The 134,130-nt window shown below is 55.0% G+C and overlaps 8 protein-coding genes across 24 annotated transcripts; 6 read left to right on the forward strand and 2 right to left on the reverse strand.

Annotated features, from left to right (window-relative positions):
• The first annotated feature begins 8,183 nt into the window (after positions 1-8,183).
• Positions 8,184-17,379, forward strand: SLC20A1 (solute carrier family 20 member 1). 2 transcript variants are annotated; one of them, XM_052806241.1, is made up of 11 exons: positions 8,184-8,298; positions 8,487-8,981; positions 9,090-9,230; positions 9,317-9,402; positions 11,003-11,099; positions 12,847-12,966; positions 14,572-14,820; positions 14,914-15,463; positions 15,565-15,750; positions 16,083-16,167; positions 16,672-17,379. In XM_052806241.1, exons 2-11 carry the CDS (start codon positions 8,666-8,668, stop codon positions 16,831-16,833), a joined length of 1,992 nt encoding a protein of 663 aa, XP_052662201.1. In that variant the 5' UTR covers positions 8,184-8,298; positions 8,487-8,665; the 3' UTR covers positions 16,834-17,379. The 2 variants fall into 2 exon arrangements, with proteins under 2 accessions (XP_052662201.1, XP_052662202.1); XM_052806242.1 differs by having other exon boundaries at positions 8,189-8,270.
• Positions 17,380-18,822: 1,443 nt separating this feature from the next.
• On the forward strand, positions 18,823-23,798 carry LOC128150222 (cytosolic purine 5'-nucleotidase-like). Of its 7 annotated transcripts, none has more exons than XM_052806247.1 (18): positions 18,823-18,951; positions 19,508-19,581; positions 19,679-19,796; positions 19,885-19,980; positions 20,060-20,151; positions 20,247-20,319; positions 20,442-20,535; positions 20,662-20,715; positions 20,825-20,908; positions 21,061-21,102; positions 21,189-21,299; positions 21,453-21,519; positions 21,597-21,767; positions 21,953-22,004; positions 22,108-22,168; positions 22,300-22,476; positions 22,640-22,741; positions 22,847-23,798. In XM_052806247.1, the coding sequence occupies exons 1-18, from the start codon at positions 18,869-18,871 to the stop codon at positions 22,901-22,903; spliced, it is 1,608 nt and encodes a 535-aa protein (XP_052662207.1). In that variant the 5' UTR covers positions 18,823-18,868; the 3' UTR covers positions 22,904-23,798. The 7 variants fall into 7 exon arrangements, with proteins under 7 accessions (XP_052662207.1, XP_052662203.1, XP_052662204.1 ...); XM_052806248.1 differs by having other exon boundaries at positions 18,824-18,951; positions 20,262-20,319; XM_052806249.1 differs by having other exon boundaries at positions 18,824-18,951; positions 20,262-20,319; positions 21,192-21,299.
• A 1,272-nt stretch (positions 23,799-25,070) lies between these two features.
• On the reverse strand, positions 25,071-32,700 carry CKAP2L (cytoskeleton associated protein 2 like). Its single transcript, XM_052806240.1, has 9 exons — positions 32,607-32,700; positions 31,286-31,352; positions 29,552-29,618; positions 28,062-29,194; positions 27,428-27,620; positions 26,620-26,775; positions 26,036-26,099; positions 25,570-25,717; positions 25,071-25,477 (listed from the first exon to the last, which is right to left on the reverse strand). Exons 1-9 carry the CDS (start codon positions 32,632-32,634, stop codon positions 25,234-25,236), a joined length of 2,100 nt encoding a protein of 699 aa, XP_052662200.1. The 5' UTR covers positions 32,635-32,700; the 3' UTR covers positions 25,071-25,233.
• Positions 32,701-34,432: 1,732 nt separating this feature from the next.
• On the reverse strand, positions 34,433-36,154 carry LOC128150223 (interleukin-1 receptor antagonist protein-like). Of its 4 annotated transcripts, XM_052806253.1 has the most exons (6): positions 35,961-36,154; positions 35,819-35,867; positions 35,548-35,737; positions 35,269-35,439; positions 35,014-35,159; positions 34,433-34,926 (listed from the first exon to the last, which is right to left on the reverse strand). In XM_052806253.1, exons 1-6 carry the CDS (start codon positions 35,999-36,001, stop codon positions 34,714-34,716), a joined length of 810 nt encoding a protein of 269 aa, XP_052662213.1. In that variant the 5' UTR covers positions 36,002-36,154; the 3' UTR covers positions 34,433-34,713. The 4 variants fall into 4 exon arrangements, with proteins under 4 accessions (XP_052662213.1, XP_052662212.1, XP_052662211.1 ...); XM_052806252.1 differs by having other exon boundaries at positions 35,548-35,867; positions 35,961-36,139; XM_052806251.1 differs by having other exon boundaries at positions 35,269-35,737; positions 35,961-36,138.
• Positions 36,155-37,700: 1,546 nt separating this feature from the next.
• Positions 37,701-73,426, forward strand: OGDH (oxoglutarate dehydrogenase). 6 transcript variants are annotated; one of them, XM_052806235.1, is made up of 24 exons: positions 37,701-37,787; positions 41,104-41,352; positions 48,349-48,537; positions 53,744-53,834; positions 59,172-59,216; positions 61,625-61,740; positions 62,928-63,082; positions 63,524-63,670; positions 64,152-64,242; positions 65,221-65,400; positions 66,518-66,646; positions 67,161-67,340; positions 67,704-67,856; positions 68,560-68,662; positions 68,881-69,009; positions 69,943-70,093; positions 70,189-70,316; positions 70,400-70,578; positions 70,755-70,826; positions 71,312-71,434; positions 72,009-72,081; positions 72,711-72,874; positions 72,956-73,110; positions 73,198-73,426. In XM_052806235.1, exons 2-24 carry the CDS (start codon positions 41,131-41,133, stop codon positions 73,316-73,318), a joined length of 3,096 nt encoding a protein of 1,031 aa, XP_052662195.1. In that variant the 5' UTR covers positions 37,701-37,787; positions 41,104-41,130; the 3' UTR covers positions 73,319-73,426. The 6 variants fall into 6 exon arrangements, with proteins under 6 accessions (XP_052662195.1, XP_052662194.1, XP_052662197.1 ...); XM_052806234.1 differs by lacking the exon at positions 53,744-53,834 and adding an exon at positions 53,964-54,066; XM_052806237.1 differs by lacking the exon at positions 59,172-59,216.
• Positions 73,427-74,557: 1,131 nt separating this feature from the next.
• Positions 74,558-81,445, forward strand: ZMIZ2 (zinc finger MIZ-type containing 2). Its single transcript, XM_052806436.1, is given in 20 exon segments — positions 74,558-74,671; positions 75,592-75,716; positions 75,804-75,918; positions 76,009-76,211; positions 76,292-76,484; positions 76,565-76,819; positions 76,901-77,074; positions 77,168-77,233; positions 77,310-77,481; positions 78,145-78,289; positions 78,791-79,001; positions 79,091-79,196; positions 79,372-79,529; positions 79,631-79,698; positions 79,816-79,884; positions 79,982-80,174; positions 80,176-80,227; positions 80,317-80,492; positions 80,605-80,823; positions 80,942-81,445. Coding segments are annotated over 19 exon segments (2,733 nt in total). The 5' UTR covers positions 74,558-74,671; positions 75,592-75,666; the 3' UTR covers positions 81,050-81,445.
• Positions 81,446-82,267: 822 nt separating this feature from the next.
• On the forward strand, positions 82,268-84,728 carry PPIA (peptidylprolyl isomerase A). The gene is made up of 5 exons (XM_052806596.1): positions 82,268-82,424; positions 83,674-83,704; positions 83,813-83,901; positions 84,100-84,272; positions 84,411-84,728. The coding sequence occupies exons 1-5, from the start codon at positions 82,356-82,358 to the stop codon at positions 84,544-84,546; spliced, it is 498 nt and encodes a 165-aa protein (XP_052662556.1). The 5' UTR covers positions 82,268-82,355; the 3' UTR covers positions 84,547-84,728.
• Positions 84,729-89,030: 4,302 nt separating this feature from the next.
• LOC128150369 (uncharacterized) lies at positions 89,031-94,613 on the forward strand. 2 transcript variants are annotated; one of them, XM_052806501.1, is made up of 2 exons: positions 89,031-92,980; positions 94,289-94,613. In XM_052806501.1, exon 1 carries the CDS (start codon positions 89,667-89,669, stop codon positions 91,125-91,127), a length of 1,461 nt encoding a protein of 486 aa, XP_052662461.1. In that variant the 5' UTR covers positions 89,031-89,666; the 3' UTR covers positions 91,128-92,980; positions 94,289-94,613. The 2 variants fall into 2 exon arrangements, with proteins under 2 accessions (XP_052662461.1, XP_052662462.1); XM_052806502.1 differs by having other exon boundaries at positions 89,031-92,593; positions 92,853-94,613.
• The last annotated feature ends 39,517 nt before the right edge of the window (positions 94,614-134,130 follow it).

Raw genomic sequence — 134,130 nt, forward strand, 5'->3', positions numbered from 1 at the left:
CCCAATGGAATTCTCTTGCTCCCACGAGCACAAGACCATTCCATTGCCCTCATCCGCTTCCCCAAGAGCCTCACTTGTGCACAGGCCTCTTTGTACTATCTTGTTCCCCTTTTGCCTTCTTGGCCCCTGTCAAGTTGCCTGGTGAACGCGTCTTTCAATGGTGGAGGTGCTTGTCAGGAGGGCTCCCTGCAACTGTGAAGGAAGACAGCTCTTCAGAAGAGCGTTTTGTGACCGCCCAGGCAAGAGGAGGTACAGGCCTCCTCAGTCCCGGCTTAGGAGTCGGACAGTCTTCACCTTCTTTCTCCCTGGATCCCTCTGCGGGGGAGGAGTCTTTGGCTGTTCTTCCAGGGGGTAGCTTAATCTCAAACCTGGAAAGAAGCAGACACAGGCTGGAAGAAAGGGTTTCACCTTCCCTTGGCTTCCAGTGACAGCGGTGGCCAGCAGTCACTGCAAGGTCTCTAGTTTTCTAAAGCAGCAAATCCAGGCTGTTCACCACCTTGGAGGACTCCGTCAGGTAAGTGCGTGACTCAGTCAAGAGGCCCCCAGCTCCCTGGCAGTCCCTCCCTGATGCACGCTCTAGATTTGTACAGAGCCAGCTCTGTCCCATGCCTCGTGAGTGGATCTATCTGCTCAGCAGGGCTTGTCCCAGCGTGGGGCTCTGCAGAGCCCCACAGTCTCCCTGCTTTGGGCCAGCAAGTCCCTCCTCTTCTGCCCCTTGCTCCAAGGAGAAGTCGGTCCAGAGACTTTCCATGTAGCAGAGTCTCAGGAAAGCCAGGGAAATGTCCCAACAGGTCAGGTCTTTGACCAGCCTTAAAGAGAGGCTGCTTCAGTCCAAGTCAACACACAGGAAAACTGAGAAGCTGTCTTTTGAAATTCTTTTGGCCGTCACCCCATCTGGGTCTATAACCGTGTTGGGAGGCTAAAGCACAATCCCTATTCCACATTAATCCAGGTGAGAACAGTCAGAGTCGGGAAGGAGAAAGAGTATGCGTGGAGGTAGCTGGGAGTCCTTCCTTTAAGGAGGGATTCTTCAATAACCTCAGGAGCAGGCAAGGTCTGGAGACACAGCCCTACTAAGCAGGAGCTGAGAAGCTAAGCAAATGTACTCACGTAGGCAGCATGCAGATCCCCCCAGGACGCATGTGGAAAGCAGCAGGTTCGTTGTCTGATACTACATTAATCCTTGTCTGTGGGTTCTGTTCTGCAGAAAGCACAGAGATGTGGCAGATGAGGCCAAGGAAAGGAGCTCCTCCTTCACAAAGGCAGCAAGCCTGTGATTCTGTGACTGCCCAGAGTTGGGAATCTGACTTCAGGAGGTGCCTTCTTTGCCTTTCTCTACAGATGGGCTCCTGTGGGCCCAGTCAGCCCAAAGATGCTCTTTCTAATGAGTCTGTGAGCAATTCCCAAAGAAGGGGTCAAGTAACCACTTCCCAAGCTGCCACGGTGTTTTAGCACATGCTAGGAGAATTTTGACTGTCTTCCTGACACAACCTTCCTCAACAAAGGGAAACAAGTTGAATCCCTAAGCACAGCACAGAGCAGGAAAACTGTTCTGCGGATCACTGACTCTTCAATGTACAATGGTCCTCCCATCAGTGTCGCTACAGGCGCGTAACGTCACCTGCCTTCTTCCTGTCCAGCTGCACATGGAGTCACAGAATCATGGGGTGGCTGAGGTTGGAAGGGACCTCTGGAGGTCATCTGGCCCAACCCCTCTGCTCAAGGAGAGCCGGTGGCCAAGAACTTTTGAATACCTCCAAGGATGGAAACTCCACAATCTCTTCGGACAACCAGTTCCAGGGAAACCACCAGAAATGCATGTGGTGGAAACCCATGGCTTTCCTTTCAACCAGCTCCTGGGCATTTTTGCTTGACTTCCTGTTCATTGGATGAGAAAAGAGCATCAGATGAGAGGAGAAACAGTATGTATTACAGATTGACATACTGATGGTGTCAAGTGTAGAAGAACAGCTCTTTGGATATGGAGTCTTGAAAGAGCCCTTCAGATGTGCTCATTCAATTACTTCTGTGGGCTCTTCCTTTCTGTCTTGCGAATGACTCCTTCCTTTTTTACACTGCGCTTGTGTCTCACGCTCACCTGCCCATGTGACTGTGAGGGAGGAGTTGACAAGGAAAACCAAAGGACAGAAGAAGTGATGGCCTGTGGGGAGGGCATAGATTGATCACCCCATGCAACTTAGACAGCCGTTGCCTGCAGTGCTCGCCCTGGAGTTTGACTCGGGCTCTTCGAGTCTGGTGGCTGGAGCAAGTCACAGCCACGCTGTCGCAGGGAGCTCCTAGTGGCCTTTTTATTTACTGTACTTCTATTGGCATGACCGATAACTTTCGTTTATGAATAGGACATGGATTTGAAAGTCGGGGGGGTTGTGGGTTTGTTTTCTTTTAAATCTGAAGCATTAGGATTGTCTCCCAAGCACGCTGGCATAAAAAGCATGAAAAGAGGAAATGAAAATGTCCGTTGGCTTCAGTAGGCAAGGGATGGAGCCTCCAATTTTGACTTGGTTGGGAAAAAGGCCTTGGGGCTGAATGTTGTGAAAACGGCTGTACCATCACTAGAGGGCTCCTGGACTCTTCGGTGGCATTGCCTGTGTTGACACCTCTGACTTGCCCTCCTTGTTCCTGCTCTGCAAATAGCCATTCCCTGCCTTCTTTTGTAGTGCCGCAAGGGACACCCAAGTGATGCCTTGCAGGGCTGTTGAGGTGACTCTCCTGGTTCCTGGGCAGGGGCTGGGTCTCAGCCAGGGTCAAGAGGGAGTTTTTCCCTGCCATTGAAGCACCTTGCTACCATAAGCAAGAGAGGTTCTGGCAAGGCTGGAGACACATAAAGCCCACCAGGAAAGGTGGAGGAGGAACATGGAGTCTGGCTCTGCCCTTCCACCCCAGAGAGCCCGTCCTTCCTCCGGCAGAGCAGCCACACACAGACACCTTGCCCTTAGGGCCAGTGGTTCCTCCTCCAGGAACTGGACCCTGCAGAAGGCAGGCAGGATGTCTTGTCCTCCTCTCTACGCACACATGGACGCCTTTTGGATTGCCCCTTAGGCTTGCGGGGAAGATGGGCTCCAAGAGCATTGGGAAAAGTACAAGGCTTTCCTGGCAGGGCAGCAGAGGCACGAGCAGTTGAATCGCACGGACGTGCATGACTGCAGAGGCGTGAGCAGTCGCACTGCACGGACCTGCATGACTGCAGACATGTGATGCTTGGGAGGACCTAGGGAAACCCCAGGGTTGGGAAACTCCAAGGTCAGCAGTGCTGAGGCCGAGCAGAGGTGTGGTGGTGCAGAATCTCCTGCTCTCGCTGCCTTCAGCCCCCTCAGAAATGCCGAATAAAGCCCCCTGGGGCCAGCTCCCAGCTGGAGTCACCAGGCCGTGCCTGGCAGGGCGTTGATCTGCAGGGCGTTGATCTGCAGGGATTCGGGCAGGAGGGTGTGCTGCAGATCCGGGGGGGTGGTGGACGGCAGCGCATGAGCACAGCAGCCTCCCCCCGGGGTGGCCATGCACAGGCAGCTCACCCCTGTCTTGCCCCATGGGGGGACTTGAGCAGGCATGGGGAGGGGAAGGGAGCACCCAGAAAGGAAAATGGTGGACACCTGGGGGCACAGGGCTCTCTAAGGGTAGGATCAGCACGTGATCAACCCCAAGGGCTGCAGATGAGGTGCCCGGAGGGCAGCGGAGGAGAGGTGAGTGCTGGGCAATGGAAGCAGAGGAGGTGTGAGCCCACAGGAGAGGAAGGGAGGAGACCTGAGCCATTGTCCTGGGAGGGGAAGGGATCCAACACGGGGGCAAGCAGAGAGCATCTCGTCTCAGGCAGGGGTCGGTGGAGGAGATGTCAGCACGCATGGAGGGAAGGAAGGGACTTTGAGCATCCCAAGAGGGGAAGGAAAGAGACGTGAGTGATGCAGACTGGAGAATAAAAGGGATGTGAGCATGAATAAAGGAGAAATGGAGCATCAGAGCAGACACGGAGGGCGGTGGGAAGAGGTGTGAACAGGCACTGCGGGGAACGGAGGGGAGCTGTGAGCTCATGTGGGAGGCTGGAGGAGCCTTGGAGGGGAAGTGATGTGCTCTGGGTGTGCAGAGCGGGGAAGGCTAGGGACATGAGTGCTTGTGGGGGGCATGGAGGGGGTCCAGGAGCTTGCAGAGGGGAAGGGAGGGGATGAGGGTGCTCACAGAGGGGAAAGGATGTGAGCAAGCAGGGTGGTGTGGTGGGTTGACCTTGGCTGGATGCCGGGTGCCCACCCAGCTGCTTGGTCACTCCCCCTCCTCAACAGTACGGGGGGTAATACACAACAAAAGGCTTGTGGGTTGTGAGATAAGGGCAGGGAGATCACTCAGCAATTACCGTCACGGGCAAAACACTCGAGTTGGAGAAATTAATTTTAATTTATTGCCACTTAACAACAGAGTAGGATAATGAGAAATAAGAGCAAACCTAAAACCACCTTGCCCCCACCCCTCCCTTCTTCCCAGGCTCAACTTCAGTCCCAATTTCTGCTCCACCGTGGACCTCCATGGGCTGCAGGGGGACAGCCTGCCTCACCATGGTCTTCCCCACGGGCTGCAGGGGAACCTCTGCTCCGGTGCCTGCAGCACCTCCTCCCCCTCCTTCTTCACTGACCTGGGGGTCTGCAGTTCTTTCTCTCACATATTCTTACTCCTCTCTCTGGCTGCAGTTGTTGTTGGGCAGCAGTTTTTCCCCCTTCTTAAATACGGTATCCCAGAGGTGCTACCACCGCTGCTGACAGGCTCGGCTTTGGCCAGCGGCGGGTCCGTCTTGGAGCCGGCTGGCATTGGCTCTGCTGGACATGGGGACAGCTTCTGGCATCTTCTCTGGCACCTTCTCCCTGGCTACCAAAACCTTGCACATAAACCCAATACAGCTCAGCACCGGGGGATCCGACGTGCCGGCGGCCGGAGGGGATGTGAGCTTACCTGGAGGGCAAGGCAAGGGCTGCAAGGGCAGGGGAGGAACGGAGGGCTCTGGGAGTGCCGGGGGTGGTGTCCCCTCATGTGGGTCTGAGCAATGGTGGGGGGCTGGCAGGAGATTACATGGGCCAGGGGGACGCTGGAGGAGACCTGAGCGAGGAGAGGGGTCTGCGAGGATCGGTCAGGAGTGGAGCCAGGATGGGCAGGGGTGGTGACCGCTGGGGTGCTGGAGTGTTCTGGGAGGTGCTGGTGACACTTGGGGGTGTCTGGTGGGCCAGTGAGCATTGGAGTGCCCAGTGATGCTGTTGACCGTTGGGGCACCTTCAGGAACCTCCAGATCAAAGCCAGTGCCGGGGCTGGGAGCACTGAAGCAAAGCAACTCGGCTCGGCAGCACCGAGAACCCTGTTCCCCTTCTGCTGTGCCATCCCATGGGCATTTTGGGCACCTGTGCTCCAGGAATCATACAGCTTCTCCCCCTGGAGCCTGCTGCAAAGGGGGAACACCCCGTGCCCAGGAGGATTTCGGGGGAAGGCTTAGCACCCAGCAGAGAAACCACAGCCTTGGAAACCTTCGGTGCATCAAACGCAGGATTTACAGACTTGCTCGTGTTATTGGGGCCCGTGGTTTTGTTGGTGAAATGGGCATGGGCTGGAGCAGTTCCGAGGTTGTTTCCCAGCAGCTCCCTCTGCGCCGGTGCCGTAAATGCCTTAAGTCTCATAGTCCTCACTGCTCAGGGAGGGCAGCTGCAAGAGCAGAGCTGCTGCAGGTCCAGGGTTCCCTCCTCCCAGTGTTGGCTGGACCTGCAGGGATTGCCCTTCTCTTTCTTGCTTAGGTATCCTGGTGGTGCTGCTGAGCTGTGCTTCAGCTCTGTGTTTGCATGGTAGCCCCTCTCCCCGTGTCATTCACATCTCTGTCACAGCAAAGCCATGTCCCCGTGCAAGCCACTCGACAGGACAAATGGTGCAGTGAAGCGCTGGTGGCTGCTGGGCTGTCATCCAACCCAGGTTGCTTGATCTCAGCATAGGGCTCCTGCCCTTCAGATGGGAATCCCACATCTCCCATTGCATCACCCAGTCCCAGCACACAACTGTCCCACAGCCCTTGGCCCACAGCCTGTAGATACAGCTATAGATACAGCTACAGATAGGAATGTTGATATATAAATGAGCTTTCTTGTTTCCCCAGAAACAGCAGCATTTCTACAGGTGACACCAGTCAAAGTCTTGGGGTCACTGGGGTTCGGAGATGCCATCTCAAGCCACAGCCAGCTCCTCCAAGCACTGCAGTGCCGCTGACTCCTCCTGTTGGGTCCCCACGCTGCGTGCATTCGCCTGGAGGCATCTCAGAGAGGCACCCACGCCTGCTCATTCCCCAGCACATCCTTAGCCCTGCAACCCTGTGTGCTCAGTGCTGCACCCCGCGTGCTTGATGCTGCTCCCCATGTGCTTGGCCCTGCACCCCCTTTTGCTCAGTGCTGCACCCCATGTGCTCACTGCTGCACCCCCCCATGCTCAGCGCTGCACTTCTCTGTGCTCGGCGCCGCACCCCACATCCTTTGTGCGCTGCCTGCATGTTGGGAGCTGCACCCCACTGTGCCCGATGCTCCACCCCCTGGGCAGCCTTTGCCCCTGCAGGGCTGCAGGCACACCTGGGTCCCTTCCCAGCTTTTGGGGTGCAGGGGGATGGGACCCGGGGGCCTGGGCCATGGGTCCTCCCAGCTTCATCCTTAGGAGCTCCTGCCTTAGTTTCCCCAGCAGACTCACCTGTCTAGGGCAGACGGGACCACCCAGGGGTGACAGGACTGCGGGACGCGGATGGTGTAAGGGCACGGGGTCATCCCCTGCTACGGCCGCTGAGAGGGGCGAGGGGATCCCAGGCTCGACACATGCCCCCCCCCTCGCCCCCAGGCACGCCCTGGGCCTCGCTGCGGCTCTGCGCACCCAGCGCCGCACATGGCCGGGGACACAGAGCCCGCGGGGACACGGGACGGACTCTGGCCCGGTGACGCAGGGGCAGCAGGACAGCAGAGCCAGGGCACCCCGGCTGCTTCCCCCCCGCTGGGTGCCATCCGCGGCCCCACGTCACCAGCAGCCCCGCGATGCGACAGCCCACGATGAGCAAGGCCTGGCCGGCACCGAACCGCTGACCCGTGCCCTGGCACAACCTCCCCCAGCTGGACACCCCAGCTTCCCGTGCCGGGCTGACCCAGTGCCCCGGGGCCGAGATGCTGCGGCTCTGCCTGCTGAGCCGCGGTTCCTGCCGGGCAACGGTCACCCCACGGTGGGAACGGGGACCAGCACCCAACCCCCCCGGGGCCACACGTGTGTGCGCACGTGGCGGCCCTGCATGCGCACGTGCCCACGCATGAGGGATGCGTGCACCAGCAGCATGCGGGGGTGCCCCCCCTGGCTGTGCCACCCAGGCTGGGGGGACCCACGAACCTCCTGGGACCTCATGGGATCCCCCAGGCTGTGGTCACCCGGCTGCGGGTGCTGGAGCCCTGGTGGGTCCTGGTGGGAACCGTTTTCGGTCCCTGCGGGGGGCCTTCGCCAGGGGCGAACCTGGGCTGTGCCAGTGCTGGAGCGCGGTGGGTGCCCCGGTGCAGTGGGTGCCCCGGTGCAGTGGGTGCCCCGGCGGGGTGGGTGCCCCGGTGCGGTGGGTGCCCCCCGGGCCACGTGCTGCCGCTGGGTGCTGGCCCCCAGCCGGTGCCAGCACAAGGCCTGCGTGTGACGCCATACAGAGCCCGGAGCAGCCCCGAGCCGCACCGTAGTCCCACCCCGGTGGTCTAGCGGCTCGGTGCCCCCTGACCCGGCGCAGTACCGGTGCCGTGCCTGGTCCAGCGCCACCGGGCCCAGAGCTGTACCGGGGCCGTGCCGGCGCCGAGCTCGGGGCCGTGCCGTCCGTGAGCCAGACCCACACGGACCCAAAGCAGACGGTGCTGGAGCCGAGCCCGCACCCGTGCCGGACGGGGCCGCTCCGCTCCGCTCCGCCGCTGAGCGCGCACGTGGTGCCGGGGCGCGCTGCCCGCGCGGGGGACGCAGCGGCCGGTGGGGCGGGGCCGGGGTTCTGTGCCGGGCGCCGGCCCAATGGCGGAGCGGCCTCGCCCCTCTCCGGCGAGGAGCGGGCCAATGGGCGCCGCGGGCGGTGCCGCGCGTCAGGCGGGAGGAGGGGGAGCGGGGGGGCGGGCGGTGCGGCGGTCACGTGGGGCGGAGGGAGGCAGTTAAAGCGCGGCGGGCGGCGGGCGGCGGCGCCAGTCGGAGGCGGTGGGGGCGGCGGCGGCGGGAGCGGAGCGGGAACGGCAGCGGAACGGAGCGGGCCCTTCCCAGTGAGCGCGGCCCGGCTCGGCCCTGCCGGTGAGCGGCGGCCTACGGGCGGTGGCGTGGGCCGGGGGCGGGGCGGGCACATGGCGGCGGCGGCGGCGGCGGAGGAGAGGAGGAGAGGGCGGCGGCGCGCGCGGGACCGGCCGTTACCGGCGCGCGGGAAGGGCCGGTATCCGGTACCCGCCTCCCGTCCGCCCCGCTGAGCCCCGTCTCTCCCGCAGGATGAAGAACGGCGCAGGCCATGGTGCGGCAGCAGGGCCCCAGCCCCCGCGGGCGGCGGGGCCGTAGGATGGCGAAGCTCCCCTGTGCCCTATAGCCACCCCCCTCCCCTATTTAATTTTATACCTAATTTATTAATACCTTGCCCTGCTCCTCACACCCCCCTCCCTCCCCCCCAACCATGGACCCAACCCCCGCCGTGCCCACCGTCCCCATGGCGGGCTTCCTCTGGATGCTGGTCCTGGGCTTCATCATCGCCTTCGTCCTGGCCTTCTCTGTCGGCGCCAACGACGTGGCCAACTCCTTCGGCACAGCGGTGGGCTCGGGAGTGGTGACCCTCCGGCAAGCCTGCATCTTGGCCAGTGTCTTTGAGACGGTGGGCTCCGTCCTCCTGGGAGCCAAAGTCAGCGAGACCATCCGGAAGGGGCTGATCGACGTGGAGATGTACAACTCCACGCAGCAGCTGCTGATGGCAGGTTCGATCAGCGCCATGTTCGGTGAGGAACGGGGGGCTCAAAATGGGGGGGGGGGGGGGGAGGGCAGCATGCCCCAAGGTGCCCCCGTGACAGCTTTCTTACCAGGCTTTTCTTTTCCTTCTCCTCCAGGATCCGCTGTGTGGCAGCTCGTGGCTTCATTCTTGAAGCTCCCCATTTCTGGTACCCACTGCATCGTTGGAGCGACCATTGGCTTTTCATTGGTGGCCCAAGGGCAAGAAGGCGTCAAGTGGTCCGAGCTGCTAAAGATTGGTAAGTCTGGCTCATGTGAGGCCTCCATGTGCCCCTGGGCTTCCCGTTCCAGCAGCGGGATGCTGATCCTGCCTCTTCTCTCCTAGTGTTGTCCTGGTTCATCTCACCCCTCCTTTCGGGCATCATGTCTGCTATCCTGTTCTTCCTCGTCCGGAGGTTCATCCTCCGTAAGGTAAGGGCTGTCCATCCCATTTTCTGACACCTAGGGGCTCCCGGCTGCTCCTTTATCTGCCCGTTGGGCTGCTTGGTTGGCTTACATGCACCACAGCTTCTCCAGCCATGTCCATCGTTGTGTTGACACTTGGGCGAGCCCTGCAGGAGGAGCTGAAGGGATGGGAGAACGAGACCTGTAGCCGCTCCCCAAAGCGGATCCTGGGAGGTGCGGAGGCATCGCTTCACCTCCTCCAAAACATCTGTGCCAGGAGTGTCCTGCCTGGCCTCTGTGGAAACAGCTGCAGTTTCCAAGTAGTGAAGTAGCCCAGAATTGATAAGATCAGAGCTGCTTGTCAGGCTTTTCCTAAGTCCTTGTGCAAGGCTGGACCTCCTCCTGTGTCAGGCTGCAGATGAAGGCAATGACCAGCAGCGATGGCTTTTTTTTTTTTTTTAAGCCAGGAGGGCCAGAGTTGTCCCTGGCACTGTGGAAACTGTGCTTTCCTCCCATCTGGGGCCGCAGGTAGGGGTGAGGGGTGCTCAGGCTGGCTCCAGGGACACGTTGGGTGTGTCTGAAAGCCCAGAAAGAGGGATTGGGCACCCAAAGGTGCTTGAAATGGAGGCAGCAGCTTTAGACCTCATCTTTCTGAGGTGATCATGACCCTGGAGCGCAGGATGCTGCCAGCCCTGAGCAGGGGTATCCAGCCAGCTGTACAGAGGAACTCCAACATTTTCTTCTGCGTATTTGAGGTTACCTTAAATTATTTCAGGTTTTAGCTCTAACTATTTCTGGTTCAAGAGGTGTTAAGATCTTATCGCTGCTGGTCTCTACCTGGCAGCCCCTTAAAACAATTCAGCGTCACCGCTGTCAGAGTAACCTTGCGTAACTGGCCTTTCAAAGCTGGGCTGGCCCTGTCACGCTTCATTCTGGCGCTGAACAGTCCAGTTGCTCTGTCCTGCTCGGCATTTGGTAAGGCTCGGTGTGTTTGTACCGACACTAGACCCCAATTGCTGGGCAGCAGCGGAGATTAAGTGCTCCTGCTGCTCGGGTGAGGGCCTCTCTGTGCAGGTATGTGGTCAAATAAGCTGCTTTGTGGGTAATGGACTTTTTTATTTCATCCAAGTCAGCTGGAAAGAGGTGAAAGCTTTGTCTGACAAATGGTTTTGTCTGAAAGTGCCTGGGGAGTTGAAAGAAAACATACGTGCAGCTGGAGGCTGTGGAGGTCCACAGGCTGGGGAGCCTCGGGAGGAGTTCAAGAGCCAGGCAGCCCCTTGCCGCAGGCGCAGATGAGATGCTTCAGCCTTGGGAGTGGTGGGATGCTCATCTGGTCCTGCCCTGGCTTCCCGGGGAGCCTCGTGGGACCCACAGTGTTCTCCCACTGTCTCTGCCCCCAGGCTGCTGGAGGGGGCCTGACAGTGGCAGGCCTGTGGGTTATTCTCTAAAGCTGTTGGGAGCACTGGCTTTTGGCAGGGCTTGCGGGAACGTGGTGTTTGAGTTGCTGTCGGCAGTTGACTGAAGGCACAAGCCACCTTTTGGGGAAGGGGCTGTTGCTTGGCTGCTCCTCGGCTGCTGTGCAGCCCTCAAGGTCTGGCTTCCTGCAGCACTGATCCTTGTTTTGCAGGCAGATCCTGTTCCCAATGGCTTGCGGGCTTTGCCCATCTTCTATGCCTGTACCGTGGGGATCAATCTCTTCTCCATCATGTATACCGGTGCCCCTTGTAAGTATGCGTCAGAATACTTGAACCTTAATTTTTAAATTCTTTATAAAACCTCCATTAAATGCACGATTTACCCCTTTTTTGCTTTACAGGGCTGAAATCTCCTAGAAGGCGGCTGGCCTGTGCCGGTTACAGAAGGCTGCAGGCTAGCGTGCGCTGAGTTCTGGGCTAGATAGTTGCCCAACCAAAGAGACCTGCTCAAACTAAACCCCTCCAGACCTTTCTCCTTAGACTTCACAGGACTGGCAGATAACATGACTTCCCCTTACCTTCTCTTACCTGTGCTAAAACTCAGGTACCCGGCTGCCACTGAAGAGATTCCTTGGGCTGCCGGTAGCGAGGTTAGGAGCAGGGATGGAGGCTGTGCCTCCTGATTCACCTTGTCCCTAAGAATGAAGTAATTATCCCTGGCAAGAAGAGCTGGCACCTGTACTGAGAAGAGGAGTTTGTACTTCAGTTTGAGAAGCCAAATTGAAATGCTTGTTTGGCTGTTGTGTAGGGGGACAGGTTGTGGGCAGGACGAGGAGAGGACTTGGCAGGGGAGGGTGGTTTTGCCTGCGGAGCTGGAGCCTCTGTAACCTCTGTTTGCTGGGGTGACTTGGTGTGAGCTGTTTTTGGTCTGAGCATGGGTTTCCTGTTGTGGAGGAGTTGCTGGAGGTGGGGTGAAGGCAGTCAGTACTGGCTGTGCAGGGTTTTCTCTGTAAACAGTGGCTGGAAAAATTTTTGAAGGGATGTCAGCTTCCCCTTCCTTTGGCTTTCCAGCCTAGGGAGAAGGCAGGGTTGCTGCAGTGCTGCTGGGGGCACTGGGGCTGCAAAGCAGCAGCGGTGCTGCTCCAAGATCACTTTGTACCTTGGCACCCCCAAGGTGGATTTGTGTTTATCCCAAGTCCTGAGCTGCAGGAGGGCTGGGTGAGCTCTGTGCCACTTGAGTGCAGGGTTTGTAGCCTTCGGTGAGCTGGGCTTGGTGTAAGCAAATAGCCACATGCATGGGTAAAATAGCTGTGATGTTGCTGGTGGTGCATTAGGAGCAGTAAACTACTTGCCTGCAGTGGAAGATGCAGGAGCTGAGCGGTCACAAGCACCTGATACCCCAACTGGGGGCTGCAGCAGGCTGTAAAATGCAAACCTTTGCTAGAAGTCACGCTGCATGTGAGAATGCTTGTAACTAGGTCACATAACACCTCGGATGCCTTGAAGCTTGAGCTTAAGTTCCTAGGGACTTGTTGGGCAGGAGAACCATCTTCCCCCGGCAGCTGGAGGAGTTAATGGAGATATGGGGCTCTTGGGTGGGAGCAGCCCAGGTCCTGTGTATCCTCTCCCTGACGGGGGAAAGCGGCGCTGTCGCTGCAGCAGCTGTTGGGTGTTTTGTGTTTTCTTTTTTTTTTTTTTTTCTTTGACATTGCAGCAAGTGAGAAGACAAGGGCTGTGAGGAGCCTCCTGTCCCTGCTCAGGGCACACACTGGTCCCTGATGGGGTTTGGCTGTGGGAGGGAGGGGAAAGAGTCTGCATGTGTGAAAGATTAGCTTGTGATGGGGAAGATGTAACTGCGGGGGGGGGGGGGGGGCTTCTGTGTGGGTTAAGCTCTCAGTGTGGTCAGTGATGGCTTTCCACTGGTGTTTCTCCCTGGCAGGTGAATTAGCTCAGGGATGTTGCAGGTGATGGAGTCCCTGTGCTGGGAAGGGCAAAGTCATATGTCGAGGAGGCTTTTGCCCAGAGGTTTTCAAAGATCCGTTGTTTTATTTCCTAGTGCTGGGCTTTGACAAACTTCCTCTGTGGGGTATCCTCCTAATTTCGGCGGGGAGTGCTGTTGTCTGTGCTCTCGTCGTCTGGTTCTTTGTATGTCCAAGAATGAAGAAGAAAATCGAACGTAAGTAATGCCTCTCTCTTTGCAATCCTTTGGGGAAGGGCACTCTCAGACTAACCAGCTTCTTTTCCCAGCGGGAGATCTCATTAGCCGCAGGGCTGTTATTAGCAGGGATCCTCAGCTTCAGTTATCGCTTAAGCTGCTCTGCAAACCCTGAGTCACTGGGGCTTGTCTCATCAAGCTGGACCCTGTGTGCTCTTAACCTGCAGCAGCAGAAAGCTGTTCCCTGGGTCCCCAAAATACCCCTTGAAGTAGCTGTTGTGCTGCTGAGTGGTGTCTGGCAGCTGATTTCTGAGCAGGGTGATCTTTCCTTGAACTGCACCGGACAGCAGGCAATACAAATGAGCCTGATTTCTCTGTTTAATAGAGAAGAAGAAAAGGCAGGAGACAACCTGCCTGTTAACCGGTGTAACCTTTAATCCTCTGCATACCTGCTGATCAATCTTTGGCCTGGCAGATGCAGATCACAAGTTTAAAGCTGTGTAAGCTGATGAAATCCTTTCCCTGTAGCACAAAAAAAAAAAAAAAATCTCTATTGAAAGGCATCCAAAAGAGCAGTCCCGAGTTCTGCCTCCTGAAAAGTACAGGCAGCTCTCCTGGAGCTGTGTGTGGTCTTGCATATAAATTTTGTGTGCAGTCTGGGGCACTTAAGGAACTGGAGATGAGGGGATAACCAGTGTCCTTGTCAGACTGGTGTAATTGGGGTGTGACTAACAGCTTTATAGCTGCCCTTGACATTCTTCCAGCTGTTCAAGCTTTGGCTTAACTCCTGCCTGCCAGACAGGCTCCCCTGCCTGCTAAGGCAGCCTGCCTGCTGGAGAGCATCGCTGGAAGGAGGTGGTGATGCAGGGGGAGATGAGCTCTGCAGGGGCTTGATGCCAGGGTGAGGGGCCGGATGTGACAGCCCGGCCCTTGCAGGGAGCAAACCAGCTTGGAAATGGTCATGTTTGCGACAAGGAGGTGGTTTTTGTTGTTGTCTGAAGGAGCTGACCTCATGTTTTCACCTGGAGAAAACATGCTTTTCCCGGTAGAGGGGGTGTAACAGCCTCAGCTTCCAGGGCTTGGTGCCGCTGGCTTGGCTCTTCTAGTGGGACAGGAAACCAGGCTGCCCTCAGGAGGTGTTTGTCACCCACCAGTGGGAGCTGGAGAGGAGCCCAGGCAGGCGAGTCCTCCTGGCAGGCTGGAGCTGATGGGCTGGCAGAGGAGCTGGCCTCTTCTGGGCACCTTCCCATCAGCTTCAGGGGTCACGGCCACCCCAGAAGCGGGTCCAGAGCATCCCACGGCAGGCTGGAATGGGACAAACATGGCTCAAAGAGGAACCTTTGCTGTAGGAAGAATGGGCATAAAAGCCCCATAATGGTGCTCACCACACCCCGTGTGGGTGGGGGGGTCTAAAAATAGGAGATGAGCTGGCTTGTGACGGTTTGGCTGTTGTGTCCAGGACAAGGTGCGACTGCCCAGCAGTTTCCAAAGTTCAGGATGGGGGGGGAAGCTGTAAATTTTTTATTTGGCTGCCATAAATCTGAGTGGTGAGGGGTGTGTGGGCTTGCTCCTGGTGTTGGGTGTGGTGGTGGGAAGGGGTTTGATGGCAGCTGCCTCCCTTCACAGGAGAGATCAAATCCAGTCCTTCCGAAAGCCCCTTGATGGAGAAGAACATCAGCCCGAAGGAGGACCATGAGGAGCCCAAGGTGCCCCTGGGTGATGCCAAGAGCCCCGTTGCTGATGTGGGGTCGGCTGCACCCCACCGGGCAGCGGTGGAGGAGAGGACAGTCTCCTTCAACCTGGGGGACCTGGAGGAGGCCCCGGAGCAGGAGAGGCTCCCCAGCCTTGACCTGAAGGAAACCAGCATCGACAGCGGTGAGTGGTGGGGGATGATATGGGGGTGCCAGGGTGGTCTCCCCCCGCCCCAGGTACCCCTGGGTGCTAAACCCCCACCATCTCCCTTGGCAGGAGCCGTTCGGCTGCCCAACGGCAACCTCGTCCAGTTCAACCAGGCCATGGGCCACCAGATGAGCTCCAGCGGACAGTACCAGTACCACACTGTGCACAAGGACTCTGGTCTCTACAAGGAGCTGCTGCATAAACTGCACCTGGCCAAGATGGGGGACTGCATGGGGGACTCGGGGGACAAGCCCCTGCGGCGCAACAACAGCTACACTTCCTACACCATGGCCATCTGCGGCATGCCCCTGGACTCGCTCCGCACCAAGGAGGGAGAGGAGATGGAGAAGCTGACCTGGCCTGTGGCGGACACCAAGAAGAGGGTCCGCATGGACAGCTACACCAGCTACTGCAACGCGGTGGCAGATGCCCACACGGTGGCTGATGTGGATCTGAACACAGCCCAGGTGGAGATGGGCGTCAGCGACTGCAAGGGCAGCAGTAGCTCCCTGGAAGAATGGCATGACCAGGACAAACCTGAGGTGTCCCTCCTCTTCCAGTTCCTGCAGATCCTCACAGCCTGCTTTGGCTCCTTTGCTCATGGTGGCAATGATGTCAGGTCAGTTGGGTCAACAGGAGTGGCAGGGTTGCTTGCTGGGGCTGGTGCCCACCTTGCCCAGAGCCTCTGGCCCTCTAGACCAGCTCTCCTTTCTCTTCCAGCAATGCCATAGGGCCCCTGGTCGCACTCTACCTGGTCTATCAGACAGGTGATGTGGCTACCAAGGTGGCAACTCCCATCTGGCTGCTGCTCTATGGAGGTGCAGGGATTTGCATCGGCTTGTGGGTCTGGGGAAGGAGAGTCATCCAGACGATGGGGAAGGACTTGACTCCCATCACACCATCAAGGTAAGGTCTGCCTTGGGGCAGGGGGAGGCTTCAGGCAGTCCTAGAGCTGCATCCTGCCCTTGGAGCCCCTCTCCATGCTCTCTTTGGGGGTTCCATTGCTCAGGTGGTGGAGCTGGGGCATGTGTGGCCCCATAATGCTTCCCTGCATCCCTTGGGGGTGTCAGTCTGGGGCTGCTGCGGGTCTGGAGAGCCAAGAGAGAAGCTGACCCTGCTGCACAGGGTCTGCCTGGGGAGAGCGGGTCCCAGGTTTGGCTTGGGCTGAGCCAGCCTGATGTGCTGGGTAGTGCAGGGGGTCCGGTGCCTGGGTTCTCATGTGCTTTCTGTCTCTGCAGCGGCTTCAGCATCGAGCTGGCATCTGCCCTGACAGTGGTGATCGCCTCCAATGTTGGCCTCCCCATCAGCACAACCCACTGCAAGGTAGGTGGAGGTGGCAGGAGGGGGATGGTGCTGGCTCGGTACAAGCTCAGCTTCCCCCAAATCCTGGTGCTCTTAAGGCCAAGCTGTGCGGGAGGTTCCAAACTAGGCTGCTGGCCAGCCTTCAGGTCCCAGTTCTGCCATTTGCATCTCAATGTGGGGTGGCAGCGGCTGCCCAGGGCTGGGGGGAGTCCCCGGGTGAGGGGGCACTCGAGGAGGTGATGGGAGAACAAAAACCCTTTGATGGACTCCAGGGCTCTGCCAAGCAGCCATGGGAACCCAAGTGCTGCAGCGCCCTGTCCTCATCACTGCTCTGGGACGGCAGCTCCTCGCCCTTCTCTCCCAGCATGGTGTCTGCTGGGTCCCCAAGGGCTGAAGCAAGACCCTTGGCCCCATGGCTGAGGCTTTCCCTGGGCACCCCTGGGCAAGGCTGTTGTGGGGTGGTGGGCACCCGGTGGGTGCCCTGTCCTGCTGCGATGCTGAGCTGTGCCCCGGCTCCTCGGGCAGGTGGGCTCCGTGGTCTCGGTGGGCTGGCTGCGTTCCAGGAAGGCGGTGGACTGGCGCCTCTTCCGCAACATCTTCATGGCCTGGTTTGTCACCGTCCCCATCTCGGGTCTCATCAGTGCCGCCATCATGGCTGTCTTCAAGTACGCTGTCCTGAAGGTGTAAGGGCACCGGGGCTCGCGCTGCTCCTGCTTCCCTGCTGCCACCCTCCCCTCCAGGAGCCGGGGAGGCTTGTCCCACCGCGGGATGGGGGCTACCATCATCTCTGGGGCTTCCTCAGTTCTGCGTAGTGTTGTCACTGAAGTATTTTTTTTTTAATATAAATGTCTTGGCGCTAAGTTTCTAGAGGGGGGTGCAGTGCTGAGGCTGTGCCTGCCCTTGGTGTGACTCCCCTGCTGCGCTGTAGCTTTAGATTAGCAGTTATGGGAGGCCACTTTTTTTTATTTTTAATGACTTAATTAAAATCCTCTGGCAGTGATTCCTCTTTGAGTAAGGACTAGGGCTGGTCCTTGCCCCTGCTGGGAGGGCTCGGGGGCTGTGGGGCATCCCCCCGTGGCGGGCTGTGTGTGCTGTGTTCAGCTTTGCCTCCATCGCTGTAGTGGTGCGGACATCAGGCGCTGCCCAACCATCCCGCTCGGGGGTCCCTGGGGGCAGCCCCTGGCCCCCCCCCTCACTGCTGCTACCTCAGACTCAATAAAGATTTCCTTCGTACACCAGTGCTGGTGCTGATGCTGGGGCTGGGGGGGGGTGCTGGGGTGGCCCTGGGCACTGTCCCCTGTCACATGCTGCCCCACGGCCTCTGCCCTGCCCCTCCTTGGACCCACGCCCTGGGAGGGAGCCGGGACTGGGGCAGCTGATAAGAGCCCCACGTGTCCCCCAGTGTCATGGGACTGGCTGTAAACAGCTCTGGGCTGCACCCCAGCCCTGCATAGGGGGGTTATCAGGGCCCCACACCTGGGCGGGGTGAGGGGGGAGGCAGTTCCTAAGGCTGTTACCAGCCTGATTGCCCCCAACCCTGGGGCCACAGCTGCACCTGCTGTCCCCTCCATGTCCCCATCCCCAGTGATGCTCCCTCCTGTTCCAGGGGGCCCAGCCCTGGTCAAGGCCAGGCAGGGGGGGACCCACGTCAGCGGGTTGGCACCAGGGTGTTGCAAGAGCTGTGGGCAATTGCAGCAGGATGTGGGACTGGTGCTGGCTGAGGCAGCTTGGACACTTGTGGGTCCCTGGGGGTGCTGAGCCTTGCCTGGGGGTCGAGGTGTGAGGATGTGCAGACATGGGGGCTTGGGAATGCGCCCCGTGGGGTTTGGGGTGTGCCTTGCAGAGCTGTGTGGGGATGTGACCCACGGGGACGGGGACATGGGTGTGAGTCAATGGCATGGGGATGGGGACGAGTCCCGTGGGGATGGGAATGTGCCAGTCGGGCCCCGTGGGGATGAGGACGTTTCCCCCGGGACTGGTCTATGTCCCGCGGGACGTGGGTGCCCCCTCCTGTCCCCATCCCTCCAGTGCGAGGTGCTGGGGGTGGCCCCTGGTGCCTGACCCCCCCCCCCCCACCAGTGCCGCACAGCCCCCCCCCCCCCCTTCCCAGCTCCCGCCCCTCTCGGGGGGAGCGGGGGGCACCGGGGCGCCCATCGGGGCAGCCTCGGGGCGGTGGCGGGGCCGGGCCTTGACCCCGGTTAATGATTCGCCGCCGGTCGCTTCCCGCTGCCAGCGGCCCCGCTGGGCAAACACCGGCCCCGGGGCTCCGGGCCGGGCCGGGCCGGGCCGGGCCGGGCGCCCGCGGCCGCTCCTGGCGCCGTCGGGGCCGGGGCCGTGGGAGGGCGCTTCCTCCGGGGGGGGGGCTTTTGGGGGTGCGTGAGAGAGGCATGCTCTATTTGGGGGTGTATGGAGGGGCGCTGCCCCGTGGGGGGGGTGCACGGCGGGGGGGACGGACTGCCCCCCCATTTTGGGGTGCGCGTGGGGGGACGCTGCCCCATTTGGGGGCTCAGTGACCCATTTTGCGGGGGGGGGGCGCACGGGGAGGGGGAATCACCGCCCCATTTGGGGGGTCACCACCCCGGGGTGCCCCGGGTCTCGTCCCGGCTGTTGCACCCGGGGTGCGGGGGGGGGGCCGGGCCGGTGCCGGGGGCCGGGTCGGGGCGGTCCCGCGGGGCCCCGTTAAAGCGGCGGCGGCCAGAGGCGGCGGCCGGAGGCGGCGGCGATGGGCAGCGAGGGGGAGCGGGGTCCGGCGGCGGCCCCAGGCCCGGGCGACCCGCGGGCGCTGCGGAGGGACTGCCAGCACCGGTGGGGCCGGGGGGCGGCCGGGGGGGTTGGGGGGGCAAGGGGGGCGGGGGTTGGGGGGCAGGAGCTGGAGAGAGGGGGCTCGAGGGGGGGGGGGCGATCGGGGGCAGCAGGACCTGGAGCTGCGGGGAGAGGCCTGGGGGGGGTGGGCAGGTGGGGAGGAGGGCATTTGTGGGGGGGCAGGACCCGAGGGAAGGACCCCAGGGGTACAGGTATGGGGGAGGACCCTTGGGGGGTGGGGGAGAGGGCAGAGGCCCTGACGGGACCCCCCCATGTAGACAGGCTGGGGGAGGGGGGCAGGCCAAAACAGGGGGCTCAGTATCCCCCCCTCCCTGCCCTGCACTCCTCTCCCTCCCCCGGCTCCATTTCCAGCTCAAAAGCCCATTTTTCTGCTCCAATAACTCACTGTGGGGCCGCTGGACCAGGGCGGGCACGGAGTCCCCGCAGCCCCCTGGCCAGGAATGGGGGACATGGGGACAGGTCCCCCTCCTCTGTGCCACCCCCAGCCCTAGACAACCCCTCACCCCCATACCTCCCCCCCCCCCCCGGTCACCTCCAGGATCTTCGTCAACCGGAGCCTGGCACTGGAGAAGATCAAATGCTTCGGCTTCGACATGGACTACACCTTGGCCAGTGCGTTTTTGGCGGGGGGGGGAGGCTGAGGCAGGGTGGGAGGGTGGCGGGAACCCCCCCAGCCCATGCCCATGCCACCCTCCCTGTCCCCCTGCAGTGTACAAGTCCCCTGACTACGAGGAGCTGGCCTTCGCCCTGCTGCTGGAGCACCTCGTCTCCATTGGGTACCCCCACGAGATCCTCGCCTACAAGTACGACCCCACCTTCCCCACACGGTGAGTGCCGGCGGGTTTTGGGGGACACACAGGGGACGGGGGGGGGTGTCGGTAGGACCCCCACCCGCTGACGGGGTGTGCGGCACAGGGGGCTGGTGTTCGATGCCCTGTACGGGAACCTGCTGAAGGTGGACTCCCACGGGAACCTGCTGGTCTGCGCCCACGGCTTCCGCTTCCTTAAGGGGTGAGTCTGGGACCCCCGGGGGGGGACAGACAGGGGGGGAACCCTCGATATGGGGTGCAGCTCCGTGCTCCTTCCCCAGGGCCGAAATCCTCCACTATTACCCCAACAAGTTCATCCAGCGGGACGACATGAAGCGCTTCCACATCCTCAACACCCTCTTCAACCTCACAGGTGAGTGAGGCTCCCTGCCCCCCCCTGCCCCAGGCCACCCAACCCCATCGTGGGTTGCTGCCCTCCCCCTGTGCCCCCCGCATCCCCTCTCACAGCCCCCTCCCCGGCAGAGGCCCACCTCTACGCCTGTCTCGTGGACTTCTTCACCAACTGCTCCAGATACGTCAAGTAAGAGGGAGATGGTGGGTGGGGGCTTGGACCTGGGGGGTTGGGGATGGGTGGAGTGGGGGGGGGGGTGTCTCCCCTCAGCAGGGCAGCCCCTTCAACCCCCCTTTTCCTGACCGTTGCAGCTGTGACACCGGCTACAAGCATGGAAACCTCTTCATGTCCTTCCGCAGCATGTTCCAGGATGTGCGCGAGGCCATGGACAGTGTCCACCTCTCGGTGGGTGCAGTGGGCAGGGGGCTGGCAGAGCTGGGCAGGGGGGCTTGCTGGGGGGCATGCTGAGAGTACTGGGGACACCCCCCACCCCTAGGGAGGTTTTGGCCAGACCATCCATCCCCTCTGCAGGGCTGCTTGAAGGAGAAGACATTGGAGAACCTGGAGAAATACGTGGTGAAGGACGTGAGTGTCTGTGGACCCCCCTCCCCGTGGACCTCTCCCCACCCTGGTACCCTCAGCCAGGTCCCCGTGGCCCCCCCAGCCCCCCCCGCCCTGACTTTCCCCTCGCCAGCCCCGGGTGCCGCTGCTGCTGAGCCGCATGAAGGAGGTGGGGAAGGTCTTTCTGGCCACCAACAGCGACTATAACTACACCGACGTGAGTAGGGGGTGTCTGTGTCTGTCGTGTGTGTCCCACCCCCCCCGCCCCCGGGTCCAGCCTGCCCTGGGGGGGCCCTGGGGGGGGCCAGAGCGCAGGCAGGGGTCTGCCCTCCCTGGGGACAGTGGCGGAGATGCCGGGTGTCCTTGCAGGCCATCATGTCCTACCTGTTTGACTTCAGCGATGGACGCAAGGTGAGTCTGCCCCCGGTGTGGGATGGGTGGGGGATGCAGGGTGCCATTGGCATCCCCTCCCTGAATCCCCCCAACCTGACACCCAGCAGGCCGAGACCCCGCAGCGCCCCTGGCGATCCTATTTTGACCTCATCGTGGTGGACACCCGCAAGCCACTCTTCTTCGCCGAGGGCACTGTCCTGCGCCAAGTCAACACGGTGGGGACCCCTCCACTGCCATGGGGCCAGTGGGCGCTGTCTGGGCACCACAAGGGCTCCCGCGGGCACAGGGGGGGTGGATTCGCAGTTGGGTGGGCACTGAGCAGGCACAGGTAACAGTACTCCCCGTCCTGGGATCCTCTTGTTTCGTAGGATACGGGGAAGCTGCGCATTGGGACATACACTGGCCCGCTCCAGCACTGCGCTGTCTACTCCGGCGGTGAGCGCCCGGCCAGGCTCCATGGGCAGCTCGGGGGAACGTGCCCGCACCGTTGCCCTGACTTCTGGCTGTCGCAGGCTCCTCGGACGTGGTGTGTGACCTGCTGGGCGTGAAGGGCAAAGACATCCTCTACATGGGGGACCACATCTTCGGGGACATCCTCAAGTCCAAGAAGCGGCAGGGCTGGCGTACCTTCCTGGTGGTGCCAGAGCTGGCCCGCGAGCTGCAGGTCTGGACGGAGAAGAGCGGTGAGCAGCGCCCGGCCAGGGACACAGCCAAGCCCAGCTAGGGGAGGTGGCTTGGAGCCTCCTGCCCCCCCCCCTCCTTTGATGGCAAAACCAGCCCCGGTGGGGTGTGCCTGGACACCCCGTGTCGGTTGTGCTGGGCAGCAGTGGACATTGCCTGCACTGAGCTGGCCCCGTTACACTTGCAGAGCTGTTTGAGGAGCTGCGGAGCCTGGACCTTTTCCTGGCGGAGCTGTACCAGTGAGTGGGCACTGGGCGGGCAGGGGGCATGGGGGGGGGGGCGGTGCAGGCACCCATGGGGGACCCTCCAGGTGAGCCCCCAGCCGGGTCTCTCCCACTCCAGGCACTTGGACAGTGGCAGCAGCGAGCGCCCGGACATCAGCTCCATCAAGCGTCGGATCCAGGTGATGCCTGGGGCACCATCCCAGTCGGCACACGGCTCAGCCCCCCACGCGGATTTCCTCCCCCTCCATGGAGGGGGGAGCACCGCGGGGAGTGTTGGGTGCCCTGACCACCCAACCCGCTGCATGCGCAGAAAGTCACGCACGAGATGGACATGTGCTACGGGAAGATGGGCAGCCTCTTCCGCTGCGGCTCACGCCAGACGCTCTTCGCCAACCAGCTGATGCGCTACGCAGACCTCTACGCCGCCTCGTTCATCAACTTCCTCTACTACCCCTTCAGCTACCTCTTCCGAGCACCCCCTGTCCTGGTATGCAGCTCCCAGCCCCCCCTGCTCACCCACCGTGCCTCAGTTTCCCTCCCTGCCTGGGGTGGGGAGGCAGGTACAGGGATGATGGAGGCGTTTGGTGGGCACCCAACCCCTTGGCTGGTCGGTGCTTGGCCCCTCTCTGCAAGCCTTCTGCCTGCCACAGATGGCACATGAGTCGACGGTGGAGCACGGCCGCCTGGACGCGGGGGAGGCAGGCACGACCCTGGCACCCTGGCTGGCCCAGCATGGCCACCCCGGCCAGCAGGTGGGTGGCAGGGGACCGAGGAGCAGAAGGGCAGAGGAGTCCCAGCACCAGCAACCCGATGCCAGTGGAGTCCTGTGCCCACTGAGCCCCCCACCTCCTTCTCAGGTTGCTGGGGTACGCCGGGACTCCAGCGGGGAGGAGGAGGATGACGGAGAAGCCTGAGCCCACCCCAGCGCCAACGGCTGCTGAGCTGGCAGCAGCCAGCCCCCGCAGGGCATTCGGTGGCCCCGGACCACTTGTGCTGCCAGCCCGAAGCCACCCGTGGTCAGCTACCACCTCCAGTGGCCACAGGACAGCTGGTGGCCCGGGCCCATGCCCCATGTCACGCCTCTCCCCGTGCAGCATTGCCCTTCTCCCGACTGTGCCAGGAGCTGGGAGAAGGGCCCCCCAGAGCCCACGGGCTGCCCGGTGCCCCCACTTTCACTCATGGGTCCCCTCACCAGCATCAGCTGCTTCTCCCAGCCAGCTCGACGCCAGCCTGGGGCCGCCCAATGCCAGGGAGAGCCGGCAGCGCTGCTGCCGCGGGTATCGCTGGAAACCTGCTTTGCACGGATCGGTGGTCCCAGCAGCCCCTGCCCCTCCAGCTTCAGTGCCTGGCCCAGGCACCACGGCGCTGGGGCCTGGCTCCCGGTGGAGGTGGGTGGATGTTGCTCAAGCACAGAAGGGCTCTGGAGGCAACTGCTGCTCCCTGGGAATCCCTTTTACTCGCTATTACCCTCTTCTGTTTTCTACCCATTTCTATTTATAAAAGATACTCAAACTCCTGGCACTGCAGAGACATAAAATTGGCTATTTTAAAGGAAAACTGCTTTGCCCCTGAGCCTGGGAGGTGGGGGCAAAGGGCAATTCCCAAATCCTCAGCCAGCAGCTGGGACAAGTGCAAGGCCCTGGGCGGAGGGTGGCAGCCCCGAGACACCCCCCGCTCTGCCGGCACTGTCCTGCACACCAGAGGAGGGGGCCGGGCCTGCCACCCTCCCCAGACCCGCGCCGGGAATTCCAGCTCCTGCTCTAAGACTTCTTCCAGCATCGAGGTTTCTCAATAAAGATGCTGACCCAACGGTGGTGGTGGCTGTGTCGGGAGGAGGCAAAGGGGTGGGATGAGGACTGGACTGCTGTTTGCTGGGGACAGGGAGGTGACGACAGGGCTCCCCTCCACCCTTCATGGCAGCCGCACCGCTTTACTCCTCACAGCAGGGAAACCATCCCCATCCACAGCAACCGTCCCTGCCGCAGTACACTCCCACCCCCCCATCCCACCAGCAGGAAACGAAACTTCTCCAGGCAGGGAGAAGGGGAAGGAAAAAAACCAACTAAACCCTGGAGGGCGCAGGTTGAAATTTGAACTGGCCAATTGAGACCCACCAGGTGCACCGAGGTGACCCTCCTGGCTAATAGGGATTAAATGCCCACAGGTGGGATTTGACAGGGCTATAAAGGGGGTCCCGACAGAGAACACGTTGGAGTCAGTCCTCCTCGGAGTGGTGGGTCTGCAGGTGGGGACTCCCTCTCGGGTCGGGGCACTACCCAGGGTAACTCCTCGAGGGAGAGAGCCCTCAGCTTTTGGGTGAGTGATACGTGCGTTTTGGAGCCATTACTTTAAATCTTGGGGATTCTTAAGTCGGCCGTGTAGTATTAATTCTCTTTAAATCATTGAGCCTGTGGTTTTATAAAATGTTACTGGACTTCTAACTAACTTTTACTGAAGAATAAATCTGAGTTTTAACACCTGTTGGATTTGGTTATGTGTGCATCTGTAACAGTCTTGTCACCAGCTGCCTTGTGCCACCGCTCGCTCTTGGTGCGAGGACAGCCCTTGAGGGAGGGGAAGCCGCTGTAGGGGCCCTGAGCACACTTGTAGGGCTCAGCTGGCCCGTCCCAGACCCCCAGCCATGCCCAGGGGGCTGGCAGCCTGCCCTGCTGCGTGCCCCGGACCTCTGCGCCCCTTGCGTGTGCCGCCTTCAGCCTCCTCGGGGCCTGCGCGGGACCTGCTGTGGTCCCACAGGTACCCCAGGCCCTGCAGCCCCTCGCCAGTCTGGTGTAGCTGGTGCTGCTACGAGAGACACGAGACATGGGGTCTGTGTGAGCTCTCAGATGGGAACATCCAGATGCTGTCCGGGTAGGGTGCAACACAGCTCTGGAGCAAATCCCTCAGGACATTGCTTGCAAAACACCGGCAGGTGCCTGGAGCATTGCGGAATCTGACTGACATCATCCTACAGCAGGAAAATCGGGGCATGCGTCACAGCAGAGGAGCCAAGGGCAGTCCCAGGGGACACAGCCCATCTCCAACCCCGGACCTTGCACACTACTCACTAGGCCACGCTACATCTCTACTGCAAGTTTTTATATATTTAAAACAGCGCTTATATATTTGAAACAGTGCTTATTATGTGCCACCGCTACATATTTACTTCTGCGAGGCAACAGAAGTCAGCGGAGCATGTGCAAGGCAGCATGGGGAAGCGAGCAGCCTGCACCCCACTGGGAATCCCTCAGCAGCACTCTGGGGGATACAAACTCAAACCCTCCAGCTCCGTCACCTCTGGCAAAGCCTTGTTTTTCCGGAAGAAGAACTGAGTCTCCTCCTCAGCATCCAGGATTTCGCTGAGGGATGACACCACAGGGTCATGGTCCTTCAGCATCTCTGGGTAACGGCTCCCAGCCCACCCTATCCGCAGCGAGCGCCGCACTGGCGTCACGAGTTTCAGCTCCTGGCCTTCCAGTAACTCCTTTCCTCTGCGGAGAAGACAAGACCCTTTAGATAAATCCTGCAGAGGAGCGCTGGCACAGAGGGTGCTTGCTGCCAGGAGCAGGCAGCTCAGCCTTACCTGGATGCAGACGTAACTTGTAACTTGATTGAGATGGGCAGGCTGGTCAGGGGCTTCCCTGTCATGCAGGGAGTTGCTACCACCTGCTGCCTCTCACTCGGGCAAGGTGTTGTAGGCTCCCAAGGAATGGGCTGCTCAGCCTTTTCCCCTGACAGGAGAGGAAAAGGGCAGCACTGTTGCAGAGAGCGGCAGCTGGGGAGGGATTACAACACTGCGGTGCTCCGGACATGGACGAGGGCACCTTGCTACAGAGGCATGCTGGGCCGGGATTATGCCCAGCCCTGGCAGAGGAATCTTGCCCCATTTTCGAGATCAGGATTCTAGACTTTCACAACACTCGGTCTCCATCAAAGTCAACAGGGACACAGGGTGCTGGGACAGACTGCAAACCATGCTGCTTCCCAGCCTGCAGCGGCAGGGAACCCCAGGCTGCCCATGCTCTAGCCTGCCCCCACATTCACATTACCTTCTGATGTTTGGTCTGCAGCCTTCAAAATATCAAGGACAACTTCTCTGAGCTCCTGGAGTGGCTACAGGAAAAGCAAAACGCAGGTCAAGGCAGGCCTCACTTGGGAACGGAGGCTGGAGTTACAACTGAATAGGAGAAAAGGTTTTTGCTGCATCGCAACACCCTGTGCTGGAGAGTGGCAAAAGGCTGCAGAATTTCCCTTCTCTAAGTGAGATCTGTCAGCACACAGGCACAGCTAAGCAGCCATCAACCCCGCGTGGGTAAATCCCACCAGATGCTGCAGTTACACCGCCCAGAACAGCACAGAGCTGCTGTCACATTGCTTCCAGCTACAGCTCCGACGCGGCGCAGAGTACATGTCCTCCCCCTGGCCCCGTTCATGTCCGCACGGCGCTGCCTGCTTGGCTGATGAAAGCCGAAGGTGTTTCTATGGGAAAAAACTGGCAGCTCAAAAGGCTTTTTCACTGCTGACTAGTGCTGCTAAACTCATCCCAAAATCCAACCCCTGGATCTCGAGGAAACCTGCTGCTGCAGAGGCAGGGAACGTGGGGAGCTACCGAAGAGAAGCATGCCTCACTCACCACAGCACCAGCGCAGACTGCTGCTTTGTACAACCCCATCACGTCAAAAGGGCCACTCCGGGCGAGCAGTTTTGCTTTGCAGGTCCAGAACTTGGCAAATTTCTCTGCCTGGGGCACGTGGGACAGCACTGCAGAGATCTCATCTGCCTGGACACCCTAGGAGAAGGGGGGCAAGGGCCAGAGGTGTGCACTGGGGGAGCTGTCAGTGCGTAACCACTCTCCCAGCACTCTCTAGGAAAAGGAGGGTCTGAAGAGTCTGGTTTTGCAAGTCTCCTGAGTCACCATGTACAGATAATAGCTTTACCGCCTCTATTTTCCCCTTGGTAAAATGAGTCTAGTATTTCAGAGGGATGTCAAGGGATAGACTCTTCAGTGCTGGCACTAACGGAGCCACTAAACCCCAGAGCAGGGCTAGTGGTCAGCATTCCCAGAGGTGATACTTCACAGCAGCTGTGAGGACCACCAGGGACATACCTCGTGCTGGCTCAATCAGCCTGGGTTGCTGCCACAGAAATTTCTGCTGCAGGCTGCACTGCCAGGTACCAGGAATGACACACACAAGCCCTGTGACCGGGTGTTGCTCTGTTTTCCTGTTAGTGCATCTCGCTGCATGCCTTTGGCCTATCTGTAACTCCACGAGGACTTTTATTTGTCCTACACATGATGTTACCCCTCTGGCAACTCCAGCCAAGCGAGCAAGAATGCTTGCTCCAAACCCTTCTATGCTGCTCTGGGGACATGGCCCTCCTCTCCTGAGATGCTCCGGGAGAAGGGGAGCCTGTTCAAGCATCTCCTTTCCCATTCCCACCTCCTCAATGAGCTTCAGGCACTCAGTTAATATGTTGTTGATCTTCTCCAGGCAGAGCTGCTCTGGTTTCTTTTGCTCCTCTTTCTCCTTGACAGTTCTGCAGGACAGCTTCACTGGCTCTTTCTGAAGCAGCATCATAGGTGGCCGCTTGTATGTCTTGCCTTTGGATGCCAACCACTCCTGCAGCTGTTTCCTGTCAAAGGACCAGTGGATCACTGTTACCACCCCAGCAGACCACCAGCACTCACCAGGCTACTGTTTTCCCTTAGAATCTCCCTCTAGCCAACTTCAGCTGCTCAGGAAGAACCAGTCCATCTATCCTAAAAACGCATCTGAGCTCTAGGCTGGGAAAGGAAAAGCCTCTCAAGTTTAAGCGTGCCTTGAAGATAAAACAGGACAGCGGCCGCACGCTCCCCTCCCACTTGCTGAATCAGTGGGAGAGGAACCCAGGGTACCACCAAATCTCATCCCCACCCTCCTCTTTTCTGGGGCATCAACCTCCAAGCAGGCGTTCACTGATAAGAGGACTTTGGACCCCGTTTCCAACAGGTCAGTGCCGGTTCACCCCGTTAAACACTTTAAACTCTGCTGTCCCCTAGAGGCGAGGACAGAGTCGGCCAAAGCTGCTACTCACTTACGATCTGCAGCCGATGGGGTCTTGGGAACACGCCTAGCCTGCATTCCACTTGCCTTCGGCAGCTCTGATTTAAGCCTCTCTCTCCTACTCCTAAAATCATTCTCAGTTGCTTGAGTTTTGGAGCTGTGTGTGCTGCGAGGCTGGTTTTGAGGGACCGTCACTCGGGATGCTGCTGTGGGTCCAGGAGGCACCACCTTCACGTCCTTCCTATCCGCCTCCCCTTTAGCTGTGGGCTTTCGCCATTGTGTGGTGCCACCTGGTTTCAGGCTGGGTTTCAGGGTTGTGGTTCCCTGGGGCCTGCTGGAGGCCAGAGACTTTGTGGGAGACCTTTTCATTTGGGGGGGTCTGCTGTGGTAGTTAAGATTTCCCACTGGAAGTACGCCAAGTGGCTTTCCTATGGGTTGCCTTGCCGTATTCGTTTGTTTCTGGTTTGCACCTGGGTTTTTATGTAGCAAATTAGTAGTAGTAAGTAACTGAGGAGGCTGCAAGGGCTGAGTTTTGATACTTGGTTTTTGAGACACACTCTTTGAGCCTGGCAGGGTTTTCCTGAATTTATCCTGAATTGGCTCTTCCTTAGCCTGGTGGCTATTAATTCTGTCCTTTGGGCCCATGATGGTTCTTGACATCGTGGCCGAGCTTTGCCTGTGAGCCAAAAACCTTTTGTTCCCGAGATTGTTTCCATCAGACTGAAAAACTCTGTTCAGCACAGGGGTTGTAGAGGCTTGTGCTCGGACATTTTCTTTGTTGCAGACCAGCCTGTCCCGCAGGCCCTCGTTTAGGGAGCAACGTGCCCCAGGAGCGGGGTGGTCGCTTCCAGTCTGAAGTGCTGCAGTGGTGACAGTCTCCTGTGCAGGCTTCTTTTTCCTTTCTGGATTTAGGTGACCAGAGGCTGAAGCCGGGAGCCTCCCTCTGGGCTGCGTAGAGCGGCTCATGCTTGGCACGAGCCCCACGGGAAGCTTTGCACTCTTCCTTGTCTGCTCTGGATGCACCACTGCTGCTCTCTGAAACGTATTTGAAGACTTCTGCTGAGCAGTGTGGCCAGTGTGCTGTGTGGATTTGGTACCAAACTTGCCATCCCTCTGAGTGCCTTTCGTCATGTTTCTGGGAATATCCTTCTTGTTCCTGTCAACCTGGAGAGACAAAGCGAACCTCAGCCCCAAGGAGAGCTCAGCTTGGTCAAACCCTGACAGCTCGCTCCTGCCCCAGCCCTGCTAGCCCAGGGGACATCCACACGAAGGCCCACAGTGACGAAGCAGTTGTCAACAGCATGATAACACAACACCCACCAGCGCATAGGCAGAGGATGAGTCTCCCACACTAAGTTCTTCTGAAAAATTATTAGTTGACTTATAACCAGCTATTTAGCATTCTCTTGACTGCACCCTGTTTGGGGTCAGGAACACACTAGCCTGATTTGGGTACCCTGTTCTGCCCAGACTCGCTTCGAGCGTGAAATACAAAACTAAACTCAGAAGATTTCTACTTACATGGTCTAGTTTAGAAACTGTTTCTAAGGGTCGATCCCGGTGATTCTCCCGGTCCTTTAAAAAGGGTCTGTAGGAAGTCAAACAATATATCAGGTTATTTAACAGCTGTTGCAGAAAAGGTTATTTAACAGCTGTTGCAGAAAAGGTTAAACATCTAAAACACCACTGGTTTTCTCAGTGACAGGAGCTTATGAGTAGGTTTTGGAAATCAAAAAGCTGTCAAGGAAGTACCACGTAATATTAATTCTTTTTCTTTTGCATGGCAACAGAAAAGCAACACAAAACATTGACATCCAAGATTGTCACAAAACTTAGGTCTTCCACTGACAGCAAAAGTAACCAAAATCATTCCTGCAGGCAGGGGGGGCTGGCAGGCAGGAGACGGCAATAGGTTTGGAGGCTGCTGCCTCTGGCTGTTGTCCGGACTTGCCCTGTACGCCGCAGACAGCTGAGGTGCATCAGAGTCAGCTGCTGCTGTGCTGCAGGTCACAGCGATGTCTCAGAGCACATCAGCCGGGGTTCACTCTGCCACGGCGAGCCGCAGCACTGCGGTAGCTGATTCACCAGCCCCTCAGCTGCCCAGGCAGCAAAGCGGGAGGTGGGGCAGCAGCCCTGGCTGTCACGTCCCCCCATCCTCTCCTCCTCCTCCCTGAATCAGAGCCCTCTGACAGCAACCAGATGCAGGGTTCTCCCACCCCTCTGCTCCGGAGCTAGCAGCTCAGCTATTAGGGAAGATTAATGCCTGTGTAGATATTTTTCTGTAATGAAATTCTGGAGAATTAGGATATTGTCCTCTATTCTACGCAAGTGGTGTACTATGCCATAAAGAAAGATCATGAATCTTCTCCCCTCATTTCTATTATCCTAGTGGTGTTTTCCAGAGCCTGGCACCAGGGACTGGTTGGCTCTCTATGGTCTCTGATCCCGCTTCCCTTTATCTACTCACCATGGAGAAGTTTTATGGCTTCCTTTGCAATACAACATCACGAGAAATACTCACTGCAGTGGGGAGTCTTTCCAGTGTTCAGGTTTGCCAAGCGCATTAGCAGTTTCAATTAAAAGCTTTGCAGAAAGGTGCCTTGCTACCTGCAGCCTGCAAGCGGCTGCTGCGCTCACAGCAGTGTATCTGCACGCAGCCCTGCTCCAGAGGAACTAAGCAAGGCAGCAAAGGGATCCCAGAGCCAGGTAACTCATTTAGTAGGTGATTGTATCTATATCCTTTTAAATGCACTGAAAATGCCCCTTTCTAATATTAAGCTATCCCAGAAGGCCACTGAAAGTTGCCATTAAAAAGCAGTGGTGAGACTTGAACCAGCCTTTCTTCAAGATCCAGTTAGGAGGCTGGTTAGTTAGGTTATTGGCAAAATGGGCCTGTTCTAACAGACCGAAGAGCTGAGATGAGAAAGTTTCATGGAGACTCAGAAAATACCCAGAAGAGACAATATCAACCAGTAGGAAATGTCAACACTGAAACCATCCCTTTGCTCCTGCTGCCAGTAACTCTACAGAGCGCTGCCAGGGTGCTACAGGGGCAGAGCCATCCCTGGTCGCTGCCTTGACAGCAAGGCGTTGGGAGGAGGCAATTCTCTGCACGCCCGTGAATCGCTGCAGAGAGAAGGCAGACACTGGCAAGCTGGGAAAAGTCAGCCATACCTCAGAGAATCACCAAGTAATTTGAGTCGGAATGGACCTTTACAGATCATCTAGTCCAACCCCAGCATCCTGCTGACTTACTTTGCACTTGGGCATTTCAGATTTTCTTTGGCTGCTCGGTACTCCGAGAGCTGTCTTCTCCGCTCTTCTGCAAAGAGATGGTAGGAAAATGCAGTGCACACACCACAACCTCAGTATTTGGAGTGCCGATAAGGATGGATTTCTTTTATATTCACAGCACTACTGTACAGGTCTCCCAAGCTCCCCGCCCAAGCCTGGCAATGCTGTTCCCAGAAATTTCCAGAGCGTTTCCATGCATGTGGTATTGTCCAGAGGCTCATCGGCACATAAAGACCAGAGGTCTCCGATGCTTGCGGCGTGATGCCGCTCAAAACCTTGGTGTGGGGCTTAGTCAATTTGCAGAAGGAAAGGGGAGATGCTGCCAATGACCCTGCTTCAGCTACATATCCTGTAAGCCTGTACCCTGCTGTGGCCAAGCCCTCTGCAGGCAGGTGGGAAAAGTGAGGAGCGCCTCAACAGGGGGAGCAGGGGATAGATACCTCTTACACCCCCCGTTTGGCTGCGGTACTGGGGCATCTCATGGCAGGACAGCCTGGCCTGGCTGGAGTCCAGCATCGCCCCATCCCCAGGGCCTCGCCCCTGTCCCTAAAGCTGTCCCACCCTCATCCGATAGCCCACGCGCACGGGGCTCTGACGGCATCTCAGCCCCCCCAAGTCACCCCCTTCCCTTGACACTGCACCCCAGGGCTTCCACAGAGCCCCAAGAGCAGCGTGGCACCCCTGGTTGCCCCCAGTCTCCCCAGCACTCCAAGGCACACCCCAAGCCCCCCCACGCTGCCTGCCCTCCCAAACCACGTCAGCGCGCCCATTTCGGGGGTACCCCCTGCACATCGCTTGGGGTACACCCAACCCTCCCAATGCCACAGCAGCCACCCAGCCCGTCCCTGCCCCTCCACTCCGCCCCCCCAAGGCGGACCCCCCCCAAGGCCACCCAAGTCTATCTCAGATCACCCCCAGCCCAGCACCCCCCCCCCAGATCACCCCCTGCCCCCCCAGCACCCCCCATTCCACGGGGCACTGGCGATCGCCCCTGTCACCACAGGGTCCCCACAGGTCACTCCCAGTCCGTACCCACGGGGGTATCTCCACCCCAGAGGGTCTCCCACGGCCCTGCCCCACAGGGTCCTCCGATCACCCCCAGCCCCGCACTCCGCCCCCCTCCCCGGCCCCTGTTCCCCATCACCTTCCACCCCACAGGCCCCCAGGTCTCCACTCTCCCCCAACCTCACGGGGCCCCTGGAGCACCCGCGCCCCCCGGCACCCCCGGCCTCACAGGGTCCCCCCACCCCACGGGACCCCTGGCCGCCCCCCGGCCCCTCACCCTGCGCAGCCACCCCTGCCCGATCCATCCCGGGCACTCGCCTCTGCAAAGCCCACTACCCACCCGCCGCCGCCAACGGCCGCGCCGAACTCATTGGCCGCCGCCTTCTTCAAACCGACCAATGGGGAGTGAGAAACTGCCGGCTCCGAGAGGGGCCGGCGAGCGAGAAGAGCCGTGATTGGCTAGAGGCGGGCAGGGGGGCGGTGACGACGCGTCCCCTCCGGCAGCCCAACTCACTGGAGGGCGGGGCTCGGCGGTGGGCAGGACCCGGGATGGGGCGGGGCTCGCTGGGCGCCGGGGGCGTGGCGGGGCGGGGCGTCACGGCACCAGCGGCGGCCTCGTCAGTTGGACCCGATTTCTGTCAATTAGCGTGCGGTGGGGCGGCTTGGCGTGGTAAGGTGGCCCGGCGTGGTAAGGCGTGGCACGCCCTGCCGTGCCACGCCACGCCGCATCATAACACACCATGCTATGCGGTGCCACACCATGCGAGACCCTGTCACGCCACGCCACGCCACACGATGTCATGCCATGCTACGGCCCACCGTGCCATGCCTCGGTGGCGCGTGGTGGCAGTGGCTGGGGCAGAGGTGGTGTTTTGGGTTTGTGTGGTGGGGTCTTGGTAGCGGGAGAGGGTCCGCAGGGCCGGCTCCTGCTCGAAGCTGCTCGAAGCTCCCCCGGCTCCAAGTCGGACCCGCCTCTGGCCCAGGCCGAGCCCCTCAGCGACGGCGGTAACACCTGTGGGAGAACAGATTTCAGAAGGGGAACCCCTAGTGAGTAGGGGGATTGGAATGTGAGAGGAACCCCTCTGCAGATACCAAGGTCAGGGAAGGAGGAGGAGGAGGAGAAGGGGATGCCCCCGCAGCCCGTGGTGAGGCGGCAGGCTGTACCCCCCCAGCCCACGGAGGGGAGGGGAGGCCGCCCGCAATGGCCGTGGCTCCATGGGAAAGCCCGCGCTGGAGTGGTCTGTGACTGAAGGACTGCACTTTGTGGAAGGGACCCACGCTGGAGCAGTTTGTGAGGAGCTGCAGGCCGCGGAAAGGACTCATGTTGGAGAGGTTCGTGAAGGGCTGTCTCCCGCAGGAGGGACGGACCCCACGGCGGAGCAGGGGCCGAGTGAGGAGTCCTCCCCCCGAGGAGGAAGGAGCGGCAGAGACAAGGTATGATGGGCTGACCCCGACCCCCATTCCCCGTCCCCCTGCGCCGCTGGCTGGGAGGAGGTGGAGAGAACTGGGAGTGGGGTTGAGCCGGGAAGGAGGGAGGGGTGGGAGGAAGGTGTTCTAAGGTTTGGTTGTACTTCTCATTATCCTTGTTTTGGTTTGATTGATAGTAAATTAAATTGATTTTTTTTCTTCCCCAAGTTGAGCCTTTCTTTTGCCCGTGACCATAAGTGGGGAGTGATCCCTCCCTGTCCTTGTCTCAACCCACAAGCGTTTCTTTATAGTTTTTCCCCATCCTCCAGGGCCGGGGCGGGGAGGAGTGACTGAGTGGCTTCATTGGTGCTTTGTTACTGGCTGGGCTGAAACCATGACAGGTGGCAGCCCTGGGTGGCTGCCAGGGGCTGCAGGTGATCCCCACCCATGGGACGCCCACCCCAGCCACCCCTCTGCCTGTGGGGTGGACATGGGGATGGGCTGGTCTCTGGGTCTGGGGTCATCCCTTGGGTCTGGGGTGGGTCCACAGGGCTGTGGGTTCACCCCCCCACCCCCTGGGCTTTGTACCCAGGCCTGGAGAGCCCCCAAAAGCAGCCGAAACAGTGGGATTTTCCCATCCGTAAACCACCCCCGCGTTGTTTAACCCCTGTGAGAGCAACGAGCTGAGCGACACCATCCTGGGAAACCTTTTATTTCCACTTCCATCACCAACAAATACCCCCGTTCCTGATAACAAAACCACGGTATTTCCAATAAAATGTATATAAATTAAAAGCAAGGGGTGGACACAATAAATAAGCACAAATTGGGGTGACTCAGGCCCACGGGGCCCAGAGCTGCTATTTCACCTGAAATAGATGGGGAGCACGGGGGTCCCAGCTGGGGGGTTTGTACTTGGTACATACAGCCTGAAAACCGGCAACTGCCGGTTGGGTTGCATTGGGTGCAGGGGCTCCTCAGCGCCCGCTCAGCTTGTAGGTGGCAATGTTGACCTGGTCGGGCTGGTTGGTGATGCCGACAGGCTGGCGGGGCTGCAGGGAGGTGCAGATGAACCAGCCGGGGAAGGCGGCCGACTCGAAGCGGGTGGTCCCCTCGCCCGGGCTGTCCAGGCGGAAGAAGATGAAGCGGGTCAGCTCCACGCTCTCAATGTCCTTCCTGATGTCAGCTTCCTACAACCGGTGGGGAGAAACAGGGTTCAGGGTGGGATGGAACCCCCGGCCCCTTGGGGGATGGATCCAATGGGACCCCTCACTCACCTCCAGCTGCAGCACAGGCTCAGTGCCGCTCATCACACACGACATGTAGAGTTGGTAACCCTTGATGCCCAAGGCCACCGGCATCCGCCCAGTCCCCGGGCCACCTTGCGATGACCGGGGACGGTACAGAGCGATGTTGAGCTTCACTGCAGAAAGAAGGAGTGGGTTAACGGGTGGTCCCAGGGCTGTGGGGTGGCTCCTGGGTGCTGCCGGGGTTGGGGACGGGGACACTGGATAAGGACTGAGTCCCCTCACCTTTCCACCTGGCAGAGGGTCCCTGCAGGTGCAGGGCCACCAGCTGGGTGGGCGACTCCAGCACGAAGCACTTGTGGTCGATGTCGAGGATGTCGAAGGACTGGGAGCGGGTGTAGCGATAGACGGGTGCCCTGGCATAGGTGTCCTCGATCTGCTGGAAGGAGATGGGCTCTGCGGGGAGGGAGACGGTCAGGGAGATGCTGATGGTCCCTGGTCCAAGAACATCCCCCAAGAGCATCCCCCAGCTGGAGTGACACCCCCAACACCACCCCCCCATACCGAAAATATCCTCCAGGAAGCCCCCAAGGTCACTGTCGGCGAAGTCCTTGTGCACCGGCCGCTTCTGGAGCTTGGTCACGGCCACCACGAGGACGGCAGCCTGGCGAAAGGTCCTGGCAGGGTGTCCCTTGGTCACTGTGACCTGGATGTCCACCCCGGGTGATGTCATCTCTGAGTCCAGGCGGGGTTTCTGGGGAGGAAAGGAGATGTGGGGTGAGAGCCCGGCTTCCCCATCATGGGTGTCTCGCTGTTCCCGCCAACCCGGTGTTACCTTCTGCGGGCAGAGGCAGTCGGGGCCATAAAACGTCTCCTCATTCAGGCTGAAAGGCAAAGGGAGATGGTGAAGCCGGGGCCACCATGGCACCAGAGCAGCATCGTGTCCCCAGTGTCCTCTGTGGCATGGCCACGCTTACCTGCTGCTCTCCAGCGTGTCCAAATCGGGGACGAACGCCATCTACGCCGCTGACTGCAAAAACGTGGGCAGAGACCTGTCAGTACCTGTCGAGTGCCACAGCACTTGGCTGCCTGCTCCTGCCTGTAGCCTCGCTTGGGCGTTCTCTGAGCCTGGTGTCGGCGCAGCGGGTTTTCAAGAGCCTCTGGAAGGAAGCACCGTCAGAGCGGGATTTCCACCTTTCGCAATGCCTGGTTTTGCCCAGTTCCTCTGGCGTGGCCGGGAGGGCTGGGGCGCTGGCTGCCTCTAAGCAGCACTGTGGGGGCTGAGCGAGGGGCCGTGCATGGGGCAGAGCAGGGGTGACGCTCTGGGGCTGGTGTGTGGGGCAGAGAGCAGGGGCGATGCTCTGGGGCCAGTGTGTGGGGCAGAGAGCAGGGGCGATGCTCTGGGGCCGGTGTGTGGGGCAGAGAGCAGGGGTGATGCTCTGGGGCTGGCGTGTGGGGCAGAGAGCAGGGGCAATGTTTGGGGTCAACGTGTGGGGCCGGTGCTCGTGTGCCGGCCCTCAGCGGCCGGGCTGACCTAGCAGGGACTGCCCCAGCACCATCCCCATCCCACCGGGGCCGTGATGACACCCACCCTCGTCAGGACAGGGGACCGCGGATGCCCCGGAAGGGGCCAGTGGTGCAAGCGCTGCCACTCCACCATTTCCCCACGGCTTCCTCCTGTGCTGCCCAGGCCCGCAGCACCACAGCTGGCAGGGCCCCCTCCATCACCCCTCCAGTCCCCACCCCCCCAATATCTGAGGGTGCAGGACCCTGCTGTCCCCTCGGTCCCCTGTGCCCACGCAAGCTGCCCCGGGGACACGGCCTTTGGGGACACTCCTTGTCACCACCCCGCAGCACACCCCACTCCGCACGGCGCCCTGCATCCAGCCAGGCTGCGGGCGGTTGCATCATGCCGGCCAGGCCAGGGATGTGCGTGGCCAGGCTTGCGTGGCCGCAGGCTCTCGGGGTGTTTTCCTGGTGCCTGTTTCACTTCCCGAAAGTGCCGGCCGGCCCCGCGCGGCTTCTCGGCTCTGGGCTGCTGCTGCCATGACTCACCCGGCAGGAAATTGCCAGCAACCCCAAAACTCCCCGGGCACCTCCGGCCTGCCCAGCCCTGCCTGCACCCCCGGCCGGCTCTGTCTGTCCCCCATGCAGGGGTGAGGCCCACTGGCTGTCACCCACGCCGGGATGTCCCTGAAAGCCTGGGGTCCCCCAGGCTATGGGGTCCTCCACACTAAGTGGGGGTCCCCAGGCCATGGTGAGGGCCCTCAGGCTGTGGTGGGGGTCCCCAGGCCATGGTGGGGTCCCCAGGCTGTGGGGTCCTCCCCACCACAGTGAGGTTCCCCAGGCCGTGGTGAGGGTCCTCAGGCCGTGGTGAGGGTCTCCAGGCCATGGCGGGGTCCCCAGGCTGTGGTGGTGTCCCCAGGCCGTGGGGTCCTCCCCAGGCCGTGGGGTCCTCCCCAGGCCGTGGGGTCCTCCCCACCACACTGGTGGTTCCCAGGCCGTGGCGCCGAGTCCTGAAGCGAGGGCCGCGTCCGGTAACCATGGCGACCGCCCCACTCCGGTTCCCGCCGCCCAAGCCCCGCCCCAACTCGTGGCCCCGCCTCTGGCGGGTTCTTCCGCGCGCCGCAGAGGCTGCGGCGCATGCGCGTTGGGCCGGGCTCGGAGGGGGCGTGGCGGCAGGCGGGGGCGTGGCGACGCGGTGACGCAGCGTTCGGGGCGGGGCGGCGCGGGGCGGGGCGGCAGCCGGCGGTTGGGGGCCGCTGTCAGAGCAGGGGCCACGAGCGGGGCGGACGGACGTGCCGGTAGGTACCGTGGGCGGGCCGGGCCGGGCGGCGGGTCTGGGCCGGGCTGGACCGGGGCAGGCCGGGCCGGGCCGGGGCGAGGGCCAGGGCCGGAAGGCGGGGGGAGGGCGCGCCGGGCTGGGGGGGCCGCGGCCGCTCCCCGGTGTCCTTGGCGCCGCCGCCCGGGCGCCTCGGGGCGGGGGGTAGGGCGGGACTGCCGCTAGAAGGACAGCCCGGCGCGGCCAATGGGAGGGCTGCTCGGCGCCTCGCGCCGCTCCTATAGGCGGTGAGGGGCGCGAAGCCCGGGTAGCGGCGCCGGGCGCTGATTGGCGGGCGCGGAGCGGGGGGGGGCGGGTCCGGCGCGCGCGCGCGCCCGTGTGTGTATGTGTGGGGCCGCGCGCGGTGGGCGGGAGGGTCCCGCGCCCCTTTCCCGCGCCCACCCGCACGTGGGGACCCCCCCGGGACCCCCTTCCTCCGCCCGGCGCGTCCGCCCTGGGTGCCCCGTTCCGCCCCTCCCGGCGAGTGGATCCCCCGCTCTGACCCGCAGCGGCCTCGGAGGGCTCAGACGGGCCGGGGCGAGCGGGCGGACGGACGGACGGGCGGACGGTGCACCCCCCGGAGAGGGTCAGCGGCTGCCGGGGGCCCGAGGGCGCCTGGTGCTGGAGCAGCTGGGCCAGGAGCCCGCGGCCCTGGGCCAGCGCCGGCCCCGCCGCTTCCTTTAACGCTGAATTTGTTCTGATTCTAACCACCCCCCCCAAAAAAAAGGCGCAATTCCCAGCTAACTGCCTTCTGGGGCCGGTGTCACGCATCCCGGCTGCCAGAGGTCAAATTTAGTACCTTAATCTGCTTAACGGTACGCTCTTGGCCGTCCCAGCTGTTAATCTATTCTGAATATTCCTGTTGTTTGACCTCTCGGTGAGAGTTGGGTTGTGATCCGGCTGTCAGGCTGTCGCCACCAGGGCCCGGCCAACAAGCCCAGGCTTCCTCTCCTTAGCCCCTCTTCAGCTGTGACTCCGTCTGTGAACTTTGTGTTCACGTGTGACCCCCGTATCGGTTATCTCGGGATCGGTTTCCTGCGTCCGTCCTCCCAGTCATCGTGCGCTATTTTGATTTACCTTTGAAACATCCCTGCTCCGAGCTTGCAGGCCTCCGAGCTTGCCCTGGTCTGTGGCACAGGCTCCCACGCCTTCAGGAAGCCACCCCTTTCTGCGAGAAGCCCTCAAAGACCGTCTGGTTCTGCTCATTTTGAGTGCAAACCCTGGCATTAACCCCACTGTTTTCCGCAGAGGTCACCGGGACGCTGCTGAGTGGCAGCACCGAAACGGGACACCAAAGCCAAAGACGCCGCCGACGCTTTCGTCCTAAAGCTATTTCCCCACCACGTGCATGCCTGTGCGCCAATGCCCAATTCAGTGGGCTCTTTAAAATATCTGCGTGTGTTTTGCTGCTTAAATCTGAGGAGGGTAAGCTGGGAAAACATCTAGCGCTGCCACGCTTGCTGTCCTGCACCTGCCTGCCATTTCCTGCCTGTTACGGTCCTGGTTTGGCTGCAGGCAGAAGTGAGCAAGCAGGGTGGAAAGCACGAGTGGTCTTCCCTTCTTCCCCCAGGGATATCTGTAAAACCCTTTGGCTGACTTAGTGTGATCCCAGGTCCTCCTCAGGCTCTTTAGACCAAAAGTTTGTGTTTTGAGGTAGGAAGCGTAGCCGCTGCCGTGCCAAGCAGCCAGAACTAGATTCAGCAAGGCAAACCTGGAAGCCTGGCTGATGAAATGCTGGTCACAAAGGTGTACTTCTTTTCTCCAGTCTGCTGCAAGACTTCATTTTAATCTGGTGAATGCAGAATAGCTGCTTTGACATTGGGCTGCTGCTCGTTAAACTGGTCGGGGATATGGAAACCGGCCAGCTGGGTCACCTCCAGCCTCAGGTCCTGCCTTTTGCAGGAGATGCTGGGTGGAAAGGGCAGCTCCGAGGAGAGCTAGCTCCAAGTGCCAGCACTTCCCCCAAGATGATCTTGCTCCAGCGCTTTCGCTTGGGCTGTGGCTGTCGGTTGGATGTGCGTAACGAGGAGCGTGGTTAACCCCAGGCCTCCCTGTCCATGCAGGGCTGCGCCCCACCAAGAGCTGCAAGGTGGACATTGCTGGGGGATCTTTGAGAGGTCCCATGCGGGCTACGGGTTGCTTTTCTGGGTTCTCTGGGCAGGGGAGAGCCCCTCTCTGGGTCTTTCAACTGTGTCGGCCTTCTTGTGTCCGAGCTTCTAAGGAGAGGCAATGAAGCGGTCTGTCCTGGAGCCCACGTCTCAAGTGCTTTGCACCACCATACCTCTACTTTGCGAGGGGTCTTCCCTGTAGACGGTTTCTTCCCAGCTTTACCCTGGTGCATGTAACACAAACCAGTGAGAAGAAAACCTCGCCCAAGCAGAGTGGTTGCAGGGTGAGTAACGCAGCAAAAATGGAAGCCAAGACCTTCTGTCTGGGAGAGAGAGCGACACAAAAAGCTTCCATGCTGGGTTGGCATGATGAGAGTTGTCCTCCTGCAGCTTGTGCAGGCCTGGAGAAGCATGCCCCACTAGACTCGATCAGCGCAATGTGAAGGAAAACGTGACCTTCAGTGTTAAAATCCAGCTGGTAACAAATTTTTTCCAGCACCCTTCTGGGCACGGTGATTTAAAGTGCTTTTCTTTAAACTCATATGACTAGCTGCATTGCTGCAAATGGGAGGTTGAAGGGCCAAAGTGTCCAACTCCGGCTCAATCTGAGTTTCATAGAGAGGATTTTCCTGTTTAAAACAAACAAAAAGAGGATTCTTGCAGGAAGAATCAAATAATAAAAGAAATCAAAGAATACTTTGTGGATATATTATTGGAAAAGAAGTAGATGATGTTGGCTAGGAGTTAAGGAGGAAAGCACCGGGGGAACCTGATATCTTATACTGTTAATCCAGGCTGTGTTTCACCATCAAGCATGCCTTATTTTGTACAAAGGTGCCGATACAAGAAGGTGTGGGTGGCTTTGACGCGCAGCAGCTCGTTTGAGGCCGGCATTGGGTACCCTGCTGAACAAATCTGCTTTTCGCTGTCGTGTCAGGGGAGATGATGGTGCCATGCCGGCAGGGATGGGGCAGGCAGACCCGGCCGTGCCGAGCATCTTGAGCAAAACCTGCTTTTCGCAGCCATCAGGGACTTGGCTGTGGGACAGGGTGGATGGATTAATCCGAATTAAAAACTGATTCTAAGCTCAGTTCTCTGTGCTTGGGGCTGACGGGGGCGGAGAGGGGGTGGCCTCTGCTCTGTGTTCTCCTGCAATAATTTCTAACCCACTTTTCCCTTCTCTCCCAACAGGAACTTGTGTGAGGCAACAGGACAAACATGCTTAACTTAAGGACTTGTGCAGCAAAGCTGAGGCCGTTGACGGCCTCGCAGACTGTAAAGACAATTTCCCAACACAGGCCGGCAGCACCCAGGACGTTTCAACAGATCAGGTGCTACAGCGCACCGGTGGCTGCCGAGCCTTTTTTGAGTGGGACTAGTTCAAACTACGTGGAGGAAATGTATTATGCTTGGCTGGAAAATCCCAAAAGTGTACATAAGGTAAGGAGCAATCTCGACAGGATATCGCCTTTGCTTCTTTCTCTGTGTATCTGAGCAGCGGGTTCGGGTAAGTGCATGAGTCCCAAGGAGGATTGAATTCAGCTGGAGGGGCCGCATGGTTGTGGATGGTCCTTCTGCCTCACTTTGCCTGAAAGAAACATCAGCAATTCCATGAGCAAGAGCCAAGAGGAGCTTCTCTGTTCAAGAGGGAACGCCGTGGGCTTGTGGGACGCGGGCAGCATCCTGGATCTCAAGTGGATACAAGGAATGCCTTCTCCTGGGAATCTACCTTTAACAAACTCCTGATGCTTTATTTTTTCCAGCTCTGATGGCTCATCAGGAGGGTTTATTCTGGAGTGGAGGATGGGGGGGGAGGCAGGGAGGGTATTCTCCACATCTTGACCGGTTTCCTTTTTGCTTTGGGCATGGGTGGTGGTACATGTTGGGGTAGATGGGCTGTAGCTAAGCTTGACTTTGAGCTTTTGTGCATAAAGCCAGACTGCTGATCTGCAGCCTGGGGAGGGGGACTGGGTCTGGTGGCCAGAGGGATTCCCACCAGCTGCTCCCTAACTTAAAATTGGGAAAGCAACCCGGCCGTGGGCAGTATGCGCAGAGGTCTGTCTTGATCTGAATTACTGAAGCTTCTCCAGCAAGGAGAAGGCCAGCTCTTTAACGTAGATTCCAGCAGGTGAGGGCTCCGTTGGGAGGAGAGTTTCTGAAACCCGACCGCATTTTTCCCCATCCCCACTGTTTCACAAGGAAAATGTTCCTGTAGTGACTAAGTCTCAGCATTACCCAGCGGATTTTTATGACCGTTTTGTACATGTCCTGATGTAGAGCAGGGATTTTCTTTATTCCATAGCACATGAGCAGTCTGCAAGCCAGGACACAAGGGTTAAATGAGCAGTCAAGGGCGAGTAAGGAACCTCATGCCCCAATGCTTGCATCAGTGTTGAGTGTGTTTTCGATGGCGCCGATCCCACGCATCCAAAATGCACAGCCTGTAGGGTGCTGTAAAGGTCTTAAGGTAGGATTAAAGCTGAATTTTCACAAACAATGTTGACTTTATGCTTCTTTTGAGGCAAATGGGTGGCTAAGCCAAGCAATACAGACTCGGAAAACACAAAGTATATTGGTTTGGGTTGTGCCCTTTGTCAAATAGTGACTTGAAAGCTACCCAAGCACACGCACATGGTGCAGCCCAGTCCTTCAGAGGTGGGATATTGAATGAAAAGCCATAAATCTAAATGCTGTAGTCTAATTTAAAAGCAAGCGAGGGTTACACCATGCTTGTCCCAGTGACAGGCACAGTTGTGTCTTTGGCAAAGAGTCTTCACGGTTTGATACCAGCTCTTTGATCTACAGACCCTGCTCAGTCTTGAACGTTGCTCTGAGCAGGTGTGAGAGTAAATATCAAGACTAACTGGGGCAGCTGGCCGGGAAGTGTATTTGGGTCCTGAGGCCAGACCTCTGGATCTTCTCTGGTCTCATATCTTTAATGTAGCCCCTGTAACTTCATCAGCTCATCTATAGGTAGGCAGTGCACGCAGTGTTGTATGGGAGTCCTCATGCACGCTTGGCTGAAGAAACTGGAGGGGAATTTAGGTTGGAAGGAGCCTCTGGAGCCTCTGCCCCGGCATGGCTGGCTTGGAGGTGGCATCCAGCTTGGAAGTGACATCTAGCTTTGCGGCTAGACCAGGTCACTCGGGGTCTTGTGCGGACAAGTGTTGAGCACCTACAACAGTAGAGCTCCCACCACCTCTCCAGGCCCCCAGTCCAATGTTTATGGTGAAGAATTGCAAGTATGTATTAGTAGCCCCTGGAAATCAGTGTCCCCTGAAGTACTTTTAAGTGCTTAGAAAGCAGTGCAGGAGTTGATACAAGATTTTGCCTCCAGTGTGGCTGGGAATGATTTGTGGCAGTAGGAAAAGCAGTGTGAAAATGAAGCAGGGTCTTGTCATTGGCAGGAAGTGAACCTGATGTTAGTAATGTAAAAAGCAAGTTTTACAGATTGCTTTTTAAACAAAATCAAGCTGGTGTCCTGCCTGGCAAAAAGGGCGTTGGACCAGGAGGGTTGGACTAGATGATCTTTGAAGGTCCCTTCCAACCCAAAGCATGCTGTGATCCTATGAAATCCAGCTCCAGGTCCCAAAACTTCTGGTAGGGTTGATGCCTGAGGATTGGCGTGGACTTTGTTGTTTCTTACTGACGTGCTTGGCCATTGCTGTGGCTTCTGCTGTTTTTGCTGTTGACTTGTCTCTCCTGGGTGGATCCCACCTCATTCCAGTGGAATCACCAAGATCCCTTCCCGGCTCCTAGCTTTGCCCCTGTCTTCTCTCTGCACTTTTTCATGGCTCACCCCATCCCCGATGGGGACACCGAGCTGCTGTGGTGGGGTCGGGGTTGTGGCCGTCCCTGGTCTTGGCTCGTGAGTGGTCCCTGTCAGCCTGCGTCCCCTCTGGCATGACGCTGAAGCAGCGGTGGAGCGTGTCACCCCCGTCCCTGATAAGCGTTGGCCTCCATCCCGTTAGACGTAGGGTCAGATCTGAGGGTGGAGTTCCCAAAAAAAGCCAGGCTGTCACATGGACCTGGCTGTGGCTTATCTGTTCCCTGCACAGAGCAGAGACTCGCTGTGCCTTGCCGTGCTGCTTTTCGCTGGTGAGGGCGAGACGTTCAGCCAGAGAAGAGCCGCGGTTTCTTTGCTGTTGTCGACAAAAACCTACGAGACCTCCAGCTGGCACGACCGTCCCGTCTGAGCAAAATGAATTCACTTCCTCCGTGCAGACACTGGTGGCTTAAACTGCAGAATATACTTAAGTGCTTGTTTAGAGTAGGGAAAATTAAAAAAAAAAAAGAAAAAAAAAAAGCTATTTTAGGCTTTCTTCTGTGTGCAGTCCTTCAGCTAGACTCCAGTTTCTGAGTCTGATGAGCAAAGAAGAGCAGATCTGGGGAAAGAGGAGGTGAGGGTGTGGGGGTTCGGTGCTGGTGAGCTGCCGGAGGATCAGTGCTGCTCACTCCTGGGACCACTTCCCAAGGAAGCGGGGACACCCTCCTCCTTCCCCGCTCTTTGCCAACTCGGGTACAGCGCTGGCTGCTAGCAATGCTCTGCACAGCCCACGCCATCTCCTCGGGACCCCAAGCAACTTGCTTGCTTCAGGGCAGGTGGCCAGAGAGCTTTGCCCGCAGGTAGATGATACCCACAGTCATACATCTGCGACAAGTTTAGCCTTCCTAAACAGCAGCCCCTGTGTTTAGGTTGAACTGGTGTAAAGGCATACAGCTCTCCCTCTATGTATGTACATCAAACTGTCTTTAACATGGACTTCTTAATATGCCAGTGTTTTGATTTTTATATTGAAAGTGGTTTTATGACCACAATGCGTGTAGACCATGCCGTGTAACCCCAGCTTCACCGACACGACGGCAGGAGCCCGCAGTCTTCGGTGAGGCCAGAACCCCGTGCCTGGCCCCAGGAGGTGCCTTGGCCACGTCCTTTGCAGTTGTGCTCGCAAACAGGGGCCCAGGCTGAATTTGGTAGAAGTCTCACTTGAGAGTTTGAAGCGTTTGGGTTTCATCCCCCGTCTTCAAAAGCGATGACCCCAGAGAATTGAAGGTCGTTGTTTATGTTGACAAGGGGCAAGATGACGTGTGGAGCACAAACCGATCCATCGCTGCTTGACCCCCTGCTCTCAGCAAAGGTTACCTGCCGTAAACTTGGTTTGGGCTCCTCCTCTTCCAGCCTTAAGGTCTGAGTGTTCCTCCTCTTCTCCCTGCTAGCAGGAGGTGCTGCCTGGCTTGCTAACCGTGCGGAGCAGGTCTGGTTGGTGCTTTATGTCCCCTGCAGTCCACGGCAGGAGAAGGAGCAGGGATGCAGCCTGAGCCGGAGGTAGAGGCCACGTCTCCTTTGTGCAGCTCCCAGCCTGGAGCAGCCCCAGCCCAATTTGAGGTGCCCTGCCCTCTCCCTTTGCCATGCGTGCCTGACCTCTGAGCTGGCTTTGTGGCGGAGGCTGGGACATAGCAGTCTGAGTCCACACCCTTCTCCAGGAACTGAGACCGATAAACGAAGTGAAAGATGCTGGTTTTGCCTGGTGAGCTGTTTTTGGGGCTGTTCTCGACAGAGAAGCCTGTGGTGTGTTCCGCTCTCAGAGATGAGCTCAAAATCCCTCTAAAGCCTGAACTATCGGGGCTTGCTGCAGTCAGCTGGCTCTCCCATCCTGCTTTGCCAGTGCACAAGCAGCAGCACAGAGGAGCGCCGGGAAAGCCGGCTGTGGTGGGACGTGTGGCTGTGGGACAGTCACAGCAGGGATCTGGGGTTGGTAGTATTTAGCGTGCTGAGACCTTGGGGCTGCCTGCGCACTTAAGAGCAGGGAGATACTGCTTTGTGTCCTCTTGGTAAAAATGAGGTGAAACTGAGCTTTCTTATAGCCTATATATATATATGTATAATACACTATATGTGTGTGTATATCTACAGGGTATAAGAGGCGGAGGAGTGTTTGCAGGGCTGCCGTGGGCACAGAGAGGGTCGGAGGGGAATAACCTGATGACCTTTATTACTGCTGTTACCTTCGGCAAGTGCTGGATTAAGGCAAAGTCCTTCCCGCAATAAAGCAGGATAACGCTGATGGGGCTGTTCAGCCTCTCCCATGGGATATGTGAGCTCCAGAGGCACCTCCACGGGTCACCAGAAACCCCTGGGGTGGCCCTCAAATACTCTTGAATTCGAAACCACATCAGCAGCTTGAAAGCTGATGTTTTTATAGCGCTTGTCAGGGCCACAGCCTTCAGCGGGGGCAAAGCCTGCAGTCAGGTAGCCTGAAATACTCTGTAATTACATTGGGCAATAAAGCATTTAGTGAAAGTGCCTGAGCTGACCGAGCTGGTGCCACAGCTTGTTTGGAGAGCTTAAAATGAACTTTGTCTTTTAGAACAGAAGCAAATTGCATCTCCAAGAGGCTAATATTGTTGAATGTCAGAAGGGAAGAGGTTGTAAAGGCAACACCTCTGCCTCCTGGCTCTGTCCCTGTCCCCCCAGCACTGCTGCCAGTGCCCTCCCTGTGCTAGCAGATGCTCCCTTTCTCTTGTCTGCCTTTATCTTCCAGTACATTAAACAACTTTAAATCACCAAGCAAAGCAGCCAGCCAGATTCCTCCCCATCCCAAGGGCATGGAGCCCATCCTGGGGTGCTCATCCCTCCCACTCGCAGGAGCCGATGGCTTCTGCCGATGGCTTCTGGGGCACCCGTCGGCTCTGTGAGCCTGGGGAAGGGAAGGGGCTTGGGCTGCTCTCACCAGTGGCGAGGAGTGAGGATCGTACAAAAAGCAGCTCTCCCTCTTTTCCTGCTGAAATTTCCTTTAGCAGACAGCAATCAGAACGGGATCGGGTGTTTTCTGTCTTTGCTTTTTGGTTTTTGGTTGGTTTTGGTTTGGTGTTTTTGTTTTTTTTTTTCCTTTGGGGGAGCTATTGTTTATCAGTTACAGTGCCAAATTGTTCCAGATTTTATTTATGTTCCTTCAGCGTGACCTGTTTCTAAATTTAATCACCTTGCACAGCCGTGTGATGGGGTGTCTGGGTAAATCTGGGCTGGAAATAGCTTCCTGGGGCATGTGATGGGCACTGCAGCCGGAGGAGCTCCAGGGAAGGGGGAGAGCTGGTGCTCCTCTGGCACAGGTCAGGTTTTCAGTTCCCTTCACCCTGCTACCAGGGTGCAAAAGCTGCTTTTTCTGCTCCAAACCACCACCAGAGCTGCTCTCACGGCTCTTTTTGGCTTGGTTTAAACACGCTGAGGTTGGCTGGGCAGCGCTTCGCCCGTCTCTGCATCACCGAGGTTGGGTTTGGTGCTCTCCGCAGACACGAGGTTCAGGGGCGTGCAGGATGCTCAGTGCTGAGCTCTTGCTCCTGGTCAGTGGAGAGACCCTTGGGCTGAAACCAGCGTGCAAATCCAATGGGATTTGTTTGCTCTAGCTGGCGTCTCGGGTACGTGCAGGCGCGCAGATGCTGCTCCGCCTTGCCTTCGTCCTTTGCTGTCGCTCAGTGGCACGTGGGAAATGGGCAGGGGTGGGAGTGTGACAGGAGGACGTGGCTTGGACTTTGCTCAGCTGGTCTCTCCCCTTCCCCAGGTCTGTGGCTGCTTCTCCAAGTAGGCAGATTAACTTGGCTTTGGCCTGGGATGCTTCTGGGCTCTTCAGGCAGTGCTGGATAAGTACCACAAAGTTACACCAAGTCCGTCCAGGGCTTTTTTGGGGGGTTTTGCTTTGTTTTCTTAACACCTAGAAATGCCCATCTGCGGGGGGGACAGGAGCAGAGGTGATACCTGCCTTGCTAAGGGTGTGGGAGAGCTGGCACAGGAGTATCCGCATAGCGGTGGCATCGGTGTCGCTGAAAGGATGGGGAAAAATTGAAGAGAGGACAGAAAAAGAGAAAAGCCATTGCTGGTTGAGGGCTGGACAGCACAGCTTACGCTGGGACTTGGGTCTCAGGCCATTTAGACCACAGACAAGAGGAAGAGGTGTATTTGATTACAGGGCAAAAATATTTTTGAGAAAATATTGTGGGTATTTAGAGGGCAGCCTCCTGCCCTGGAGAGACGCAAACAAGAGCCTGAAGACCAGGCTGGGGCTCATTGCTCGGAGTAGCGGTTTTGAGAGCCGAGCCAGGGGAGGGCTGTCACCCGTGTCCTGTCCTGAGCGCTGCTGCCGAGGGAGGGGGGGCTCTGGGGACGGTCTCATGCCAAAAGAAACAATCCAGATGAATGGAAAGTAGGATAGTGGTGTAACTGGAATAGCGGGAGAGCTTTAGTACTCTCCTGTCCAAGGCAGGTGGGTGCCTTCAGCAGCAGCTGCATGGAGCTGCGGTGCAAGGCAGGAGGCAGCTCTGCCCCTGGGGGATTTTACTCCCCACTGTGGCAACAGAGGTAAGATCCCACTAACCTCGAGTGAGGAGGTGTTTGGGTCATGGGTAATGACCCTGTTGCCTCTCTTCTTTCCCTTTTCCTAGTCATGGGACATCTTCTTTCGCAATGCCAATGCCGGAGCTGCTCCAGGCACCGCTTACCAAAGCCCCCCTCCACTGAGTACCAGACTTTCCACACTGTCCCAAGCCCAGTTCCTGGTTCAAGCACAGCCAAACGTAGATAAACTGGTGGAGGACCATCTCGCAGTGCAATCACTCATCAGGGCATATCAGGTAAGGAGATGGGCTTTGTGCCGAGGAGGAGCATGTCCACTGTAGAGGGGCATGCGGTGGCTGAGGTGGGCTGGGGTTAGTGCAGTTGATGCACGTGTTTTGCATGGAGAGCGTGCAGGATGCGTGCTGGGCTGCCTGGTTTTTAACAGAAGCTGCTGATCTGTTGGGGCAGAAGCTCAGCTGACGCTTTGCTGGACAATAGGAAGATTAAAGCTATTGTCACCCAAACAGAGCAATTGTAGTGGCAGGGAGGGGGAGGTCTTCTCCACACAGGGTGGTTTGCTGGCTTCTAGAATGATGCTCCTCCGCTGTCGGCTCCTGCCATGCTCAGCGGTGGTGTGGGAAACACATTCTGCTTTCCCCATGTTGCTGAGAGAACTCCTGAGGTCCTAAAATAAAAGTTCAGGAAACGTTTCCTTATTATTTGCGACCTGGAAGAGGACTACGGTGCCGCTGGACTGCAACTCAGACCAATGCTGCCAAAGTCAGCCTTTTGGGAGAAACAAGTTTCGAGCGGGAAGGAAACATCCTCCAGCTAGGGGATGGCCAGCCAATATTTTAACCGAAGAGAACATTTAAATGTGTTTCGACATCTGTGTCATCCTTTCACTTTTGGTTGCACTCTAGTTCGTCAAGTGTGAGGGCTCTAATTGGGGCTGTGGTGAGAATTTAACAAACCCGGCTGCTCTGGAGGTGTGACCATGGACTTCGCACCTATTCCTGCAAAGAAGCACCCGCTGCAGGTTGTGTTCCGCTCAGGTGTGGGGAAAATCCAGTGTACAAGGCCACAGGTTAAGGCAAGAACTGCAGCACTGGGCAAGTCCAAAGGTCTGCCCGGCCTTGGCCCTGCTCTCTGGCTTGAAGAAAGTGCCCCTGCCCTGCCCACCTCTGCAGCAGAGGTACCGACATCAATGCTGGGGCACTGCCCTGCTTTTCTTTAAGAAGGGGAAGCTGGGACGTCTTTGTGAGGACAAACATGGAGGTGACCACCCTGCCAGCTCTCTCCGGCTTGGGCGAATCGTGGCGAGCTGTTTCTAAAGGCTGTGCAGCTCTCACTGGTGGAAGAAGCGGGCAGATGCCAAGTTCAAACAAGTGGTGACTGATGTAGTTGGAAGCAGCAGCTCCAAGTCAGCGATTTGAAAGCAAAATCCGTAACCTCTTCTGCATTCCCGTCACTTCTCAGTCTCTGAATGGCAGCACTGGGAGGTGGTTGCTCTTGGATGTATTTTTCTAAGCTGTCTGCAGTGAGAAGCCCACCTCCCTTCCTACCCCGATGTCACTGTAGGGCTGTAGCTGCAGTGGCGTGTCCCCGTGGGGAAGTTCAGCACGGTGGATGGAGGTACGAAAGAGTAGGAAGGCAGAAAGAAGCCCTGCTGGTGATGGGTAGTTTAAAACCATTACCCCTTGTTCTATTGCTACACACCCTACTTAAAAGTCTGTCCCCATCTGTAAAGCCCCCTTTAAGTACTGAAAGGCTGCAGTAAGGTCTCCCCGGAGCCTTCTCTTCTCCAGGCGGAACACCCCCAACTCTCTCAGCCTTTCCTCACAGGAGAGGTCTTCCAGCCCTGGGATCATTTTTGTGGCCTCCTCTGGGCCCGCTCCAACAGGTCCGTGTCTTTCTCGCGCTGGGGACCCCAGAGCTGGATGCAGTGCTTCAGGTGGGGTCTCAGGAGAGCGGAGGAGAGGGGGAGAATCCCTTCCCTCGACCTGCTGGCCTTGATTCTTTGGATGCAGCCCAGGATACGGTTGGCTTTCTGGGCTGCAAGTGCACATTGCCGGCTCATGTCCAGCTTTTCATCCACCAATACCCCCATGTCCTTCTCCGCAGGGCTGCTCTCAGTCCACTCATTTCCCAGCCTGTATTTGTGCTTGGGATTGGCCTAACCCAGGTGCAGGACCTTGCACTTGGCCTGTAGAGGTTCCCATGGGCCCACCTCTCTAGCCTGTCCAGGTCCTTCTGGATGGCATCCCTTCCCTCTAGAGTATCAGCCACGCCACTCAGCTCAGTGCCATCGGCAAACTTGCTGACGGTGCGCTTGATCCTGCTGTCCATGTTGCCGACAAAGATGTTAATACTGGTCCCAGCGTGGACCCCTGAGGGACACCACTCATCGCTGGTCTCCACCCGGACGTCGAGTTGTTGACTGCAGCTCTTTGAGTGCGACCATCCAGCCAGTTCCTTACCCACCAGGTGGTCCACCCATCAAATTCAGGTCTCTCTACTTTAGAGACAAGGATGTTGTGTGGGACAGTATCAAATGCTTTGCACAAGTCCAGGCAGATGACATCAGTTGCTCTTCCCTTATCCACCAATGCTGTAACCACGTCGTAGAAGGCCACCGAGTTTGTCAGGCACAATTTGCCCTTAGTGAAGCCATGTCGGCTGTCACCAACCACCTCTCTGTTTTCCGTGTGCCCTATCATAGTTTCCAGGAGGATCTGCTTCATGATCTTGTTGGGCACAGAGGTGAGACTGACTGGCCTGTAATTCCTTGGTTCTTCCTTTCTTCCCTTTCTAAAAACACAGGTTATTTTTCCCCTTTTCCAGTCACTGGGAACCTCACCAGACTGCCATGACTTTTAAAATATGAGGGATAGTGGCTTAGCAACTTCATCTGCCAGTTCCTTTGGGACCCTTGGACGCATCTCCTTAGGTCTCATGGACTTGTGCACATTCAGGTTCCTTAGATGGTCTCGAACCTGATCTTCTCCTATGGTAGGTGGTACTTCATTCTCCCAGTCACTGCCTTTGGATTCTGTGAATTGGGTGGTGTGGCTAGAGCACTTCGTGGTGAAGACCAAGGTAAAAATTCATTGAGTACCTCACCTCAGCCTTTTCCATGCCGGTTGTTGCCAGGTCTCCTGTTTTGCTCATCGGGGATACGGTTTCTTTCATCTTCCTTTGTTGTCCGAGGTACCCAAAGAAGCCCTTCTTGTTACTTTTTACATCCCTAGCCAAGTTCAGCTCCAGCTGTGCCTTGGCTTTCCTGATCCCTTCCCTGCACTCTTGGGCCATATCCCTATAATCTCCCCAGGATGTGTATCCCTGCCTCCACTGCTTATGCATTTTGTTTTTGTGTTTTACTTTGGCTAACAGGTCTTGACTTAGCCAAGCTGGCCTCCTGCCTCTCTTGTCCAACTTCTCGCATGTCAGGACTGAGAGCTCTTGCACCCTAAGAAAAATGCCTTTAAATATCTCCCAGCTCTCGTTGGCTCCTTTGCCTCCAAGGGCAGTTTCCCAAGGGATCCCACGCACTCTCTGCCCTAAACAGCCGAAAGTTTGCCCCTCTGAAGTTTAGGGTCCTGACTCTACTTTTTATGCGTCTTGTACCCCTCAAGATTGAGAATTCCACCAGGGCGTGATCGCTGCAGCCCAGGCTGCCTCCAGTCTTGACCTCTCCGATAAGTTCTTCCACATTAGTGAGCAACAGGTCCTCTGTGCCTCTCTCTATTTAGGAATTTGTCCTCAATGCACTCCAGTAGTTTCCTGGACTGCTTGCAGTTCGCTGTGCTGCTTTTTCAGCAGCAGTCCGGGTGGTTGAAGTCCCCTATCAGGATCGGGGCCTGAGAGCATGATGCTTGCTGCAAATATCTGCTGTGGTCTTGTTTTGGGCTGGGGGCTTCTTGTTTCGGCTTGTGTTGCATGTGGAGAAAAACAAGCAGCATGGCTCCTATGGGGGAAAAGACCTTCTCTTTGCTCCAACCACACTGATTTGAGGATTTGCTGCATACCTGCAAACTGCCAAGTTGACCTCAAAGCCACTGGGTGCCCCCGGCTCAAAGCTGTTTGCCGGACAAAGTGGCCTCCTGGTCCCGGTGAGAGCATCCTGGCTGTGGGGAACAATGATGTGGTGAACTTGCATCCTGCCAGCTGCTAAATGATGTGCTAGCCCCCCTGCTCTGTCGCAAGACGAACAAGCAAATAGTTCTCAGACAAAGCTGGCCCAGAAGAAGAGCTTTCCGTGTGGCCACCAGTGGTCAGGGACACGTTGTCATCTGGCCCTGCTTTCTTAGCAGTTTGCCTTAATGTCGATGGCTGATTTCAGGCTCTTTGGTTAGTAAACCCACAAAAATCCTTTCCTAAAATCCCCTTGGGATACTCTGAATAGGAATGCCTTTCTGGTAAATAAGGTCAGATCAGTATGTCTGGTTTGTACACGAGGTTTAGTAATCCCCTCGTATACAAGTGATTTTTCTAACTGGTAACAGATTTGATGGCCGGGAGTATCGTTTTCACAGCGTCAAGAAGGCATTGCGCCCCATACCATGGCAGTAGTGTTTTCTGCCCTGCTCCCAGCGTAGCTGAGCCTGAAGCTTCGAGAGCAGGAGCTGTCAAGAAATAAACCATGGCTTGCCAATTGGAGAGTGCTGGCTGCTGAGATGAATTGAGTTTGCCCAGCGAGATGTGCTGCGGTCCATCTGTGGGCACCTCCTCCTGTGAAGGCGAAAAGCAAAACTCCTCATTACCTCTCATTATTCCCCGTGGCTCCCGATGCGGATTCAAACCCAGCGTGGTGACTCCGGGCCTGACTGCCGCCACCAGGAACCATCAAGGCTCTCTTGATGCCAAAGCTCTTTGGTATTTCCACACCTGCCCCTTCCCTGAAGAGTGCTCCAAGTCCTGCTGTAGGCTCCTCTCTCCAAAAGGATACTGTGAGCTGCTGACCTCTGATAGCACAGACAGGCACATGTTCTTTAGACATGTTCCTCTGCCTTTCAGAAGCTACTGCTGCTGGTGGCAACGCTTGTTTGCTCTGCCACGTTGGCAAGAGAGCACCTAGGTCTGCCAAAATCTGCAAAACTGCCCCTTCCTTTGCTATGATGCTTAGGAGGAAACCATAAGTGTGGAGTTACTGCATCTGTAGAGAGGAGGTGCTCGGACTGGACACCGGGAAAGTGGTGGGAGACCCTCAGACCTCAATTCTGGAACGTCTCTGCTGTGAAGGAGGTTGCCTTCCCCCTGTCTGCCCCGCCAAAGCCTGGCTTCAGGCAGAGCAGAGCAGTCCTTGCAGCTGATGGCACTCACACCTACATGCTGTAGTTGAAAGTAAACCCAACTTCTCCAGGCTTTAGTTGCAGCCAGAAATTGGGGTGGCTCTGCAGAAAATGCGAAGAGGGAAACTGCATGTCTTTTTTGTTGTTGTTGTTTAAGGAATGTCTCTTTGACTAACTTGTTTTAATGACTAATCTGTGTTGTTGCTTCCAGGTCAGGGGTCATCACATTGCAAAGCTTGATCCTCTCGGCATTAGTTGTGTAAATTTTGATGATGCGCCAGTAACTGTTTCTCCAAACGTCGGTGAGAATTACTCTGCAAATTAATTCTAATGTAATTTAACTTTTTTACCCCTCCCCTCTTTTGTTTTTCTCCCTTTCCCCTCTCCCTCTTGGTACCTGTTCTCCTTTCCATTCCCGGCCCATTTCATAGATTCGAGGGCATCATGTAGCACAACTCGACCCACTGGGCATCTTGGATGCAGATCTGGACTCCTCCCTTCCAGCCGATATTATCACATCCACAGACAAACTGGGTGAGGGCTTTGAGAGCAGTTAGTGCTGCATTGCTTGAGCTCCTCTCTCTTTCACAGCTTTGTAGGTAGATTGCTTCACAGTAAGGGGGGAAAGGTCTTAAGTTTCCTTAGTAATGATCACTCTAAATTTATAGCCGACCGGCCACCGTGGAGCAGTTCTGCCCCCCTCCGGCTGTCACGGCGAATGGGTCTTGTGCCAAAACCCTATTGCTCGGCTCATGTTTCTCCTCCAACTGATGCTAATTAATTATGTCATTGAACTCGCTCATCCAGGGGTGGAAGCAATTGCATCTTCCGGAAGGACAAAGCAGAGAGGTTTTGTGTTGGTGAGAGCTGGAGGTCTGTTCCCTCAGCTCCTCTTGCTGCTCTTGGGGGCCCCGGGAGCTGGGGGCAATGGGCCAGCTTCCCCTCTGTGGGGCTGAGGAGCGCCTCTTGGCGTGTCCCTGCAACAACGCCCTGCCCTCCTTCTCTCCCAGCTTGCTGCAGCATCTGTAAATCCCTTAATTGCCCCCTTTTTCCAGGACTGAGCTGTAAGTCCCTGCTGGTGATCATAACAAGGAAGCTTTGGGATGCGTTCCCGTCCAAGTAGAGAGGTGGAAATCCCAATGCCTTTGAGTGAAAGATGCATGAGTGTTGCACAGAAGCGTGTGTGGTGCTTAGGACTTGAAATCCTAATCTGAAAGTGCTTTAACTCAGCACCTCTCAACGTGTTTTAGATTTGATCTCTGTAGTACGCTGCTATTCTTCCAGCTAGAATGAGGTCGCGGCGCTGAGCTCTTTCACCTCGCTGGTGCTTTCCAAGGGTTGTTACCCTGGCACTAGAAGCACTCAAGAGGCATGCTTCTAACTTAGAGTAGAGCAGCAGTAATGATTACTAACCTCGCACAACTGAAACAGCTGATCAGAGCGTACGGTGCATGTAAATGATCTTGATTCCTTGTTCAGCTGCCAGCACAGGGACACCAGCCCTGGACCTGCTGGACCTTCATACAGGATTACGTGTACTGGGAGCGGCAGGGAGGGATTAGGTTTTGGTTGTCCCCGCTTGCAGGATGATGGGGAAGCTGCTTCGTCCCAAGGTCTGGACTTCTGATGTGCTTGTCCGGAGGACCAAGCCCTGGCTGTGCCTTGGGAGCTGGCTGGCTCTGGGTTGGAGCAAGCCCTGTGCCTGGGAGGTTTTGATGGGAAGAGGTGGGGACATGATGGCCATGAACCCAGTCACAGGAGAGGACACAAGTGCTCGGAGTCGACACTGCGAGGGGAGCAGGGAGACTTTTTTAGGTGACTTTGAAGCTACTCCCAGTGGCAGGGGAGAGGAAACGCTGGGGAAAGCCTTCTCTAGCTCAGGGCTTTTGGCCTCTGCTGTGGGTGCTCTGGTCCTTCTGAAGCAGAGCAGCAGAGGAGAGCCCTGAAGCCCCGTGCTTGGTGGACGTGTTTCCCTTTTGGGAGGAGAGCAGGAGCTACGTGAAACCCAGAGCCGGACGGCTGCAAGTGGTTGCAGTGACTGCTCTCCCTCACAAGAAAGGGGAGCTGGGTGTGGGGAGCAGAGTTACTGTACTGCTCAGTAATTCATAGATTCACAGAGTGGTCTGGGTTGGAAGGGACCTTCAGAGGTCACCTAGTCCAACCCCCCTGCCGTAAGCAGGGACATCTTTCACTAGATCAGGTTGCTCAAAGCCCCCTCCAACCTGACCTTGAACACTTCCAGGGATGGGGCATCCACAGCTTCTCTGGATAACCTCTTCCAGTGTCTCACCACCCTCAGCGTAAAAAACCTTCTTCCCGATGTCCAATCTAAACCTACCCTCTTTCGCTTTGAAACCGTTGTCCCTTCAGGCCCTGGTAAAGTCTCTCTGCGCCTTTCTCATAAGCCCCCTTCGTATACCAAAAGGCCGCAGTTAAGGTCTCCCCGGAGCCTTCTCTTCTCCAGGCGGAACACCCCCAACTCTCTCAGCCTTTCCTCACAGGAGAGGTCTTCCAGCCCTGGGATCATTTTTGTGGCCTCCTCTGGGCCCGCTCCAACAGGTCCGTGTCTTTCTCGCGCTGGGGACCCCAGAGCTGGATGCAGTGCTTCAGGTGGGGTCTCAGGAGAGCGGAGGAGAGGGGGAGAATCCCTTCCCTCGACCTGCTGGCCACGATTCTTTGGATGCAGCCCAGGATACGGTTGGCTTTCTGGACTGCAAGTGCACATTGCTGGCTCATGTCCGGTTTGTCACCCACCAGCATCTCCAAGTCCTTCTCTGCAGGGCTGCTCGCCATCCATCCATCCATCCGTGCCCCAGTCTGTGCTGGAAATGGGGATTGCCCCGACCCTTGCACTTGGCCTTGTTGAACTTCATGAACTTCACAGAGGCCCACTCCTCCAGCCTGCCCTGGTCCCTCTGGATGGCATCTCTTCGCTCCAGCATATCAACTGCACCACTCAGCTTGGTGTCACCTGCCGCTTGGCTGAGGGTGCCCTCGATCCCACTGTCTATGCCATCGACGAAGATATTAACCTGTATCGGTCCCAGTACAGACCTCTGAGGTACACTGCTCCTTACTGGTTTCCACTTGGACATTGAACTGACGGGTCTGCTTCAATGGGGAAAGTCAGCTCAGAGGGCTTTTCTTCTGCTTTGACCGTGTGCTCCAGCAGCGTCCTTGCTTCAGAGGAAGAAGAGCCCAAAAGCCCAAAGCGATCCAAGAGCAGGTCCTCCCTTGGAGCCCTAACTGCAGAGCTGGGCTGACAGCATCATCACAGCTGTAACAGAATCTGGGTAAAGCGGTATAAGCTCCATTTTTCCTGCTCCCCCAGGGTAAGCAGTCATGAGCCCAGCAGCGTGACCCAGCATGGCTCGCTGTGGTGGAAAGTATTCAGGCATGGCTGGTCTGTAGGCATCGGCTGGAATTGAATCTTAGCCCACAATCTCTGTGTCTGAGCCAGGCGTTAAGCTTTATTTCTGTTTCTTTGTGGCTTTCATACGAAGATAACTGTCATTGCGGTTCCTGGTGTTGATTTAATTACCAGGAATCCATGAATTTGTAGTCCTGGGAACAAGCTATGCTGGTATCAGCCGCTAGCTCACGCTGGAGTTGTGTCCCATGGTAGGACCCCAGACTCAAATGGCTGTGTCTAATCAAAGGAGGCTTTATTATCTTGCTGTAAGTATTATTTATACTGAATCGACTTTCCCCTGGTATCCTTATCCTAGAAAACCTCATCTGGTCAATATTAAAATACAACTTGGTGAACAGAGCTTGCAAACAACGCTCAGCAAGACGGGAGGAGAGCAGAGCGTGGGCAGAGCTCTGGCCGAGCCTAAGATCGGGTGTCGCCTGCTTGTGGCAGAGAAAGCCAATTTCTAAGCAGATCCTGCTGGCTTTTTTTGCTTTGAAAGAGTATTTCTTAACACTTGACAGAGCAGTTAATAACAGGAGTGGTTTTGAAACTTGGAAACAATCTTGTTTCCTCTTTCTGAGCAGTGAAATCCTTAAAGGTCAGCTTTTGTGGCGTGAGCTCTGCTGCCAACAGCTTAAACCATGGCTGAGCAGCGCTGTAATTCAAAGGAGTTGCATGGTTAATCTCGGAAATTGATCTTTCTTCTCAATTGCCTTTTGTTTAGCAACTGGTTTGTGTCTGGTTTGGAAGCTCTCTTTGGATTAAGCAGTGTGAACTTTGGAGAAAATGTAAGGGGGAGAAAGCCTGCCTGGGGGTACTCGGTCTGATGAGTGGTGGGGCTGGAGCCACCATATTCTTCTTTCTCTTGTCTTTTCTTTTTAAAAAACAAAATAATCTCATCCTGGTCTTCTACTGCAGCTGATCTGGCATGGTAAGTGGTGTAAAACAAGGACAAGGTGACTGCAGAAACTTTACGTGACCTGTCCGAGGAGATAATACTGTAGCATGCTGAAATCTCAGTGGTGCATGGAAGGCGGTGTGTGTCTGAGCGTCCATCCCTGTCTGTCTGTCTTTCCACGGAAAGCAGCTGCTCCTGCCTCTTGCCCAGGGGAACTGATGGAAATCGTTCTCCAGCTCGGGAAAAGCCAGGCAAGACCCTGTGGGCAGATGGGCTGGGAGGGCTGCCACCTCCCCTTTCCGCAGTTTGAGACCTTGCTAACCAAACGTCTCACCTAAATGTATGATTTTTCCCCGCTGACCAAAAGGAGAAGTGTCTTTCTTGTAACCCAGGTGAGATTGAGGCACTCGGGTCACCTAACCTAGCTGGGAAGCGCAGCTCCGGTGACGCACGCTGCTGCTGCTTCAACGGGGTCTTGGGACTTCCCAGTCCCCTTCCTGGCTCTGCTTCTGCCTTGCTGCGTCAGTTCAGCAAGTTCATTGTACCTCCTCCTCTGTGCCTCGGTTTCCCCAAAGAAAACCATGAGCTTCAGCGGGCGCTGAGGCACCTCCGATGGCTTTGGGGTACCGCGGAGCTGCTGCTCCTGCTCCAGCAGCCCTGCCTGCATCCGGCATGGTGTCCTGGTGCTCCCGCCTGTGCCGAGCATGCTCGAGAAATGATGGTGTTGTGCGTGCCTGCCTCACCATTGGTCTTCCTCATTAATGGCCTGCTCATTAACACCCCGATCCCCCTCCTGCCTGTATGTCGGCAGCAGTGGTGCCTCTTTGGGGGTGACCTTGAAATCCTCCTGGTAGCGATGAGCAGAGCAAAACCCTCCAGGAGCAGATGGTGGTGGGAGGCAGCTCCCTGCTCTGCAGAGGATAACGCTCCTCTTGATGCAGCTTGACGGGAAGATGCCTTTTGGTCCTAGCAGGTGAAGATGCCGTGCCGGGCAGTCTCCCTCTCTTGGCAGGAGCGTGCACATGAGAGGAGATCTCAAACCATGCAGCTCAACTGCTCCCCAGTGTCTGATGCCCCGTTCCCCTCCCTGCTCCTCTCTCCTCTCGCCAGACTTTCCACCGGGATTTCTTTTCCACCTAGCGCATAGTCATCCTCCATCCCAACCCTTTTGCCTCTGATGATTTTTTACTGTATTTTAAATACTGTATTTTTTTGACTTGTGCTTTCCATGACTAGTTTTCATGGTTCCAGGGTTTTTTTTTTACTAACTTTCACTGCGTCTCTCTATCTTCTCCCTTTCTGCACCCCCCTCCCTGCCCACCCCAGATCTCGCAGTGTTCAAGGAGCGGCTGAGAGTGTTAACAGTAGGAGGTATGCAATTAATGAGCCTTTAACCCTCTGGAGTGCAGGACTCTCTTTGAATAGGTTATTCTGGGCATGAACCAAGCCGGTAAAGCGGTCCCCTCCTGTCTCACACCACTCTTGAGTTTTGTAACGTGTTTATTTTTAATTTGTCCCGCTAAAAGTCTCGATGTAGGTGCTTGGTTAATGATGCTTCACCTGTAGAGATCCCCAATTTAGAGCCTCGCTGGCCTTTCCCATACTGTGTGTTTGCATGCCTAGCTTGCTAGAGTACACGTTTTGTTGTGAACATTAATTTTATGAGGCCTCAATCTCCCCAGTTAGTTCAAGTCTCCTAAAAATCCAAGCTGTCTTCTCCTGACTCTGCCCTAGTTTTGTCATGGTGAAAATTTGTCAGCTCATCCCTAGCCTTCCCCCTCCATCTGATGGTATTGCTGCCTATAAATACTGAGCGCTGTCAAAAAAGCTGGCAGGCTGCAGCAAAGCAGAAGCAGAGATGCTTAGAGCCCTGAAAACTCCTTGTAAAATCCGATACCCCCCAAAGTGTGCCTGAGTCTTCAGACTGGCGTGGCAGAGCGAGCTGAAGCCCTGTGCCGCGGGGCTGGCAGCTGCAGCAAATTACCGAGGCTTCCCTGAAACCTCCAGCCAGCAGCTTAACCGGGATGCTCTATACTAATGCTGCCTCTCTCCAGGACTTCCCTTTGGATAGAAACCACAGAGAAGTCCTGGAGACACGGGGCCAAACTGTCAGCTCCTGCCAGGAGAGAGAGCTTCGGTGCTCCCAGGCACGGCTCGGGAGCTCAGCTCCCTGGTGTCTGGCTTAATTCCTTCCCGGGGGACCAGCAGCATCCGGGAGGGTGATGTAGGCAGAGGAGGGCACGGATGGCAGTGGCAACCAGGAAAACCTCCGCTCTGGTCTTGATGTGGGTGTTCCTAGCCTCTGGCAAGCACCGTTCTCAAGGCTGCACAGGGATGAGCCGTGGCCAGCCCCGTCTCCAGCTCATCCTCTATTCCTGACCAGAGTGCAAGGGATAGACTCTTTTAAAATGAAGTTCAAGGAGGGCCAGCTCTGGAAGGGCAAATTTTTGGCCCACAGGAAGGTGGATTACGCTGCCCTGCAGCGTTTAGGGGGTGGCATCCCCCGTACCTTCCCTAAAAGAGACCCCACCTGGGGCGTTGGACTGGTTTGGAGGGAGCTGGGAGGAGCAGTGGTAACTCTGCCTCCTCTGTGGCTCCTGCCCTGGGTTAGAAGACACCTTGAAACCTGGCTCTGTTGGGAGTTTGGGGGGGACAAACAGGGGCCCGAGGGAGGTGTTAGGGCTCTGGGCTGATAGCAGGCAGCTCCGCTCGTCCGCCCTCCTTCCAGCCAAGCTGCTGCTTCAAAAGGGTCTTGGGACTTCCCAGTCCCCTTCCTGGCTCTGCTTCTGCCTTGCTGCATCAGTTCAGCAAGTTCATTGTACCTCCTCCTCTGTGCCTCGGTCTCCCCAAAGAAAACCATGAGCTTCAGCGGGCGCTGAGGCACCTCCGATGGCTTTGGGGTACCGCGGAGCTGCTGCGGGCCCTGGCGGGGACTTGCCGACTCCGTAACAGCAGCAGGCGGTGCCAGGGCTCATCTGCAGCTCTAAAACCTGACCTTCGGCTCTGAGCCCTGCTTAGCACCTTCTCCAGGCACAGCCCAGCTCCCTGCAGCCCCTCGTGCCATTTGTGGGAGCCACCTATGAACCACGAGGTGCCAGCACCAAAAAGGAGGGGGTTTGTTGAGCAGAGCTAAGCTAAACCCCTAATTAAAAGGCTGTTAATTGGGCCGAGGGGGTATCTGGGCAGCAAAACCCCCGAGGGGCCAGCTGGCTGCCCCAATCCCGGGCTGAGCTATTCAGGAGAGTCCATCGCAGAGCCCTGATGCCGTTTTCTCTCTTGCTTCTCTTTCTCTCCCTCTTTGGGGTTTGTCTGCTTTAACCATTTCCTTCTCCGCGTTGACTCTTCATTTTTAATTCCCACTGTGTGGTGACACCTCCGTTGTGCTCGGTGACTCCTCAATTCCTGTGTCTTTTCTCTACCCTCTGTTACAATTTGCGTTGTATTTTTTGCGTTCTTGGGGCTACAAACTTCCTGACTCTCACCCTGGATTTTAATTGCCGATTTACATGCGTATATATATTGCTTTGTGTTTTGTTTCCTGCGTTACCTTTCATAATAACCTTGTTGTTCTGTGCTTAATGTCTTTTTGTTTAATTACGGCTTGGGTTTTATCCATATAAACCTCCTTTATGCTTATTTTTGGTTTTATGCTGCTTTTTTTTGTCCCTTCCCCACCTCTCCCAAATGCACCCGGTCCCTGCGTGACGGTGTCTCCCCCGCCCCTCTTCCTTCCTTCTCTCTCTTGCTTTCGCTTGTCCCACCCATGAAAAATCCTGCAGGCTTTTATGGGCTGGACGAATCTGACCTCGACAAGGTCTTCCACTTGCCCACAACCACTTTCATCGGTGGAAATGAATCGGCTCTTCCGCTCCGGGAAATCATCCGTCGCCTGGAGGTGAGGAGGGCAGGGAGGGCTGCGAGAGACCTGTTTGCAGCCCGGGGTGGGGGCAGAGCAGTTGCTTTTTTGAAGGTCCTGGGCCCTGCTGCTTCCCACAGCCTGGGCCAGCCGGCAGATTTTAAGCTTTTCAGGTTGGCAGCTGCTCCTCGGTGCTTGCCCCACTCGTAGCAGCTGCCCCGTGTTATCTGCTCATGCCTGATCACCTCCAGCTTCATGCTGCGTTGGGGCAATGCGTTTGGTCTACCCAAGGTGGAGCAAACCCCAGGCAACTAAATATTACATTTTTGGAAACGTCTCCAGCTATGTTTTCCAGTTTAAAGTGGCAGATGGTGCTGGGAGAGCACAGGAGTGGGCTGGAGGCAGGCGATACCCGCTCTGTGCACTGCAGTAGTGCTGCTGCCCTGCGTGGAGGGTCTTGGTGCAGGAGCAGCTCCAACCTGGGGCTGCAGCTTCCAGCTCTTGCAGCCGGTTCCCCTTTCCTGCCAAATTTCATACCCTGCTCTGCCTGAGAGTGCAGACGGCTCCCAGGCAAGCTGCAGGCTTGCTCAGATGGTCTCTGCCGAGACAGGTTGACCTTGGGAGAAGCAAAGCTGCGCTGACATTTGAGATAAGCTGCAAGAAGAGGCTCCTTATTTGTTGGGGAAGGTTGTCCCCGCCATACGAAGCAGGGTTGTGGACCTGGTCACAGCTGATGCCACCAAGAGGGAAAATCTTGCCTTCGAGGTGGATGTAAAGGACTCGAGGGTCTGATCCTGGGCTCCTCGGGGAAAGGAAATTAAACATTTTGATGCTGGGTCATGTGCAGCGTCCGAGCTGCCCCGCAGCATCCTGGGATGTCCCCCGTGGCGTCCGCTTTCCTGGGAAGACAGGTCAAACCAGGCTCCCAAAATGGGGCTGGCGTGGTGCTGGCTGCCAGGCACTGCTCACGGGTCCCCCCCCAGGCTGCCATCGCAGGCAGCACTTGTCCGTGTTCAGGCAGCGTGGTGTGGCCGCCAGACAGGAGGGTTTGTGTCTCCACTGGTGCAGGAGGGCTCTTTGTCTTGCTGAAAGGTTAAAGAGGGAAATGAAAGAGTCCTTGGCCTCGTGGTCCGATACAATGCCACACGTGCCCGTCTCTGCGGGGGGTGAGGAGGTGCTAAAGCCCTGGCTGTTGTCTCACAGCCCTTCTTCTCCCGTCGGGGCAGATGGCGTACTGCCAGCACATCGGCGTGGAGTTCATGTTTATCAACGACCTGGAGCAGTGCCAGTGGATCCGGCAGAAGTTTGAGACCCCGGGCATCATGCAGTTCACCAGCGAAGAGAAACGCACGCTGCTGGCCAGGCTGGTCCGCTCTACCAGGTACCCCAGGGGGCTGTTCACCACCTCCTTATCTTCCCTTGCTGCCAGGGGTGGTTTGCTCCCAGCCGGCGTGACACGGTCACCACCTGAGTCACATCTTGACGTCATCTGTCGCGGTCCGCTTAATCATCAGGGTGACGCCAGTGAGCTGCCAGGCTGGCAGGCTCAGGTGCTGGCAAAGAGCCTGAAAACGTGGATGATCCTGAAAGAAAAGGTCTAAAAATAAGGTTTAAGTGCAGCACAGTGATGGGGTGGGGGAGCGGCCAGCTGGGCTCTGCGGGAGGGTACGGGGGTGACTGGGAAGGCTGTCAGGCTGCTGCGTGATGCCTGCTTGCACATCACTTGGTGCTGTGGCTCCCTCACTGCGGTCTCCGTCCTTTCTCTGGTTTCTGCCCGCAGCTGTAGCCCTGGCACTGATCCCTCTCTCCCTTTGCCTTCCAGGTTTGAGGAGTTTCTCCATCGGAAGTGGTCTTCGGAGAAGCGTTTTGGTCTGGAGGGCTGTGAAGTCCTGATCCCAGCCTTAAAGACCATCATTGATAAGTCGAGTGAGAAGGGAGTGGATTATGTTATCATGGGGATGCCCCACAGGTAACCCTGCCTCTCTCCACGGCGGTGCTTGGGGCGCGGAGGAGGGGGATGCTGCTGGGGTTCGGTGCTGGAGGGCACACTGGTTTTTGCCATCATCTAACTGGTCTTGGCTGGTAGGGCACCTTAGCTGGAGAGCTCAGGCCTTGGCTGCTATGCACTCATTGTGGTGTTTTCAGCTTCAGCTCGTTTGTAAATTCATCTGGAGAGGGGTCGTGGCTCGAGTGACAGAGCTGGAATCCCAGAGCAGGATTCGGCCTGCCTGCTCTGGGGCAGCTGTCGGGATGCAGTGGCGGCCAGTCCATCCCCAGGCTGAGGTCTGCAGTCTCCTTGGGACCCCCCTCCCCGGGTGACCCTACAGCTGTCGCAGGAGGTGTGGGGTTGTTGCACCGCCTCTGCGTGACGGGGGGGAATAGCAGGTCACCGTCGGCACTCGATGCCCAGCTGGCACTGCTGGCTACCAACAACGGTCTTGCTTTTGCAGGGGACGCCTGAATGTTCTCGCCAATGTGATCAGGAAAGAGCTGGAGCAGATCTTCTGCCAGTTCGACTCCAAGCTGGAAGCTGCTGATGAGGCGAGTCTCCTCCTCTGCCTGTAGCAGGTTGCTGTTGCCTGTCCCTATGCGGTCCCCGAAGGCCGTGGCCATGCAGCGTGAGCCGGATTGTGCCACTGCATGCGCTGTCACTCTGTGGCGTCGGCATTGCAAGGATTTCCACGTCGCACGCGCACCCGTGCGACTGAAGCCTTCGTGTCGATGCCGGTGTTGGTCTGTCCTTGCCTGTCCTGGGGGTGACGTGTGCCCTGGCCGCTGCCAGTGTCTCCAGCGCAGGCTGGTCGGTCAGCGGGTCTCCATGGGCGTAAAGCAGCCTTGGGGTGAATGACGAGGTGAGGGGAAGGCGGCCAGGAACAGAGGTTGGCTTGTACCCTTGCAGCAGCCCCTGGTCCCCATACGGGGCCCTAAAGCAGCTCCAAAAGCCCCGAGGCTCAAATCACTTGTGCCACAGGCTCTGTCACTGCGACGCAATCGTGCTCCAAAGCTTCCGGCATCATAAGCTGGGGTGATTTGGCTTTTGGAGAGCTGGGCTGGGCTGGCTTTATCCTGCCATGCCCTTCAGGTGGGGTTTCGAGGTGAGCAAGCAGCAGCCTGGGGCGTCGAGATGCCCCGACTGGGAGCTGCGGCATGTCTTAAGGGGTGCCAGGGATGGCTGTACTGCCGCAGCGCAGTCAGAGTTCGGATGAGCATTACCTGTTTTCCAGTGTCTTCCCCAAACCCAACACACTTGATTCTTCCCCTGCACCAAGAACCTTACCTAGATGGGCTTGATGCATACCTGAGGTTTGTTGGCGGTTTGGCACCTGGAACTGGCTGCTTTGGCTTTGCTGGCTGCCAGGTCAGCTCCTAAAGCGAGTGCCTGCTGCTTTCTGCCAGTCCCTCCAGAAAACGCTCCCTTCTTCCAGCCCTTGGGGTCAACGCTGCCCTGCCTCAAGTCTCCTTCCATGCCCCAAAAGCTGCTCGCATTCCTGGGGGTGACTCTCCTCTCCCATCCATCAGGGCTCCGGTGATGTGAAGTACCACCTGGGAATGTACCACCGCCGGATTAACCGCGTCACTGACAGGAACATCACCCTTTCCTTGGTGGCAAATCCTTCTCACTTGGAGGCGGCTGATCCCGTTGTTCAAGGCAAGACTAAAGCGGAGCAGTTTTACTGCGGGGACACGGAAGGGAAGAAGGTGAGTGGTGCTGAGAAGCCTACAGTGAAGTGGCCTGGGCTGGACAGGGTTTGGTGGGAGGCAGGCTAGTGGGAAAGTGAAGAAATCCAGCTCGTTTTTGTTTGCTGTGCCCTTCCCCTTCTGTCACACTGCTATTACCCTGACTTTGCTCCCCCATCCTTCCCTGCTGTCTTTGGGGATAACTTCGGTAGGAGCTCACCCACCCCGGGCTCCCATTGCTGCTTCCTCCATCTCTGAATGCCCGGCTTAGCCGGGCTGTGGGGAGCGGCAGACACCCAAACCCCTGGTTGGAAAGCAGGGAAATGAAGGATGCTCTGGTAAGCTAACCCAAGCATCACAGCTCAGGGGGCTCAGCAGTAGGAGCCTCAAGCTGAAGGATCTCAATATGACCAGGGACAATGATTTCTGGGGCTGGGAAAGCTGGAGCTGGCAGCAGGAGGCAGCTCTCTGCACCCAGGTGGGATAGCAGGCGGGGAACAGGCTGCGGCGGGGGTTTATTTGCGGTCTGATTCATCGCAGACCTGTCTCCAACACCAAGAATTGGAAGGGTGAGATCAAAAGTGCTTCCCTTCCTCCTACACTGCAAGGGCTGGATATAAATAGACAAACTCTGTCCTCGTCTGACAGGCGGCGTCCTCAGCCAGCCCCTGGGTACGATAGCAAAATAACATCACTGAAGCTGGAGCGAGCTCCCAGCCCGTCTCCTGCCCGAAGGTGGTCTGGGGTGAAAGCGTGGGGGAAAGGGGCATTTTTCTCATCTTCCCCCGGTTAAGAAAAAGGCTTTGCTTTGAGATGTATGCGTTTGGGAATGGGACTTGCCTCCCACCCGCTGTGTGCCAGGTGTCATCCCGCTGGCCAGTCGAGGCGCCATGAGTGTGCTGCCCTTGTGCGGGGAGAGAACTGCCGGCCACAACCTTCTCCCTGGTGGTTGTGCCAGCCGTGGCCGGCTCTGCTCCGATCCCCTGAGAAAGCATCGGATGTGTTGATGAGCTGCTCTCCGTCCTTTCTGGGACGCTGAAGGCTCATGGGGATAAGACTTGGGCCCTTTCCTGGTGGCTGCCCCTGCCCGCCATCCCTGCAGAGCCCCTGCTGACCACCGTGGCTTCACGTCTCCCAGGTGATGTCCATCCTCCTGCATGGAGATGCCGCTTTCGCAGGGCAGGGCATTGTGTATGAGACGTTCCACTTGAGCGACCTGCCATCCTACACCACCCACGGCACCGTCCACGTCGTGGTGAACAACCAGGTGAGGAGCAAATCTCCTGTGTCCACGGGGGTCCCTTGCAGACCAGCCTCTGCAGGCTCAGGTCTGGATGGTAGCTGGCAGCAGGCAGTAGCTGTTTCCCAGCCAATGTTCCTGGCATAAGCCATAATCCTGAGGTTAGCAGGGGGTACTTTATACCCAGCTGCTCAATGGTAGCAGCTTTTGAATCCAGCCTGGCGCAGAGGTGGTGCAAACTGATGCTTGGCATGTGAGATCATGCAGGGCTGCTCCGTTCTGCCCCTGCATAAACCAGAGACATTTCACTGGAACCAGCCCATCCCTGCGGGTGCAGAGGGATGACGGCTTAGGCGCAGGGACCGGGATGGGCTACAGCGCCTGGGGCGCAGGAGGCAGGCAGGTTGTGCTATGACCGAGCAGCGCAGCTGTGGGGGAACGCCCAGCTCAGCTGCAGCAGCTGAGCTGCCCTTGAAGCTGCGTGTACCGCTTTCCAAATCTTTACCACTGTGCTGGTCCTGTTCCCTCTCACCCGCTACAGATTGGCTTCACAACAGACCCCCGGATGGCCCGCTCCTCCCCGTACCCGACCGATGTTGCTCGTGTGGTGAACGCACCCATTTTCCACGTCAACGCGGATGACCCGGAGGCTGTTGTCTACGTGTGCAATGTGGCAGCAGAGTGGCGAAGCACCTTCCATAAGGATGTGGTGGTGGATTTGGTAAGATGCGTGGCATGAGGCTTTATCCTAAAGCTGTGGCTCTGCTGTGGACGCTCACCGATACCTCTCGGGGTGTACTTTCTGAAAGCTGAGGTTTCTCTTCAGGGCTTGTCTGGCCCTTTTGACATGAGGGGAGGGAGGAGGCGGTGTAAAGCAAGGCACTGAGGCTGTAATAGCACTTGGAGAGGTGACACTCTCTCTGTATGGAGCCTACCCTCGCTGCCAGCATTGGGGAGGGCACGCTTGGGTCTCTCCTGGGCTGTTTTGGACCCTTCCTAGCAGAGAGACCCAGGTACCTCCAACTGCTTTTGGAGCTGCGGGTTGCAAGCAGCTGCTTTCAAAGGCTCTTTCCCTTCCCAACAGGTTTGTTACAGGCGCAATGGTCACAATGAGATGGATGAACCCATGTTCACGCAACCCCTGATGTACAAACAGATCCGGAAACAGAAGCCGGTGCTGCAGAAATACGCAGAGCTGCTGATTTCACAGGGGGTGGTAAATCAGCTGGAGTATGAGGTACTGTCCCCTGGGGCCTGGGAGGAAAACTGTGGGCAGCATCTCTGGGGAAAACTACTTGTTTGGTTCAGACCTGGGTGTGAACGATGTGATGGGGCCCGTCTCTGCTTGTGCTTGTCACCTAAAGGTGGCAGAGCTGTGCTAGGGTTGGGCGAGAGCTGCACACCTGGCAGTGACAGGGTTAGGAGCCGAGGCTCGTCCTTGGACTGTGCCAGCTCTGAACAGCACAGGAACGTATAGTTCAAGGATTGCCCTGTGATCAGTGCAGCACAGGCCGTACGGCACTGGGCCACTGTGGCATGGCAGGGACCCATGGGAGAGTCGGGCTCTGCAGCACTCGGGCTTGCTGTGGCCTGGGGGTATCCGGGGCAGGTCCCCCACCCCGGCTGCTGCCCTGGCAGCAAGCGCGGCAGCAGCTCTGCCAGCTCTTCCTTGCCCTGGTACCACTTCGCAGCATCTTTAGGGTTGAATGCGAGTTGTTGCTTCGGACGGCAGCAGAGCTGTCGCCTGGGGGACAGGGGCCTCCAGCAGCAGCTCTGCTCTCTAAGGCTGAGCTGCGTGGCCCTGGGGCTCCCCTGCTGTGGGGAGCAGCTGTGCCCTCCAGCTCCCCCCTTGCAAGCTCACCCTGAGATCCCCAGGCTCGGCACCCTTGTTTGGAGACCCCTTTGCTAATGCTTTTCCTCCTCCTGGTTCTGCCTTTTAGGAGGAAATTGCCAAGTACGATAAGATCTGTGAGGAGGCCCACGCGAGATCCAAAGATGAAAAGATCTTGCACATCAAGCACTGGCTGGACTCACCCTGGCCTGGTAATTCGTCAGCGATGTTTTGGAGGTCCCTAGCAAAGAGCCTGGCTTCTCTAGAGCCGTAGTGGCTATTTTCCAGTAAAACAGCCTGGTGGGGAGGTGGGGTGGTGCTCTCTGCTCCTGGCATCCCCACCCTTGCTTGAGGGTGTCCGTGACCTGAGCTCTTCACACGGAGCCGGGCATCGCTCCCACAACACGGTGGACTGCTCCTCCTCCTACAGGTTTCTTCACTCTGGATGGCCAACCCCGGAGCATGACCTGCCCTTCCACCGGTCTGAACGAAGAGGACTTGACGCACATCGGTCAAGTGGCCAGCTCAGTGCCGGTGGAGGATTTCACTATCCATGGAGGTAGGAGCTTGTGGAAGCTATGCAGACTGGATGTTTGTTCTAGAGAAGATGTGGGATAGAGCTGGAATGTGGCCTGGAAGGAAGGGACCTGTTACAGTGCTCTGATATGTGCAGCCAGCAGGTCGAGGGAAGGGATTCTCCCCCTCTCCTCCGCTCTCCTGAGACCCCACCTGAAGCACTGCATCCAGCTCTGGGGTCCCCAGCGCGAGAAAGACACGGACCTGTTGGAGCGGGCCCAGAGGAGGCCACAAAAATGATCCCAGGGCTGGAAGACCTCTCCTGTGCAGAAAGGCTGAGAGAGTTGGGGGTGTTCCATCTGGAGAAGAGAAGGCTCCGGGGGGACCTTAACTGCAGCCTTTCAGTATATGATGGGGACTTCTGAGAAAGGCGCAGAGAGACTTTTTCCCAGGGCCTGTAGTGACAGGACAAGGGGCAACGGTTTTAAAGTGAAAGAGGGTAGGTTTAGATTGGACATCGGGAAGAAATGGTTTACGCTGAGGGTGGTGAGACACTGGAAGAGGTTGTCCAGAGAATCTGTGAATGCCCCATCATTAGAAGTGTTCAGAGTCAGGTTGGAGGGGGCTTTGAGCAACCTGATCTAGTGAAAGATGTCCCTGCTGATGGGGGGGGGGGTGGGACTAGGTGACCTCTGAAGGTCCCTTCCAACCCAAACCCTTCCGTGAGTCTGTGAGAATTACTTCATGAGGGAGCTGTGGTTAAGGGAAGTGAACCGAGGAGTAGCTCTTCTTCGGAGCTGATCCTTCCCTGCAGTCCTGATTCCTCGTCCCTGGTTCATCCTTTCGGCAGAGGTGGATCCGTTCCTCTGCCCCCGGGCATTTGCAGTCTATGAGTTCGTGGGCAGGTTGTGGGACAAACACGGTGTCGCTGGAGCTCCCTCCCACGCCAGCTACGAACCGGCTTCTGTCCCGGCAGGTTTAAGCCGTATTCTGAAAACCCGCGGGGAGATGGTGAAGAACCGGACGGTGGACTGGGCCCTGGCAGAGTACATGGCGTTCGGCTCCCTGCTCAAAGAGGGCATCCACATCCGCCTGAGTGGCCAGGATGTTGAGAGGGGGACATTCAGGTAAAGCCGTGCTTTTGGTGGCTGTAAAGGTGATTCCAGCCTTTCCAGAAGGGAGCTGAAGGGTGACGATGGAGTAACGCTTTCCCCTCTTCCAGCCATCGCCACCATGTCCTGCATGATCAGAACGTGGACAAGAGGACCTGTATCCCCATGAACCACCTCTGGCCCAACCAGGCTCCTTACACCGTCTGCAACAGCTCTCTGTCGGAGTACGGCGTCCTTGGTGAGTGAAGAGGTCTGCGCCTGCCGCCTGGGGGTGAGGCCACTCTGGGAGGATAACCCCCTCGCTTCTTTCCCATCCCTCAGGATTTGAGCTGGGCTTCGCCATGGCCAGCCCCAACGCCCTGGTGCTTTGGGAAGCCCAATTCGGGGACTTCCACAACACCGCTCAGTGCATAATCGACCAGTTCATCTGTCCCGGGCAGGCCAAGTGGGTCAGGCAGAACGGCATCGTCCTGCTCCTTCCCCACGGCATGGAGGGCATGGTAAGGACCCCCAAGCTCGTGGGCACCCCGGGGTGCCCATTGCCTGGACTGCACCAGAAGCAAAGCTGAGGGCAGCAGCAGCAGGTGGCACTGCTCGTGGCGTAGCAGTGCCCAGCACGGGCTTCTCGCGCCAGCCTTGTCCCCCACTCACCCTCCCCCCTGCTTGGTCCCCACAGGGTCCCGAACACTCCTCCGCCCGCCCGGAGCGATTCTTGCAGATGTGCAACGATGATCCCGACGTCTTCCCCGTGAGTGGCAGCCGCGCTGAGCTCAGCCCGGCTCTCCTGTGTCCTGGATCCAACTGCTGCTTTGAAATGGGGAGGGGGGCAATAACACCCGTGTGGGCTCAGCGCAGCGCGGTCGGAGCGGGTGTCGTGGAGCTGGTAGCAGGAGGCATGTGATGCCCTGGGCTCGTGCTGCAGCTGGGAGGGTTTGGGGTAGGGGGCTGAACCCAGTGCCCAGGCTGCTCCTCCACTGCCCCTGGGGCTGCTGCACAACATGAGGCAGAGGTGGCCCCGAACGTGGCGTGGGAGGGGGTTGCTGGCTGCTCCAAGGCGGGGGGGCGGGCGCAGGCCTGCAGCCTCTCCCAGGTCTCTGTGGGTCTCCATGTGCTCTGGAGGGGGAGAGGAGGGAGGGAGGGCTGGGTGCCACTCTCCTCCCCGCTGCCGGAGCTGCGAGGCCAAGGGGCACCTTGTGTTTCTTGAAATCCCCTTGACCATGCTCGCCGAGGCAGAAACTGGACGACTTCGACGTGCGCCAGCTCTATGACTGCAACTGGATTGTCGTGAACTGCTCCACTCCGGCCAACTTCTTCCACGTCCTCCGGCGCCAGATCCTCCTGCCCTTCCGCAAACCGGTCAGTGCCGGCAGCTCCGTGCCCGGCAAGGTGCCAAGGCTGGGCAGCCCCGCGCCCCTGCCAAGCCTGGGGACGGGACTCTGGGCGGGCTTGTTCTTGCACCTCGGCAGCAAACACAGGCAGTTTGCCTCTGCCTGGGCCAAGGACCTCTTGGTGCTCAGGGCTGGTTTGGTACATGACGTGCTGCCGGCTGGCTCGTGCAGGCTGGGGTGGCTGCAACCCCTTCGTGCACTCTGCGGGGAGGTCAGAGACATTGGGGCCGGCGGGCATCGGGAAATAACCCGGTCCAGCTGCTTGTCTTCAGTTCCAGCCGTGGGGCAGGCAGGTCCCTGGCAGCACCTCAGCCTGTTCCCCAGGGGAAATCCGGACTGGGAAAGCCGGTGCTGTTGGAAACCAGTGCCCAATCTGGCAGAGCGTGGCAGCCGAGCGAGGAGCAAATTTCCTGTGGCTTCTCCCGTGCTCGGGCAGGGGAGGGCAGGCAGGAGGGGCGGGTCGGTCCTCCGGCCTTTGCTTGCAGGGGAGGTGTTTTTGGTGAGGCTGACTGCCTTGCTCTGCCTCTTCTTCCCCCCTCCAGCTGATAATCTTCACTCCGAAGTCGCTGCTGCGCCACCCCGAAGCCCGCTCCAGCTTTGATGACATGCTGCCAGGTATGAGCAGCGTGGAGGCGTCTGTTTTCCCCTCTGTGCCGCTCTGTGGGATGAAGGGTGAAGGGCCGGAGCCGGCCTCCTCGGGTAAAGTCCGCCTGGCAGCAGCATCCCCATGCCAAAGAGTGGCTGAGTGAGGCTGACGCCACCGGCATCGGGGCATCGCAGATAGCCCGTGGGGGGAGCTCTGTGCCGGCATGGCACGCGGGCTGCCTTCCTCCCTCCCTGCTCCCCTCCAGCGCCGAGGAGGCGGCATGTTCGTCCCCGCCGTGGCCGGGGTGCGCCGGCCACAACCATCTACCCGGCAAATTGGAGCCACCCCTCATTAGTGCCGAGTGGCACCCTGGAGAGACGTGGCTCAGCTTTCTGGGCTTTGCCATGGCGCTTCCTCCATCAGCAGCCACTTCCCGCCAGAGCGGCGCGGACGGGGTTTGGCAGCCCTGAGTCCCACAGAGCCGTGATGGTTTGTACTGGGAGCCGGACCCGGTACCGGCTGGTCTGGCTCTGCCTCTCGGGTTTGCCTGCCCAGGCTGGGGTCCCAGGAGGGGCTGGCATGGGATGCGGGTGCAGGCAGCTCCCGGCGCGGTGCCTGGGGCTGCTGCGGGTGATGGTGCCGTCCTCTCCCTTGGCAGGCACCCACTTCCTCCGCGTCATCCCCGACGGCGGCCCGGCGGCCCAGAGCCCCGAGCAGGTGAAGCGGGTGCTGTTCTGCACTGGCAAGGTCTACTACGACCTGACCCGTGAGCGCAAGGCTCGGCAGATGGAGGCCGACGTGGCCATCACCAGGGTGGAGCAGGTGAGCGGGGTCCGGGTCGCCTCCGAGCCCATGGGCTTGGGGTGTTGTGGCCCCCGTGACGCCGTTCTGTGTCCCCCGCAGCTCTCCCCGTTCCCCTTCGACCTCCTCCAGCAGGAAGCGGAGAAGTACCCGGCTGCTGAGCTGGTATGGTGCCAGGAGGAGCACAAGAACCAGGGCTACTACGACTACGTCAAACCCCGGCTCCGCACCACCATCGACCGCGCCAAGCCCGTGTGGTAGGGACTTGGGGGGTCGCCGTGATGCTGGGGGGGGGCTCCGTGGGGTGCAGACCCCCCCCTCACCCCCCACCTTCTCCCCCGCAGGTATGCAGGGCGAGAGCCGGCAGCTGCCCCTGCTACCGGCAACAAGAAAACCCACCTGACGGAGCTGCAGCGGCTCCTCGATACGGCCTTCAACCTCGACGCCTTCAAGGACCTGGCCTAAGTGCCAGCCCGGCGGCGGCAGCATGCTCCCGTCCGTCTGTCTGTCCATCTGTCTGTCCCTCGCTCGCCTCCCCCCTCCTTCCTTAACTACAGACCTTGTAAAACCCCATGCTGGCACCTGGAGTCCTTGTCTGGCTTGGGCCGGGGCCAGCGTTGGTGCGGCCGCCCCGGTGGGCGAGAGGGGCCGGGAGCTGCCCCCCCCCCCCCCCAGGAGTGGCTGGGCCATGGGGTGCTGTTCTGCGGGGGTCCAGTGCAGTGGGTCCAGCCCCCTCCCAGCTGCTCCCACGCTGGTCTTGCACTTGCCCCTGCAGCCACTGCCTCTCTCGGGAGACGGGCTGGCCACGCGGGACCCGGGCAGCTCTGGGGATGCTGCCCCCCCGCCTGAGACACACACCCCTGCTCCTCCACGTTCCACAGCACACATGGGGTGGTTTCCCTCCCACTCTGCCTGCCACCCCCCGCCCCCGAGCCCCCGCAGCCGCTGGGCCGGTGCTGGGCGCCGTGTCCTCTCCTGGGGGGTGCGGGGGGGTGACCCCCGGCCGGGGCGCGTGTTCACCGGCACCTGTCACCCCCGGGGCCTTCGCCCGGCGGGGTGGCCGCACGCACTCCGCCCGCCCCCGCCCCCCACGGGTGCTTGCACACGCGTGTGCAGCCTCTCGGGGGGAGGGGGGGGGCGGTGCACGCCCCCGCCGCTGTGTCGTGCTGTCGCACACCCGGTCGCGCATCGTGTCCCTGGCAGGTGGTCGCGCAGGCGCGCGCGCAGTCCTCGGCCCCGCCCCTGCTGTCACACACGCCTGTCACACCCCCCACCCCCCCCCGCCCCTGCGGGCGCAGTCACGCAACGCGTCGCACCTGCTCACGCGCTGGTTGTCGCACGCTCGGTCGCACACGACCGCCCCCCCCGCACCGTGTCACGCGCGCCCCCTCGCACACGCACAGCCCTTCGTACCCCCCCACCCCAGCACTGCCGCACACTCGCCCCCCCCGCCCCGGCTTCATTCTCCCGCTCGGTGCTCGGCTGCCCGCGCCTGGCGGGGCGGGGCGGGGCAGGGCGGCCCGTGCATACTGATGAGCTCGCGGCCCCATTGTGCGCGGCGGCGGCGGTGGCGGCGGCGCGCGCTCGGCTCGGCTCGGCCCGGCCCGGTTCGGCTCGGCTCGGCCCGGCCCGGCCCGGCTCGGCCCCGCGCGCCCCGCCCCGCCCCCGCGCGCCCCGCCCCGTCCGTCCCCCCCCCCGCGCCGCCGCCGCCGCCGCCGCCATGGAGCTGGGGCCGCGCGCGGGCTGAAAATCCCGCGCAGCTTCCGCGCAGCCGCGCGTGCCCGGCGCCGTCAGGGCCATTTTGGGCCGCTTGCGACGGTGAGTGCGGGCAGCGCCGGGGCGGGCAGGGACGGGCAGCGCCGCGCCGGGCGGGTCCCTGCGCGCAGCCCCGCGCCGCGGCTGAAAATGGCCCCGCGGGCCCCCCACCCCACCCCGCGCGCCGTTCCCGGGGGCGGCGGGGGCGGTTGCCATGGCAATGCGGGGGGCGGGCGGCCGGCCCGGCCCGGCCCCGGGGCCTGTCCCTGCGGTGCCACCGGGGCCCGCGGCCGGGAAGGGGGAAGGGGGAAGGGGGGGGGGCGGTGGGTGCCCGGGGCTGGTGGCACCTCCCGAGGGGGCCGGGGCAGGCCCGGCTCGGCGCGGGTGCAGTCCCCCGTGCCGCTCCTCCCCGTGGCGGCTACGTCCCTGCCGCCCCCCGCGCGGGGCCGGAGGGAACCGAAAGCGCCGGGGTGACCCCGCGGGCCCCCGCTGCCGGCCCGGGCTGGAAATACCCCGGGCGGCTCTCGGCCGGGTGCGGGGGGAGATGCCGGGGTGGGGGGCCGCGTCCTCCCCGCCCTCCCGGTCTCGCCCCGGAAAGTCCCCACGGTTCCCCCCCACCCGCGGCCGTGGGGGAATGCCCGCGGCCCCGGGGCGGGCGAGCGGGCGGGGGGGACCGTGTGTGTGTGTGTGTCTGTGGTCTGTGCCCGCGGGGATTTTTTGGGGGCCGGGGGGGGCGCTTCCTGAGGGACCACGGACCCTCCCCCCTCTCCCCCCTCCCCACCCCACGGTGGGGGCGGGCGCGTGCCGGCCGGCTCCCCGTGCCAGGCCCGGGCAGGACGCCAAGTCCCAGTGCCGGAGGCCGGGCGGGGGCTGCGCGGGCTCCGGGCCTCCCCCCATCCCCGGCCTCGGCCCAGCCGGGGTCCCCGGTCCCCTCCCCGGGGGATGGCTGCCCCCTCACCCGCCGTCTCCTCTGCCTCCCGCAGCCCCGGTGACGGTGACGCTGTCCCGCAGCGCCCGCCGCGGCCTCGGAGGACCCAGCCTGCACCCGCCCGCCGCCGATGAACTCCATGAACCCCATGAAACCCTCCCTGCCGCCCACGCCCCACGGGTGAGCCTCGGCACCCCGGGGCTGCACCCGGCTACCCAGGCCCGTGGCCTCTGTCCTTCGTCTTAATTAATTTGTTTTTCTTTCTAGTGATGGTTCATTTGCATACGAGGCTGTTCCTTGGCAACCGAGCACCAATCAGCCGGCGGGATCCCTCTCCGTGGTAACCACCGTCTGGGGTGTCAGCAACACCTCCCAGAGCCAGGTACCCGCAGCATCCTCGTCCCCCACCCCGGCGACCCCCCTGCAAACGGGCACAGCTGCGCCCTGCCTGACATGCTGCCCCCGCTCCCAGGTTTTCGGCAGCCCCATGGGCCCCGGGGGGAGCAGCTCCAGCACCCCGCTGCTGCCCGGCATGGCCGGCACCAGCTCGGGCATAAGCTCGCCGCCGTTCCTGCCGCAGCAGCCCTTTGCCGAGGGAGCGCCCGGGAAAGGCTACGTGCAGCCAGGCGTCTATAGCCGCAGTGCCTACCCCGGCGGGCCAGGCTTCGCCGCCAGGTAAGACACCCCCCCCCGTCCTGGGGTGCGTCCCGCCGAGGGGCTACTGCACGCCCCTGCTCCGCCTCTCTGTTCTCCAGCTACGCCGGCAGCCCCGGCGCACCCGGTGGGATGGGGCTCCCCTCGCATGCGGGCCGGCCCCCCGCCGACTTCACCCAGGCGGCTGCTGCCGCTGCCGTGGCTGCTGCCGCTGCCACAGCCACGGCCACGGCTACGGCGACAGTGGCAGCACTGCAAGAGAAGCAGAGCCAGGAGCTGAGCCAGTACGGCACGGTAAGAGCCCAGCCGCGGCAGAGCCGAGGAGCCGGCGGCCGCTCCTGCCCCGCCGTGATCCCCCTCTCTCCCCGCTGCAGATGGGTGCAGGGCAGCCCTTCAGCAGCCAGTTCCTGCCCCATGCCGGACCCCGCGGCCCAACCGGCCTGAGCCCGGCTGGCATGGCGGGTGTCATGGCTCCCTCCGGCGTCTCCCCTGTGAGCATGAGCCCTGCGCGGGCGCCCGGCGCCGGCCCCCTGTACGGTGGGCAGCGGATGCCCCAGCATGCCTACCCTGGCCCCCCTCCGAGCCAGCAGCTCCCCCGCCAGGGCCTCAAGCGGGCGTACTCTAACGAGGTGAGCATCTGCACCGGTGGGGACTGCGGTGTGCCGGGACCCTCTTCCCCTGCTAGTGCTGACCCCCCCCCGGCCCCACAGGGATACCCGGCGCAGCAGTACCTCCAGGGCGGGCAGTACGCTCCGGCCAGTGCCCAGTATGCCCCCAGCGCCCCCCAGCCCTCCGCTCCGTCCCCCTCCTACCCTGGCCACAGGCTGCAGCAGGGCATGGGCCAGTACCTCTCCACCTCGGGCAACTCCGGACCCTATTACAAGGTACCGTGGGCGGACAGTGGGTACGGGGTGGGGGGGGGCCGGGTGTCTGCCATCCCCTGGTGCCAGCCCCTGGCAACATTCCTCCTCCTGCAGCCGGCTGACCAGTTCAACGGGCAGAGCACCGGCTTCGGCACCTACAGCCAGGCAGCCGTCAACGGGGTGAGTCCCGGCACCGGGTGGGGTGGGGCGCAATGCTGGCCTGGCTGGGCGCTGAGGGTGCGCGGTGCCTCCGCAGCCGGGCCGGTCGCTGCCGGGGTACCCCAGCTCGCCGCTGGCCGGGAACCCCACGCCGCCCATGACGCCGGGCAGCGGCATCCCCCCCTACGCGTCCCCGGGTCAGGACGTCAAGTCTCCCTTCCTGCCGGACATGAAGCCTAGTGTCACCTCCCTGCACCCGTCGCCCTCGGGTAGGTGCTCCCGGCGTGGTGGGGGGGCTGCCGGGGCCGGGGGGCACATCGCAGAGACACCCCCCCTTTCCATGCCCCAGGGCCCCAGTGTGGGGCGCGCTGCTGGCAGCCTGGTGGCCATTGCCCCTTTAAAGGGCAGGGCGCTGTGGGGAGGTAGCTAAGGAAAAGGGAGGGGCTTCAGCAAAGGGGGCGTGGTCACTGCCAAGGTTTCACGGCGGCTGGGGGGGTTCAAAGGCACTGCCCAATGAGAGGGGAGGTTGAGGCAGTGGGAGGAGCTTCCTGTGAAGGGGGCAGGACTGTGAGTGGTGGGGGGGGCTTCAACCAGAGGAGCGGTGGCTTTGGTGGGAGGAGCTTCTGCTGTAAGGCTGGGGCCTCCTCGAGTGGGAGGGGCTTGCCTATGGAGGGGTACTGGAGGGGAGGGGCCTCCGGGGGGAGGGGCTTCCTGCATGGATGGGGTGTGGCTCTCTGTAGTGGGTGGGGCTTCTGGCATAGGGGTGGGGCTGTCTAGTGGGAGGAGCATCCTCGTGGGGTGGGGTGCCCTGGAGTGGGAGGGGTCTCCTTGTGGGGGCGGGGCTTCCTGCAGGGTGGGTTCTTAAGCAGTGGGTTGGGCTTGCCGGGGCGCGGCCGGGGCGCAGGGGTCCCTGCTGACGGCGTCCCCGGCAGGGCCGGCCCCCGGGGAGGAGCTGCGGCTGACCTTCCCGGTGCGGGACGGCGTGGTGCTGGAGCCCTTCCGCCTGCAGCACAACCTGGCCGTCAGCAACCACGTCTTCCAGCTGCGCGACTCTGTCTACAAGACCCTCATGATGAGGTGGGGGCGGCGGGGGGGGCAGGGGGCCGCATGGCACGGCGTCGTACGGTGCTGCTTGGCGTGGCGCTGCACGGTGTGGCGCGGCACAGTGCAGTACGGCACGGAGTCGTGCTGTGCAGCGTGGGTTGTCGCAGCACAGCGCAGTGCGCCGTGGCAGTATGTGGCATGGCGTGGCTTGGCGCAGTGCCGTACCGTGTCACGGCTCAGCACGGCATGGTGCTGGATGCGTGGTGGTACAGGGCCATGGCTTGGCACCGCATGGTGCTGTATGGCACGGTGGTACGTGATGTGGCTTGGCATGGCACGGCACGGCACGGTGCTGTGCGCTGCGGTGGTACCTACGTGCGGTTTGTTATGGTGCCGTATGGCGCAGTGGTACGCGGCGTGGCTTGGCACAGCATGGTGCTGTATGGCACGGCACGGTGGTACCTGGCGCAGTGGCTCGCGTGTGGGCCCAGCCCCTACCCGCACCCCTGCCCACACCCCTGCCCGCCCCGCCAGGCCTGACCTGGAGCTGCAGTTCAAGTGCTACCACCACGAGGACCGGCAGATGAACACCAACTGGCCGGCCTCCGTGCAGGTGAGCGTCAACGCCACGCCGCTCACCATCGAGCGCGGCGACAACAAGACCTCCCACAAACCGCTCTACCTGAAGCACGTCTGCCAGCCCGGCAGAAACACCATCCAGATCACCGTCACCGCCTGCTGCTGCGTGAGTCACCGGGAGGGTCCTGGGGTGGTGGTGGTGGGGTGGGGGCAGTGGCTGGGGCTGTGGCTTAGCCCCTCCCTGTCTCTCCACAGTCCCACCTCTTCGTCCTGCAGCTGGTGCACCGGCCCTCGGTGCGCTCAGTGCTGCAGGGTCTCATTAAGAAGCGCCTGCTGCCTGCCGAGCACTGCATCACCAAAAGTGAGCGCCGCGGCCGGCACCCCCGGCCTGCTGGGTCCTGGGGGATGGGGGGCTGCAGCATGGTGGGGGTAATGGGGCACCATGCCCAGACGCCACCACGGTGCCACCCCCATCCCGGCGTCCCCATTCTGAACTTCTGTGCCCCTCACCCCCCCCCCCCCCCCCCCCCCCCCAGTCAAGCGCAACTTCAGCAGCGGGACCATCCCGGGGACCCCGGGGCCCAACGGCGAGGACGGCGTGGAGCAGACGGCCATCAAGGTGTCCCTCAAGTGCCCCATCACCTTCCGGAGGATTCAGCTCCCGGCCAGGGGCCATGACTGCCGGCACATACAGGTAGGGGTGGTGGTGGCCGGGGGCTGGGGGTGTCCCCCACCCCGTGTGTCCCCCACCCCGTGTGTCCCCCTTGCCGGCTCAGCCACCGCTCTCCCCCACAGTGCTTCGACCTGGAGTCCTACCTGCAGCTCAACTGTGAGAGGGGGACATGGCGGTGTCCTGTCTGCAAGTGAGTGGGGTCCAGCAGGGCTGTGCCTCGGTTTCCCTGCCTGCGGGGGGCAGGGGTGGGTTCCCTGCCCTCACCCTGCCCTCACCCTGCCCTCACTCTGCCTCTCCCTGCCTGCAGTAAGACGGCCCTGCTGGAGGGGCTGGAGGTGGACCAGTATATGCTGGGCATCCTGATCTACATCCAGAAGTAAGTGTGCCTGTTCTGTCTGTCCCTGGCCGGCACTGTGTTACTCCCAGGGGGCTGTGCAGCCAACCCGCCCCCTCTGCTATACTGCCACCCCCAGCTCGGAGCATGAGGAGATCACCATCGACCCGACCTGCAGCTGGAAACCCGTCCCGGTCAAACCCGACATCCACGTCAAGGAGGAGCCGGAGGGGCCGGCGCTGAAGCGGTGCCGGACCCTCAGTCCTACGCACATGGTGCTGCCCAACATCATGGAGATGATTGCGGCCCTGGGGCCTGGCTCCTCGCCCTTCCCCGGCACTGCCGCCACCACCGGCGGGTGCCGCTGCCGACTATGGCGCCTCGGGTATGGGAGGACCCGTGGGGGACAGGGACAGGCCCTGTCCATGTCGTTGACCCCCCCCCCCCACCCAACCACCTCCTTTCCTCTCACAGGTTCCAGCTTTCCGGGACCCGGGGGCTTCGCAGAGCCATTCCCCCCCCCCGGCGCCCCTGGCACGCCGACGCTGAGCGACTTCACGCCGGGACCGCCCCCCATCTCTTACCAGTCCGACATCCCCGGCAGCCTCCTGGTCCCCGAGAAGCCCCCCGCACCCCCTCTCCCTGCACAGGTCAGCTGGGCTGTGGGTGGGGGCCTCCCCCCCAGCCCCCACATCTCCCCGTGGGGGGACCAGGGGGATCCCGGTGGAGGGAGCGTCTCACCGCTGCGCTCTCCCCCCACAGCTGCCCCCACCGGGGCGGATGGAGCCATCCCACACCCCGGTGCAACCGGGGCTGCACAACGCCCCCCCGGGCAGCCAGCCGGCACAGCCCCTGCACCACCGGAGCGCGCCGGCACGGCCGCCCCTGGGACCCCCCGGCCCAGCACATGCCGCCGACCTCGCCTTCCCCCCTGCGCCCGGCATGGCCGGGACGGGTGACGGGTCAGAGCCTGCCCTCGACGTGAGTACCCCCGGGGGGGCGGCTGGGGCTCCGGCTGCTGGTTCGGGACCCCGGCCGCTGTGGGGTGGGTGGGGAGGAGCTGGGGGGGGGGCCGGTCGTCACACGCTGCCGCCCCCAGCTCCTGCCTGAGCTGACGAACCCCGACGAGCTGCTCTCCTACCTGGGCCCCCCCGACCTCCCCAGCAGCAGCAACGATGACCTCCTCTCCCTCTTCGAGAACAACTGAGCCATCCGAACCCCCCCCCCCCCCGAACCCCCCTACTCCATCACGGGGCCGGGGGGTGCAGCGCTGCCATGCCCCTGCCTGCTGCAGAGCCGGGACCCCCGCCCCTGCAACAAGGGGGCTCCCCCTGAAGGGACGCGATGGGATGGACAGACGGATGGGCTCGGCCCCCGCCATAAGCACAAGGCTGTACATAGTGTAGAAACACTACTGCCCCCCCCCCCCCCCCCCCCCGTATTTAAAGGCAAGTGCGTCGCTGCGGGGCTGGCCCGTGCCCCCTGTATAAATGTGCATACGCTGCTTCCCCTTGTAACATACGCGCCCGGCTGGGGGGGTGCGGGGCTCGCCCCCCCCTGCCGTCGAGCTCCCTGTACCGTCTCCTTATCGCTATTAAAGGATTTCGTTTCGGCGGGGCTCACGCGTCGCTGGTCAGGGTTCGCACTCCCTCCCCCCTCCCCCCCGCGTCTCCTCCCCGCCTTCGCTCCTTTGTCACCCGGCTGGGGGGCTGCCCCCACGCCCCCCACCCCCAGCCCCCCCGAGCCGGGGGTCGCGGGTGGGTGGCTGGCGGGATCCCGCGCCCTCCCCGGGGCGGCTGTGGCCAAGCCGGGCGGTGACCCGTGCCCGCCGCCGTCAATCATTAACCGCGGGCAGGGCAGGCCCCGAACAGCGTGGCGGGGGGTGGCCTTGCCCGGGGCTGGGGGGTGTGTGTGGGGGTCTCTGTGGGGCTTCTCCAAGGCGGGAGCGGGGCCCAGCTCCGGCGTGGGGCTGCCCGGGCCCGGCTCTAGACCCACGGCATGGGGCAGGGCGCCCCAAAGAGAGGCCGCAGCTCCCGGACCCGCACGCCCCGGATCGCAGGGCTGCTGCTAACCTCCGCCCAGCCCCGCTGCCACCCTCCGGCCCTGAGGCTGCCCCGCACCGCGGCCCGGCCCTGCCCCACATCTCTCGGCCTCAGCCCGGCGCACCGGCCCCACACGAGCCGTCCCCCCCTCCGCCTCACGCGCCGGCCCCCTCCCCCCGCCTCCCCCCATCCCGCAGGCACCGCGCATGCGCGCCCCGCCCTGCCCAGCGCCAGACCCGCGCGCCCCCCCACCCCCGCCTTCTTTTTCTTCCCCCCCTTTCAAACGCGGCGCTGCCGATTGGTCGTCCGCCCCGCCACTCCGCCACAAACCCAGCGGCCGTTGGCCGGCGCCGCGGGGGAGGCGGGCCCTTCCCGGCCCTATATAAAGGGCGGCGGGCAGCCCTTCTCCTTCTGCTGCGCCGCGCCCGCCGCTCGGAGTAGTCGCCGTCGCCGCCCCGCTCCCGCCCCGCCATGGCCAACCCCGTCGTCTTCTTCGACATCGCCGCCAGCGGCGAACCCCTGGGCCGCGTCACCTTCGAGGTGGGGGGGGGGGGGTGGGGTGGCTGCGGGGGGGGGGGTGTCGGCGGCGGCGCTGAGGGAGAGGGGGGCTGCCGCCATTTCCTCGCTGGGGCGCGCGGGGCCGCTGTGGGGGGAGGGGCGGTGGGCACTACGCCTGCGCGGCCGGGGGTGGGGGGCGGCGGGGGGCCCGCGCCGCCTCCACGTGGCCGTGGCTCCCCCCGGGGCGTGGGGGTGGCTCCCCCGGCGGCGGCGGGGGGGGGGAACAAAGGAGCCGGCGCAGCCCCCAGCCCCACCGCCCCCGCCCCGGGCTGAGCGCGGCGGAGGATGCGGCGCGGTGCCAGCCCAGGGCGTGCCGCCGCCCGTGGGGAGCCCCGCTACCGCCGCAACGCGTGTCCCGCCACTCGGCCGGCGGGCAGTCCGGGCCCGTTAGCGCCGGCCTCGCCGCCGGGGAGGCCCCGCGCCACACCGGTGCGGGGGGGTGGCCGTGGTAGCTTCTCCTGCTGCGGGATCGGGGCCGCGGCTGCCTGCGCCGCCATTTTGTCCCAGTCCCCCCCCGAACGGGGCTGCCCCTCGGCGGGCGGTAGCAGCCCCCGGAGTCGCCTGGTGCATCGGAGCGAGCTGCGTCCCTTCCACTCCCCCCGGGAGATGCTTCTGGGGCGCCCGTTGTGCTCCCGGGTCTCGGAAGGCCAGCGGGGAGCGAGAGTGGCGGCAAGCCGATGGCTGTAGGATTGTCACTGCTAAGGGAAAGCATTTAGCGCCCCGTGAAGCGGGCAACCAGGGTTGTGAAGCATCTCTGGCACGGCCAGGGACTGCGCTCCAGGAATCGCTGCGCTGCGGCTGTCGCAGAGCGCATTCCCTGCCTGGCAGCGCCTCACCGTGCAGATGGCTGCTCGCCGCCCAAAATCCTCGTGGAGTAATTGGGAGGTGGTGTGCACTCTGACTGGGAAGACTCGAGTCAAATAGGTTTTTAATTTAATCCCAGCCTGCGGAACGAACGCGCGTCTGCCCCGCTGATGAGACGTGTGGCATATTTAAGCTCGTTTGGCTGCTGTGTGTGTTAGTTCAGTTTCCAGACGCCTCCAGATGAAAGCTTAAGGTGGGGAGTGCTCTGCAGCCACAGGCACTGCTGGGATCCGCCTCCTGGAGGGGGTCCCTGGGCTCCGAGTAGTGAGGGAGGGGGCATCCCCCCGGGGTTGGGGGTGCTCCTGGGGGCGATGGCAATGGCCGGTCTTCACCCCAGCCTGACTAACAGCCTCTCTTCTCTTTACAGCTGTTTGCAGACAAGGTCCCCAAGACAGCAGGTTGGTAAAGCAGCACTGTGGCCACACTGCGGCTGCGCCAAACCCTAATGCGCTCCCTAACTCTGGGCAAAACGAGCTGTTGACCGTGGTTTTCCTCTTCCTTTGCAGAAAACTTCCGTGCCCTTAGCACTGGCGAGAAGGGATTTGGCTACAAGGGGTCCTGCTTCCACAGAATCATTCCTGGATTCATGTGCCAGGTGTGTGGCACTTCCGCCGCAGCAGGGAGGTGGGCGGGTGAGGAGATGGTGGCGCTTGCGTGGGTTTCAGAGTTGGGTGCTGGCAGATTTGGGGTGGGAAGGCGGCTCTGCCTCCTGCCTACAGTCTCTGCAGGGCCGTTGCGCCTGGTTCCAGAGTCTTTTCGTGCGCCCGTGACCTGAAATGCCACTTCTTCGCAGGGTGGCGACTTCACGCGCCACAACGGCACTGGCGGCAAATCCATCTACGGGGAGAAGTTCCCCGATGAGAACTTCATCCTGAAGCACACAGGCCCTGGCATCCTGTCCATGGCCAATGCCGGCCCCAACACGAATGGCTCCCAGTTCTTCATCTGCACTGCCAAGACCGAATGGTGAGTCGGGGGCTGCAGGAGGGCAAGCTCGGGGGTCCCTGGCACCCACCCTGGTGGGGAGGTGACACGCCAAGCCTGGTGCCGACATCCTCACACGGGCATGGCAGGTGCCAACCGTGACCGGTGCTTCTCCTGCAGGTTGGATGGCAAGCATGTTGTCTTTGGCCGTGTCAAGGAGGGGATGAATGTGGTGGAGGCCATGGAGCGCTGTGGCTCCAAAGATGGCAAAACAAGCAAGAAGATCACCATTACCGACTGTGGGCAGCTCTCATAAACCCTCCTCTCAACAACTGACCGTTCCTTTGGCAGCCTGGGCACCGTGCCCTGCTGCAGCTCGCCCTATCCCACCCCGCTCCTGACTTACTGCTGCGTTTCTACTGGGTCTCAGCCCCATGTGCACGGTCCAGCTGGGCCGCGGTTACCTTTATGAGTCTAAATAAAATGAGTTAAACCACAGCGGCCCCCTTCTCTTCCTCCTTCGTGGGGTGGGTGGTGTGTGGGGCTGGTGGGGAAGGAAGGAGGGGGTGCTTGGGGTGGGGCATGAGGATCCCTGCACTGTGGCTATACCAGGTCCTCAGTAGGGTCCAGAGTGAACAGGCGTGGGCTGCTGGTTGTGGCACAGAGCTGATCCCTGGGGGCCTCAGTGCTGCAAATTGGGAAGAGATACCCACCCTCCCACACCCTGTTCTCTACCCACCGTTGTGCCACCCCCCCCCCCCCCGCTGTGGGGCTATGACGCCCCCCTCTCGGACATGGGAGGGGTGGTGCTCCCCACCTTTGGGTGCCTTGTGGGTCTGGGTGAGCAGGTGCTATTGGAGACTGCTGGACTGTGCTGCGAACGTGGGAATCCCAGTGGTCCCAGTAAGGGAGAGTCCAGGTCTGGGAGGATCCCAGCGCTCCCAGTTTAAGCAACCCGATTTGGGGGGAGCACTGTGTTTGGGGGATCCTAGTGGTCCCAGCTGGGGGTGTCCAGCTCTCTAAGATTCCCAGTCTGGCACAGTCCCAGTTGGGGGTGGGGTGGTCAGTGCTTCCAGCTTTAGGATGATCCCAGTGCCTCCAGCTTGAGGGTACCTGGGTAGGGGCAGACTCCAGTACCCTGTGGGACCAGCAAGACAGGGCCTGGCCCCCTGCCCTCCTGTGGGGTGCACCCACAGTGCCTGCAGCGGCACTGTTGCCTGTACCCCCTGCCTGAAACTGCCTGTGCTGGCCGTTGCTGCCCGTGCATCTGCCTGTGCTGAGAGCTACAACTCCCTGCCTGCACCTGACGCTGAACACCCTTACCCGCACGCACCACCCCATAGGCCCCTCGCCCTGCGTGGGGGTGTCCGTGGTGGGGCCCCATTTTGGAGCTGGATTCTGGCACGGATGAGGGTGAGGTGCCAGAGCTAGCGCCGAGCCCCGGTGCAGGCAGGGCTGTGAAAGGGCTGCAAAGGGAAGGTGAAGACCAGCAAGAGCTTTCAGGGCAGGGCCCTTCCTTGTGGGAGAAGGAGCCGGACGTTTGCCTTTTTGGAAAGAGGCTCTGCCGAGGCCGAGGGCCACGAGATGTTCCGTCTCTGGGAAAGCACAGATCCCCAGCGCTGTTGTGCCTGTAGATAGGGCGCCAAGGCGCCGTGAAAAGCGGCAACAGCTTTCAGGGCTGGGCCCTTCCTTGTGGGAGAAGGAGCCGGACGTTTGCCTTTTCGGCAAGAGGCTCTGCCGCGGCCGAGCGCCATGAGATGTTGCGTCTCTGGGAAAGCACAGATCCCCAGCGCTGTTGTGCCTGTAGATAGGGCGCCAAGGGACCGTGAAGACCAGCAACGGCTTTCAGGGCTGGCACCTTCCTTGCAGAAGTAGCCGGACGTTTGGCGTTTCGGCAACAGGCTCTGCCAAGAACAGGAGCGATGAGATGTCGCGTCTCTGGGAAAGCACGGATCTGCAGGGCGCTTGTGCCTGTGAATAGGCTGCACAGGGAAGTTTGAAGAGCAGCAACAGCTTTCAGGGCTGGCACCTTCCTTGTGGGAGAACTAGCCGGATATTTGCGATTTCGGAAACAGGCTCTGCCTCGAATGCTGAGCTGCCAGGTCTCTGGGAAAGCACGGATCTGCAGGGCTCTTGTGCCTGTGAATGGGCTGCATGGGGACGGTGAAGACCAGCAACAGCTTTCAGGGCTGGCACCTTCCTTGTGGGAGGCCGAGGTGGTGGGTGTCCTTTTGGGAGCTGGGCTCTCCTGAGGGCGAGGTGGTGGAGTACCCGCAGAAGTTGGTCCGGGCCCCCGCGGGAAGCCATCCTCTCCCGAATGGAGGCGACACGGGGGAAGCCTTTCTGTGCTGCACCGAGGCAGCAGGGGGAAGCCTTTCAGTGCCGTAAGGGGGAAGCTCGGGGGAAGCGATTCTGTGCTGCACCCAGGCAGGAGGGGGAAGCCTGTCGGTGTCGCACCGGGTCCCTGCGGCGGAAGCCTTCGAAGCGCCCGGGAGGCGGAGATGCGGGCTCCTCCTCGACCCCCCGATGTTTTCTCCTTCTCCTTCCGCAGCTCCGCGGGGTCAGAGGAGACCTCGCCCTTCCACATCTCCTGCGTCACGGCTCTCAAGCTCCAGGCCGGGGGTCTGCCGGGTGCGGCAGCACGCCGTGCGCCCCGGGACCTCCTGTCAAGCTCGGGCCCAGGCCTTGCAGGGTGCTGGGTCCCTCTGACGTCTCTTCCTCGGCCTCCTCTGGGGTCTGAGGATCCATCAGGGACGCTCCCAGAGCCCAGCTGAGCCAGGGCGCGGGGGAAGGCTCCCCGCAGCTCTCCCTAACCACTGGTGTAGCCCTTGCACTGGCAGACCCCGCAGGGAAGGATGCCTGTCCGCTGCACCACTAGCCTTCCCTGCGCCCCAGACACAGCCCTGGCGCAGCCCCACTGGTGCTCCCCGGGAAGGGGCACATGAACGTCACTGAGCATCGCTTCCCTGGCAGCAAGACCAAGACTGACCTCTGGCCTGTAGCAGCGAGTTCTGGACGTCAGGCCCACCATCAGGCCCAGTTCTTCCTTTTGCTCTTGGATTTTCTTCATCGGGTCATGAGGCAAACGGCTCTCCTCTGGATGAAGGTTCTGATTGCAGCTCTGAGAGCAAACTACATTGAACAGCGGGCGTTAAATGCAGGCGTGCTGCGACAGGTTGATGGAGGGAGGAGGTCCGTGTTGCAGAACCTCCCAAATATCATCCCTTCAAAGAGAAAAGCGCAGGCAACGAGCAAAAGCAGACGCAGACCGACACACAAGTTACACTGAGCCAAACCAGAATACACTCAGACCCTCACTCCTTTGGGACTGTTCAGCTGAGGGTTTCCCAGACTGGCCAATGGCCTGAAACTGGGGCAAAGCACTGCAATGTGACAAACGCCCAGAAAGTGAAGTTCTTGTTTGGCGAAGGCTGTATCACAGGCCTTCAGCTCCGATGGAGGTGAACAAACAGCACTGCCCCCCTCCCTGGTCTGGGGACCCTCGCCTGCCCCAGCCCCCCACCTCAGGGTGCTTCAAGTGTGGTGGCAGTGATGCTGGGGGGCACCAACCCCTGGTGGGGAGTGGCGATGTCCCCCTCTCTGGACCCCAGGAGGAAGCAGGATGGGGTGGTGGCGGTCCTCCCCTCCGGCTGCCAGAGAGTCCTGGCACCCTTCTCAGGAGACACCTACAGAGACTTCAAAGGAGACTCCTCCAGAGAATCCCCTGAACAGTTGCCCAGAGGGTCCTCTGAAGGGTCCCCTGGAAAGTCTCCTGCTGAGCCCCCTGCGGATGCCACTGCTGAGTCCCCTGGCCAGCCCCGCAGCTGCCCCCAGCCTCATCTGCCCCGCATGGTCCAACTGGTGGAGGAGGCGCTGCGGAGGCAGCCCTGAGGGGTTTTGACCCGCTTGCCGCTGCCACCGGGCATCGTCTCCTGCCGGGTGGTGCCCAGATCGGGAGAGGGGGGCGGCAAGAAGGACAAGCGCCCTGCACCAGCCAGCACCCCCAGGACGCAAGAGACCTCCCCACGGGACAACATGCCACCCGAGAAGAAGATGATGGTGGTATGCTGGGTGGCAAAACACTCAAAAACCCTGTGGGAGGGGAAGCCAGAGAGGGACGGCGTGGCAGTGGGCAGCAGTGGGCAGCAGTGGGCGGCAGCAAGCGCAGGGCATCTGAGGCTACCAATGTGTCCGCCTTGGCGCTTGAGCGACCCAGAAGCCCTGGGAGTGCCAGGGGACAAAGGGGCCTGCGCCCTCCCATCCACCCCAGCCACTGCTGATAGAGAAGGTGCAGAGCATGGATCCCTGCAATGTGCGACCCCAGGACAGGCTGCTGTGCAAAAAAGTCCAGGCCGAAACGCCGCAGGGGCTGGGGATGCCCCGCACTGACCTGAGGGCATGCTTGCGGAACTCCGTCCTGAGTTTCCACCCAGCGGGGCAAAGAGTGAAGGTGGTGGGCCTGGTGCGCCAACCACCTGACCTGGAGCCCCAAGCTGATCCAAGCGTGCCCTGCTGCGTCCCCAGGCCCCTGCTGGCGGCCCTGAGACCCAGTGTGGGGATGGCTGCCTCCAAGCCCCCAGCTGATGGCAAGAAGGAGATGGCACTGGTGGTGGCATCAAGCAGCAAGGTGCGCACCAGGATGGCCACCAAAGCCAAGCAGCCAAGCTGGCTGTGACTGTCGCCCACGGGGGCAAACCCCACAGGAGGGGCTGCCGCAGCAGCTCCGCGTGCCGCCACGGCTGCTGCACCCTCCCGCTGACTCCATGCTATCCCTTGGGCCCTGGGCGGGGGGGGGGGGGGGCCTTATGGCTGCGCCCACCCCGCTGGAGGAGCAGGACGAGTCAGTGCCCATCACTCCTGAGCTTGCTGTCTATCCCAGTATCCTGCTCCCCTCCCTCGCTTTTTCTCTGTATCCCATTTTCTTGCTCCCTGTCCCTCACATGTTTTCTGTATCCCTCACTCCTTCCTCCTGCCCTTCTTTCCCCGTGCCCTCCCGCCTCTGGCCTGCTGTTTGTCACAGGTTTGTCTTTCTCCCGCTTTCTGTCCGGGTTCTGTCACTCTCTTTCTCTCTCTGTCCCTCTGTCCTTCCTCCAACCTGTATTTTCCTCTCTCTATCCCTCTGCCCCTAATGCTTCTTTCTCCATCTCTCAGTCCTGCTCCCTGCCCCCTTTTCCCTCTCTCTGTCTATCTGTCCTGCTTCCTCTCCCTGGTTATTCTGCCTTTGTCCCTCTGTCCGGCTGCCTGTCTCATTGTTTCTAGTTATAGTCCCCTGTCCAGCCAGCTGTCCTTTTTTTCCTTTCTCCCCCCTACTCTGGCCCTACTTTTTCTTCTTCCATCTCTGTCCAGCAGCCCATCACCATTTTTTGCCTTCTCCATCTCTTAATCTGCATCTGTTCTGCCCCCCCCCGCCCCAGTCTCTCTGCTTTTTGTCTCTCCATGTCCTGTGCTCTATCCTCGTCTTTCTCTCTCTTTTCCTCCTTCCTTTTCCCGCCTTTTTCTCTGCATCCCTTTGCCCTGTTGCTCATCAGTATTTTTCCCTTCCATTCCTTGGTCCTGCTCCCTGTCCCGTACTTCTCTGTCAATCCCTCTGTCCTGTTGCCTATCATTACTTTTGCTGTCTGCATCCCACTGCCCTGCTTCCCATTCATCTCTTTTGGCTCTATCCTCATGTCCTGCTCCCCAGCAGTATTTTTTTCTTTCTCCAGCTCTCTGACCTGCTCCCTGCCCTGCTGTTTTTCTCTCTGTCATTCTTTCCACTTCCCTGTACCTCTCTCTCTGCAACCTTGTGTCCTGCTTCCTGTCCCTCTCTATCCCTCTGTCCCTGACCTTGTCGCTGTTTTTTCTTTCTCCATCTCTTTGTCCTGCTGCCCATCTCCGTCCAGTTCTCTTTCTGTGTTTTTTTCCTCTGTTGGTTACTCTGCTTTTCTTCCTGTCCCTATTTTTTTTCTTTCTTCATCCCTCTGCCCTGCTCTGTGTTCCGTCCCTCCCACTCCTACAGTGTCCTGCTGTGTGTTACCTGTCCTTCTCCCTGTTGATTTTTTTTTTTTCCCTTATTGCTCTATTCCTCTGTCCTGCACCCTAGAAGTATTTTTTTTGTTCTCTGTATTTCTGTTCTGCCCATCCCCCACCCCCACCTTTACACGTCTCAGTCTTTCTCTCTACGTGCTCCTGTCATTCTCCTCCTCTTGCTCTTCTTGCTTTTTCTCACTTTTCCTCTATCCTGCTGCCCATCGCTATTTTTTCCTCCTCCATCCCTTTGTCCTGCTCCCTGTCCATGTCAGTCTTTCCCTTTTGTTCTGCATCATCTTTCTTTGTTTTCTCAATCTCTGTCCTGTTCTCCATATGTTTTTCTCTCTGCTCCTCAGTCGTTCTCCCTCGTCTTGTTTTTCCCTTTCTGCCATCCCTCTCTTTCTCTGTGACCCTCTGCGCTGTTCCCTTTCTTTTCTTTCTCCAGTTCTGTGTCTTACCTGTCCCTCTCTGTCTTTCTTCCTCTGTCCTGCTCCCTGCCCCTATTATTTATTGCTTCACCTCTCTGTACCACTCTCTGTCCCTGTTTTTTCTCTCATGCTCCATCTCTCTGTCATTCTCTCTGTTGCTCTCGTTGGCTCTCCATCCCCACATCCGGCTCCCTGTCCCTCTCTCTTTCGCAGTATCCCACTTTCTGGCTCCCTGTCCCTTACCTGTTTTCTATATCCCTCTGTCCTTCCTCCTGTCTTTCTTGTCCCTCTGGCCTGCTACCCTTCACTGTCTTTTTTTCTGTCTTTCTCCATCTCTCTGCCTCGGTCCTGTCAGTCTCTTCCTCTCTCAGTCTCTAACATTTCTTTCTCCACCTCTGCCCTGCTCCCTGTCCCTTTTCTCTTATTCTCTGTGTCCTCCATCCTCCCCCTAACTTTTTGACTGTATAACGCCATACCACTGCCTGTCCCATCATGTCTCTCTATATCCCTCTGCCCACCTCCCTGTCCCATTATTCTCCTCTGTCCTGCTCCCTGGCCTTGTTTCTCATCCTGCAGTCCATCACGTTTTTTTTTTCTTTCTCCATCTCTTTATCCTGATCTGTCTGTCTCTCTTTTTTCCCTCACCCCCCCGGCTTGTTCCCTGTCTTTTTCTCTCTCTCCCTCCTTCCTTATTCCTGTAATTCAATTTCTGTCTTTTTCCGTCTGTTCTGCTACCTGCTCGTCACTTTCTCTCTCTCTTTCCCTCTGTCCTGCTCCCTGACCCTGTTTTTCTTTCACCATGTCCCTGCAGGGCTCCTTGTCCCTTTTTTATTGATTTCTCCATCTCACTGTCCTTTTCCTTGTACCTTTCCTTCTCTGCCCCTCAGTCCTCCCTCATCTTATTTTTCTCTTTCTGTTCCTCTGTCCTGCTCCCCATCGTGGTATGCTCGTTCTTGGTATCTGCTGTTCCAGTAACAACTGCTGAGTTGTCCCAGGGGAAGGGTGAGTGTACAGGCACCAAGACCCAGAGCAGACTTGCTCCTGGGACTTACATGCATTAATGGATAAACACTTGCTGTCTCCTTTGCACTTGATGAGTGGCTGTCAGAGAGCCCAGGGGAGCAGGTTACGTAGTGGGTGTAAGGGGCGATGGCTGCAGCTGTGGGCTGGGGCTGGAGGAGCCCCAGGTGGGGCCAGTGAGGCTGATGGTGATGGCCTCTCTGTGTAAAAGGACTGCAGCCCTAGGGGGTGGTGCTGCTGGGGTATGCCTGCCTGAGAGTGCTGATGAGCTGCAAGGATGTTTCCACCTGACTAGTGCAACAGGTTGGTGGTCAGTTGGAGTCAGGCCCCATCAGGGCAGCTCCCAGGGGTTTTCTGAGAGCTGGGGGAGAGGAAACAGGAAGAGCATCAGGAGATGGCTGCCCCCACCCCCTGAAAAAGGTGCTGGGTGCCTCCCCAACTCAACAAAACTCCTCCAGCCCTGCTCGCCCTGTGCGGCTGCCCCCAGCTACAGCACCTCCCCTAAAGCCTGTCCCGTAGCCACAGACTGCCCCTGAACCCTGTCCTCACAGCAGCAAGCTGGTCCTTGAACATGCTTTATTGCACCATAAATGCAGGCGCCGTTAGCATCGGTTCAGGGGAAGAACGGCATCTCCAGAAGCTCCTGCAGAAGGAGGGGTTCGTGCTTGAGGAGTACAGTCATCGCTGTAGATAACAGTTGCTTGTTCTTTCCCTCTCCCAGAGGCAGCACTGAGGACTCAGTTGTTGGTTCCTCTCTGGGGATGTTGTTGACTGCCTCTGGCTCAGGTTTGTGTGGGTTGCCTTTGGCCTCATTCTCCTAGTAGCATGGGCGAAAAGGGACAGCTGGAGCACTTACTGGCCGTGCGCAGGAGCTGCAGTGGCTGAAGCTGGAGAGACCAGAAAAAGGTAAAGCAGCTGAAGAATAAAATAAATGGGATTTGGCCAGCAGCTGCCTCCGGCTGCAGACAGGAGACAGCCTGCCTCTCCAGGCAAGGAAGGATCCCTCTTAGTGTAGTCCTCGGCAGATCCGATCACCCACGTCCATGGCAGGGTCTGTACGCATAACCGGAAGCACAGTACGGCCGTGTAGTGTGTGTGCCTGTGAGGCTTGTATCTAGGAAGCCTCATATTGTAAGAGCTGTAAGACACCAATCTATTCTCTTAGGTGGATGACAGTCAAGTGACCGCAGCTACGAAGGAGGAAGGGAGAGGGGGCGGAGATTGAGAGAGAGGGAGAGAAAGATGCATCTGAACTGTCAAATTCTCCCAGCAGTTCTGAAAGCAGGAGCTACGGTGAGTCCTGGACCCTTGGGGCCGTGTTGCTCCTCTTCTGCATTCCCGTCCCCTCCCTTCTCTACCGCTGTCATTTTTTTCACTTCCCTGCACCTCTCCCTCTCCCGTTCTCCAAGTGCCCCTCTTTGTCATTCTGCTTCTGTTTTCTTTTTCTCTCTGTATGTCTGTCCTGTTCCCTGTTCCTCTTTTCTTTTGTCCTCTGTCTCTTTCCTGCAGTCCATCATTATTTTTGTCTTTCTCCATCTCTCTGTCTGTCTTCCTATCCCTTTTTTTTAAATTTCTCCCCATCTGCCCTTTAGCCCTTCACAATTCCCACTGCCCTCACCTCTCTGTCTGGGGCTGTGTCTCTATTTTTAAATTCCTCTCTCTGCACCTTGTATTCTAGATATACTTTTTCTTTCTTAGATTTTTCTTGTTCCAGGTCCCTGTTCCTATGTTTTAATTTCTTCCCTCTCTGTGCCACAGCCTATTTTTGTCCTCGTTGTTCTTCCTCTGTCTGGCTCCCTGTCCCTATTCTTCAATTCCTCTGTCTCTCCCCTTCAGCTCACTGAGGTTTTTTGGTATTTCTCAGTTGCTCTCTGTCTACCTCACTGTCCCCTTTTCCAATTCCTCTCTCTCTGCCCTGTGGCCCATCACTAATCTTTGTTTTTCTCCATCTCTCTCGGTCTGGTTCCCTATCGTTTCCTCCTCTCTGGCCCATAGCCCATCACTATTTCCTCCCCACCCCATGCCCCTCTCTCTCTGTCTTCCCTTTCCCTATTTTTCAATCCCCCCTCTCTGCCCTGTAGCCGATTGCTGTTGTAGTGGGTTTGTGTGGCAAGGTTTTGCTAGCTGGGCTGGGGTGTGCAGGGGCTGCAGGGGTGGGTTCTGTGAGAAGACACCAGGACTTGCCCCCATGTTGGACAAAGCCAGTTCCAGCTCCAAGAGGGATCTGCTGCTGGTCAAAGCTGAGCCAACAGCAACGCTGGTAGTGCCTCTGTGATGACCTATTTAAGAAGAGCTAAAAACAAAAAAAAATGCTGTGCAGAAGCTACGATAGAGAAAATGTGAGTGTGAAACAGCCCTGCAGACCCCCAGGTCAGTGAAGAAGGAGGGGGAGGAGGTGCTGCGGGCACCAGAGCAGGGATTCCCCTGCAGCCTGCGGGGAAGACCGTGGTGAGGCAGGCTGTCCCCCTGCGGTCCATGGAGGTCCACGGTGGAGCAGATATCCACCTGCAGGCTGTGGAGGACCCCGCATCAGAGCAGGGGGATGCCCAAAGGAGGCTGTGACCCCATGGAGAGCCCGTGCTGGAGCAGGTTTTCTGGCAGGACCTGTGGATCCGTGGAGAGAGGAGCCCATGCTGGAGCAGGTTTGCTGGCAGGACCTGTGGCTGTGTGGGAGGGACCCCACGCTGCAACAGAAGACGACCATGAGGAGGAAGGAGCAGCAGGGACAACTTGTGATGAACTGAGTGCAACCCCCCGCTCCCTCTCCCCCTGCGCTGCTCGGGGAGGAGGTAGAGAAGGCAGGAGTGAAGATGAGCCCAGGAAAAAAGAGAGGGGTGGGGGAAGGTGTTTTTTAGATTTGTTCTTATTTCTCATTATCCTACTCTGATTTATTTTGATTGACAATAAATTAAATTAATTTCCCCAAGTCAGGGCTCTTTTGCCTGTGACAGTGATTGGTGAGTGACTTCTTTGTCCTTATCTTGACCCACAAGCTTTTTTGTTGTATTTTCTACCCCCCTGTCTTGTGAGGAGGGGGAGCTCGGTGGGCACCTGGCAGCTAGTCAAGGTCAACCTGCCACAGCTTCCTTCTATCAGGCTCCCTGTCCCTTTTTTTTAATTCTTGCCTGTGTTTCTTGTACCCCATTGGTTTTGAAGCTTTCTTCTATCCTGATGGGCTCCAGCTGGGGCTGGAGCTGGGGCAGCCCCAGGTGTGGCCAGTGAGGCTGAGGATGGGGCTGGCCCTGCTGCGTGAAGGGGCTCCAGCTGTAAAGGGGGCTGCCTGGGCAAGCCTGCCTGAGGGAGCTGATGGAGGGGAACCGGCTGAGGAGGGAGTCCAAGGGGGTCCTGCTGGCAGGAGCCTCCAGCAAGGAATGGCCGGTTCCTGCAGTGAGGAAGGATCCCTCTGAGCCACGCCCGACAGAGCAGACCACCGGCATGCGGCACTGGGAGCCCGGCACCTCTGTTGGCTGTGTGCGTGAGCCACCACGTACTGAGGAAGCCTCGTGGATGAGGAGCATCGAGGCGTCCGCTGCGTGCTGCCGAGCGGGTGAGGGTCGGGCAGGCGGCACTGTGGAAGAGGAAGGGGCAGGGGCGGAGAGAGAAGCGTCAGGGCGTGCAGGTCTCCTGCCGGGACCAGGAGCTGTGGTGAGTCACGCGTTCTCTCCTGCGCAGCCCGGTCCGTCTCTGCTGCCCTGCCCCAGATCCCTGCCTGCTTCCCTGCCTGTCCCTGCTTCTGTCTCACTCTCCACCGGCTCCCTAAAACTTGTTTCTCTTCTGCCAGCTCTGCCCTGTACCACTTTGTTGAAAAATAACTCGGAGATTTAGAATGGTCTGACTATTTTGTGCAAGATGTATTTTGTATATGTCAAATTAACAAGTAAGGCTGTAATCAGAAAGGCACACAGTTGGCATTCATAGAGTAAGGACACCCTGGAACAATTAGGCCTTGATGTTTTGAGGATGCTTCGTGTGTATTGCCAAATTGGCAAGAATGCTCAAGGTCCATCAGAGAGAAAAGAAACGTTCTCGAGTTAACAGGAAGGATAATTGGCCCTAAGCAACGCAGGATGTGACTGATAAAAGGAGACATCCTGCTCCAGAAGCACAAGCTGGGGGAAAGGTAAAGATGCTGGGTGGAGATGGCAACCTCATACTCAATTCCCATCTGGAAGAACTCGCCCACCCCAGCCCTGCAAGGAGCGTGTGTGCTAAGCTACATAGCCAGCGAGGCTGATTTAAATATAACTGGCCGATAGCAGGTGAGATGGTGACTACTAACCAATGAATGTAAATGTAGGCAGGTTTTTACTAATCATGTAACAGAATAAATACATTGTTTTTCTTTGGTGTGGAGTGCTAGCTTTGTGGAATTACCACCTAGCACCCATCTTTGTGCAAATATGAAATAAATAATGTCTCTCCTGAGTGTGTGATTATTGGCTGGTTGCACACTAGGAAATAATCCGCTTTTTGGACAACAACTTCACCTATTAATTTTTTTCTGCTTCCCTCTCTGCAGCTCCCTTAAGCTATTTTTTTTAATGCTTTCCTGTGTTTCTTGTACCCTGTTGCTTTTAAAATTTTCTTATTATGGTTCCTTCTATCCATCTCCCCTGTCCCTATTTTTTTAATATTCCTGTGTTTCTTGTACCCTGTTGTATTCTAATTTTTCTTTCTACGTTTCCCTCTCTCTGGCACCCTGTCCCTATTTTTTTATTCTTCCCTCTGTCCTGTACCGTGTCACTTTTTTCTTTCTATGTTTCCTTCTATCTATCTCCCTGTCCCTATTTTTTAATTATTTCCTGTGCTTCTCGTATCCAGTTGTTTTAAAAACTTTCTTACTATGGTTTCTTCTATTGATCTCCCTGTCCCTGTTTTTTTTCTTAATATTCCTGTGTTTCTTGTACCAGATTACTTTTTAAATTTCCTTTCTACATTGTCCTCTATCTATCTCCTTGTCCCTATGTTTTAATTCTTGTCTATGTTTCTTGTACTCAGTTGCTTTTTAAAATTCCCTCTATGTCTCCCTCTATCTGGCTCCCTTTCTTGATTATTTTTTTTTTTTTTTTAAATTCTTCTCTATATTTCTTGTACCCCATTGCTATTTAATTTATCTTTCAGCGATTCCCTTTATCTGGCTCCCTTTCCCTAAATTTTAACTCCTCCCTTTCTTCCATATACCCTGTCACTTTAAAAATTTTCTTTCAATGTTTCCTTCTATTCTCATCGCTGTTCCTATTTTGTAATTCTTTCCTGTGTTTCTTGTAGCCTATCGCTTTAAAATATTTCTTTCTATGTTTCCCTCTATCTGACTCCCCGTCTCTATTTTTTAATTCCTCCCTTTCTGTCCTGTACCCAGTTGCTTTAAAAATTTTCTTTCTATGTCCCCATTTATTTAGTTTGCTATGCTCCATCGATTTAAAATTTTGTTTCTATGGCTACTTTTATCCAGTTCACTGTCTTTATTTTCTAATTCTCTCCTGTCTGTCCCATATTCTGTCACTTCTTCAATTTTCTTTCTATTTCTACTTTTATTGAGCTCCCTATCTGTATTTTTCAATTCTTTCCTGGTTGTGTACCCTGTTGCTTTTAAATTTACTTGTATGTGTTTGTCTATTTTTTCCCCTATTCTTATTTTTTAATTTATTCTGGTCTTTCCTTAAAGCTGTCGCATTTTAAATTTTCTTTCTATGTGAAGGTTTACCCAGTTTGCTGTCCCTATTTTTTATGTTTTCCTGTCTATCCTGTACCCCATCATTTTTAAATTTTTTTTTTCCATGTCTACTTTAATCAATTCACTGTCTTTTTTATTTGTTTCTTGTTGGTCCTGTACCCCATTGCTTTTGAACTTTTCTTCCTATGTTTCTCTGTATTTTTTTCCCTATTCTTATTTTGTAACTTTTTCTTGTCTTTCCTCAACGCCTCTGCTTTTATAATTTTATTCCTGTGTCTCTATCACCCTACCCTTATTTTTAATTTTTTCCTTGTCTTACCTTAATGCTTTTGCTTTTATAATCTTCTGTGTCAAGCTTTATCCAGTTTTCTCTCCCCATTTTCAATTTTTTTTGTGCTTGTCCTTTACCCAGTTGCTTTTTAAATTTCCTGTCTACTTTGACCCATTCACTGCATTTTTTTCCTGTCTGTCCTGAACCCCGTTGTTTTTTCAATTTGCATTTTATGTCTACTTTTATCAAGCTCCCTATCCGTATTTTTTAATTTATTCCTGTCTGTGGTGTACCCTGTCACTTTTAAAATTATATTTCCATGTGTGCTTCTCTTTTTTACCCTGTCCTTATGTCTTAATTTTTTCTTTTCTTTCTTAATGCCATTGCTTATTAAATTTTCTTTCTATGTCAATATTTATTATGTTTGCTGTCCCTATTTTTTATTGTTTTCCTGTCTTTCCTATACCCTGCCCCTTTTAAATTTTCTTCCTATGTCTCCATTTATATCTAGTTTTCTGTCCCTATTTTTAATTTTTCTTCCCTGTGTTTCCTGCACCCTGTAAATTCTTAGATTTTATTTCTGTGCACGCTGGTTTTGGCTGGGATAGAGTTTAATTTTTTTGTCATAGTAGCTGGTATGGTGCTACGTTTTGGATTTGTGACCAAAGCAGCGTTGGTAGCAGAGGGATGCGTTAGTCATGGCTGAGCGGTGCTTGCGCAGCGCCGAGGGCTGTTCTGCTCCTCACCTTGCCCTGCCAGCCAGCAGGCTGGGGATGCACAAGGAGCTGGGGGGGGACACAGCTGGGAGAGCTGACCCCAACTGACCAAAGGGTTATCCCTTACCATACAGCATACCGCTCCGCAATAAAAGCTGGGGGTGGAGGTTGGTGGTGGGGTGCTGCTCAGGTCTGGCTGGGCATTGCTTGGATTGGTGGCGAGCAACTGTTTTCACTTGCATTGCTTGGTTTTCTTTCCCTTTTTCCTTCTTGTCGTGTGTCATCCCCCCCCCCCCCCCCCCCCCCCCCCCCAATTCTTTTAAAGCATTAAACTGTTTTTATATCATCTCATGAGCTTCTTTCTCACATTTACCCTTCCAATTCACCCCCCATCCCACTGTGGGGGAGTGAGCGAGCAGCTCTGTGGTGCTTAGTTGCCAGCCGGGGTTAAACCATGATGCTATGTCTACTTTTATGAAGCTGCCTATTACTGTTTTTTAATTATTTCCTGTCTGTCGTGTACCCTGTCACTTTTAAAATTTGCTTTCTATGTCTACTTTTATCCAGTTCACTGTCTTTATTTTTTAATTTTTTCCTTTCTGTCCTGTGCCCCATTGCTTTTAAATTTCCTTTCTATTTCTCAGTTTTAGTTTGCTGTCACTAATTTAAAAATTTTTCCTGTCTGTCCTGTACCCAATCACTTTTAAAATTTTCCTTCTATGTCTACTTCGATCGAGCTGTGTATTGCTGTTTTCTTAATTCTTTCCTGGCTATTATGTACCCTGTCACTTTTTACATTTTCTTTCTATGTCTACTTTAACCTAGTCATTGTCTGTATTTTTTAAGTTATTCCTGTCTGTCATGTAGCCTGTCGCCTTTTCAGTTTTCTTTCTGTGTCTCCATTTAGTTAGCTCTCACTATTTTCATTCTTTTGTCTGTTGTGTACCTTGTAGCTTTTCAAATTTATTTTCTATTCCTACTTTAATCTATTAACTGTCTTTATTTTTTAATTTTACCCTGTCTGTCCTGTACCATCTTGCTTTTAAATTTTTCTATGTCTGTTTGCTGTCACTATTTTTTAATTCTTTCCCATATGTCCCGTAACCAGTCGCTTTAAAAATTTTTCTTTCTATGTCTAGTTTTATTCAATTGGCTCTCTTAATTTTTTTAATTATGTCCTGTCTGTTCTGTAGCATATTGGTGTGAAGCGTTGAAATAGAGAAAAATCTCTCATTTTTATATATGTATAAAAAATAATATTCATTTTTATATATATATATATATATAAACATTTCAGAATAAAAACGTATACCTACTATATTATATAAAGGATTTTAGAATATTAAAAAAATCTAAATAGAGAGATGGAGGGTATTAAAATGCAAAAATAACTCACGTGTATGTAAGTTAAAAAATAAAGGACTTTAAAATGCAAAAAAAAAGATTATATATTTTATATATGAAGGAATTTAAAATAGAAAAAAGTCTGAATAGGTAGAGCTATCCACACTTACTATGTGTTACACAGTAAGTCTAAATAGATATTATATGTCATCTAAATAGAGATTATATGTAATAGTAAATAGATATCCAAGTCTAAATACATATAATAGTAAATAGGTATGTAAGTCTAAATAGATGTAATAGTAAATATATAGGAGTGTAAATAGAGAAGTCTGAAAATATACTTTAGTGTCAAAATACATAAGTCTAAAGATATATAGTCTAAACAGGTATTCTATATAAGTGTAAATATATAAAAGTGTAAATAGAGATAATATGTGTCTCAATAGATATTATATAAGTGGAAACAGATAATAGATAGAAAATACATACATATTCCCTAAATAAATATATAAGGGTAAATAGATACATGAGTGTAAACGTCTGTGATATATAAGGTTTTTAAAGTGCAAAGAAACCCTATTTATAGAAAGGCTTTAAAAACTCGACCCCCCTCTATCTCTCTACTGAAAGTATAAAAGTCCTTTCAAAAGCTGCCCCTTCCCCCTTCTTCTTTTCCCCCTTTTCCCATCCTGATGTGGGGCCAGTTCCCCCCAAACAGCGACTTTCCCCTGCGGGGCTGTGCAGGCAGAGTAGGAGCCGCTGCTATGGCACAAAGATACCCCCAAACCCTGATTCTGGGTCTGCAATGGGGGGAAAAAAAAACAATTTTGGGGAAAAACCCCAACAATTTGGGTCTCCCAGGAAAGTCAAATCCGTCTGGATTTGCGCAGCTAGAAAGCAAAAACCCATTTTCATGCACAAAACCAACAGCAAAAAAATCACCAATTTTTATGTTGTGGAAAAGTGCCCCCCCCCCCCCCCCCCCCCCCAGTTTAGTATTTTGGAAAAGCAAAAAACCTCCAATCTTTACATTACGGAAAAGCAAAAAATCCCCCAATTTGGGGTGAAATGCCAGCAGTTTGAGGGGCACCACTGGAGAGTATCTGGTGTGGATTATCTGGTGTGGGTCTGTTTTCCAGAGTGGATTATCCGTGGCAGGTTATCCCCAGTGAGTTACCTGCTGTGGATGATCCCAGGCGGACCCCCTGGGGTAGGTCATCCCCATGCACGTCCCCCTCCCCCTGTGTCCGTCTCTCCCCCTGTCCCACGTGAGTTTTCTTTCCCCTGTGCCAACCCCCCCCCAACCCCTGTGCTCCTATCTCATCCCCCACATCGCCCTCCCCACCCTCCGTTCCGTACCGCTTCACCCCCTGCTCCATAACCCCTCTGCCTCCGGACCCCTGGGGTGCTGCCTGCACCCCCCCCATTACTCCCACCCCCACTCTGAAACCTCCCCCAATTCTCTGCACCCCACTCCCACCCCAGTCTCCCTCCTCCTGCATTTTGGATTTGTGACCAAAGCAGTGTTGGTAGCAGAGGGACGCGTTAGTCACGGCTGAGCGGTGCTTGCACAGCGCCGAGGGCTGTTCTGCTCCTCGCAGCAAAGCGCGGCTGTGACGCTTGCTGGCGGGAGCTGCAAGGAGTGCGGAGCCACACTCCTGTACGGAGCAAAGGTGGAACCTCCAGGGCTCTGTGATCCTCTGCTGAGGAGACATCTAATATCCTGACACACCTCTCTGCTTTCCCTGCTTCATGTCTAATTACTTTGCATGCCGGAGGGCAGGGCGGTAAGTAACACCGTGCAGCGTCTCTTCGATAAGAGACAAGCCCCGCACAAGAAGCCTTGCGTGCGTGCAGGATTAGGAGAGCAGAGTTGTGATAGCACGGAGGTGAGGAAAGGTGCGCCCGCCCCAACAGAGCCCCAGGATCGCCAGGGTATCGCTCACTTGCGGGTCGGCCGCTCGCATCTGGTCCGCTGGGACGCGCCGTTTCCCGCTGAACAGAGCCGCCCCTCTGGCACGAAGCAGCTTTGGGTCTCTTGTGGCTGTCACCTGAACCAGGCGTTATTTTTTTAAAAATCTCTCGCCAGCATCTGTTGACTGGCTGCTGTCCCTCCCAGAACCCTGATGCCACGTGCAGACGGATACAGCAGTCCCGGGGGCTTGGTCCAGGGCAACCCCCCCAGCCCCCTGCCGTTTGCAGGTTCCCTGTGCTGCTTCTCCTCTCTAGAGAATGGGGTGGGGGGGCAGGGACAGAGGCGACCGCCCGCATTGTCTGTTGTTTGCGCTTGACTGCTGTAAAGGCTCCAGCCACCCGGGTGCTTTTTGGAACGGAGGCAATGAAGAGGACTGCCCGGGCTGCGAGTGGGGAAAGGGCAGGGCAACGTAAGCCCTGTGCCCCCAGTAAGTAGTTGCCGCCTGTGGCTGGTCTCTACTGGGCTGAGCTGTCAGTGGTGTCTCACCCAGCTGATGCTCAGAAGAGGATCGTTGCGGGGGTGCCGCTGCCCGGCGAGCGAAGGTGGGAACTGGCGTTCGAGAGGCGCGCATGCGCGGTGGCGCGTGTGGCTGGGCCCCCGCTGTTGCCTGGTAACGGAGAGGCTGTAGGGCAGCTGGGCAGGCGCGCATGCGCGCTGCTCCTTTTACGGCGCTCGCCGGTGTTGCCTAGCAACCGTAGCGCGACGCGACGCCTCGGCGACCGCGCATGCGCGGTGCCGGGGTTTACGGCGCTCGCGCTGTTGCCTAGCAGCCGAGACGCTGTACGGCAGCTCGGCGGCGCGCATGCGCGGTGCGCCTTTTACGGCGCTCGCCGCTGTTGCCTAGCAACCGTAGCGCGACACGACGCCTCCGCGACCGCGCATGCGCGGTGCCGGGCTTTACGGCGCCCGCGCTGTTGCCTAGCAACCGAGACGCTGTACGGCAGCGGGGAGGCGCGCATGCGCGGTGCGCCTTTTACGGCGCTCGTGCTGTTGCCTAGCAACCGAGACGCTGTACGGCGGCTCGGAGGCGCGCGTGCGCGGTGCGCCTTTTACGGCGCTCGCCGCTGTTGCCTAGCAACCGTAGCGCGACACGACGCCTCGGTAATCGCGCATGCGCGGTGGCGCGGTTTACGGCGCTCGTGCTGTTGCCTAGCAACCGAGAGGCTGTACGGCGGCTCGGAAACCGCGCATGCGCGGTGCGCCTTTTTGCGGCATTCGACGCTGTTGCCTAGCAACCGTAGCGCGACACGACGCCTCGGTAACCGCGCATGCGCGGTGGCGCGGTTTACGGCGCTCGTGCTGTTGCCTAGCAACCAGAAGGCGGTCCTGGCGTTCGGGAGCCGCGCATGCGCGGTGGCGCGTTTTGCCGCCCTCCTGCTGTTGCCTGGCAACCAGAACGCGGCAGAGGAGCTCGGGAGCCGCGCATGCGCGCTAGCGGCGCCTTTCGCGGCCGCTCTCTTCCGCCACCTCGTGAACAATGTTCGGTACTGCCGCTGGGGAGCCGCGCTGGCGCCTCGTGCCAAGCGCTCGCCGCTGCCACCCTGCGACCAATGTTCGGTACTGCAGCTCGGAGGCTGCGAGTGCGCGTGGCTGCCCCCCGCCCCGCACGTGCCGTCCGACGGTACCGGCAATGCGGCGCCGGCGGGAGGGGCCGCCGCGCTCGTTGCTTCCTCCCGGTAAGGAAACGCCGCCGGAAAGGAAAGCGTGCATGGGCTGCCTCTGCCGGGCCTCCCTCTCCGCGCGGCGTGGGAGCACAAAGGGACAGGCGGGGCGCTTACCGGCTGTGGGCAGGAGCTGCTGCGGCTGAAGCTGGAGAGGCCAGAGAAAGGTAGAGAAGAAGAAACGGAAGGCCGGCCGGCCGCCCGGCCGGCAGCTGCCTCCCGCGGCAGGCAAGAGAGAGCCTGCCTCTCCGCGTGCGGAAGGATCCCTCTTCGTAGTCCACAGCAGGTCAGACCGCCAGGGCGCACCGCAGGGTCCGTACGCAGCACCGACGGTGCGGTACGGCCGCGTGGCGTGCGGGCGAGCGAGGCTCCGTGCCCAGGAAGCCTCGTCTTGCAAGACCTGTGAGACGCGTGTTCTCCTGGGGGGAGGACGGCCGTGCAGCCGGAGTTACGGAAGAGGAGGGGAGCGGGAGAGGAGCCGAAAGAAGCGTCTGAACTGGCAGTCTGCTGGCAGCGCCAAGAAAGAGAGCTGCGGTGAGCCCCAGGCCCTCGGGGCCCTGTCTCTCTCTCCCCTCTTCTGCGTTCTGGTCCCTCCCTGCCCCTCCCCTGGCCCCCTCTCTTTCCCACGCCGCTGCTTTTTTTTTTTTTCCTTTCCTCCCTTGTACCTCTGATACTGAAAAGCCGGTCCAAGAAACTCTCGAAGGCTCGTTTTGGAGTTTTAGAAAGCGGGCATTCTTCATTGCAGCGCTGGATGCACGGGGGATAGTTCCACCTAGCGTGCGTGCCACAGCTTTAGCACAAACAGGTCATATAGACTAACTAATTGCATATGAATCAGATTAGTATACGTATACATAAAAATGATGGCAACTGATTATCATAGCACTGCCTACATCCGATCACGCGCAATGAAGGATCCATTTGAGACGAAGGGCTGCTTTTGCGACCACCGGCCCATTTGAAGTTCTTGCCGGCTGTCCTTGAAGTCTTTATTCTTGTCCTTGGTTCTCTGATCTTGAAGCTTAACGCAGTTTCAATCGCATGCGGTCAGTTTCAGCATTGTTCTCATCTAGTCATAAGAGCAAAGAACTGCAAAACTTAGGAGTACCTACCTCTGCTAGTTAATTGCTTGGCTATACTTTTGTCTATTGTTTCAATCATCGCGTTAGTGTAAGATTTCTAATAATTATTTACTAAGTCTCACTTTTACAGTCACCTAGCAGCAAACCAGTTTCCACGGCTGGTACAAAATATTAAAACCATCCAAAAATATTTAGACGTGCCATACAGAATGTATGGAAATATGCTATCAGAGGTGTCCCAGGGGCAGGGGGAGCGTCGGGGGGGGGCCCGAGCCCCGGAGCGGACTCGCTGGCAGGACTCGTTAGGCGCGCGACTGACCGAACGGACGCCGGCCGGCCGGCCCCGTTGCCCTCCGGGCTGCGTTTGCGCTCCCTTTGCACGGGGCGAGGGGCCGTGAGGGAGCCCAGGGGAGGAGGAGGTGAGGCGCTGGGGGGGGTCGGGCCGTGCCCCCCCCCGTTCCTGCTGGGCTCCAGCCGTTGCAAATATTCTGGTAAAGAAATCAAAATTTAATCACGTAGAAGAGTTAGGTTTGATTAAGAAGTAAAATTGTGAAGCGTAACGTATAGGATTGTTACGTTTGAAACGTAGCCATAGAGACTTTAGGAACTGCGTTACGTGTGACTATCGGAACCTTAATATCGTTAAGGTTGGAAATAGCTAACCCTAGAAACCTCGCCAGGAAGTTACAGGTTTTTCTATGTTCCGTTTCAAGAAACGAAGGAAACCGTCGTGGACGCCAGTTTGCTGCTTGGAAACCCCCTTACCCTTCCCATCTTGATTTGAGTATCGAAGATTCCAGTCAGTAGAGCTAAGCGTAACTGACCAATGATTGTTTTTAAATAAGAATATTGATAAGGTTGTATAATCAAAGGACCAATCCTTAGAAAGGTTAAATTTAAGAACGAGCATGGTATGCCTTTTTATGGAAAGAGCTTATGTAACAATGACCTGACAGAAAAAGTCCGTAAAAACTGACGGATTTTGATACTGAGTGGGACACGCCTTTGGAGGAGCGATCCCCCGTGTCCCCAGCGCTGCGATAAACGAAGTGCCCGCCTCTTAACTTCACGTTGGTGTTAAGGAGTTCTATTCCGGATTTCGGTAACGGTTTTGGCGACCCAGACGGGACCTTGCGAGTGAGACCGGACGAGATCGAGTGTCGATCGAACTCCGGCCGGCGCCGAGGTATTCTCGGCGAGAACCATCGCCCTCGACTCGCAAAGCTCCTCGCGGCGTTCCCTGGAAAAAAGGTAAGGCGCTGCTGCTTTGGAATTTGTTTGGAAAGCCTGCCCGTGAGGCGCGGCGAAAGCTTCGCGGGGTTGGGGCTTGGAGGGTACCCGTTTGCAGTGGAAGCCTAGGCGTCTGCCCCCAAGTCGTAAGCGAAAGCTATTGCTGGGTTGGACTTTGTGTATTATTTGGGACAACTGTCATTTGCGTTTGTTTGGTATTTGGGATTTGAATGTATATAAGTATAATGGCATTAGCAAAATTGTTTAAGAGTGCAGGAAATAGAACTGCTGATGAAAAGATACCAAAAACATCACCGTTGGGATGTTTATTGGCACACTGGGGTGAATTGCAGGAAAAATGGGAAACAAACAGAACTTTGAGTTATAATACTATATTGCAATTACTGTTGTTTTGTAGGAGAGAGAGTAAATGGAATGAAGCGCCATAGGTAGATTTGTTCTTTTTAAGTGACCGTAGCTGACGGGGACCGGAGGGGAATCTCCCAGCAGAAGCTCTGCTTACAGCTAAACTGGGAGAACAGAAAATTGAATATGAATTGACGCTAGAGTCACCTTTTCGGTTTTAAATACCTTAGAGGGAGAGTTAAGTTTTGAAGAAATTGGTGGTGTCGGTGCAACAAGTGAACGAGAAACTAGACCCTTCTTTAAATCTTTAACAATGAAATTAGGAAAGCAACGGGTCACTCAGCAGTTTTTGTATGTGCCAAATTCTCCTAAACTCCTGTTAAGGGGAGATCTACTGGAGAACTTAGAGGCAGAAATTAAATTAAAAAATGGAGAGATTAAAATTTTAATTCCAGAAACTAAACGTATCGAAGCAGTGGCTTTGTTGTTACAGGATGGTTACCGAAAGCAGAAGATCATACCAGTCAAAGTATAATGCCGTAATTCCAACCGTCTGGACTGGGAAGTTCCCGGTAAATCCAAAAAGCAGAACCTGTGAGACTTGATGTAAAGCCAGGATCGAATCCGCTAAGAATTAAGCCATACCCCCTAAAACTGGAAAGCCGGAAAGGGTTAGTATTGATAATACAAAAATTTTTAAGATATAAATTGTTAACGGAATGTGAATCCAAATATAACACCCCGACCTTGCCTGTTAAAAGGCTAATGAAAAAGATTATAGATTAGTTCAACACCTCAGAGCAATAAATCAAATAGTACAAGATATTCATCCGGTAGTAGCAAATCCTTATACTCTGTTAACAACCCTAACAGAGAAACGAGAACGGTTCACAGTGTTAGACTGAAAAGATGCCTTGTTCTGTATTCCCTTGGATCCCAACAGTCAAGAGCTTTTTGCTTTTGAATGGGAAAATCCTGAGACTGGGAGAAAAACACAATACACGTGGACAGTCTTGCCTCAAGGCTTTAAGAACAGCCCTACCATTTTTGGAAATCAATTGGCACGAGAATTAGAGCTTTGGAAGAAAGAAAATAATGAAGGAATCTTGTTGCCATATGTGGATGATTTATTAATTGCAGCTGAGACGGAAGAACAATGCACCAAGTAAACTCTTAGCCTTTTGAACTTTTTGGGAATCAGTGGATATCGAGTGTCAAAAGAAAAAACCCAAATAACCCAGAAAGAAGAAACTTTTTTGAGTTTTAAAATCCTAAAAGGACAATTAGGAACTGAGAGAAAAGAGGCAATTTGTCGTCTCCCCGAACCTAAGACTAACAAATTAATGACGAGCATTTCCGGGAACGGTTGCGTGGTGTCACCTGTAGATTATCAGTTGTGGCTTGCTGGTCCGACCTTTATAGGAGCAGCTCAAAACCTCAAACCGTGGATTGGACTGATGCCGAGAAAGCTACTTTCAAAGAATTGAAACAGGCTGTAATAGGGGTGCCAGCCCTAGGCCTGCCAGATCTCACAAAGACATTTGAACTTTTCACTCGCGAAAGAAGAGGTGTAGCTCTGGGCATCCCGGCCCAATATTTAGGGCCAAGTGGGCGAGCCGTGGCCTACTTCTCGAAGCGATTAGATCACGTGAGTCTGGGATGCTCCGGTCATCTGAGAGCCGTCGCTGCAACTGCGCTACTGATCCAGGAAGCTCGTAAGTTCCCCTGAGGACAAAGGATCGCTGTACGTTTCCCATACGATAACTGTTGCGCTAAAACAGAAGGGGGGGCATTGGTTATCCCCTAGCAGAATGCTGAAATACCGAGTGGTGTTGCTGGAACAAGATGATGTTTACTTAAGAACTACTACCACCGTTAACCCTGTTGCGTTTTCAACAACCGATCAAGTTAAAGGAGAACTGGAACGTGACTGCTTGCAGACAATCGAAAGAGTTTACCCCAGCTGACTGGATCTCTGAGATGTGCCGCTAGAAGGAACAGACCGGGAACTCTATACCGACGGAAGCGGGCAGACTCAAAGTACGCTTTTGGAGTAGTACGTGCGCATGGAGCGATGTGGAGAGAGAGAGGACTGTTATCTGCACAAGGAACCACCATTCAGCGTGCAGAACAAATACCGAAATTGTTAGAAACCGTTCAAAAACCAACAGCAGTCACGATAACGCGCTGTAAAGCGCATCAGTTGGGTAAGACTGTTCCTAACGCCGGTAACCGACTGGCTGATAAAGCTGCTAAAGAGGCTGCAGAAAAAGGCATCCCAGCGCTAGTTCCAGAGAAAAGTATAAAATTGCCTAAAGAAACTCCAAGTTATAATGAAAAAGATGGAAGAATTAATTGTTAGATTGCAGGCTAACAAAATGAAACAGGACAGGCTGTAACACCGACAGGTCACGTAACAGTCCCGCCCACAATATTAAGAGAAATTGCCCGAGCTGAACATAACAGAGGATATCGGGGAACAGAAAGTAAAATATGACAAAGATTGTTTAAACAATTATAAGCGGATGTGAAATTTATATATAAAATGATCCCCAAATCAGTAATAAGATTATCTTTGGAATTATTAAATAAGGAAATTTTTTAGGGGAATACTAGCAAATTGATTTTACAGAATTGCCTTGAAAAGAAGGATCTATCCTAGTTTTAGTTGATATCTTTACTGGGTGGCCCGAGGCTTTCCCTTGTCGCACCATTTTTGTCTTTATTATTCTCTCTCTGTCTGGTTCCCTGTCCCTATTCTTTATTTCCCCTCTCTCTCCCCTTTAGATCATCAGTGTTTTTGATATTTCTCAGTCTCTCTCATCTACCTCACTGTCCCGTTTTTTAATTCTTCCTTTTGCCCTGTGGCTCATCACTAGTATTTGTTTTTATCCATCTCTCTGTCTGGTACCCTCTCCTTTTTTATTAGTTCCTCCTCTCTGTCCTGTAGCCCATTGCTATTTCCCCACCCCGTCTCTCTCTGTCTCCCTTTCCTTACTTTTCAATCCCCCCTCTCTGCCCCGTAGCCGATCGCTGTTGTAGTGAGTTTGTGTGGCAAGCTGGGGCAGGGGAGTGGATAGGGGCTGCAGGGGTGGGTTCTGTGAGAAGACGCCAGGACTTGCCCCCATGTTGGGCACAGCCAGTTCCAGCTCCAAGATGGAGCTGCTACTGGTCAAAGCTGAGCCAACCAGCAACGCTGGTAGCACCTCTGTGATGTTTAAGAAGGGCTAAAAAAAAGCTGTGCAGAAGCTGTCAGTCCTGCAGACACCAAGGTCAGTGAAGAAGAAAAAGGAGGTGGTGATCCAGGTCCTAAAGCAGAGATTCCCCTGCAGCCTGCAGTGAAGACCATGGTGACACAGGCTGTCCCCCTGCAGCCCACGGAGGTCCATGGCGGAGCAGATATGCACCCTGCAGCCGACGGAGGACCCCTCGCCAGAGCAGGCGGATTCACCCGAAGGAGGCTGTGACGCTGTGGAGAGGAGCCCACACTGGAGCAGGTTTTCTGGCAGGACCTGCGGCCCCATGGGAGTGACACCACACTGGAACAGAAGAAGAGCGCAAAGAAGGAAGGAGCAGCAGAGACAACTTGTGATGAACTGACTGCAACCCCCCGCTCCTTCTCCCCCTGTGCTGCTCGGTAGGAGGAGGTAGAGAAGTCAGGAGTGAAGATGAGCCCGGGAAAAAAAGAGAGGGGTGGGGGGAAGGTGTTTTTCAGATTTGTTCGTATTTCTCATTATTGTACTCTGATTTTGACTGACAATAAATTAATTTCCCCAAGTCGAGTCTGTTTTGCCTGTGACGGTAATTGGTGAGCGATTGCTCTGTCCTTATCTTGACCCACAAGCTTTTTTGTTGTATTTTCTACCCTCCGGTCTTGTTGAGGAGGGGGAATGGTAGAGTGGCTTGGTGGACGCTCGTCAGCCAGCCAAGGTCAACCCACCACAGTTTCCTTCTCTCGGGCTCCCTGTCCCTATTTTTAAAATCTGGCCTATGTTTCTTGTATGTCGTCACTTTTGAAACTTTCTACCTCTCCGTCCTTATTTAAATTCTTGCATGTTTCTTAAACCCAATTGCTTTTGACATTTTCTTGCTACTTTTCCTTCTCTTTGTCTCCGTGACCTTATTTTAATTTCTCACCTGTGTTTCTTGTACCCTGTTGCTTTTCAAATTTCGTTCTTAGGTCTCCCTCTATGCAGCTCCATGTACCTACTTTTTGCTTCTTGTACCCTGTTGCTTTCAAAATTTTCTGTTTCCTTCTGTCCATCTCCCTGTCTCTAGTTCTTAACTCTTCCCTCTCTGTCCTGTACCCTGTCACTTCTTACATTTTCTTTCTACGTCTCCCTCTTTCTATCTCCCTGTGCCTATTTGTTAGTTCTTGCCTATGTTTCTCGCATGCTGTTGCTTTTTGAAAATTTTCTCTCTACCTGGCTCCCTGTTTCTGTTTTCTAGTTCTTGCTGTTTCTTCTCCCGTATCACTTGAGAATGTTTCCCTGTGCCTTGTCCTGTCTTTATCTTGTTGTCCTGCCAGTCCCTTCACCTTCTCTCCCCCACTTCCTATTATTTATTCCTCCATCTCCATCCCTGTTGTTTTGCTCAGTCTCTCTGCGCTTCTCTCTCTACGCTGTCTTCCTGCTTCTTGTCCCTTTCTCGTTCCCAGCATCCCATTTTCTGGCTCCCTGTCTTGTACCTCTGTGTCCCTCTGTCCTTCCTCCTGCTTTACTCTTCCCTTTTATCCCCCCATCCTGCTGCCTTTGGGCACTGAGCCTTGTAGCCAACTCACTGCCAGGATTTCTTATATGCATTAATGAATAAATTTTTCCTGCCTCCTCTGTGTGCCTGGATGTGGGTAGGTGCAGGGGCAGGGATAATATGCTGTGGGGCTTTGGCAATGGCCCCTGTTCCTGACGGGCTCCAGCTGGGGCTGGGATGGCCCCAGGTGTGGCCAGTGAGGTTGAGGATGGGGCTGGCCCTGCTGTGTGAAGGGGCTCCGGCTGTAAAGGGGGCTGCCTGGGCAGGGGAACTGGCTGAGGAGGGAGTCCAAGGGGGTCTGGCTGGTAGGTGCCCGCAGCAAGGAATGGCCAGTCCCCGTGGCGAGGAAGGATCCCTCTGAGCTGTTCCTGGCCTCTGTTGGCTACGTGCGTGAGCTGCCGTGTATCGAGGAAGCCTTGTGGATGAGGAGCATTGAGGCGTCCGCTGCGTGCTGCCGAGTGGGTGAGGGTCAGGCAGCCGGCACTGGGGAGGAGGAAGGGGCAGAGGCAGAGAGAGAAACGTCGGGGCGGTGAAGGTCTCCGGCCGGCACCAGGAGCTGTGGTGAGTCGCACGTCCTCTCCTCTACATCCTGGCCCGCCTCCGCCTCCCTTCCTCCGTCTCCCTCTCTGCCTGCCCGCCTATGCGTATGGCTCCTCAAAACTTGTTACTCTTCTGTCAACTCTGCCCAGGACCCTGTTGCCTTTTAAATGTTTAATATGCCTCTCTCTAACCAGCTGCTTCTCCCTGTTTTTTATTTTTTCTGCACCGCCTTGTACCCCTTTACTTTTAAAATTTAATTTCTATGTTTTCCCCTCTCTGTCTCCATGACCCTATATTTTAATTCTTCCCTCTTTGTCCTGTACCCAGTTGCTTGAGACTGGCTGGGCATCGGTCAGTTGGTGGTAAGCAAATGTTTTCACTTGCTGTTTTTTTTTTTTTCTGTTACAACTTTAAAAAAAAAGTCTGTTTTAATTATTAAAGTTTTTATATCAACCCATGAGTTTCTCACCTTTACCCTCCTGATTCTCCCCCTGTCCCACTGTAGGAGGGAGTAAGTGAGCAGCTGTATGGTACTTAGTTGCCGGCCAGGGTTAAACCACGATGCTACATCTACATTTATGAAGCTGCCTATTGCTATTTTTTAATTATTTCCTGTCTGTTGTGTACCCTGTTGCTTTGAAAATTTGCTTTCTATGTCTACTTTTATCCAGTTTACTGTCTTTATTTTTTATCTCTCTGTCCTGTGCCCCTGTGATACTTTTAAATTTCCTTTATATTTCTCAGTTTTAGTTCACTGTGGCTATCTTTAAAATTTTTTTCTGTCCTGTACCCAATCACTTCTTAAATTTTCCTTCTATGTCTACTTCTATCGAGCTGTGTATCACTGTTTTTTAATTCTTTCCTCGCTATTGTGTACCCCTTTGCTTTTTACTTTTTCTTTCTATGTCTACTTTAACCTTTTCACTGTCTTTAAGTTATTCCTGTCTGTCATGTAGCCCATCACCTTTTAAATTTTCTTCCTATGTCTGTTTAGTTAGCTGTCCCTATTTTTTAATTCTTCTGTCTCTGTCATGTACCCTGTTGTGCTGGTTTGGGCTGGGATAGAGTTGATTTTCCTCCCAGTAGCTAGTATGGGGCTACGTTTTGGAGTTGTGCTGAAAACAGTGTTGATAACACAGGGATGTTTTTGTTATTGCTGAGCAGTGCGTGCACAGAGTCAAGGGCCGTTCCGCTTCTCACCCTGCCCCACCGGTGAGCGGGCTGGGGCTGAACAAGGAGCTGGGAGGGCACACAGCTGGGACAGCTGACCCCAACTGACCCGAGGGCTGTTCCAGACCATACGACGTCATGCTCAGCATATAAAGCTGGGGGAAGGAGAAGGAAGGGGGGACATTCAGAGCGATGGCATTTGTCTTCCCACGTAACCGTTACGCATGATGGAGCCCTGCTTTCCTGGAGATGGCTGAACACCCGCCTGCTGGCGGGACGCTTCAAGGAATGAATTCCTTGTCTTGCTTTGCTTGTGCGCGTGGCTTCTGCTTTACCTATTAAACTGGCTTTATCTCAACCTGTGAGTTTTACTTTTTTTCTGGTTTTTCTCCCCCATCCCACTGCAGGGGGGCAGCGAGCAAGCGGCTGGGTGGTGCTTAGTTGCCAGCTGGGGTTAAACCGTGACACCTGTCACTTTTTTCCAGTTTGCTTTCTATGCCTACTTTAACCTATTCACTGTCTTTGTTTTTTTATTTTATCCTCTGTCCTGTACCATCTCGCTTTTAACATTTTCTTTCTGTGTCTGTTTGTTTGCTGTCCCTATTTTTTAATTCTTTCCTGTATGTCCTGTAAGCAGTTGCTTTTTAAATTTTCTTTCTATGGCTAGTTTTATACAGTTCGCTGTCTATATATTTTTAGTTTTTTCATCTCTGTCTTGCACCTCATTGTTTTAAAAATTTTCTTTCCATATCTCTATTTATCTATTTTTCTTTCCCTATTTTTAAATATCTTTCCTGTCCTGTATGCTATAATTTTTTAAATTTTCCTTCTATGTCTACTTTTATCAAGCAGTGTATCACAGCTTTTTGATTCTTTCCTGGCTGTCGTGTACCCTGTCACTTCTTCAATTTTCTTTCTCTGTGTCTCTCTCTTATTCACCCTATCCTTATTTTTTATTTTTTTTTCCTAGCCTTTCTTTAATGCTGTCACTGTTAAAATTTTCTGTCTGTGTCACCTTTTATCCAGTTCACTTTGTTTTTTAATTTTTCCGCTGTCTCGCACTCCATCGCTTTTACATTTCCTTTCTATTTCTCTATTTAGCGTGCTGTCACTATTGTTTAATACTTTCTTGTCTGTCCTGTAGCCTGTTGCTTTTTAGATTTTGGTTCTACATCTTTATTTCTTTAGTTCGCTGTCCCTATTTTTCATTCTTTTCCATTTTTCCTTATTCCCATCACTTTTTAAAATTTTCTATCTCTGTTAACCAGTTCTGTCCCTATTTTTTAATTCTTTCCTGTCCTGTACCCCATCACTTTTTAAATTTTCCTTCTATGTCTACTTTTATGATGCTGCATATTACCGGTTTTTAATTCTTTCCTGCCTGTCCTATGCCGCATCACTTTTAAAATTTACTTTCTATGTATCTCTCTCTTTTTCAGCCTATCAATATTTAAAAATTTTTTCCTTTGTCTTAGACTCCATTGCTTTTAAAATTTCCTGTCTCTGTTTTAGTTTGCTGTCCCTAATTTTTTCCCTTTAATTCCTTAATGCTGTGCTTTTAAAATGGTCTTTCTATGTCGTCTTTTATCCAGTAACTGTTTCTATTTTTTAATTCTTTCCTGTCTGTCATGAACTGCATTGCTTTTAAAATTTTCTATGTCTACTTTTATGTAGTTCACTGTCCCTATTTTTCAATTTTTTTCTCTCATAATTCTTTTACTTTTCAAATCTTTTTTCCTAGGTGTACTGTTATCTTGTTTTCTGTCCCTATTTTTAATTTTTTCCTGTTTACTGTATCTTGTCGCTTTTAAAATTTCCGTTCTATGTCTACTTTTATCAAGATGTCACTCCCTTTTTTTAAGTTTTCCTGTCTGTCCTGTACCCCATCTCTTTTAAATTTTCTTTCCTCGTCTATTTTTGGCCAGTTTGCTGTCTTTATTTTTTAATCCATTCTAGTATGTCCCATACCCAGTTGCTTTTAAAATTTTCTTTCTATGCCTTCGTCTGTCACATCTCACTTTCTCAGGATGACAGCTCGGGTTTGCCGATTCCCAGGTCAGGATTAAAGTGAAACGACACTAGGGATCCTTTAACTCACAAAACTCAACTTTATTCGCTCACCACAAAAATTGGCATGAAACTACATCAGTAAACTGTGTAACCTGTGCTAACCCTACATCACCAAACATATACTACAGGCCTTGCTTATTTTGGGGTCAGTTCGGGGAAGACAAGAAGGAGAGCCCTCCGGTCGAGTCACGAGGTTCAGAGCAGACCCCTTTGCTTTCTAGACTCCTTCTCGCAGAGGAGCCTAGGGGCAGCTGGATTCACTCCTAGTCCCAGACTTGGTCAACGGTTTATGTTTACGGGCTAAAATGTAGGGATTATAGAAAAGGAAAAAGAAAGAGAGAAACAAGACAGAGAGAGAAGAGAAAGATTTCACCAGTCCTGGGTGCAGCATTGGTTCAGTCAACTGAGGGGTCCAGTCCTGCTGGACTTGCACACCTGGGGCTTCAGTTTGTGTCCTTTTATCGTCCTTGCCCCTCCTTCGGGCAGGCACTCAAACTCGTTAGGTTAATTAGGTGTCGTGAGTGAGTGGTGTGTGAGCCTTTGGGACTTGGGGGTCCTTTGGGGGGTAACTTCCCCTTCCCTGCAGATGTGATCTTTTGTCATGCATGGTGAGCTGTCCTGCTCAGCGTATCAGAACAGCATTATCAGGACAGGGAGCTGTGCGCCCTCTGGCGTGCCCTTCCCCTCCTGTTGGTGACGGGTGCTGATCCGCTGCTTTTCACCTGTGGTTCCTTGCTATGCAGGGTTCCTTGTCGTGCAGAGTTTGTTGTTAAGCAGAACTTGCCCCACCGTGATGTTTGAGACATTAACTCTTTCAGCCTCTCACACCGTCTGTTTAGGGGTTTTTGCTATTTTAAAATTTTTTCCTCTCTTAATGCCTTCACTTTTGAATTTTGTTTCTTTGTTCACTTTTATGTATTTTTCTGTCTCTGTTGTTTACTTTTTTCCTATCTGTTCTCTACGTTATGACTTTTAAAATTTTCTATGTCTACTTTTATCAAGATGTCTAACCCTATTTTTTTATTTCCTGTGTCCTGTTGCTTTTATTTTTTTATCTACTTTTGTCCAGTTCACTGTCTTTATATTTTATTCTCGTCTGTGCTGTGTAATTTAAAAATGCTGTCACTTTTAAAGTTTTGTTTTAGTTTGATGTTCCTGGTTTTTTTTCCTTTATTTTCCTATTTTCTTTCTTGTTGCGCTTTAATTTTTTTTTCCCTCTACATCTGCTTTTATCTACCTCCTGTCCCTACTTTTTAATTCTTTCTTGTCTGTTGGTGTCCTGATCTTGGCTGGGACAGAGTTAATTTTCTTTCTAGTAGCTGGTATAGTGTTATGGTTTGGATTTATTTTGAGAAGAATGTTGATAACTGTCCCGGGTTCAGCTGGGATAGAGTTAATTTTTACAGGAACCCGGGAGGTGGGGGGGGCATAGCCGGGGCAGCTGACCTGAACTAGCCAAGGAGCTATTCCATACCATGTGACATCATGCTCGGTATATAAATGGGGAGCGGGCCGGGGGGAACGCTCTGGACTTTCGGTGGGGGAAGCGGCGGAGCGTCGCGTTCCGGGTGGTGAGCAGCTGCACTGTGCATCACGCTTTTTGTATATTCTTTCATTAGTACCGTTGTTGTTTTTGTAACCTTTTTTTTTGTGTTGTCCCAGTAAACCGCCCTTATCTCAACCCTCGAGGTTCCAGTTTTTTTTTCTTTTCTCTCCTCCGTCTCCTCCCTATCCCACCGGAGGGGGCGGGAGGAGTGAGCGAGCGGCTGCGTGGTCCTTTGTTACCGGCTGGGCTGAAACCACGACAATAACACGCTGGTGTTTTCGGTTGTTGCTAAGTGGTATTTAAAACAAGTCAAGTATTTTTCAGCTTCTCGTGCCCAGCCAGCAAGAAGGCTGGAGGGGCACAAGAAGTTGGGAGGGGACACAGCCGGGACAGCTGACCTAAACTGGCCAAAGGGATATTCCGTACCTTATGATGTCATGCACAGTATATAAACTGGGGGGACTTGGCTGGGGGTGGGGAGCAGGGGCCCCGGATCGCTGCTTGGGAACTAACTGGGCATCGGTAGGTGAGCGGTGAGCAATTGCATTGCACATCGCTTGTTTTGTATATTATCTCCAAGTATTATGTTTTGTATATTATTATCTCCAATTATTTTATTATCATCTTCATTTCTGTCCTATTAAACTGTCTTTGTATCAACCCACAAGTTTTACTTTTTTTTTTTTTTCCCCTCGATTCTCTCCCCTAACCCACTGGGTGGTGGTGGGAGCGAGCGAGCGGCTGCTTAGTTGCTGGCTGGGGTTAAACCGCAACAGTTGGGTAGGTTGTCAATTTTAGAATTTTCTTTATGTCTCCATTTACTTAGCTTGTTGTCTCTATTTTTAAATTTTTTTCCTCCTTTAATGCCTTCCTTCTTGAATTTCTTTTCTATGTCTACTTTTATGTAGTTTTCTGTCCCTATTTTTAAATTTTTCTCCTGTGCCTTGTACCCTTTTATTTTTTTTAAATTTTCTTCCTATGTCTACTTTTATTTTTTGGGGGGCTCTTTTCTTGGTTCATCCTCAGGCTTTAGAGGGTCTCCTCGGCATGCTTTTATCTCTGGGGTGTAATCTGCACCCCCCTTGGTTTGTCAGAACGTTGCCTCTTCCTCAGAGCAGTCTTTTTGTCCTCTCTTCCATCTCGCTTGCCTCCAGTGGGTCAGTCTCCCTCATGATACCTGTACCGTGTTCAGATCTCCTCCCGAGTATCTTTGTGCCCTCGAGCCTTCTTCTGTGTCTCTGTCTACCTCGGCACCCCTCTATTTCTGTCACAATGCTTCCTGCGAGCATCCTTCTGTTCCATCGCTATCCTTGAGTTCTGTAGCAGGCTTTGTTTCTTTCGTATTCAGAGACAATTCTTCCCGAGGCTTTCATTGCGCCCCAGAGCGCTCTTACCTTATTCACTGCCATCTTGGATGTCTCCATTCTGTCGCTCATCCCCTGAGGACATCTGTACGTTGCTGGGACACCTTCTTGAGTTTTGCATTGTGTCCCAGAGCTGCCTTCTGTCTTTCACTCTCAGCACCCTTCTTCTCCCATCATCATGCCTCCCGAGGCCATCCTTGTGCCCCACAGCCCTCTTTTGGCTCTGTTGTGCACTTTGCACCCTTCTCCCTCCCTGAGAACCTTTCCTGATGCCATCTTTCATCTCCAGAATGCTCACGTTGTCCTCTATGCTAGCTAGCATACCTCTGTTCAGTCCCTAGTCCCCTGAGGACATCTGTAGTCTGTTCAAATCCCTTCTGGACTTCTTCATCATGGCCTCGAGCCTTCTTTTGCCTGTCCCTCTCAGAAGCCCTCTGCTACTGTCACAATGTCTCCCGAGGTCTTAGATTTTCCCTGCAGCACACTTTTAGCTCTGTAAGCCCCCTTTGGACTCATTTTGTTGCAATTGCACCTCTCTGATACTGAAAAGCCGGTCGAAGAAACTCTCTAAGACTTGTTTTGGAGTTTTAGAAAGCAGGCATTCTTCATTGCAGCGCTGGACGCACGGGGGATATTTCCACCTAGTGTGCATAGCACAGCTTTAGCACCAACAGGTTATATAGAATAACTAATTGCATATTAATCAGATTAGTATACATATACATAAAAATGATTGCAACTGATTATCTTAGTACTGCCTACATCCTATCGTGCGCAATGAAGGATCCATTTGAGGCAAAGGGCTGCTTTTACGACCACCGACCCATTTGAAGTTCCTGTTGGCTGTCCTTGAAGTCTTTATTCTTGTCCTTGTTCTTTGATCTTGAAGCTTAACGCAGTTTCAGTCACACGTGGTCAGTTTCAGCATTGTTCTCATCTAGTGTACAGGACCATCTAGTCATAAGAGCAAAGAACTGCAAAACTTATGAATAATTACTAGTTAATCACTTGACTACACTTTTGTAATTATGTCCCCAGCTACCCGTTGTCTACTGTTTCAACCATAATGTTAATATACGATCATTTACCAAATCTCACTTATACAGTTATCTAGCAGCAAACCAGTTTTCATCGGTCTACCTTCCAAAGGATGTGTCGTATTGTGAGCTGACCTGTTTAGCTCGAGTCCTAATTAGGGCACCTGCTAGCCTCTCCCTTTGCTGGAATTCTTCTACTCATTTGGTGTTATTTTTTTAATATGCTGAAATACAATTTGTGATTTTAATTTTTCAGATGTGTTGTCGTAAGGGTGTGGTGATGCTCAGCAGATGCCCCATCCTGTGGGAAGCACCCCCTCCGTGGGGCAGGCAGCGTGGATTATCTGGCGTTGGGTCAAGAACCCAGAGTGGAATTGCTGTTGCAGATTATCCCAGACGAGTTTACCTACTGTGGATTACGTGGGTGGAGCCCCTGGTGAAGGTAAACCTCACGCATGCCCCCCCCAGCCTGTGCGTGTTCTTGCGCACGTATCTTTCCACCCCAAACTATCCATCTAACCCACCTTCCGTGCGAGTTTTTTCCCATGCCGATTGGTGGGGGCGTCACCCCCTTCCCCCCACCCACCGTGTATCCCTGAAGTTCCATGTTTTCTCGGTGTCATTTGCGGCTGCTGTCCCCACGTAAACTGCGGGGGGCGTGGCTGCTGCCGACCCTTTGCTGCATGACTGCAGGGGGCGTTGTTGCCCCACCCCCCCAGCCTGTCCCTGTGGGGCATGGCTGCTGCCTGGTCGTCCCCCCCCATGTATTTCCATGTTTTTTTGGTGTCTTTTGCGCTTTGGGACTCTTGTACCTCTGTTAAGGGAGTCAGCTGGAGACACGCTCAGGGGGACTCTGAATCATTGGCTATTCACAGTAAATAATTTTATTTTGCAACCAGAGATATTTTGGAGATGGAATTCTTAAGGGATCTAATTCTGCTTTTTGATTCATTCCTATCCAGAAGGTAGTTCTGGTAGAAGTTAGGTGGTATGCACAGTCTTGCTAGAAATGAAGCATAACCCCAGAGTGTTTTGGCTTTTTTATAGGAAACTAAAGCACGTCAATTTTGGTAACAACATTGCCATTGCATTTAATGAGCTAGTTTCTTACATAGTTTAGAAGGACATCTATTGTTTTCTATCTACACCCCAGAAAAATTAAGTTTAATTCTCTACCCGGTCACATTGCTGATGCAATAGGTGTAGCTGTGGTACAGGAGCAAGTAGTGTCATTTCCTGCAGGGGTTACTTTCTCTCTTCAGGGCTTTGCTTGCTGTAAATTTAAGGCAGGTGAGAACAGTGCTGCTGCTCCTCCAGCTGACTTCATAACTTCTGGTGGTTTGCCCTTCCCCTTTCCCAGGTGATTGTGCTAAGGGTGGTGGGCGGAGGGTTAGGGTATTTGAGCCACAGCCTCTGCTGAGGGAGTTCATTGTGCTCCTGGGTTTCTCTGGTGTTGGTGCTCAGCTCTTCCTTGAGTCCTTTGCAGCTTTTGAGCTGGCTCAGCTCTTTGGGAAGAGGTGTCTGCCTGAGGTAAGAGTTTCTGGACCAGTCAAGGTTCAGCAGCATGTGTAGTAGAAAGTAACACTTGTATGCAGCTTTTTTTTTTTTCCCTCTCTTTTTTTCAGGTCAGTAACTTTGTTCTGAGTGTTCAGGGGTAGAAAGAGGGTTTAATAGTATGCTTTTTTTTTTTTTTTTTAAATTCTTCATGCATTGTGTTTTCCTGGAATTCCCAACTTTATTGAAAACGGAACCTTGTTTTTTTCACCAGTTCTGCTGTATGCTGTGTAGGTTGCTGATATCTCTCTTAACGGGACCGATGGCGACGTTGTTTAGCAGGGGTTAGGGTGAGCGTCTTATATGCATCTGTATATGGAGTTTTAGTATTTCTGAAGAAAGCAGAAGGGCCAGGAGGCACAGTGCCTTTCAGGCCCTGGGATGCCTCGTCGCCTTTCCTCATTGTCCGCAGAATGCCATGTTGTCCCTAGAACCTTTGCAGCTTGTGGCAGGCCCCTCGTGGATTATAAGCCTTAGGACTTAACTTTATTTTGTGGACGTGTGGCAGAGCTCAGAGTCTCTGGGAAGTTGCAGGTTAGGAGGTGCCCCCAGAATTTGGGACGTGGCTCAGAAGAGCGGCTCCTGAGGAGTAGCCACTGAAGGGGGTTCAGGGGTGCAAATGGAGGGCAGGAGGTGTCAGGAAGCAGTGGGGTTGCTTTCCTGACAGTTGAGAAGAAGAAAGGGGTTTCTAAAGTTTTGGGACTGATGGGGAAAGGGAGGAGGGTTCACCAGCCTTTCTCAGATGAGTTTTGCAGTTGAATTTGGATGTCGTAGAATGGTTTGGGTTGGAAGGGACCATAATGATCCTCTGGTTCCAACCCCCCAGCAATGGGTAGTGACAACTTCTGCAAGACCACGTTGCTCAAAGCCCCGTCTGACCTGGTCTCGAATGCTTCCAGGGAGGGTGCATCCGCAGGTTCTCTGGGCAACCCGTTCCAGTGCCTCGCCACCCATAGTGAGAAACTTCTTCCTAACACCTAAACTAAATGTACCCTCTTTAGGACTAAAGTTGTTACCACCTTGTCCTATTGCTGTACACCCTTGTAAAAAGAGCCTCTCCAGGTTTCTTATAGGCACCCTTTACATACCATGAAGTCTGCTATAAGGTCTCCTGCAAAGCTGCATGCCGGTGAGCGGCCCGAGAAGGTGAGGCGGTTGTCGGTCCGGTCAGTGTTGAACAGCAAAGTATTATGCGGCTGCTCGGTTAAGCATTTACCTTCTGTTTTGGAGGCGCTGTGGGGGCTATCTTTGCATTGGATGAGCGTTTGAGGAGAGCTGTGGATTAGCGAGGAGGAGCGTGGGGCCGATGACTTCTCACGAGCGCCATGCTAATTTGGTGTGTCTTGGTACCTTAGGTACCACGAGTGACGATGGCTGCAGGGTCTGATTCTGGAATGAGCGGGGAAGTGAACACGGTGGCGCTTGTGAGGAGGGGGGAGTTGGGGAAGTAGTTGGCGTTGGCTGGCGGGATGCTTACTCCCTTTCCTGGTTTATTTTTTTTCTGTGCTTGTTCTATTGCAGATGTTGAAGACCAATGCGTCACCTTGAGGAACATCCCAGTTAGCCTGTGTGGTTTTTGTGGAGGATGGACTCAGCCCCTCGGCCCTCTGAAAGCTACGTTGAGGGACCAGGGCTGGGGAGAGGCTGGGAGGAAGGGACGAAGCTGGGAATTGCAGGGAGGGGTTTTAAAGTTAGCGCAGGAGAGAGGGCTGTCCCGAAGCAGTCCCCTTTAGGCAGGCAAAGGGAGCGGGTTGCTTTTCAGCGCGAGACCTGCGTGTGCCGGGCAGGGCGGTTCCGGCCTGTGTCCGCGGTGGTGTGTAGTTTGCGTAGTCTGTCTTCTGTGCCTTCGACCTTCCTCAGGTCTCGATGTCCTCGTCGCGCTTTGCGCCGGGGGAGCGTGGCATGCGCTTCGGGCGCCGTCCCTAGGGTCTCGAATGCCCGTACTCATCGGCCCGGTGCTAATCGGGTGCTTCTTTTCTTGCGTTCGGAGCTCTAAAGCGTGGATCGGTCTCGGCGGGTTCCGGTCGGTCCTCTTTTGCGGCGTTCTTCCGGGCTGCGTCGGCAGCCCCGCTCTCTAGCCGTCCGTTTTCTCGGACTGGGAATTCTTCCCCGCATCCTGACGTCCTTAGGTCTTGACGCCAGGCTTCTGGCACATCCGTCATCTGGGTTTTGACGGTGCCGTCTTGTAACGGGGTGTTACGTTCGACTCCTCTCCTCGGGGTCTGCCGTAGAGCCTCCTGGCCTCACGGTGGCGGCCCCGTAGGTCGTCTTGCCCGACGGCGCCTCCCGTCCGGGGGTCATTCTTTTTGCTGAGAGTTTTCTCTCTCTTTGAATCGCCTCGTTGGTAGCGTTCCACGTGGCGAGGTTCTGCGCACGGGTGTGTTTGGCTTGGAGCTGCTCTGCCCGGGGATGTAGAGTCAGGGGTAGGTGGAACAGCGATAAGAGTCTATGGGTGAAACGATGTGCCTAGACCGTTTAGGCGAGGGTCGTACAGTCATCTCAGCTCGAGTAGCCGTCGGCGGGCTGTGTGGACAGCCGTGCCGATAGTGTTTTACGGAGACGACTGGAGCCGTGTGGCAGGGGCTGTTGAGGGGTAGTGAAGCGGATTTGAATCTCTAAGGTGTTAAGTCTTGCACGTGATGGGCTTAAAGTTTTGCCCTGTTTTTTTTTTTTTGGTTGGCGTGGTTTTTTTTTTTTTGTTTTGTTTTCTTTTTAAGATGGCAGGCTGTAGTTGGACTCCAGATGGTCTTTGTAGATGGAATCAAGACCTCTGGAGTTGTTAAGCTCTTGCTCTGCATCCAGGTGACTTGTTCAATATGGTTTTTTTTTTTAGGTGCGGAGGGACAAGATGCGTGCCAGAGAGCGACGGGGAAAGGCAGCGGAGCGCCGTAAGGAGGTGTGTCTGTGAGTGGAGTCAGAGGGAAGATGCGGCCGGTGGCTCTATGATTAGGTGATAGGGTTTTTACTTTTTTTATATTTTGAAGGTGCGAAGGAATGAGCGGAGCGGGCTATCGGCACCGGAGGTGACTTGGCAAGTTGAGCCGTGACTACTGGGTTGAAGCAACGGTTCCTTTGGAGGTGGTGTATTGTTGGTGAAGTTGGCAGCATCCCTTGTTATTTGTTTTTTGCAGGTGGTATGGAGGCTTCAACGTGGCAAGCTGTCGATGGCAGAGGTGGGGTGGTTGAGCGGCCAAGGTAAAGGAGAGGGAGTTGGGAATCGGTGCGGGCGGGCTGAGGTTTCGGGCGGTGTCTCGGCATGCGTCTTCTGCTTTGCTTTTTGCAGGTGGCGCACGCAGCCTCGGAGGGGCGAAGCCGCAGGCCGATGAGCAGTCTGAGAAGGTGAGGTGGTTGTGGGCTGGGTTGGTGTTGGATATCGAAGTATGATGGGGCAGTTCGGTTTAAGCTTTTCCCTCTTGTTTTGGAGGCGCTGTGCGGGCCACCTTTGGAATTGGATGAGCGTTTGAGGTGAGCTGTGGATTAGGGAGGAGGAGTATGGGGCTGGTGACTTCTCACGAGTGCTATGCTAATTTGGTGTGTCTTGCTATCTCAGGTACCGTGAGTGATGATGGTCGTAGGTTCTGACTCTGGAATGAGCGGGTAAGCATAACACTGTGGTGTGCGTCATTAAGTGGGGGGTTGGGAAAGTAGTTCGTGTTGCAGAGGAACGTGTGTGTTGCAGAGGAACGTGTGTGTTGCAGAGGAACGTGTGTGTTGCAGAGGAACGTGTGTGTTGCAGAGGAACGTGTGTGTTGCAGAGGAACGTGTGTGTTGCAGAGGAACGTGTGTGTTGCAGAGGAACGTGTGTGTTGCAGAGGAACGTGTGTGTTGCAGAGGAACGTGTGTGTTGCAGAGGAACGTGTGTGTTGCAGAGGAACGTGTGTGTTGCAGAGGAACGTGTGTGTTGCAGAGGAACGTGTGTGTTGCAGAGGAACGTGTGTGTTGCAGAGGAACGTGTTGTGAAGCTTTAGGGTTGGTACTGTAAAGCTGAGTTGTTGTTGTGTAAAGCTATTGTAAAACTTCAGGGTTGCTACTCTAAAACCCGTGTTGCGAAAACCATTATAAAACTTTGAAGTTGCTGTTGTAAAACCGTGTTGTAAAAAACCGTGTTGTGAAGGTTTAGGGGTGCTACCGTAAAACTGAATTGTAAAACTATTGTAAAACTTTGAAGTTGCTGTTGTAAAAACAATGTGTTGGAAATAACTGCGTTGTAAAAAGAACCGCGCGCTGTAAAAACGACGTGTTGGAAAGAACCGCGCGCTGTAAAAACGACGTGTTGGAAAGAACCGCGCGCTGTAAAAACGACGTGTTGGAAAGAACCGCGCGCTGTAAAAACGACGTGTTGGAAAGAACCGCGCGCTGTAAAAACGACGTGTTGGAAAGAACCGCGCGCTGTAAAAACGACGTGTTGGAAAGAACCGCGCGCTGTAAAAACGACGTGTTGGAAAGAACCGCGCGCTGTAAAAACGACGTGTTGGAAAGAACCGCGCGCTGTAAAAACGACGTGTTGGAAAGAACCGCGCGCTGTAAAAACGACGTGTTGGAAAGAACCGCGCGCTGTAAAAACGACGTGTTGGAAAGAACCGCGCGCTGTAAAAACGACGTGTTGGAAAGAACCGCGCGCTGTAAAAACGACGTGTTGGAAAGAACCGCGCGCTGTAAAAACGACGTGTTGGAAAGAACCGCGCGCTGTAAAAACGACGTGTTGGAAAGAACCGCGCGCTGTAAAAACGACGTGTTGGAAAGAACCGCGCGCTGTAAAAACGACGTGTTGGAAAGAACCGCGCGCTGTAAAAACGACGTGTTGACAAAATGGTGCTGTAAATAACTTTGTTTTAAAAACGTGGTGTAAAAACAAGTGTTGTGAAGCTTTAGGGTTGCTACTGTAAAACTGTATTGAAACACGGTATTGTGAAACTTTAGGGTTGCTACTGTAAAACTGTATTGAAACACGGTATTGTGAAACTTTAGGGTTGCTACTGTAAAACTGTATTGAAACACGGTATTGTGAAACTTTAGGGTTGCTACTGTAAAACTGTATTGTAAAACCGAGTTGTAAAACTGTATTGTAAAACTATTGTAAAACATTAAAGTTGCTGTTTGAAAACTGCGTTGTGTAAAACTGTGTTGTAAAAAAACGTGTTGTGAAGCTTTAGGGTTGCTACTCTAAAACTGTATTGAAACACCGTATTGTAAAACTTTAGGGTTGCTACTCTAAAACTGTATTGTAAAAGTGTTGTAAAACTTTAAAGTTGCTGTTTGAAAACTGTTGTTGTGTAGAACTGTGTTGTAAAAAAACGTTTTGTGAAGCTTTAGGGTTGCTACCGTAAAACTGTATTGTAAAAGTGTTGTAAAGCTTTAAAGTTGCTGTTTGAAAACTGTTGTTGTGTAGAACTGTGTTGTAAAAAAACGTTTTGTGAAGCTTTAGGGTTGCTACCGTAAAACTGTATTGTAAAAGTGTTGTAAAACTTTAAAGTTGCTGTTTGAAAACTGTTGTTGTGTAGAACTGTGTTGTAAAAAAACGTTTTGTGAAGCTTTAGGGTTGCTACCGTAAAACTGTATTGAAACACGGTATTGTAAAACTTCGGTTGCTACTCTAAAACTGTATTGAAACACGGTATTGTAAAACTTCGGTTGCTACTCTAAAACTGTATTGAAACACGGTATTGTAAAACTTCGGTTGCTACTCTAAAACTGTATTGAAACACGGTATTGTAAAACTTCGGTTGCTACTCTAAAACTGTATTGAAACACGGTATTGTAAAACTTCGGTTGCTACTCTAAAACTGTGTTGTAGAAAAACGCGTTGTAGAAAAACGCGTTGTAGAAAAACGCGTTGTAGAAAAACGCGTTGTAGAAAAACGCGTTGTAGAAAAACGCGTTGTAGAAAAACGCGTTGTAGAAAAACGCGTTGTAGAAAAACGCGTTGTAGAAAAACGCGTTGTAGAAAAACGCGTTGTAGAAAAACGCGTTGTAGAAAAACGCGTTGTAGAAAAACGCGTTGTAGAAAAACGCGTTGTAGAAAAACGCGTTGTAGAAAAACGCGTTGTAGAAAAACGCGTTGTAGAAAAACGCGTTGTAGAAAAACGCGTTGTAGAAAAACGCGTTGTAGAAAAACGCGTTGTAGAAAAACGCGTTGTAGAAAAACGCGTTGTAGAAAAACGCGTTGTAGAAAAACGCGTTGTAGAAAAACGCGTTGTAGAAAAACGCGTTGGAAACAACAACCAACTGCGTTGTGAAGCTTTAGGGTAGCTACTGTAAAACAGTATTGTAAAACCGTGTTGCAAACCTATTGTAAAACCTTGAAGTTGCTCTTGTAAAACTGCGTTGTAAAAAACTGCGTTGCGGAAAACGTGCTGACAAAAAACTGCGTTGCGGAAAACGTGCTGACAAAAAACTGCGTTGCGGAAAAACAAGTGTTGTGAAGCTTTATGGTAGCTACTCTAAAACTGTATTGAAACACGGTATTGTAAAACTTTAGGGTTGCTACTGTAAAACTGTATTGTAAAACCGAGTTGTAAAACTGTATTGTAAAAGTATTGTAAAACATTGGAGTTGCTGTTGTAAAACTGAGTCGTAAATAATTGTGTTGTGAAGAAACAGCGTTGTGAAGAAACGTGTTGTGAAGCTTTAGGGTTGCTACCTTAAAACGGTATTGTAAAACGGTATTGTAAAACTTTAGAGTTGCTACTGTAAAACTGTATTGTAAAGCTGAGTTGTAAAACCGTGTTGTAAAACTGCATTGTAAAACTTTGTAGTTGCTGGTGTAAAACCGCGTTGTGAAGCTTTAGGGTTGCTACTGTAAAACCGTGTTGTAAAACCGCGTTGTAAAACTGTATTGTAAAACTATTGTAAAACATTGAAGTTGCTGTTGTAAAACCGTGTTGTAAAAAACCGTGTTGTAAAAAATGTGTTGTAAAAAAACGTGTTGTGAAGGTTTAGGGTTGCTACTCTAAAACTGTACTGTAAGACTATTGTTAAGCTTTGAAGTTGCTGTTGTAAAGCTGTGTTGTAAAATGCGTGTTGAAAAAACTGTGGTGTAAAATGCGTGTTGAAAAAACTGTGGTGTAAAATGCGTGTTGAAAAAACTGTGGTGTAAAACGTGTGTTGAAAAACCGTGTTGAAAAACCGCGTGTTGAAAAACCGCGTGTTGAAAAACCGCGTGTTGAAAAACCGCGTGTTGAAAAACGCGTGTTGAAAAACGCGTGTTGAAAAACCGCGTGTTGAAAAACGGCGTGGTGAAAAACCGCGTGGTGAAAAACCGCGTGGTGAAAAACCGCGTGGTGAAAAACCGCGTGTTGAAAAACCGCGTGGTGTAAAACGCGTGTTGAAAAACCGCGTGGTGTAAAACGCGTGTTGAAAAACCGCGTGGTGTAAAACGCGTGTTGAAAAACTATTGTAAAACATTGAAGTTGCTGTTGTAAAACCGTGTTGTAAAAAACCGTGTTGTGAAGGTTTAGGGTTGCTACTCTAAAACTGTACTGTAAGACTATTGTAAAGTCTTGAAGTTGCTGTTGTAAAGCTGTGTTGTAAAACACGTGTTGAAAAACCTGTGGGGTGAAAACACATTTTGTGAAGCTTTAGGGTTGCTACTGTACAACTGTATTGTAAAAGTATTGTAAAACTTTAAAGTTGCTGTTTGAAAACTGTTGTTGTGTAAAACTGTGTTGTAAAAAAACGTGTTGTGAAGCTTTAGGATTGCTACCTTAAAACCGTATTGTGAAACGGTATTGTTAAACTTCAGTTGCTACTCTAAAACTGTATTGAAACACCGTATTGTAAAACTTTAGGGTTGCGACTGTAAAACTGTGTTGTAAAACTGTGTTGTAAAACTGTGTTGTAAAACTGTGTTGTAAAACTGTGTTGTAAAACTGTGTTGTAAAACTGTGTTGTAAAACTGTGTTGTAAGACTATTGTAAAACTTTGAAGTTGCTGTTGTCAAACTGTGTGGTAAAAAACGTGTTGGAAAAACTGTGTGGTAAAAAACGTGTTGGAAAAACTGTGTGGTAAAAAACGTGTTGGAAAAACTGTGTGGTAAAAAACGTGTTGGAAAAACTGTGTGGTAAAAAACGTGTTGGAAAAACTGTGTGGTAAAAAACGTGTTGGAAAAACTGTGTGGTAAAAAACGTGTTGGAAAAACTGTGTGGTAAAAAACGTGTTGGAAAAACTGTGTGGTAAAAAACGTGTTGGAAAAACTGTGTGGTAAAAAACGTGTTGGAAAAACTGTGTGGTAAAAAACGTGTTGGAAAAACTGTGTGGTAAAAAACGTGTTGGAAAAACTGTGTGGTAAAAAACCGTGTTGGAAAAACTGTGTGGTAAAAAACCGTGTTGGAAAAACTGTGTGGTAAAAAACCGTGTTGGAAAAACTGTGTGGTAAAAAACCGTGTTGGAAAAACTGTGTGGTAAAAAACCGTGTTGGAAAAACTGTGTGGTAAAAAACCGTGTTGGAAAAACTGTGTGGTAAAAAACCGTGTTGGAAAAACTGTGTGGTAAAAAACCGTGTTGGAAAAACTGTGTGGTAAAAAACCGTGTTGGAAAAACTGTGTGGTAAAAAACCGTGTTGGAAAAACTGTGTGGTAAAAAACCGTGTTGGAAAAACTGTGTGGTAAAAAACCGTGTTGGAAAAACTGTGTGGTAAAAAACCGTGTTGGAAAAACTGTGTGGTAAAAAACCGTGTTGGAAAAACTGTGTGGTGAAAAACCGTGTTGGAAAAACTGTGTGGTGAAAAACCGTGTTGGAAAAACTGTGTGGTGAAAAACCGTGTTGGAAAAACTGTGTGGTGAAAAACCGTGTTGGAAAAACTGTGTGGTGAAAAACCGTGTTGGAAAAACTGTGTGGTGAAAAACCGTGTTGGAAAAACTGTGTGGTGAAAAACCGTGTTGGAAAAACTGTGTGGTGAAAAACCGTGTTGGAAAAACTGTGTGGTGAAAAACCGTGTTGGAAAAACTGTGTGGTGAAAAACCGTGTTGGAAAAACTGTGTGGTGAAAAACCGTGTTGGAAAAACTGTGTGGTGAAAAACCGTGTTGGAAAAACTGTGTGGTGAAAAACCGTGTTGGAAAAACTGTGTGGTGAAAAACCGTGTTGGAAAAACTGTGTGGTGAAAAACCGTGTTGGAAAAACTGTGTGGTGAAAAACCGTGTTGGAAAAACTGTGTGGTGAAAAACCGTGTTGGAAAAACTGTGTGGTGAAAAACCGTGTTGGAAAAACTGTGTGGTGAAAAACCGTGTTGGAAAAACTGTGTGGTGAAAAACCGTGTTGGAAAAACTGTGTGGTGAAAAACCGTGTTGGAAAAACTGTGTGGTGAAAAACCGTGTTGGAAAAACTGTGTGGTGAAAAACCGTGTTGGAAAAACTGTGTGGTGAAAAACCGTGTTGGAAAAACTGTGTGGTGAAAAACCGTGTTGGAAAAACCGTGTTGGAAAAACCGTGTTGGAAAAACCGTGTTGGAAAAACCGTGTTGGAAAAACCGTGTTGGAAAAACCGTGTTGGAAAAACCGTGTTGGAAAAACCGTGTGGTGAAAAACCGTGTTGGAAAAACCGTGTGGTGAAAAACCGTGTGGTGAAAAACCGTGTGGTGAAAAACCGTGTGGTGAAAAACCGTGTGGTGAAAAACCGTGTGGTGAAAAACCGTGTGGTGAAAAACCGTGTGGTGAAAAACCGTGTGGTGAAAAACCGTGTGGTGAAAAACCGTGTGGTGAAAAACCGTGTGGTGAAAAACCGTGTGGTGAAAAACCGTGTGGTGAAAAACCGTGTGGGAAAAACCGTGTGGGGAAAAACCGTGTGGGAAAAACCGTGTGGGGAAAAACCGTGTGGGAAAAACCGTGTGGGGAAAAACCGTGTGGGAAAAACCGTGTGGGGAAAAACCGTGTGGGGAAAAACCGTGTGGGGAAAAACCGTGTGGGAAAAACCGTGTGGGGAAAAACCGTGTGGGGAAAAACCGTGTGGTGAAAAACCGTGTGGGAAAAAACCGTGTGGTGAAAAACCGTGTGGGAAAAAACCGTGTGGGAAAAAACCGTGTGGGAAAAAACCGTGTGGGAAAAAACCGTGTGGGAAAAAACCGTGTGGAAAAAACCGTGTGGGAAAAAACCGTGTGGGAAAAACCGTGTCGGAAAAAACCGTGTTGTGAAGCTTTAGGGTTGCTACTGTAAAACTCTACTGTAAAACCAAGTTGTAAAACTGTATTGTAAAAGTATTGTAAAATTTTAAAGTTGCTGTTTGAAAACTGTGTTGTGTAAAAGTTTGCTGTGTAAAAGTGTGTTGTGAAGCTTTAGGGTTGCTACTGTAAAACCGTGTTGTAAAACTGTATTGTAAAATATTGAAGTTGCTGTTGTAAAACTGAGTTGTAAATAATTATGTTGTAAAGAAACGTGTTGGAAAAAGAGGCGTTGGAAATAACTGTTTTGTAAAATAAATGTGTTTTAAAAACACGTGGTGTAAAAAAACGTGTTGTGAAGCTTTAGGGTTGCTACACTAAAACTGTATTGAGAAATGGTATTGTAAAACTTTAGAGTTGCTGTTGTAAAACTGTGTTGTAAAAAACGTGTTGTAAAAAGCTGTTGTAAAAAAGCAGTTGTAAAGAAATCGTATGGTAAAAAACGTGTTGGAAATAACTGTGTTGTAAAATAAATGTGTTTTAAAAACACGTGGTGTAAAAATATGTGGAGTAAAGCTTTAGGGTAGCTACTGTAAAACAGTATTGTAAATCCGAGTTGTAAAACTGTTTTGTAAAACGTTAAAGTTGCTGTTTTAAAACTGTGTTTTGTAAAACTGTGTTGTAAAAGCAAGCCGTTGTGAAGCTCTAGGGTTGCTACCTTAAAACGGTATTGTAAAACTTTAGTTGCTACTGTAAAACTGTATTGAAACGCGGTATTGTAAAATGTTAGGGTGGCTACTGTAAAACTGTATTGTAAAACCGTGTTTTAAAACTGTATTGTAAAACTATTGTAAAACCTTGAAGTTGCTGTTGTCAAACTGTGTTGTGAAAAACATGTTGTAGAAAAACATGTTGTAAAAAACTGTATAGTAAAAAAACTGTATTGTAAAAAAGTGTGTTGCAAAAAAACTGTTGCAAAAAACTGTGTTGTAAATAACGTGTTGTGGAAAAACGTGTTGTGGAGAAACGTGTTGTGAAACTTTAGGGTTGCTATTCTAAAAATGTATTGAAAAATGGTATTGTAAAATTTTAGAGTTGCTACTGTAAAACTGTATTGTAAAGCCATTGTAAAACTTTGAAGTTGCTGTTTTAAAACTGTTGCGTAAAACTGTTGTGTAAAAACGTGTTGTGAAAAAACTGTGTTGTGAAAAAACTGTTGTAAAACAACTGTGTTGTAAATAACTAGGTTGTAAAAAACCGTGCTGTAAATAACTAGGTTGTAAAAAACCGTGCTGTAAATAACTAGGTTGTAAAAAACCGTGCTGTAAATAACTAGGTTGTAAAAAACCGTGCTGTAAATAACTAGGTTGTAAAAAACCGTGCTGTAAATAACCAGGTTGTAAAAAACCGTGTTGAAAAAACCGTGTTGTGAAAAACCATGTGAAACCTTAGGGCTGCTACTCTAAAACTGTATTGTAAACCTACTGTAAAACTTTGAAGTTGCTGTTGTAAAATTGTGTTGTAAAACCGTGTTGTAAAAAAACGTGTTGCAAAAAAGTCTTTTAAAAAAACGTGTTTTAAAAGAAAGTCTTGCAAAAAACGTGTTGTAAAAAAACGTGTTGCAAAAACCGTGTTGTAAAAAAACGTGTTGCAAAAACCGTGTTGTAAAAAAACGTGTTGCAAAAACCGTGTTGTAAAAAAACGTGTTGCAAAAACCGTGTTGTAAAAAAACGTGTTGCAAAAACCGTGTTGTAAAAAAACGTGTTGCAAAAACCGTGTTGTAAAAAAACGTGTTGCAAAAACCGTGTTGTAAAAAAACGTGTTGCAAAAACCGTGTTGTAAAAAAACGTGTTGCAAAAACCGTGTTGTAAAAAAACGTGTTGCAAAAACCGTGTTGTAAAAAAACGTGTTGCAAAAACCGTGTTGTAAAAAAACGTGTTGCAAAAACCGTGTTGTAAAAAAACGTGTTGCAAAAACCGTGTTGTAAAAAAACGTGTTGCAAAAACCGTGTTGTAAAAAAACGTGTTGCAAAAACCGTGTTGTAAAAAAACGTGTTGCAAAAACCGTGTTGTAAAAAAACGTGTTGCAAAAACCGTGTTGTAAAAAAACGTGTTGCAAAAACCGTGTTGTAAAAAAACGTGTTGCAAAAACCGTGTTGTAAAAAAACGTGTTGCAAAAACCGTGTTGTAAAAAAACGTGTTGCAAAAACCGTGTTGTAAAAAAACGTGTTGCAAAAACCGTGTTGTAAAAAAACGTGTTGCAAAAACCGTGTTGTAAAAAAACGTGTTGCAAAAACCGTGTTGTAAAAAAACGTGTTGCAAAAACCGTGTTGTAAAAAAACGTGTTGCAAAAACCGTGTTGTAAAAAAACGTGTTGCAAAAACCGTGTTGTAAAAAAACGTGTTGCAAAAACCGTGTTGTAAAAAAACGTGTTGCAAAAACCGTGTTGTAAAAAAACGTGTTGCAAAAACCGTGTTGTAAAAAAACGTGTTGCAAAAACCGTGTTGTAAAAAAACGTGTTGCAAAAACCGTGTTGTAAAAAAACGTGTTGCAAAAACCGTGTTGTAAAAAAACGTGTTGCAAAAACCGTGTTGTAAAAAAACGTGTTGCAAAAACCGTGTTGTAAAAAAACGTGTTGCAAAAACCGTGTTGTAAAAAAACGTGTTGCAAAAACCGTGTTGTAAAAAAACGTGTTGCAAAAACCGTGTTGTAAAAAAACGTGTTGCAAAAACCGTGTTGTAAAAAAACGTGTTGCAAAAACCGTGTTGTAAAAAAACGTGTTGCAAAAACCGTGTTGTAAAAAAACGTGTTGCAAAAACCGTGTTGTAAAAAAACGTGTTGCAAAAACCGTGTTGTAAAAAAACGTGTTGCAAAAACCGTGTTGTAAAAAAACGTGTTGCAAAAACCGTGTTGTAAAAAAACGTGTTGCAAAAACCGTGTTGTAAAAAAACGTGTTGCAAAAACCGTGTTGTAAAAAAACGTGTTGCAAAAACCGTGTTGTAAAAAAACGTGTTGCAAAAACCGTGTTGTAAAAAAACGTGTTGCAAAAACCGTGTTGTAAAAAAACGTGTTGCAAAAACCGTGTTGTAAAAAAACGTGTTGCCAAAACCGTGTTGTAAAAAAACGTGTTGCCAAAACCGTGTTGTAAAAAAACGTGTTGCCAAAACCGTGTTGTAAAAAAACGTGTTGCCAAAACCGTGTTGTAAAAAAACGTGTTGCCAAAACCGTGTTGTAAAAAAACGTGTTGCAAAAAAGTCTTGTAAAAAAACGTGTTGCAAAAAAGTCTTGCAAAAAACGTGTTGTAAAAAAACGTGTTGCAAAAAACGTCTTGCAAAAAAACGTGTTGCAAAAAAGTCTTTTAAAAAACGTCTTGCAAAAAACGTGTTGCAAAAAAACGTGTTGCAAAAAAGTCTTTTAAAAAAACGTGTTGCAAAAAAGTCTTTTAAAAAAACGTGTTGCAAAAAAGTCTTTTAAAAAAACGTGTTGCAAAAAAGTCTTTTAAAAAAACGTGTTTTAAAAGAAAGTCTTGCAAAAAACGTGTTGTAAAAAAACGTGTTGCAAAAAAACCTGTTGCAAAAAACGTCTTTTAAAAAACGTCTTGCAAAAAACGTGTTGCAAAAAAACCTGTTGCAAAAAAACCTGTTGCAAAAAACGTCTTTTAAAAAACGTCTTGCAAAAAACGTGTTGCAAAAAAACCTGTTGCAAAAAACGTCTTTTAAAAAACGTCTTGCAAAAACCGTGTTGTAAAAAAACCTGTTGCAAAAAACGTCTTGCAAAAAACGTCTTGCAAAAAACGTGTTGCAAAAAACGTCTTGCAAAAAACGTGTTGCAAAAAACGTGTTGCAAAAAAACGTGTTGCAAAAAACGTCTTGCAAAAAAACGTGTTGCAAAAAACGTGTTGCAAAAAAACGTGTTGCAAAAACCGTGTTGCAAAAAAACGTGTTGCAAAAAACGTGTTGCAAAAAAACGTGTTGCAAAAACCGTGTTGCAAAAAAACGTGTT

Source organism: Harpia harpyja, chromosome 13 (genome assembly GCF_026419915.1).
Source record: "Harpia harpyja isolate bHarHar1 chromosome 13, bHarHar1 primary haplotype, whole genome shotgun sequence".
Taxonomy (NCBI): Eukaryota; Metazoa; Chordata; class Aves; order Accipitriformes; family Accipitridae; genus Harpia; species Harpia harpyja.

Coding starts and splice junctions, on each gene's coding strand:
- SLC20A1 (XM_052806241.1), top strand. CDS start 8,666: ATGGACCCAACCCCCGCCGTGCCCACCGTCCCCATGGCGGGCTTCCTC. Junction 9,403..11,002: donor GGAGGTTCATCCTCCGTAAG/GTAAGGGCTGTC, acceptor CTTGTTTTGCAG/GCAGATCCTGTTCCCAATGG. Junction 15,751..16,082: donor ACTCCCATCACACCATCAAG/GTAAGGTCTGCC, acceptor CTGTCTCTGCAG/CGGCTTCAGCATCGAGCTGG.
- LOC128150222 (XM_052806243.1), top strand. CDS start 18,869: ATGGGCAGCGAGGGGGAGCGGGGTCCGGCGGCGGCCCCAGGCCCGGGC. Junction 19,797..19,884: donor GACCCCACCTTCCCCACACG/GTGAGTGCCGGC, acceptor TGTGCGGCACAG/GGGGCTGGTGTTCGATGCCC. Junction 20,152..20,246: donor CACCCTCTTCAACCTCACAG/GTGAGTGAGGCT, acceptor CCCCTCTCACAG/CCCCCTCCCCGGCAGAGGCC.
- CKAP2L (XM_052806240.1), bottom strand. CDS start 32,634: ATGGATCGGGCAGGGGTGGCTGCGCAGG. Junction 29,619..31,285: donor CTGAAATGCCCAAGTGCAAA/GTAAGTCAGCAG, acceptor GACTTCCTACAG/ACCCTTTTTAAAGGACCGGG. Junction 29,195..29,551: donor CAGTTTCTAAACTAGACCAT/GTAAGTAGAAAT, acceptor TTGTCTCTCCAG/GTTGACAGGAACAAGAAGGA.
- LOC128150223 (XM_052806250.1), bottom strand. CDS start 36,001: ATGGCGTTCGTCCCCGATTTGGACACGCTGGAGAGCAGCAG. Junction 35,868..35,960: donor GACACGCTGGAGAGCAGCAG/GTAAGCGTGGCC, acceptor TTTGCCTTTCAG/CCTGAATGAGGAGACGTTTT. Junction 34,927..35,013: donor AGCCTGTGCTGCAGCTGGAG/GTGAGTGAGGGG, acceptor CACCGGTTGTAG/GAAGCTGACATCAGGAAGGA.
- OGDH (XM_052806234.1), top strand. CDS start 41,131: ATGCTTAACTTAAGGACTTGTGCAGCAAAGCTGAGGCCGTTGACGGCC. Junction 67,341..67,703: donor AGGATGTGGTGGTGGATTTG/GTAAGATGCGTG, acceptor CCTTCCCAACAG/GTTTGTTACAGGCGCAATGG. Junction 69,010..69,942: donor GGATTTCACTATCCATGGAG/GTAGGAGCTTGT, acceptor CTGTCCCGGCAG/GTTTAAGCCGTATTCTGAAA.
- PPIA (XM_052806596.1), top strand. CDS start 82,356: ATGGCCAACCCCGTCGTCTTCTTCGACATCGCCGCCAGCGGCGAACCC. Junction 83,902..84,099: donor TTCCTGGATTCATGTGCCAG/GTGTGTGGCACT, acceptor ACTTCTTCGCAG/GGTGGCGACTTCACGCGCCA. Junction 84,273..84,410: donor TGCACTGCCAAGACCGAATG/GTGAGTCGGGGG, acceptor CTTCTCCTGCAG/GTTGGATGGCAAGCATGTTG.
- LOC128150369 (XM_052806501.1), top strand. CDS start 89,667: ATGTCCTGTGCTCTATCCTCGTCTTTCTCTCTCTTTTCCTCCTTCCTT.